This window comes from Rhinatrema bivittatum, chromosome 16 (genome assembly GCF_901001135.1).
Source record: "Rhinatrema bivittatum chromosome 16, aRhiBiv1.1, whole genome shotgun sequence".
In the NCBI taxonomy this organism is placed as follows: Eukaryota; Metazoa; Chordata; class Amphibia; order Gymnophiona; family Rhinatrematidae; genus Rhinatrema; species Rhinatrema bivittatum.
Window position 1 is genome coordinate 29,036,329 of NC_042630.1, and position 117,664 is coordinate 29,153,992.

The 117,664-nt window shown below is 50.4% G+C and overlaps 5 protein-coding genes across 7 annotated transcripts; 3 read left to right on the forward strand and 2 right to left on the reverse strand.

Annotated features, from left to right (window-relative positions):
• Nucleotides 1–2,311: 2,311 nt before the first annotated feature.
• VPS72 (vacuolar protein sorting 72 homolog) lies at nucleotides 2,312–7,025 on the forward strand. The gene is given in 7 exon segments (XM_029580646.1): nucleotides 2,312–2,477; nucleotides 3,238–3,390; nucleotides 3,618–3,741; nucleotides 4,208–4,387; nucleotides 4,648–4,792; nucleotides 5,249–5,484; nucleotides 5,487–7,025. Coding segments are annotated over 7 exon segments (1,110 nt in total). The 5' UTR covers nucleotides 2,312–2,360; the 3' UTR covers nucleotides 5,642–7,025.
• Nucleotides 7,026–7,452: 427 nt separating this feature from the next.
• On the forward strand, nucleotides 7,453–37,375 carry TMOD4 (tropomodulin 4). The gene is made up of 10 exons (XM_029580647.1): nucleotides 7,453–7,582; nucleotides 17,561–17,699; nucleotides 19,136–19,292; nucleotides 20,821–20,943; nucleotides 23,373–23,462; nucleotides 23,918–24,048; nucleotides 24,662–24,769; nucleotides 25,369–25,512; nucleotides 25,908–26,052; nucleotides 37,112–37,375. Exons 2-10 carry the CDS (start codon nucleotides 17,580–17,582, stop codon nucleotides 37,132–37,134), a joined length of 1,041 nt encoding a protein of 346 aa, XP_029436507.1. The 5' UTR covers nucleotides 7,453–7,582; nucleotides 17,561–17,579; the 3' UTR covers nucleotides 37,135–37,375.
• A 1,212-nt stretch (nucleotides 37,376–38,587) lies between these two features.
• On the reverse strand, nucleotides 38,588–42,730 carry LOC115078014 (sodium channel modifier 1-like). 2 transcript variants are annotated; one of them, XM_029580576.1, is made up of 9 exons: nucleotides 42,556–42,730; nucleotides 42,254–42,324; nucleotides 41,994–42,082; nucleotides 40,990–41,087; nucleotides 40,252–40,352; nucleotides 39,985–40,151; nucleotides 39,520–39,655; nucleotides 39,034–39,179; nucleotides 38,588–38,752 (listed from the first exon to the last, which is right to left on the reverse strand). In XM_029580576.1, exons 1-8 carry the CDS (start codon nucleotides 42,604–42,606, stop codon nucleotides 39,080–39,082), a joined length of 813 nt encoding a protein of 270 aa, XP_029436436.1. In that variant the 5' UTR covers nucleotides 42,607–42,730; the 3' UTR covers nucleotides 38,588–38,752; nucleotides 39,034–39,079. The 2 variants fall into 2 exon arrangements, with proteins under 2 accessions (XP_029436436.1, XP_029436435.1); XM_029580575.1 differs by having other exon boundaries at nucleotides 38,588–39,179.
• Nucleotides 42,731–42,823: 93 nt separating this feature from the next.
• On the forward strand, nucleotides 42,824–54,745 carry LOC115078015 (lysM and putative peptidoglycan-binding domain-containing protein 1-like). 2 transcript variants are annotated; one of them, XM_029580578.1, is made up of 4 exons: nucleotides 42,824–42,991; nucleotides 43,682–43,969; nucleotides 46,252–46,544; nucleotides 52,913–54,745. In XM_029580578.1, the coding sequence occupies exons 2-4, from the start codon at nucleotides 43,790–43,792 to the stop codon at nucleotides 53,094–53,096; spliced, it is 657 nt and encodes a 218-aa protein (XP_029436438.1). In that variant the 5' UTR covers nucleotides 42,824–42,991; nucleotides 43,682–43,789; the 3' UTR covers nucleotides 53,097–54,745. The 2 variants fall into 2 exon arrangements, with proteins under 2 accessions (XP_029436438.1, XP_029436437.1); XM_029580577.1 differs by having other exon boundaries at nucleotides 42,824–43,969.
• A 4,422-nt stretch (nucleotides 54,746–59,167) lies between these two features.
• Nucleotides 59,168–74,572, reverse strand: LOC115078016 (tumor necrosis factor alpha-induced protein 8-like protein 2). Its single transcript, XM_029580579.1, has 2 exons — nucleotides 74,377–74,572; nucleotides 59,168–61,575 (listed from the first exon to the last, which is right to left on the reverse strand). The coding sequence occupies exon 2, from the start codon at nucleotides 61,568–61,570 to the stop codon at nucleotides 61,010–61,012; it is 561 nt and encodes a 186-aa protein (XP_029436439.1). The 5' UTR covers nucleotides 61,571–61,575; nucleotides 74,377–74,572; the 3' UTR covers nucleotides 59,168–61,009.
• Between the last annotated feature and the right edge of the window lie 43,092 nt (nucleotides 74,573–117,664).

The following is a 117,664-nucleotide window of genomic DNA, read 5'->3' on the forward strand; positions in this document are numbered from 1 at the left end:
TACATCCAGTAAAAAGCAGCTTTACTTCTCATTTCAACACTAAAGAAACATTTAACACATATCTGTAAACACAGCAATCCTGGTTGACACTTTAGAGGTAACAAGGAAGTAAGGAGAGAAAAAAAAAAACCCTGAAGAAAAAGGAGCGTAAAGTCAGCAAAATGGCCTCGTGAGGGGAGGGATCTGGACCACCATATTTACACCCCACAGATCAACTTGGAGCGAGCACTGACAGGTAGCTCGTCCACCTCAACCGAGCAGGGAGGAACCAATCCCCTGGGAGGAAGACTCAGCTAAAAAGTAACAAAAGTAACAAAAAAAAAGAGACTGCAGGTATATGAACTGCCTACAAAAGTAAGCTCATGGCCCCTCCCAACAAATCATCAGTTCACAACTCCATCCACAAGCGAGCATTTTCAACAGCAGGTCCCCTACATTGGAATTCGCTTCCTCAAGACTTACGCCAGGAACAATGCCATTTAACCTTCAGAAAAAAACTTAAAACCTGGCTGTTCACACAAGCCTATCGTTGAAGGATTCCATATTAACCAACTCTCTCTCACTCTCCAACCACCCTTCTCACTCCCCCGCACTCCCAACCTTTTTCCCTTTTCCACTCGCAACCTCTACCCACCCTTTTCCCCTCACCCCCCAGCCACTCCTCCCATTTGACATACCATGTATATTCCAGCTGTATATATTCCATATATATATATTTCCATGTATATTTCCGCTGATTATAATCCATGTTTCTGTATTATTAATTTATTGTTTTATGTTAATTTATAGTTTGTAATTTTAACTTATTGTTCAATTACTTAATTCTGTCCTATCTTCCGACATCCATGTTTTTACTCTCCCTGTTTTAATGTAACTTCTCTTTTCCACTTATACGTTAATTGGTTTTTCCCCTTGTTCTAATGTAAACCGGTACGATAAGACCTGGTCTTGAGTGTCGGTATAGTAAAAGAAGTTAAATAAATATGCACCAGTTACCATCTGCTGGAGACAGAGAAATACTGAGCTTCTGCAGGTGGCACCAGGGCTTATCAAGCAGTGTCAGAGAGGCTTTTCTCTGTCTCCAATCTGCTGGTACAGATGAATAAACCCAGGAGTCTGGACTGATCCGGGTACATACAGGGAACTTTAAATACTACATGAAACTTGAAATAACCCTAAAGGGGCACTCTCCTGTCTCAGAGGGAACACAGATAACTATTCTACAGTGGGCTGAATCAGCTCTCCCCTCCCATCCTCAACAATTCATTTGCCAGATACAAGACAGACAGAATTCAGCAAAGCTGCTACATGTGTGTGTAAATCTTCTTGTCCTCAGTGCAAAGGGTGTAAAATAAATAAATAAATTTGTTTTTTTTTTTCATGTCCATATACATAGATATATAACCTACTGGATGGAGCCACACTGATAACCGGGACGGGATTGGTTAGAGCAGAGGGGCTGAGAACCAGGGAAGGCCAGGGTTCAAAGCCCACTGCTGCTGTTTGTGTCCTTGGACAAGTAACTTCACTCCTCCTTACCTCAATACAAATGTCGATTGTGTACTGGGAGATACATACAGAACCTGGATGCAATCTGCTTTGAAGTAGCTGCCCGGTCATGAAAGATGAAAATAATATTTCTAAGCATTTGCTATTCTGCTCCCCTAAGGGACGGCTCAAGAAGAACAGCAAGGCCGCTTATATATTCCCATTTAAGAGTGTGCAGGAGGAGCTCTTATATCCACAAGACCGCCTCATGCTCTGGGGCAGGCGCCTTCCCATTGGCCGACGGCCCCGTTCGAACATGACGTCATGAAAAAGAGCCACCGAAAGGGGAACCGTGTCGGTACCTGGAAAGGGGGCGCAGTGACCTCACGCACCCGGGAGCAAAGGTCCTCCGAGGACATCTTCCCTCTCGGAGAGCTGAGCGGCCGGGCACGGTCTTGCCGCCGCCACTTCCTCCAGCCCCAGCCCTCCGCCTCCCACCAGCTCGTTCTCCCCCGCCCAAATCGCTGTCCCCACTTCCACTTTACTGTTACCGCCGCAGCAGTCGCCAGGCCTCACCCGCCGCCCGCGCGAGCGCTCCCCGCAGACATGGCGACCACAACCACCACTCGCAGCACCTCCGGCCTCCAGTAGACGCCGCCGCCACGTCACGTAAAGACGCACACACGTACACTTCCGGCCCGCTGGCCCCTACGTCATCAGCGACTTCCTGCTGAAACGATTCCTCCGGCGCTTTCAGACCTAAGTAGTTTGTCAGCCGAGTGCTCGGAGGCTTCTGACTTTCCGGTGTTGCTGTCGCCCTCCCGCCTGACCGGGACTCTTTCCCTCTCTCCGGGCCCAGCACAAGCGTCGCCATGAGTCTGGCGGAGAGCCGAGCGCCCCGCAAGACGGCTGGGAATCGCATGTCCAAATTGCTGGATGCCGAAGAGGAGGACGAGTTCTACCAGACCACATACGGGGGCTTCCAGGAGGTGAAAAATTAGAGATTTGTGTATATTTATGTATATAATATGTAGCTCTAAATCACTGTCAAAGGGGAGAAAGATGAGGCTCTATTAGACCATGTGCAGGGGGAGCTTTTAGGAAGTAACATTTTACAAAATCATCTAGGTAACATCATAAAGAAAAAAATTCAGCTGTTTTTGTATCTGTTCCTTGCTCTGCTGTACTTGCTTTAGGATCACACCGTCTCCTCTTGTTCCTTGCAGAGCAGGAGGTATTGGAGGAGGGGCGAAACAACAAGGAAAGGGCTGGATTAGGGAGCAGAGTGGCTGTTCTCTACTCTGTCTTTACTAGGTTCAGCCCCTCTCTTACTCTTCCCAGCAGGCTGCCTGGAGGGGAGAGGCTAGAGCAGAACATCCCTACTTTTGCTTAAGTCTGAAAAGAAGTGGGGGAAGTTTGTTCCAGGTTTTGGCTAAGGGGCAAACAGTGAGAACAATGCTATTTTCTTTGACATGTACAGGACTGTTTGTGATTATTTTAGATGTATTTGTACTGCCACATCTATAAGGTTTGAGTTCGGCTCGCTCACAGGGGCAGATGTGTCAAGGTGTTTGCTCTAGTATAACCCCCATTAGAAACTAGGATATTTTCATTGTAATTCTAGAGCAGCATCTGTCCTAGTGTTTCGGTTGTGATTAAATGCTCTAAAAGGCCTGTGCCGCATGTGCATTCATTGTATTCATGATGCTAATCTCATTGCTGCCTCCTCCGATATCCTCCTCTGTACAGGAGTCGGGAGACGATGAGTATAAAGGTGATCGCTCAGACAGCGAGGACGAGGTGTGATTCAGATTTGACATTGACGAGGGCGATGAACCAACCAGTGACCAGGAAGAGGAGGGGCCCAAGAGGAAGCACAGAGTGGTTACCAAGGCCTATAAAGTATGGCCCTCTTGCTTTTCATTTATCATTGCATTGTTCCTTTCCTGCTTCTTTCTCTGTGTTATGTGAAAGTGCCTTGGAGTAAATTCCTCCTTGCTTCCCCCCCCCCCCCCCCCACCCCCATATTTACCCTTCAAGACTTAACAGCAGGCTGGCACTTTTTAAACATTTTGATAAAACTGGTCTGCCTCCGAGACATAGCACTTATCTGTCTGTGTGCCCCTCAGGAGCCACTGAAGAGTCTGAAACCTAAACCAAGGCCCAAGAAACCAGACGTTCCCACCAGCAGTGCACCTAAGGTTCGGCAGGAGAAGGTCGTGCCCCAGGAGCCCCAGGATGAAGTGGGAGACAGTAAGTGCCCTAAAGCAAGGACCTCTGCACTGAGCAGACTAAGAATCCTGAAAACCCAGGAGGCATTTGTAGTAATGATGTTTTTCAGGCCTCCTTTGGAAGCCGTCCTGATGTTGGAAAATGCTGTGATTATAAAGCTCATTTGGATTCTATGTTCAGTGAAAGGTTCTGCAGGTGTCCAGATGATTATTATACCCTGGATGTGACTCTTTCTGGAGGGACTTTGGGATTTAACAATGGTTTTTTATTCTGGTTCTTGTGGCCCTCCAAATCTGTGTTGGGGTACTAAAATATACAAATGAACCTGGTTCTTAGAGCCAATAGCATTTGACCTGTTTTGGCAGGGGTGGAGTGTGGGGTGGGGGCAATAGAATTTGGAGCTGAGAAGTACCAGAAACAGCAAAATGGAAGCGAATCAATGCCAGACTATGTTACTCACCCCCTTGTGTATTCTGGCTGTGTCCAGGTCGTAAGTACATGCGGCAGTCAACAACAGAGCACACCCGCCAGACATTTTTGCGGGTGCAGGAGCGCCAGGTGCAGTCACGGCGCAGAAAGGGGCCACACTTGGACGACCGGCCACTCACACAGGAGGAGCTGCTGGAGGAAGCCAAGATAACCGAGGAGATTAATATCCGGTCTCTAGGTGAGGCAATGAAGTGACTGGGGCCCACCTGACTGAAAAGACTGATATGCCTGTCAAATGCAGTAACCCAAATTTACTGACACCCACCTTCAAATCCATATTATTAAACTGGCTCAAATTTGAGTCTAGCATGAGGTCAGTGAATGGCACTCTCCCGTTGGCTCTGTAGGAGCAGTGTTGAGATCAGGGATGGCTCTTGCCTGGGGAAGGGGAGGGCAAACATTTCTGCCTGTTCTGACCCAGTTTACATGTTCTTCCAGAGAACTACGAGAGGCTGGAGGCCGACAAGAAGAAGCAAGTCCAGAAGAAGAGGAAATGCGTGGGCCCCATGATCCGCTACTACTCGGGAACGATGCCACTGGTCACGGAGGTCAGCCTTAAGGAGGAGAACGTCGATGTGGAGGGGTAAGCGATGGGGAGCACACAGCAGAGCTTTGTACCCAGATGGTACTCTGCGACTGTTTGGTAGCCCTGTCTGACTAGTCATAGCTCTGCAACTGTGATCTTTCTAAGCCTGGCTAGTGTAAAGCTCCCTCACCCATATCCCTTCTCAGGTCCTGCAGCCTTCAGAAGAAGAATTTCTGTGTATTCCTTCCGTGAAAAAGCTCGCTTCCAGAGAGCATCCTCATTGATAGCCCCAGCTCTCTGGTATAAACTTTCCCAGGACTTATGTTCAAAAGGGTTGTTTATGGTTGAGAAAATCTATTAAAGTGTGGCTGTTTGTGAATGCTTTGTTGCTTTCAGTGAGTTGTGGTGTCTTCGGACGTCATGCTGCTGTTTTGTCTGTTTGCCATCACAACGCGCAGCTGACACAAGTGATCAGTAAATGCAATTCACTTTGCTGCTGTTTCTCTGATCTAGGTTGGACCTTGAGACGCAGCACAGTGCAGAGGGCCCTCAGACGGCGATCTCAGCCTCGGCCGGGAAATGCGCCCGGACCTTCATCACCTTCAGCGATGACGAAACCTTTGAGCGGTTCTTCCCCAGGCCGAAGCCGGCCCGGGTGCCTGTGCGGGAAATCTGCCCCGTCACGCACAAGCCAGCGCCGTACCGTGACCCCATCACCGACATCCCCTACTCTAGCATCCGCGCTTTCAAATCATCCGCGAGGCTTACAAGAAGTACATCACCGCGCACGGCCTGCCCAATGCCGCCATCGCAGCAGCCCTAGGGGGAGGGACCGCCCTGGCGGACCCGAACGTCCGACCAGGCAGGCAGAAAATTATCATCAAGCAAACCGTCTCCTCTGCCTAAGGCGTGGACTTGCCTGCTTGCTGACAGTGCTCCCGTGGCTAAGTGTCCAGGTACCAATGCTGAGGCTGCTCCACAAAAGTCCCCTCCTTGTACAGATGCTGCTACCCAGCAGCGGTGAGACTGGGATGACGAAGAAAAGGATTGGTTTTAACTATTTTGTGCTGCACATGGCGTCTGATCTGTGTTAGACAGATATCCTTGCCTGCACACTCGTGGTTAAGAGGGTCACGATGCAGTGTTCACTGCCTCTGGCCTACCTCATTCAGCACATATTGACTCTGTTTTTAACCAGGGGGTTCCCCATCCTGAGGATTGCAGAACAGGTGGATCGCAAGGTGATGCCCTTTTGGGTAGAACCAAGGGTAAACCGCCGGGCTGGGGTTTCCTTAAAAGTTTCAGTAACCCCTTAGGTCTGGCTGTGTGCACTGGCCTGAAAATGATCTGGAATTTCAACTTTATACTGTATATATGCTACACAATGGGGGGAGGGGGAGTTAAAATGCAGAGTCTGGAGTAAATTGGTTTGTACGGCGGACCTTGTACTCCCAGAGGCGAAGCGGGGTGGAAAGTCACTGCGCTAATTATTCGAGACATCACTCAAAGCACTGTTAATTGAATGTAAATATAGAAACCCTCTGCTGTTCACTTTCATCCAGGATTTACTGCAGTCTTTAGAGAACAGAAACTGTCACTCGGGTGCAGCTGGCTCGGGAAATAGTGGTAAGGATTAGGAATGCCCAAGAGCCTGAGGGACCGAGGTGCTCCGCAGCAACTCCAGCTCCCTCTGGATAACTTACAGTGGCAGCTAAAAGTCGCACCAAGCCTCGGCGGCAGGAGGACGATTTGAACGCTCGTCTCCGGGCTCCCACCCTCTCTTAACTTACTTCCTATTCAGCCTGTTTGATGGATACTGCACTGACAGCATCATAACTGAAGCTTTCCTGCCCCAGCAGCCGGGGGCGGCTGTGATAAACTGTGTGACCCTTCTGCCCCGGGGTTGGAGGCTGGATGTTTTTCTGCAAGGAACTGCAACAGCAGCAGCAGCAGCAATGTCAGCCTGAGAGAAGTCTTGTTTTCCTCACCTGCTGCCTCTCCCACCCCTGGCCTGGCCTTGGTTTTCAGGACTTTAATATAACAATTGTGGTTGCTGTAAACCTTTCTCAAAATGTATTAAAGGCTTTTAACGCAGTACAGCTCCTGAAGTTCATGCTGGGGCAGTGCTGCAGAGGTGGCTTAGAAAGGCACCGAGCCCTGCCACCGTAAGTGGGTGCATTCCTTTCGGGGGGTTCCTGGTAGGGTTGCTCTCTTCATCTCCCCTGCCTCCTTTGTACTTCCAGCTCACTCTGAATTGGGACTGGGGGCTGGCACCGTGGGCCTTTTGTTTGCAACCACCTGGCACTTTTTCCCCTTATTTTATATCCCTTTCTTAACTCAGGCATTGCAGCGGCAGTCCCAAGCCTCAGGGGGTCCTTCCTGAGCCTTTCAATCATGGGCCCAAAATCTACCCATGAAAAGGGGGGGGTATGCATTAACTAGGTCTCCCAGCCCTGACTGGCCCACAAAGTGATAGTAGAACTGCAGGCCCCAGAATGCACTGGGGAAGGTGCTTTGAATTAAAAGAACAAAAAAAAAATCCCAAGCTTTCCCTGGTGGAGTCACTTGCTCATGGCAGAGAGCAGAAAAGCTCGATTCTCCAGTGGCCATTTCCAAGCCCGCAGTTCTAGCTCTCCTCCACCAGGTGGCTGTAGATCTCTCCGGTAGAACCCGGGGTGAGAGAGAGCTGGTGATTGATAACAGGCCTGGGTATCTGATCCCCCTACCAGCTGCAGCCAAAATAATAAAATGCTGAGGTCACACCCTCCTCTCTGTATCCCCAGCCTCAGCACTGCTCCAGCTCGGACACAAGCCTGGAGGGCACTCACCGAACTCATAGCCAGCAAGGTAAGCAGGGGGTGGGGAGGGGTGGAGGGGAGGGGAGAAAGGGAGAACCCCAGCTACCACTCCTCCTGCAATCACCCCCTCCTTTTAACCTTCATGCTGATGTTTGCCCTCTTTGTCTGCTCGGGGCTATCAAACTGACCCCCATTCCGGTGCTGTGTTACGGAGGTTAACATGAAAGGCTTTTACCTCGAAATTAAAAACTTCTGACGGTGCAGCGAGGTGGGAGCAGGGGCTGCTGGCTGTGTTCTCTCTCTTGAGTTTCCATGAAAAGCCGGTCACTGCTGTTGGGGGGGTGGGTTTGGATACTCCACTTCTGTTTCTGGTCCCGGTCCGGACTCCTCGCCTGCTGGACTATTTCCTCTCTGCCTGATTCTTTTTTTATTTGTAATAGTTCATCAATAATCCTGGGGAAAGGGGTGGGGGAATGCCATGCCATGATGGCAGCCTCTACTGAAGCAGAGTTTAAGAATATGCTTGGGTGGAGCATAGCCAGAAAATGGTTTAGGGGTCAGATATGACGAAGCCACCTTCCTAAAGACATTGGGGGATGGGCCGAGGTCTGCGCGGTAGTTTTGGGAAATGAAATAGATGTTACTGATTAATTAAGATTCTCTGCAGGCTGGAAGTCTGCCTTTCATTAGACTTGACATAAGGATTGTCCAAGGCTGGGTTTTAGAGAGCAGCTTGATCCCTTCTTTGGGGGATGGGGGCTTCATTTCTGGTGCTTTGGAAAGTGTGGCTGAAGCCATACGGTAATAGGATGGGAGCCAACGCGTGCCCGAGGCTCACTGTGAGTTACTGTACAGCTGCAGGACCTCTGCTTTGTGCAGCAATCTCTGCACATCTGGAAGGAAGTGCATTCCCCGAATGATCTGGCACCAAAATGTCCCACTTTTGCTTTTCAAATAAATATGTCCACGTACTTCTTTTTACTGGTGTAAAAGCTGCTTCTGCCCCTGCTTAGTGCCTCTGGATTGCGTCGAGGGATTTGGGAGCAAGGTCACCTAAGGCCATGAGATGAATCGCAGTGCCACAGTATTTTTTTTTTCCAGCTATGGTATCAGAATTAGAGGTTATAATACCAGACTTCAAGCTGCTAGACTTGGAAATGACATCAGGAAATTAATTTTTTTTTTTTCATGGAAAGAATAGGGGATGTCTGGAATGCCTTCCTGGAATGAGTGATGGAAGTTAAAATAACAAACTTCCAAAAATGATGGGCTAACACAGAGGATCTCTACTTGTAAAAAGCAAAGCGATAGCCTAAGCAGGAGCTAGTGGCATCACAGGGCCACATGGGCAGCCCAAGAGGTAATGAGCACGAGGTAGCAGTTGCAGCCACTGCTGTTAGGTTTGTATCGGGCTCCCATGAAGGCACTGGGGTGACCTGCATACTGTGACTATGGTTGAAACCTACTCTTCGATAAGCATGGGGAATCTGGAACTCTTGGAGAATGGCTTTGCTAGTTTTGGCAGCTGTGCAGATTATTAGAGCACTTGGTAACTGGACCTGTAAGGGGGACCCTGGGTGCTGGATTTCGGGTTGGTCTTGAGGAAGAGGAAAGGGCCCGCATGGCCCATCAGTGGAGGGGGCAGCACTTTTAACAGATTGTGGGCGTGCTTGGGACTGAGGTGGAGGACCTTGGCAGAAATGGGATAGGGGGAGGGAGCTGGTGTTGGGTTAAGTATAGGAATTTAGACTGGATGGGCCAATTTGATCTTTTCTGCTGTCATTTTCTCTGTGAATATGTTGCAGGGTAGAGTAGAACCTGCTTTCTGTCAAACCTTTCCTTATTTTTGGGGAGGAGGAGAGGGTGCCTTTCTTAAAGTCCAGCAGTGGGATTGGCCAGACGGCAGCATCAGCCTGGGTACTGACCTCCAGCTAGGCAATCCTGCGTTAGATTTGGGTAAAAAAAAAATCTTAACGGATCAGTAGTTAAAACTCCTGGAGGAAGGTAAGTGTCCTTCCTGTAAGCAGAGGCCTGGGTGTTGCAGATTTAGTATTTTGGGTCCCTGTTAGGACACTGTGCTTGTGCCATGTAAATGTAAAATAAAATATTGGATCGCTGCTGGGTGCAGCTCTAGTCATCCCATTTCAAAAATGATAGTAGCCCTAGAAAACGTGCAAAGAAGGGAGACAAAAAATGATAAAGGGATTGGAGCAACTCCCTCCTGAGGAGAGGCTACACAGGTTAGGGCTCTTCAGCTTCAAGAAGAGAAGGTGGGCAGGAGATATGATGGAGGTTTATAAAATCAAGAGTCATTTACCCTTTCCAATAGTACTAGGATGAGGAAGCTGGAAGGGAAGAATAAGTAAATCCATGGCTCTAGCACTAAACTTTCAAAAGGGAACTTATGAGAAAAATGGAACAAAACTGAAAGGTGCAGCTACAAAGGTTAAGACTGAACAACGGGCGGGGACATAATTAAAAAAATAGCATCTTAGAAGCGCAGTCCAGATGCATCAAGAAAGGCCGAAGGAAGGCCAAACAATTACCAGTATGGTTAAAAGGGGAGGGGAAAGAAGCTATTTTAGCCAAAACATCCTTTTAAAAAATTGGAAGAATAATCCATCTGAAGAAAACAGAAAAAAACATAAGCGTTGGCAAGTTAAATGTAAGAGAGAATTTGAAAAGAAGTTAGCCACAGAGGCAAGAACTCATAATAAAAACTTTTTTAAAATACATCCGAAACAGGAAGCCTGCAAGAGAATTGGTTGGACCGTTAGATGATCAAAGGGGGTAAAGGGGCAGTTAGGATAGATAAGGCCATCACAGAAAGACTAAATTAATCCTTTGCTTCGGTGTTTACCAAGGAGGATGTTGGGGAGATACCAGTTCCAGAGAAGGTTTTCAAGGGTGATGATTCAGATGAACTGACCCAAATTACAGTGAACTTGGAAGATGTAGTAGTAGGCCAGATTGACAAACTAAAGAGTAGCAAATCACCTGGACCAGATGGTATGCACACCCGGGTTCTGAAGGAACTCAAAAATGAAATTTCAGACCTATTATAAGTAATTTGTAACCTATCACTAAAAACATTTGCCGTACCTGAAGACTGGAAAGTGGAAAATGAAACTCCAATATTTAAAAAGGGCTCCAGAGGTGATCTCGGGGAAACTATAGATGGGTGAGCCTGACTTCAGTGCCGGGAAAAATAATGGCAACTATTCTGAAGACCAAAATCACAGAACATATTGATAGACATGATTTAATGGGACACAGCCAGCATGGATTTCCCTAAGGCAAGTCTTGCCTCACAAAACTGCTACAATTTTTTTAAGGGGGTTAATAGATGTGGATAATGGTGACCCAGTCGATGTGGTGTATTTGGATTTTCAGAAGGTGTTTGACAAAGCCTCATGAGAGGCTTCTAAGAAAACTAAAAAGTCATGGGATAGGAGGCGATGTCCTTTCGTGGATTACAAACTGGCTAAAAGACAGGAAACAGAGAGTAGGATTAAATAGCTTTCACAGTGGAAAAAGGTAAACGGTGGAGTGCCTCAGGGATCTGTATTGGGCCAATGCTTTTCAATATATTTATAAATGATCTGGAAAGGGATATGAGTGAAGTAATCAAATTTGGAGATGACAAAATTATTCAGAGTAGTTACATCACATGTGGAATGTGATAAATTGCAGGAAGACCTTACGAGACTGGAAGATTGGGCATCCAAATGGCAGATGAAATTTAATGTGGACAAGTGCAAGGTGATGCATATAGGGAAAAATAAACCTTGTTGTAGTTACATGATGTTAGGTTCCATATTAGGAGTTACCACCCTGGAAAAACCATCTAGGCATCATAGCTGATATATTGAAATCGACAGCTCAGTGTGTTGTGGCAGTAAAAAAAAGCAAACAATGTTAGGAATTATTAGGAAGGGAATGGTTAATAAAACGGAAAATGTCCTAATGCCTCTGTATTGCTCCATGGTGAGACCGCACCTTGAGTACTGAGTGAGTACTATTGTGGTCATCACATCTCAAAAAAGATATAGTTGCACCGGAGAAAGTACAGAGAAGGGCGACCAAAATGATAAAGGGCATGGAACGGCTCCCCTATGAGGAAAGGCTAAAGAGGTTAGGGCTGTTCAGCTTGGAGAAGAGACGACTGAGGGGGGATATGATAGAGGTGTTTAAAATCATGAGAAGTCTAGAACGGGTAAATGTGAATCAGTTATTTACTCTTTCAGATAACACAAAGACTAGGGAGCACTCCACAGAAACATAGAAATGACGGCAGAAAAGGACCATTCAGTCTGCCCAGCAAGCTTATGTTAGTATCTGCCACATTGTACAGGTCACCTCCATGCTTATCAGTTTCCCAGACTGTAAAAGTGAGGATCCTTGTTGCTTGCTGTCTGAATCCAGTTTTCCTTTTCCTCTTTTCCCCCTGCTGTTGAAGCAGAGAACAATATTGGAGTTGCACAAACAGTATGAAGGTTTACTGGTTAACCTTGCCACACCAGCAAGCTACCCCCATGCACTCTTTTTTCTTCATTCCCATCCTCTGCCCTTTAGGGATCCACAGTGTTTATCCCATGGCCTTTTGAAATCTTTCACTATTTTTATCTTCACCACCGCCTCCGGAATGGCAGTCCAGGCATTCACCACCCTCTCCATGAAGAAATATTTCCTGACTGTTCTGAGTCATCTTTATACATACATCTTCTCTGGACTTTAATTTCACGACCCCTAGTTCTGATTTCCTTCCTATGGAAAAGGGTAGTTGATTGAGCATCATTAAAACCTTTCAGATATCTGAAGGTCTGTATTATATCTCCCCTGCTCCTCCTCTCCTCCAAGGTATACATATTTATGTCCTTCAACCTCTCCTCATAAGTCATTTGATGGAGACACCCACCACCACCATTTTGGTCGCCCTTCTCTGGACCGCCTCCATCCTGTCTCTGTCCCTTTTGAGATACGATCTCCAGAACTGAACACAGTACTCCAGGTGAGGCCTCACCAAGGACCTGTACTAGGGGATTATCACCTCCTTTTTCTTACTGGTTATTCCTCTCTCTATGCAGCCCAAATTTTTCTGGCTTTAGCTATTGCCTTGTCACATTGTTATGCAATCTTCAGATCCTCAGACACTATCACACCAAGGTCCCTCTCGTGCTCCGTGCACAACAGCCCTTCACCCCCCCCCCCCCCCCCCCATCACATACTTCTCTCGATTACAGCACCCCAGATGCATGACTCTACACTTCTTGGCATTGAATCCCAGCTGCCATATCTTCGCCCACCGTTCTAGCTTCCTTAAATCACTTTTCATTCTCTCTACTCCTTCTGGCATGTCCACTCTGTTGCAGATTTTAGTGTCATCCAAAGAAAGACAAACTTTAGCTTCTATCCCGTCCACAATGTTGCTCACAAAGATACTGAACAGAACCGGTTCCAGCACTGATCCTTGTGGCACTCTGCTTAACGCGGCTCTCTCTTCAGAGGAGGTTCCATTTACCATCACCCACTGCCTCCTATCAGTCAATCAGTTTGTAATCCATAAGAACATAAGAAATTGCCGTGCTGGGTCAGACCAAGGGTCCATCAAGCCCAGCATCCTGCTTCCAACAGAGACCAAACCAGGCCACAAGAACCTGGCAATTACCCAAACACTAAGTAGATCTCATGCTACTGATGCAATTAATAGCAGTGGCTATTCCTTAAGTAAACTTGATTAATAGCCATTAATGGACTTCTCCTCCAAGAACTTATCCAAACCTTTTTTGAACCCAGCTACACTAACTGCACTAACCACATCCTCTGGCAACAAATTCCAGAGCTTTATTGTGCATTGAGTGAAAAAGAATTTTCTCCGATTAGCCACCACCTTAGCACTCACTCTCAAGCTTCTCATGTTATTTACAAGCCTCCTATGGGGAGGGGGGAGCGTATCAAAAGCTTTGCTGAAATCCAAGTAAATCACATCGAGGGCTCTTCCTTGATCCAATTCTCTAGTCACCCAATCAAAAAAATCAATCAGATTTGTCTGACAGGACCTTCCCCCTGGTGAATCCATGCTGTCTCTGATCGAGCAACCCACCGGATTGGACAGTTCACTATCCTTTCCTTCAGCAGACTCTCCATTAATTTTCCCACCACTGAGGTGAGGCTCACTGGCCTGTAGTTTCCAGCCTCCTCTCTGCTCCCACTCTTGTGAAGCGGGACCACCACTGCTCTTCTCCAATCACTCAGTACCACTCCCGTTTCCAGGGATCTATTGAACAGGTCACACAGCGGACCCGCCAGCACATCTCTGAGCTCCCTCAGTATCCTGGGGTGAACCTCATCAGGCCCCATGAAGTAATTTGGAGTTTTCCTAGCTCTTCCCATACATTCTCTTCTGTAAACAGTTTCGTCTACACCATCCCCCATCTAGTCAACCAGCAACGGGCCTTCTCCAGGGTCTGCTTTAGTGAACACTAAACTGAAGCATTTGTTTAATATTTCTGCCATTTCTTCATCTCTCTTCACAGTGCTCCTCATCGCCTTTCAATTTCACTAGATGATTTTGGGCCTTCCTTCTTTCTCAGATATATCTAAAAAAAATGTTGTCTCCTCTCTTTACCTCTTTGGCAATCCTTTCTTCTGCTTGACTTTTTGCCTTCCTGATTGCTTTCTTCGTCTCCCTCAGTTTTAACAGATATTCTTCCTTGTGTTCCTTTTTTTGAGATCCGTTTATACTTCTCAAATGTTGTTCTTTTTTGCCTGTATTTTTTCAGCCAGCTCCTTAGAGAACCAGATTGGTTTCTTTTTCCTCTTACTCTTCTCTACTTTCCTAACAGATTTGTTGCCTTGGTAACAGCTCCTGTTAATTTGGCCCACTGTTGTTCCACCTCACCCATGTTCTTCCTTCAGGTCCATCCCCATTTTGACAAAGTCTGTATTTGTGAAATTCAAAGCTCGGGTCTTGGTGTGACTTCTCTGTATCTTATTTGGATATCGAACCATACCGTCTGATGATCACTACTGCTCAGGTGAGTCCCTACCCCGTACCTCAGAGACATTATCTCCATTATGGAGCACCAGATCAAGGCTCAAACCCTCCCTGCTTTACCATTTGTTCGCGCAGAGCACCTTGAAGGGCATCCACTATCTCTCTACTTTAGGTAGATTCTGCAAAAGGGATGTTCCAATCCACATCTGGAAGACTAAAATCTCCAAATGAGCAACACTTCTCCCTGCTTTCCCCAATTTTTGGATATCCTCCGTGAAATTAGCAAGTAGCACATTTAAAACAAAATGTAGAAAATTATTTTGCACTCAATGCACAATTAAGCTCTGGAATTCGTTGCCAGAAGATGTGCATAAGGAAGTTAGTGTAGCTGGGTTTAAAAAAGGTTTGGATAAGTTCCTGGAGGAGAAGTCCATAAACTGCTATTAATCAATAGTGAATCGCCACTGCTTGTTGCTAGCATTAGAGGCGTGGGATCTATTTAATGTTTGGGTACTTGCCAGGTACTTGTGACTCGGATTGTCCACTGTTGGAAACAGAATAGTGCACTTGATGGACCCTTGGTCTGATCCAATATGGCATATCTTATGTTCTTACACTAATAAGTAGTACATTTAAAACAAATCAAAGTATTTTTTCTCTCAGCACATAATTAAACTGTGGAATTCATTGGCGGAGGATGTGGTAAAAGCTATTAGTGTAGCTAGATTTAAAAAGCATTTGTACAAGTTCCTGGAGGACATGTCCATAAACCATTATTAGCCAGGTAACATAGTGAATGAAGGCAGATAAAAGAAGAAAATGTTCCATCTAGTCTGCCCAGCAAGGATTTTCTTTTGTTTTTATTTTAATTTTTTGTTTTTTTTTTTTAAGATGGTAGTTCAGGCTACTTCCTAGCCTTCTGTTAAGGGTAGTATATTTGGGAAGGCCACTGCTGATCCCTGATCTATATTTTGGGATCCCACTGGGTACTTGCGACCAGGATGGCCACTGACAGAGATGTGATGCTGGGCTTCGGTCTGATCCAGTACGGCATCTTTTATGTTCTTATAAGTGACTGAAGAGCAGGAGACAAGTGGTGGGATGCAGGAGAGGAGAGAGCCCCCCCCCCCCCCTTGAAAAAATAAAAAAAAGATAACCATTCACGATTATCGATGCAAAATTGCACTGACCAAATGGGTACCTGACAGTGATCCCTAGGCCACCTCATGTGTACGTCCCGTAATGTGGAACCTCCCAGGGGAGGTGGTGTGATTGGAGGTCTTGTAGAGCTAGAACAAGCAGGGATCCTGGGTGGGGAATCAAGGGTAAAGGCAGAGCGATCAGGAAGCTTACATTTATGTATGTTATTTTTATGTCATTGTTTTTATTATTATGTCTGTTTATTTTGTATATCGCCTAGGCCATTCTGTGTTAGGCGTTTAATAAATTTTTTAAAATGAAATGAAGGGTGTGCAAGTATGGCATCAGGAAAAGAACATGGACAGAGGCTGGGCCTGGAGGTCTTGGTCAGCTGCCCTACATATGGAAGGGACTGACCCCCGCTGGTCTTGTTCGGTAATCACCATGCTTCTGCTCTGTCCTGCAAACTGAGGGGAGGGAAGGGCCATCCAGCCCCTGAGTACATCAGTTGCCTTTTATGACCTGTCCCTTGGTCCAGGTCAAACCATCCCAAAGTGAGATAATATGGAAGCTGGAGTCCTGCTGGCCCTTTGCTGGGCTGAGAGATACTTACTTCAGTTATAACTCAGAAATGAAAAGGAGGCGTGACGCTGTTGGAAGAGGAGAGGGGGATGCAATGGTGGCACCGAGCGGGCGATGTCCTGGTCGTGTTGAGTTTCACAGCAAGCATTGATCTGAGGAAGGCTAACCCTGCTACTTAATGTCTGACTTCTCCTGCTATTGTTGCTCTCCATAGATAAAAGCCACTTGGCCTATCCGGTCTGGCCTGTGTCCCCTCTCTATAGCAGCGCTGCTTGCTTTGCAGCCATATCTCTCTCAGGTCCTCACTGCTGCCCGCTGTGTCGAACCCAGGCCTGCCCAAACTCCGTCATGGTTTTAGTGCGTGCTGCTCTGCTGGGCGGTGATTCCAGGCATCTGCCGCTCTCGTAGGAATGCAGAACAGGCGATTTTTGGTTTGCACAGTAGAGCAAGGTACAGAAGGATGAGCTGGCCCCCTCAGTCTTCTGCGTTGGGTAGGTGAGCAGTGTATGTTCCCCCACAGCCATCGGTCCAGAGGCAGAGAGGTGCTGCCCCAGGGAAGGCCTTAACTGGAAATGATGACCTTGTAAGTTCCTTTAAGGGCGACGCTGTGTACGCGATGGATCCAAGCTGGCCCTTATAAGTAATGGCACACACACAGACCACGTGACGCGAAGGTGATCCCATTCCCAGTCGTGGCTCCCAGCAATTAATGCAGACTGCAGGAACTTCTATCCTGATAACAGGATCGTTTCTATCCAACTGCTTCCTCATCTTTTTTTTGGTACTGGTTGGTTTGCTTTATCTGGCTCCTTTTTCCTGCCCCGAAGTTGTTGGCTATAAGATGGGAGCCCCTGGGAGCAGAACAGGGGGGAGAACTCTGTCCCTATTCCCCCGTGGAAGGGAAGTAGGACAAAAAATCTCTCCGCTCCCCCCCAGTCTATTGATTATAAAGGGACTGCAGTGTGCAGGGATCCCGGGCGGCACTTAGAAATGTCTCCCGTGGGCAGGAGAGGTCCCCCCGAGCAGGGGCTGTCTCTTATGAGCTGCTGTACAGCGCTAGGTACACCTTGCAGTGCTCCAAAACTGTTCAGTGAGGGTGGTAGTCATTTCATGATGGGCGGGGCTGGGAGTGGAGCGGCTCTCTTGTGTGTGTGCCTAGGAGTGATAAGCAGGGCTAGGAGTTATTCGCAGGCACCAGAGGATATTGCAGGGGGGGGGGGGGGGGGGGGGGAGGGGATGTTTTTCAGTAGATTGCACTGTGTCTGGCAGCTGCCGCTTTTAAGGGATGACCTGCCTGTGCCTTCCCAGGCTCACCCCTCTACCAGCCATGTCGTACCAGAAGGAGCTGGAGAAGTACCGGGACATAGACGAGGATGAGATCCTGCGGGGCATGACGGCCGAGGAGCTCGATCAGCTGGACGTGGAGCTGCAGGAGATGGATCCTGAGGTGAGGCTTCGCTGACCCACGCGCCCAGACACAGATAAACCCGGCAAACAATAAAGCCACAATCGCATCTTGGTTTAATGTAACTCACCATGAATTGTGTGCAAATCATTTTTTAATAACAACAAAAGGAGTATCCACCACCTCTGTTGGTTGTAAAAGCAGAGCATAAGACCCTCCAATCTGAGCTGAGGGAGAGAAACCCCCACCTCCCCCAAAACACATTTCACATCTGCATCTCTAGAAGTAACAGCTGGAAAGAGCAAGAGCACAGCTTGTGCATGCGTTTGTCTGGTCTCATCTACACCTCCTCTGTACTGCTTTAAATGGATGGATAGCAGCGGTTTGAAGCTATAAGCAGGGCCAATCGATGGGGGGGGGGGAGGACAGGAGGGCCAGAGGCTGCACCTGAAGCTGAAAGGGCCTCAAAAGCCTTGGCGATTGTCTTTTGCTTTCATGTGTCGTCACAGTTTTTTTTTAATTTATATTTTATTGGATTTTCAAATATATAACATCATCCATCGTTTTTTGTGTCATTGTTTTATATTTGAATGTTGGCTACAGGCTCTCTGAGGGTCTGCCTGTAAGAGCTGGCTCCTAGTTTCATTTGGATTGTTGTTGCTTGTTGCCTTTAGGACTTTTCACTGACATAAAAACACAGGCATACACTCATACATAGAGAGGCATGAACACATAGATAAAACCCATGCATGGGCTCAGATATACAGACAGACAGGAACACGTAGATAAAACCCGCGCATGTGCTCAGATACACAGACAGATAGGAATGCGTAAATAAAACCCATGCATGTGCTCAGATACATAGACAGATAGGAACGCGTAGATAAAACCCGCGCATGTGCTCAGATACACAGACAGATAGGAACGCGTAGATAAAACCCGCGCATGTGCTCAGATACACAGACAGATAGGAACGCGTAGATAAAACCCGCACACGTGCTCAGATACACAGACGTGTACACAGGCTGGAGTTAAGTTATCTCTAATGGACCAGGTCGGGTTCTTGTAGTACCAGTCTTGTCTCTGCCTATTGGGTACTTGCCAGGTTCTTGTGGCCTGGTTTGGCCTCTGTTGGAAACAGGATGCTGGGCTTGATGGACCCTTGGTCTGACCCTGCATGGCAATTCCTTATGTCCTTATTGTGTCAGTGGCAGCCTTAGGGGAGGATAAAGGAGAAGACTGCCTGGGGCCCTTAATATTTACTTCCATTGCAGTTTCATGGGCAGGACAAAGTAAAATTGGAATCCAAAATGTCCGAGTTAATTTTGATGACCTATAAGCAAGCCTTTAAGGTGCTCCAAATGACTCTCCAGGGTCCCGACAACCCCAAGGGCGCCACGCCACCAAGCCGCAGATCCCCTTCCCCAGGGAACGGGGATCTGGAGCCTTTCAGCCGCTCTCTCTTCCTTCCTCTGTAGAATGTCCTCCTTCCAGCTGGGATGCGGCAGAGGGACCAGACGAAGAAGAGCCCGACGGGGCCCCTCGACCGCGACGCCCTCCTGCAGCACCTGGAGAAGGAGGCCCTGGAGGTCAAGGAGCGCGAGGACCTCGTTCCTTACACCGGAGAGAAACGGGGTAACTTGGGGGGGGGGGACGGGACGCATGTCATATGGAGCTGGACTGGGATTAATATGCCCGGCCTAACTCCTGCAGGCTATGCCTGAATGCAATCCGCTCCGAAGCGTCACTAAAGGCAGAATCTGAATACAACTTATCATACGAGAGGGAAAGATCATGGCCATGGGTTAGGTTTTAGGATGTCGTCTCCGAGGGTATGGTAAGCAGCGCGATGGCCCCAGCCGGACTGGGTGCAGCTCTGCTGAGGCCCCTCTATCCTTCCAGCGTCCGCAGTAGTTTTGCTGCCGTGCCTGATTTTATTTAGCCCTGCGCACCGCTTCAGAATGGCTCTGACCCGGCATCTCCTGCAGGGGGCGCGGGGAACTGCGGCCTTTTCCTGGCTGCCGGAGACAAAGCGCCTCCAAAAGTGATGCCCCCTCCCCCAAGACCACACCTAAAGTTACAGTTCCCAAGTCTGCCGGCTCCGGGACCACCCCGTGACCACCCCTTCCCCTCCTCGAGAACCGATTGGAACAGGTGCAGGAGCCCCTGACACCGTGCCCTGAACTGGAAGGTAAACATTCAGGGCTCTTTTAATTTTAGGGGTAAGATTTCAAGCCAGGTCTGTTGCAAAGCAACGGCAAAATGGCAGCCCGAGGCCCTTCAATGAAAACACGCTCCGACAGAGCCCATGGGCAAGAGAAAGCTGAAGCTGAGCCAGCCTCAGTGCATGCATGGACCTGTAGTTCGGTATTTCCTTTCACCCTAGCGGGGCTAAAACACCATGGGGCTTAAAACCAGGACCGGATCAGCCTTTCCTGAAGGAATGGAGCCGGTTGGTTACCCTGCTTGGCTGGGCCATAACTTTCAGGTCCCTCACCAGCTCTGTACTGCTGTCGGTCACACACATTTGTGGGGGCAGGGGGTGCAGATTGATGATCCAATGTCTTGCATGTGGGGGGAAAGGGTTCTTTCAGCTGCCTCAGGAACGCAGCCGGTTCTAGGCCTGGGGAGGGTGGTACGCGGAGACCCGTTCGGCAGGGGGGCTTTAACAGCTGCCGCAGTAACATCTGTGCCTCAGATCTCGCCAGCTGCTGCAGCGCAAATGATTTCTGGGATGAGTGTCCAGTACTGCTGCCCAGCTAAGCAGCTTCTTATCGCGTTTCCTTTTCAGGAATCCTGGTTTTTGTCATCCACAGATTCTCTCGTAGTTCCAATTTTTCTAAGTCCACCAGGAGACCAAGTCCCTGCATAAGATGTGGCAAAACCAGGGCTTGCTCAGCCTGCGACTCCTGACCTGGAGCCACTTTAAAGCAGCAAGGGGAGGGGGGAGGGGGAGGGGGAAAGTCACAGGGGCTACTCTTAAAAGGGTCTTTTTATAAAGTTAATGAATTAACCAATGGAGAGAGCAGGTGGGCCTTTGGTCTCACTCATTCCCAGTTCCAGATGTTGTGAATGTGTTGCCAGAGCGATACACTGATAACATTCCTCGTGCCTGCCTGGAGCCTCATCTTTGTGCATTTTTCTCCCCCCCTTTCCCCCCCAGGAAAGCCATTCATTCCCAAGCAAGCAAAGAGAGAGATCCCCAAAGAGGAGCAGATCACGCTGGAACCGGAGCTGGAGGAGGCTCTGGCCAACGCTACGGACGCGGAGATGTGCGACATTGCAGGTAACGGGAGGGAAGGCATGCACGTGGGAAGAGGGCGGACAGGGACAGGGCAGGGGGCATGGACGTAGGTACTGGAAGGGGGTGCTTGTCTGTAGGCGTGTAGGACGTCGTACAGAGAAGGTGCGGTGCAAAGGCGATTGCTTCTCTAAATGAGGGAACGGCCTGTGCAAGCATGGGGGCAGCGGAGAAGCTGCTAGGGTGGGTGGCGGGGGGTAGTGGAGCTGCATCCACTGCCAGATCTCAGAGCCTGCCTCAGGGCGGCAGTGGCTTTCCTGCGTCTTCCTCTTTTAGGCCACGAGATCTCCCCTGAGAGCCTTGATGTATGCATGTATTTATATCCCACCAATGCCGAGGCTCTAGGCAGCGCATGACCCGACCCAGAGCACCGATAAAACCGAAAACACATGAAGTTTCTTACAAAACAAAACGAAAAAACTAAAAGCCATCACAAGCCCGCCTGAAAAAAAAAAACACCACTCTGGTCACGGGACAGCTTGCCTGAACGAGCGGGCCTTACGTTGACTCCTGAACTCTTGATACAAGGCGCTGCTCTCGGCGCAGTGGATTCCTTCTCATCGAGCCAGCCCCTGAGAAAGCACGCACCCCGGCTTCAGTCGAACACGCGTGGAGGTGGCCTCTCCGACCCGCCACGCTGTGATGACCACACAGCTCGAGCAGGACTGTAAATCCACAGCATGGACTCTGCCTGTGCTGGGTGTGCGACGGATACTTCCTCCCGCTCCTGCCTTCACGTTGCCAGGTCTTGTAGAGGGGACCAAAAGCCATGGAAGCAGGGAGGGTAGATAGTGGCAGGTGCACTTCAAAATCATTTAAAAAAAAAGGGATTTCATCGTGTGGGGGGGAAAAGAAGCTCGTGAGGAAAAGCCGTCGGCAACAGAGAGAGGTGTAGGACAGGCCTGCTTTAATAATGCTTGCTGGTGGCTACTGGAACGAAGTGCAGATATTTAGCTCTCTCAGGCCTGGAATGCATCAGACTTCCTGCAGCTCACAGCTAAATTTAAAATGAAGGTCAGCCTGGATTAAGCTAGGCCATGCTTGGGTCAAGAAGGATGGGACCTGAAGGCCTCTTCAAAAGGTGGTTGAAATTCAGCTCAGCGGTGGCTGGAAGCCGGTTCTACATGAAAGCTACCCCGGGCAGCTTGGCATTTTTGGTCCAGCAGCCAGGTGACCACGTCACAATGGGTCCTGTTGACCAGCAGTATCAGCACAGAGACCCAGGCGTGAGTGGAGGCTGACCTCTCTTTAGAGCACTTCCCACCCGGCACGATTAAGAGAACACTGAACGATGCTGCTGCTGGACAGAGAGATGCCGGAGAAGAGATGGCTAAATGATTTTCTCTTTGGTAAGCGCATGGGGCGAGGGTGGAGGAGGAAGACGGCCACCTTAAGTGAAAAGCTGATTCACGTCCTGCTTTAGCTGCTTACCTCAGATGGTCTGCAGCTAGATAATACTTACTGGATGATGCTGCAGACCCCCAGTGAGTAACAGTGCGAAGACAGGGGTGTGGTTGGTGGGTATGTATGGCAGGGACTCCCCCACCCCCACGTACAAGCTTTGAGCTGTGAAAGGGGCTTCTCGCCCAGCACTGGCTCAGCCCACCCCCCACCCACGGCTCAGCCATCTGACCATACAAGCCACGGCCCACTTCGTCTCCAATTCCCACAGCTCAGCGACTCGCTGAGAGCAACTGGCACAGGGCCAGGGCAGCTAAAATCGGCAACATCACAGTGCAAGGGTATCTGCTTACATCCACCGTGCAACTCGGATTAAAATAAAAAGGTACTCTGTCCAGGGTCTGGGTCCCTTCCACCCAGAGCTTTCCTGCAAATGCATGCGGTGCTGGGGAGACCGCGTCACACTATTTTACAGCCTGGCAAACACAATTTTAATCAGGCTTTCCATTAAAGCAGGCCAGCTGCCCGTAGTGTTAAAACCAATCAAGTCTACCAGTTACCCCCCCCCCCCCCCCCCCCCCAAGAGGAATTTCAAAACTAGGTGTAAACCCGATAATAAGTGTTTTCAAGAGCTCCTGCTGGGTGGCCTTTTAAAAGAAACAGATTCCGGCATCTCGGGCGTCATCGTGCACCGTGCCGCAGGGAGCCCTATCCTGTTACAGGCCACACCGTTCAGCCAGAAGCTCTCTTTCAATCAGCGAGAACCAGAAAAGCTGGAATTTGCTGTCAGTATATAACACTCACTTGACTTTCAGAAAACCCTAAACCTGAAATGTCTGTGGTCTCTGCTGCCTCGAGCCAATGATTTCGGATGGACTGGATAAAAATCTGCTTTCTTGTCTCTCTCTGTTTTGCTGTTATTAATATCTCCTCGCAAGCACCTCCCTACTCCCATGACCAGCACCTTCCTGTTTTCCCCGATTTAATGTCTAAAATACTCATTTCCTTTACAGCAATTCTGGGGATGTACACTCTGATGAGCAACAAACAGTACTACGATGCCATCACCACTGGGATTATCACAAACAAAGAAGGAATAAACAGTATGTAATGGGCAATTTGTCTATCCATCCACATATCAACGCATCCATACGCCCGATACTTGTCCACCATCCGTACACCCATCCACACACTCGTATGTCCACTTACCCATCCACCCACAAACACATATGTCCATTTATTTACCTATCCACCAATCTAGCAATAAATGCATATCTTTGGATGGATGTATCTGAACTTGCTTCTATTTCTTTATCCATTCATTCGTCATCCTATTTTAATCTGGGTACAGGATCAGACTCTTCTAACCTTGGGATGTTTGCATAATACTCTGAGTTTGTAATACTAATGGAGAGAGTCACTACACTGACCCAAATAGGCGCTGCACCGCCGTGTACAAGCTCTTACACAAAAATCCCTTCTCATTCTCCACCTATAGCAGACGTCAGCAGCAGGTGAAACAAACCAATGAATTTGCACACTTTATTTTTAAAACTAGGTGTGGTGCAACCCGACAAATACAAGCCAGTCCCAGATGAGCCTCCCAATCCCACCAACGTGGAGGAGACACTACAGAAGATCAAGAACAATGAGAAGAGCCTGGAGGAGGTCAATCTCAACAATATCAAGGTCTCAATATTTAACAATATTTAGTCTCCCGGTGGCATTGCCACAGGGGATCTCATAAGAAGTTCCCAAGAGAGAGATCAAAGGGGAAATGTTTCTAAAACTTCCCAGTCTTCACAAAATCAACTTTCAGGTCCTGGCATGCGTGTCACAGAATCTCACAATGAGAGTTTACAGAATGGATAACGAGGAGCAAAGTTTTACCGGCCACGTTAAAAGTCCTGAAGGAAAGTGGATTTCCCATAGATTGGCCTAAGAATTACCCAAAAGTGATGTCATGAGTGACTTCACCAGACCATGTAGATTCCCTTTTCTGTCACCTCATGAACGGCACAAGATCTCTCGTGTCATTCTTATGCTCATCCACTAAAAAAGGCATCTACAGCTGCCAAGGATCCAAGTGCACAGTCCTGACATTGAATTGTTGAGTGGTGTCCTCCCTAAACTGACAGGGTGGCTCCCACAGCCTGCTTTAGGTGCATGAAACGGTCTGAGGAGAGGAATGAGAGGGGCTCACACATGACTGCCAGTGAGAATGAGAGGGGTTCACGCAACGTTTATGAGAGGAGAGGCGATGCAAGACTTTCACAGAAATGTTTCTCTCTCTTTCTCTTAGGACATTCCTATTCCCACCTTGAAAGAGATCTGCGAGGCCATGAAAACAAACACCCAGGTCAAAAAGCTAAGCCTGGTGGCAACTCGGAGCAACGATCCCGTGGCTCACGTAAGCCCCGCCGGCATCCTCTGTCCAATAGTAGAAGCAGAGTCTGTGATCATGAGGCGCGGGCTGCGAGAGCCCCATTCAGCTTCGTCACCAAAGGAGTTAAGAAAACCAAGACCCTGCTGGCGTTAAACTGCAGAGTTAAATCATTTTCAGCCATCAAACGCACTTAACACGGCTTCCAATGCGGTGAGGAGGGTAAATGGTGCCGGCTGTGTACCATGACCTTCCTCGTCCTAAAATGCAACTTTGGTTCCCGTGTGTAGAAGGATGTTAATGTCTTTCTTGTTCCCGTTTTCCTGAGAACTGAAACCAGCCTAAGGCAGGTTTCAAAAATGTTTACGGATTTATTTAAAATCAAGTCCATGAATGAGCACGTTAGATCGGTTTCTGCTTAAAATGTTGCATCGTTGTGGGGGACAGAGGGTTTGGCTTGTACATCTGTATTCAGGGAATGAAAGGCAGAGACTGTCCCGGGGTGATGACATCACCAACCAGGTAGGCGGAGGACCATCAGGGTAGGGAGTAACGTCCTCCCTGCCCGATGCTTTGCACCCATGTTGGAAAATCACACACTGTCCTTTCTTCTGGGTCTTTGGAAGGCTGCAGCTCAGATGCTAAAGGAGAACAAGACCCTCCAGAGCTTGAACATTGAATCCAATTTCATCACGAGTGCGGGCATGATGGATATCCTCCAGGCAATGAAGAAGAACACCACACTCTCCGAGCTCAAAGTAGACAACCAGGTGAGAGGTCGCAGACCTTTACGAATACATGGGGATGGGGAAGACATCCATGGGAGCAATTAGGTGGCCAGTAGGTAGTTGAACAGAGAGTGTACTTCTCCTTTTTCCGATTTAAATGCTCAAGCAGCAGTGCTTCTTGCATATTAGGTAGTGGTGAAACCTGAGCGAGACATCTTCCCATGGTCGTCTGGGAAGAGGTTTATGAAACCTAATCTTCTGCAAGTCACCACTCTTGGGAGTCGTTGGGCTTTCTTTGGTAAAATCCAGGCGGCACGTTAGGGCCTCCCAAGCATTGTATAAGCAAGTCGGTGAGCCATGGGCAGAAATTTGCTGTCTGGTCAGAGGTGCAGGAAATCAGGGCACCGGAAGGTAATCCATGTCCTTTTCTCTTCTAGCGCCACAACCTTGGGGACTCTGTGGAGATGGAGATGGCACAGATGCTGGAAAGCTGCCCATCTATCATCCGCTTTGGGTACCACTTCACGCAGCAAGGACCAAGGGCCAGAGCATCCATTGCAATCACTAGGAATAATGAACTACGTGAGTACCCTGGGAAAGGCTCTCAGTTAGGGTTTCTCTCATCAGCGAGCATCACGGAGAAAGCTTTCCAGGTACCTCCAGTAACTCCATCGTCAGCTGCAGGACTCAGTCCATAGCTGCTAAGCACTCGGCCACTCCTCAAGCCTTCTTCGATCACTTCTCATTCTGCCCAGTCTGTTGCAGTGCAGTAAGTCATCCACAACAGAGGGGGCACCGCTGAGGGAGCAGACAGAAATGAGACATGATCTAAGAAAGCTGGAGGAGTTGCCAAGTGCTTGGTAGCTATGGTCAAATGCAAAAAAAAAAAGTGCAGTCTTGTGCAGGTAGGGTGCAGAAATCTAATGGAAGGTGAGAAGTTGATGTGTACTGACCAGGCCGAAGACCTTGAAGTCATAGTCTCTGATAATCTCCAGCTAGCAAACCATGTGCGAAGGCAGTGGCCATAGCCTAGGGATGCTTGGGTATATAAGGAGAGACACAAGTAGCGGGGGGGGGGAGAGAAGGTGATAATGCCTCTGGTCAGGTGCTTGGCAAGACTTCAGTTCTGGAGGCCATTCCTCTGGAAGGAAACACAGGTTGGACACAGATCAGAAAGAACAAAAATAGTGCAGGTTTACCACAGAAGCCATAGGACACGAGGTTTAGGGACATAATGTAGGCCCCTAGAGAAAAGGCGAGTCGGGGGTACTATGATAGAGACATGCAAGTGCATCAACGGTGCAAATCAGGCACAAGCGGCAAGTGTTTTTCTGAGGAAAGAATATTCTAGAACAAGAGGTCACAGTGCGAGCCTTCAGCAAGTGACCTCAGGAGCAACATCCAAGCATATTTCTTCACGGAAAGGTGCATGCATGGAACGGACTCCCGGAGGTGATGGCAGCGACAAAAACCAGTAACAGAATTTAAAGAAAACAACTGGGATGAACACAGAGGATGGTAACGAAGCCCTGGGATAACGACAGAGAGCGGCGGTCACAACCCTAAACCGCAATGGTGCCAACAGCGTCCAGCAAGGCTGGGGAGAGCAGCAGGGACGGACTGTGGTTACCACCCAAACCAATGGGCCTGGGCGGGCAGGTTTCTTTTGCCGCAGTCTCACTAACCTCGATGCCTGTGGGGATTATTACAAAGCTTAGGGGAAAGACATGGAAGGGGGCAATGGGTGTTGACTTGTAAGACTCGAAGAGAAGACCTGAAACGGCCAGCCCGGGGACGGATTTCGGCCATTCTTGGGATAGGTATGGAGGGCAGTGGTAGGAGAAGGATTGAGGGGATGGCTAAATGACACGGGGAGAGTTTGCATCCTGGATGTTGTATGTGCATCCACCCAGAGTGGTCAAATCTCCGCTGGATGGACTGTTTTGGGCTTTGTCTGCCGTCATTTACGATATCTTTGGCCCACCAGGCGTTCGTCCTCCCCAGCTAGAAGGGAGGACGTCTGCATATCCGCTCAGCATTTCCTACCAACCATGAGGCCCGAGTTAAAACCCCCCCCCAAGGAATTTTAAGTGTAAAAGTGCACGAGTGGGCCACCACCCAGACAACCAGACGCCATCTCCAGACAACTCAACCACCACCCAGACAACCAGACGCCATCTCCAGACAACTCAACCAACACCCAGACAACCAGACGCCATCTCCAGACAACTCAACCAACACCCAGACAACCAGACGCCATCTCCAGACAACTCAACCACCACCCAGACAACCAGACGCCATCTCCAGACAACTCAACCACCACCCAGACAACCAGACGCCATCTCCAGACAACTCAACCAACACCCAGACAACCAGACGCCATCTCCAGACAACTCAACCACCACCCAGACAACCAGACGCCATCTCCAGACAACTCAACCACCACCCAGACAACCAGACGCCATCTCCAGACAACTCAACCACCACCCAGACAACCAGACGCCATCTCCAGACAACTCAACCAACACCCAGACAACCAGACGCCATCTCCAGACAACTCAACCACTACCCAGACAACCAGACGCCATCACCAGACAACTCAACTAATACCAAGACAACTAAACGTCATCAATTAAACAACTCAGCTACTGATCTGACATCCAGTCGCTTCATCGCTGACAACTCAGCTAGCTCCTAACAATGCAAAAAATGTGCCACGGTCTCCCAATACCGATTCTCCATCATCGAACGCTACTCACAGGAAAACCAAACATACTCTACAATCAACGCACCTACAAATCCCTTATCCCTATCATGATTACTCCAATCACACAACTTCTAGGATTCACTCTTTTTTCACTGATATTATTTAATGCTCAATCACTATCCAAGAAATCTCTGATTTTAAATGACCTTCTCCTAGATGCAAACCCAGACCTCTGTGCTATAACAGAAACGTGGTTTAAATCTACAGATATAGCTTTAATTAATCAACTACCAACTCAGACCTACGACTTTTTCTCGATCCCACGACAGAAAAAAAGGGGTGGGGGCATTCTCCTAGCAGCAAAGAAAGAACTCAGATTCTCTCATCACCCAATCAAATCTGACTCTAAATTGGAAACAGGTCTTTTCAAATCAGACTCTCTACAAATCCTTCTAGTATATGCCCCCCCAGGACTTCTAGAAGCGGATCCATCACCCTTCCTAGAAATCTTAGCATCTTATCTAAAACCAGACTCCCCAACGATAATCCTAGGAGATTTCAACTTGCACGTTGATAACACCACACTCTCTACCAGCTGCGAAACCATTCTTACAGCCATGTCTGCAATGGGATTCAAACAAATAATCAATGAACCTACCCACAAAGCAGGTCACATACTGGACCTTATCTTTGTGAACTCAGGTATAACACATTCAGTACAACCCACTTGCAAAAAAGTTCCCTGGTCAGACCACTCTTTAATCTCCACCACCTTCTCAATCTCCACCACCTTCTCAATGACCCAAACGAGCAATAAACCCTCTCCTCAACACTCATTTCTCTACAGAAAAGTATGCGCCTCAGATGAACTCAGCAATCATCTAATCACGGAACTCTCACACATAGACGTCACATCACCTAATGCAGCCATAAATTCCTGGTCTACTATAACAGAAACTGTGGCAAACAAACTTTGTCCGTGGACAACAAAAAAAGTCAAACAAGGCGAGTCAAAAAGACAGCCATGGTTTACTAACGAACTTAAAAACCTCAAACTTAACCTGCGTCAAAAAGAAAGTAAATGGCGTAAAGCCCCTTCCCCCTTTACACTTTCTACATACAAACTCGCCCTCCAATCATACAAGAGCTCCACTTTAAAAACAAAAAGGGACTTCTACGCACATAAGATTCATGACATCATATTCGACTCCAAAGCGCTATTCACATTTGTCTCCAATCTAACTCAGGCCAACCTTCCTGACATACCACCTAACCAAGCTCAAACAAAAGCTGATGAGCTGGCATTCTTCTTCAGTAAGAAAATCACAAACCTGCTAACACAATTAAAGCCTAATACAGGCACACTAGCCAGCAATTATGCACTCCATAATAAAGACATCTCCCTCCAGTCTCTTGAACTCACCACTTCCTCAGAGATCCAAACACTTCTTAAGAAAATGAAACCCTCATCTCATCCACTAGACCAGATCCCATCTAAACTACTACTGCTAATCCCGGACACCATAACCAAAACCCTAGCGGACATCATAAACTGCTCATTCACCCAGGGTTTCTATCCAGACGACCTCAAACTAGCATCCATTAAACCGCTCCTCAAGAAGCCTAACTTGGACCCCAAAGATCCTAACAACTTCCGTCCAATCTCCAATCTGCCTTTCATTGCCAAGGTGATGGAGAAACTAGTTAACACACAACTATCTGAATACATAGAAGAACACAAAATTCTATTCCCTACTCAATTCGGTTTCAGAAAAGCTTCAAGCACAGAATCCCTTCTAATCTCACTGACTGACTACATTATACTGGGCCTCGACAAAGGACAGGCCTTCCTACTGATTTTATTGGATCTATCGGCAGCTTTCGATACTGTTAACCACGCCATATTACTAAAGCAACTGGCGAACATCGGTATTGCAGGATCAGCACTAACATGGTTCAAGACATTCTTAGAAAAAGGAAAATTAGTTTCTTACCTGATAATTTTCGTTCCTGTAGTACCAAGGATCAGTCCAGACACCTGGGTTGTGACTCCGCACCAGCAGATGGAGACAGAGCAAGACTTGTCGGGCACCCTCACATATAGTAAGGCACCACCCACAGCTCGTCAGTCTTACGAATGTCAAAGCAAAACAGCAATGAAACCAAACTATCTAACTATACCGCCCCACACTAGGGCCGATTCAACCAAAGCCCCCAGCTGGATCAAAACTTCCAGAAACAGAGGACCAACAACAGATACTGAAAAACCAATGGAACACCAACCGAGCGGACTCTTCTTAAATCTGAAAACAGACTTGGGTGGGAGCCTGGACTGATCCTTGGTACTACAGGAACGAAAATTATCAGGTAAGAAACTAATTTTCCTTTCCCTGTACGTACCAGGATCAGTCCAGACACCTGGGATGTACCAGAGCTGAACCACCGAGGGCGGGAACCAGAGAGTCCCGCTCGCAGAAATCCAGGTCCGTAACATCCAGCCGATAGTGTCGCGTAAAGGTATGCAACGACTTCCAAGTTGCCACCCTGCAAAACTGCTGCGGCGACACATACGAAGATTCCGCCCACGAGGTGGTCTGAGCTGGCATCGAGTGGGCGCGGAGGCCCACCGGGACAGACTTACCATGCAATAGGTACGCAGAAGAAATAGCTTCCTTCAACCACCGAGCAATCGATGCTCGAGAAGCAGCGCCACTCTGCTTTGGACCCGAACACAAAAGGGAGGGTCCGAAAACCCGAAATGGATTCGTTACCACCAGATAACGGAGCAGAACTCTGCGAACATCAAGTTTCTGCAACATCACATGTCCTCAGGAAAGGCAGGCAATTCAATGGTCTGGTTCAAATGAAACGCGGACACCACAGAGGCAGAGAAGCGTGAGAACGGTTCTCGACAAGACAATGCCTGCAACTCCGAAACTCGTCTCGCCGAAGCCATCGCCACAAGAAAAAACCGCCTGAAGGGTCAGATCTTGTAGAGTCGCTCTCCTGAAGGGCTCAAAAGGCGACGAGCACCGCGCAGTGAGCACCAATTAAGAGTCCAGGAAGGACCAGGATGCCGCAACGGAGGCCGCAGATGCTTAGCTTCCCGAAGAAAGCGCGCCTCGTCTGGATGATGAGCCAGCGACTTACCTTGCACCTTACCTCTGAGACAGCCAAGCGCCGCTACATGTACGTGGAGGGTGCTGCATGATAGGTCCGTAGCAAGCCCCGCCGGAAGAAAAGCGAGGACATCCAGTACGGATGGTAACACCGGATTCACCTCACGCGATCTACACTAATCTTGGAACACTGCCCAAACCCGGACATATGCCAACGAGGTAGACCGTTATCGAGAACTCAGCAAGGTAGCTACCACCGCATCCGAATATCCCTTAAACTGCAAACGTTTCCTCTCAAAACCACGCCGCGAGACCGAAGTGAGCCGCGTCCTCTGACCCTGCCGCAGGAGAGCCGCTTCCCCTCGAAAACGGAGAGGAGCCTCCTTTGCCAAGAGCAAGAGGTCCGCGAACCAAGGCCGTCGTGGCCACTCCGGCGCCACCATCATCACCTCTGGAGGCGACTCTATTCGACGAAGGACCTTGCCGATCAGAGGCCATGGAGGGAACACATATATGAGAACGTCCGTGGGCCAAGGGAGTACCAGAGTATCTACCCCTTTGGCTCCTCGTTCTCTCCGTCGACTGACGAATCGCGGAGCCTTGGTGTTCTGAGCGGTGGCCATCAAATCCAAGTGTGGTGTTCTACACCGTTTGCAAATTAGACGGTAAGCCACCTCCGGCAGCACGCACTCCCCTGGATCCAATCGATGCCGACTGAGGAAATCCGCTTGGACATTGTCCACTCCGGCGATGTGGGACGCCGTGATGTTGCTGAGGTTCCTCTCCGCCCAAAGCCTGAGCAGCCGCGCCTGCTCCGCCACCGCTTGGCTCCTCGTACCTCCCTGGCGATTGATACACGCCACTGTGGTCGCATTGTCCGACAACACTCTGACCGAAGTCCCTCGGAGCAATGGGAGGAACGACTGGAGCACCAACGTGACCACTCTGGTCTCCAAGCAGTTGATGGACCACTGTGATTGAGCTTTGGACCACAGTCCCTGCACCGAGCGGCCCATGCAAATCGCTCCCCAGCCGGAGAAGCTGGCATCCGTGGTGACTACCATCCAGGTGGGCATGAGTAGGGACACTCCGCGTGTCAGATTGTCGGTGCAGAGCCCCCACTGCAAACTGGACCTCACCTGATCCGTGAGCGGGAGGGGAAGGTAAAAACTCCTCGGACACCTGCCGCCAGCGGGAGAGCAATGCGGATTGCAATGGACGTAGATGAGCGAACGCCCAGGGGACTAGCGCCAGCGTTGACGCCATTGATCCCAACACCATCAGGTAATCGCACCCCTGCGGAATCCGGAGGGACAAGAGACGGCGTATCTGACCCTGCAGCTTGCAGACCGGTCCTTGGACAGAAAACACCCTGCCTTGCTTCGTGTCGAACAGTGCTCCCAAGTATCCAGGGTCTGGGTGGGAACCAGCCGGATTTTGGCGAGATTGACCACCCATCCGAGCGACCGCAAGAGGTGCAGGACTCTGTCGACTGCCAGTCGGCACTGCATTTCGGATTTGGCTCGAATCAGCCAATCGTCCAAATAGGGGCGTTCGCTGATGGCACGGTCGAATGCCGATGTGAGGTAAGTCTCCGTCAGATCCAGCGACGCCAGGAATTCCCCTGGTCGAACCGAAGCTATGACTGGGCGGATCGTCTCCATTTGGAATCGAGGGACGCGGAGACACCTGTTGACTCCTTTGAGGTCCAGGATTCCTTCTTTGGCACTATGAAGTAAATGGACTACCGGCCCAGATGACGCTGACCCGGATGCACAGGAACTACCGCGCCCAGGTCTTCTAGGCGTCGCCACGTATCCCGGACAGCCAACGCTTGATGCCTGCCTTGTAAGGGGACACCAGAACTATGTCCGCCGGAACCCGAGCCAAAAGTAACGCGTAACCGTGTCTTATCACGCTGAGGACCCACCGGTCCGTGATTCTCCTGGCCCGATTCCCGCACCGCGCCAACCTGGATCCTACCTCCGGTGTAACCAATGGAGCCGGGCTTCGACCGCGCCAACCTGGATCCTATCTCCGGTGTAACCAATGGAGCCGGGCTTCGGACTGGTCCCCAACGAGGAACCGCCATGCCGTCCAAATGTCCTTCCTCGAACGGACTGGGACCACGACGACCAACAAGAGGAACTAGATCGATACGGGGCCCCCGACAATCTCTGTGGCGGCGACTTCCTGGGCCCACAAACGCGGGACCTATTGGAAAACGAAGACTGGGCCCTGTATCTGTCCTCCAGTAACTTGTACTCCCGGTTTTCACCAAAGTACTGCATCAGGTCGCCCAGTTGTTTGCCAAATAACAACTTCCCCTTAGAAGGGAGCGAGCCTAGGTGTGCCTTGGAAGATCCATCCGCCGCCCAATCACGGAGCCACAGGAGACGTTGTGCCGAAAACTGCCGAGACCATGGCTCTAGCCGAAGGCCGCAGAAGGTCGTGCATCGCCTTCGCGCTGTACGCAATAACTGCCTCCAAGTTGACCGCTTGCTCCGCCTCCTCACCCGAGAGGCTCGCCTTGGCCTGAAGAACCTGAGCCCAGCGCAAGCCGGCTCTCAGGGCAAATACTACCCATAGCCGCCCGGGCGCCCAGAGCCGAAACCTCAAAGACTTTCCTGAGCTGAGACTCCAGCTTTCTGTCTTGGATATCCTGGAGCGCCGCGGCTCCCGTCACCGGAATCGTCGACCGTTTAGTGACTGCCGAAACCGCTGCGTCCACTCGCGGAAGACGGGGGGATTCCAACGCGTCCTCCGGCAACGGATACAGCTTGTCCATAGCTTTACTAACCTTGAAGCCCAACTCCGGGGTGTCCCATTCGCGAAGGAGAATATCCGAAGCGGAAAAATGGACCGGAAAAACCAACGCGGGTCCTGTCAGGCCCAACAACACCGGGTCCATCTTGGTAAATCCTTTCTAGGCTCCATGGGTGGGGCATCCACACCCACTTCCAAGAAAAAACAGCCGGAGTTAGCGGTGCAAGTTCCTCCTTCCGGAACAAGTGCACCACCTTGGGGTGGGCACCCTCCCCCGCGTGGATCGTATCCGCGTGCGCACCGTCGTCCCGCGGGACCCCTAATCAGGGTCTTCGTCCCCGGATGAAGCCGATTTGGAGTCGGTCTCCTGGGGGGCCCCGCGGCCTGAGCGCCGTTCGCTAAGCGGATCCACGGGTCTCCGTGTACCCTCCCCCGCTCGCTTCTTCTGGGGATCAGACAGACTGTCAGAACCCCCTTACCGACGATCCCTTCCGCATTGAGCGTATATTTATTTAAATATTTATTTAAAATTTTTTTTTTTTTTTTTTTTTACTTCCAAGCCCCGCGAGGGCCGACAAAACCGAGGCCTCAGGATCGGAGGAGACCTCCTCCTGACTCCGAACCGCCGCAGAAGCAGCCCCCCCGCGGGGGAACCCCCCCGGGGTCCCGCCGCTGGGGAGACAACGCCGACGAAAACGAGGCCGCAGGAGCGGAGGAGGCCTCCTCCTGACTCCCAACCGCCGCGGAAGCAGCCCCCCCCGGGGTCCCGCCGCTGGGGAGACAACGCCGGCGGCATGCCGCCATTTTTCACCGCGTGGCCTCCCCTACGGACTCTAAAATGGCCGCCGTTCCCGCGCTGAGCGGGAACAGGCCGGCCCTGCCTTCCCCTTCAGGGGCAGCGCGCGGCGGCGATCGCGGTCGAGCGCGAACTCCCCGACCGCCCTCGGACGGCCCTTCACCGCCCGATAGACAGGAAAATAAAGCCCGTCGATCTGCACGCGCGGTCTGTAACGCCCCTCGGCATGCACCGCACCGGCCCGGACCACCGAAGCCGCCAAGAGACCAGAAAAAAATTTCAAAAAACCGCCCGCGGAACGCTCCCCCTGCGAAAACCAAAGCCAACCTCACAGACGGCGAAAACGGCAAGAAAGAAAAACAAAGTCCCCTTTTTTTTTTTTTTTTGCTACCTGCCGCTGACCTTGGTCCTGAAGTGTCCGGTCCAGCGGGGGTGAGTGAACCGGGCTCCCCGGTGTCACCCCTGGCGCTGCTGCCAGAGACAGGCCGGGTCCTCAACCCTCAGCAGCGGCCTCAACCAGGGAGGGGTAGTCCCCTCAGGACCTCGCAACCCCCCTGGGAGGCTTTCAGGACAAGCGAAGCCGTTCTATAACTTTCCTTTTTTTTTTTTTTTTTTTACAATCCAAACAATTAAACCAAATTAAACCAAATCCAACAACCCTGACTAGCTAAACAACTACCCAGGGATCCTCAGAGCCTGTGGGTGAACCTGCCCCATCTGCTGGAGACAGAGAAAGACTGACGAGCTGTGGGTGGTGCCTTACTATATGTGAGGGTGCCCGACAAGTCTTGCTCTGTCTCCATCTGCTGGTGCGGAGTCACAACCCAGGTGTCTGGACTGATCCTGGTACGTACAGGGAACAGAGGTTTCAAAGTTAAAATCCACAACAAAGAATCCCCCAGATACCCATCTTCACAAGGAGTTCCTCAGGGTTCCTCTCTCTCACCAACACTTTTCAACTTATACCTTCTCCCGCTTTGCCAACTGCTAAACAAATTGAACCTAAAACACTTCATATTCGCCGACGATGTCCAGATTGTGATCCCCATCAAAGAATCCATCACTAAAGCTCTAGAACTTTGGGAAAACTGTTTTCAAGAAATTAACGATCTCTTATCCAGCTTAAATCTTATTCTAAACCAATCAAAAAGCGAATTCATGCTAATCTCTCCAGATAATTGCAAAATCACTACAAACCCGCCAGCCAACTTGCAAATCTCAAAAGTAAGAGATTTAGGAGTTTCTATAGACAACCGGCTAAATTTAAAATCGTTTATCAACCAAACAACCAAAGACTGCTTCCACAAACTGCACGTATTAAAAAGAATAAAACCCCTATTTCATTTCCATGATTATAGAACAGTGCTCCAAGCAATAATATTTGCGAAAATTGATTACTGCAACTCTATCCTTCTAGGCCTCTCATCATCCCACACTAAACCTCTCCAAATGATACAGAACACGGCAGCAAGAATTCTAACAAACAAAAGGAGAAGAGATCACATTACACCAGTCCTCAAAGACCTTCACTGGTTACCAATCCACTACAGAATAATTCATAAGTCCCTCACCACAATCTACAAAAATATCCATGGACTGGCTCCACTCCATCTACAAATAGCTCTCAAAAAACATTCCTCCAACAGACCCATCAGAGAAGCATATAGAGAATATCTACAAGTACCTCACAACAATACCACCCAACATATAACATTGAGAGATCGGGCCTTCTCCACAGCAGGTCCCCCACTATGGAACTCAATCCCCTTAGAATTACGACAGGAACCATGTCTTCCAACCTTCAGGAAGAGACTTAAAACATGGCTGTTCATGAAAGCATTTCCGGACCCTTAATGATTCACTTCCATCAAATGCAGCAACACTGAGCATCTTCTATTAAACTGAAACAGACAATACCAACCAATCACTACAATGTTTTACTTTTTGTTAAACTTTTTATCTCTCCTCTAACTCTAATCCCAGTTAGAATAACCCCTGTTTTATTGTAACTTTTTCTTCTACGCACTTGTTATACTTTTGTAATGTATACTCTTACGTTTTAGCTATGTACGTTATAATGTATTGCTCACCCCCTTGTTTTATGTAAACCGACATGATACGAACTGCCGTGAATGCCGGTATAGAAAAACACAAATAAATAAAATAAATAAATAAATATCACTATTGAAAATGCTGCCAGGGAGGTGTTTTGGGTTTTGAAAATCATTGATGTTAAATTTGTCTTTCTCCCAGGTCGCAAGCAGAAGAAGGCGTAATCCAGGGGCTTCTGCCCCATCTGCCCCCCCTCCCCCTATAACCCCAGAACTACCCTGGAACCCGAACACCATCGGCCCCCTGGCTGTTTGCATCCACGCACCACTGGATTTTGGGAGCAGGGAGCGGTTGTGTTTCTTCCCCCTTGAACTTGGACTCTTCTCAGGTTAATTTTTAACTTGAAATAAGTCAAAACAAAGCTATTTTGGTTACAGATGTAAATAAAGATCGCTACAATAGAAAGACGGGTTTGCAGGATTTCTTCTGTGGAGGCTCCCGCTAGTGCAAACTTCTCCTCTCGTTTTCCAGGGCCAAGAACGGAGTAGAAAGCCACGAATGCTTCCCGTTCGGGACACAATCCCAGAATCCTTGCTGTGATCCAGAAGAGATGGACCGGGGGTGCTGGAAAGGCTTGGGGGCACCTCGCCTGTTTTGAGCCTCGCCTGCGGGCGCCGCCGACTCAGGCCAACGCTGCCCAGCAGTTAAGGGGTTAACGCAGAGGGAGGTTTACCTAATGCCTTTGAAAGGCAGGGGCAGATTCAGGGGCTCTTAGGAAGACCCCACAAGGCAGTACAGCGAGAGAGAGAGAGAGAGAGACACGAGTTAAGCGTCAGTGGAGGGGACAGAAGCTCAGAGCTGTCCGTTTAAGAGGTAAACTCATTCTTTCTGGATAACAGCATTACCATTTTCTCAACCTCTCGCTCCGAAGAGTTGTTGCCCTCTGATTTAACGCGGTGCAGGATTACGACCTCTTCCCTTGTTCTTTTTCCAAATCTCCTTCTTCTGAGCCGACGGACTACCCAATCCGTTCTTGCTTTTAGATGACTCTGAGGGACCCAGGGACTCTTGTCTGGTCACACCTAGCCCTGGCACAGGTAGGGGGACTCCTGAGCAGCTGAGATCTGGCATTGAGGAAGTGCTGCGTAGGAAGAGGAGGCAGGGTGCTTCTCGACCTGTCTGGGCCGGGGCCAGCCTTCGTGACACACCTTGGTTAGAAACAAGCAGCTTGCTATAGAGAGGGACGTCACCCCTTTCTGATATCTCCAGTTGCAAAGCCACAGGAGCTGCGATGTTCTCTCCAGCATCTCATTGCTTCCCCGATGAGGGCAGCATGGGAAACTGCATCCTTCCGAGACAGCAGCAGCAGCTCCCTCTGCCTGTGACTCGCCTCAAGGAGCTTACGCTAAGAATTATTCCTTTCCTCTGGGTCTGACCCAGCATGTCCCAGTGTATTTATACCCAGGGACATCAGCAGGTGAAATGGATCCACATGGCTTGGGTTACAGAGAGAATAAGGTGCTCGGAGAGTGGTTCCAGACCTTTCTCCAGACTGCATTGCCCAACCCTCTTTCCCCCTGCAGTGACGCTGTTTTGCTTGTATAGAGCAATATTATCACACATAAGCACGTTGGGCCTCATTACTACCAGCACCCCCAAAAGATAGCAACTGCCAAAAACAGGGTATAAAGCATGTATTTCCATACACATACATTGACATAACAAAAGGAGACAGGTGTAAAATCCGCAGAGGGAGGAGCAGAGCCAGGACAAGGCACATTCATAGTCCGAGGTCTGTAGGTAACGGTGAAGACAGGAATTGCCGGGATAAGAATTGGGAGCCTACGAAGAAAAAAAAAGAGGTCTGAGCTCCCTGCAAAGCTACAACAGTCCTGACCGAACCCGGCGTCTTTCCACCCTTCCTGGTGTCTCATTTGAGATTCAGGGCGTGAGACCGTGGCAGCGGACGCCGGACACAAAGCTGTCCGCTGCCCACCCGCGAAGCTTTCCCCAGCCTCACTGGATTGAGCTGCAATGTAGAACCTGGGCCGGGAGGAAGAAACGCCCGCAGTCCCCCCTGCTTGCTGGTGCCACAGGCCCCCCCGAGAGTGTTTTTATCTCACACTCAGTCCAGAACAAAAAGCAGGGCTCCCGGGAGCGCTGGAAGGGTCACAGGGTCAGGAAGGCCGGAGGCTGTTCCTCGTCGGAATCAAATTCCACGTTTTCATCTTTGGTCCACTGGCCCGAGGCATCCTGGATCCAACCAGAGCTGCAGAAGAGAGAGAGAGAAGAGGCGGGTGAACGCCTGTGCAGACGGAGATGGCACGCATGGGACCCCCCCCCCGGATGGGGGAGGGACGGGGAGAATCCTCAGTAGGAGCAAACGTAAGGAAGCGGATACGTGAACGGTCTCCTCTCATCTGACAACGGTGCCAGAAAAGGGGGCACAAAGGCTTTAAATGGGAATGTTTTTTAGAAGTTCCCACTCTGGTCGGCACTGATGGTCTGCGTTACAAGGTGCAGGCGCGGGAGGCAGATTCCAAGGATACCAATGTGGGAACTTTATCGTCATCTATAATAAAGCCCTTCCCCGTCCCGTGTTTGTTTACCTTCTCAGCAGCAGGTAATGCTCTATAGCACGGCGCTGATCACAGCCTTCTGAGCCAACCTCGGGACAAAGGGCGCGTGGCGTGGCCTTTCCCGTGCTCCGCTTCTTCACTTTCCAACCTCGCCCCTTCAAGGAACCTGTCAGCGAATTTCAGCAAAAAACCCCCACATTACTACTACTTATCTCGCTAGCGCTACTAGGTATGTGCAGTGCTGTATGGTCCCTGTTCCAAAGAGCTTACCAGCCAGTCAAGATACATAAAAAAAAAAAACTACAGAGAAGCTTGCAAGGTCTTGCTGAAGGCTGCATGAAAAGCGAGCAAGCAGCAGTGCTGGGTTCCACTGCGCGAAACAAGCCTGTCGCTTTAAAAGTAAACCTCATACCTATTCTGCCATGAAGCCGGGCCCGACATATAAAAAAAAAATCTTCAATCACAACTACAAATAATCCAAAGTCAGCATGTTACCTGATGAGCTGCTCTGATGCCCACGAAGCCTGCTGCTGGGGGTAGCTTCTACTCCAACTGCCTCCTGGCCTGGGTAGGGGCTCTGCGCCCCGCTGCTCTCGCAGGCCGTGCCAATGGCTGAAGGCTCTGACCCAGAGTGGGCGGTGCTCGTACCACTGCTCTCTGACCTGGAAGAGGTTTTGTATTCTTGATAAGTGAGCCCATCCCTGCCTCTCTGCAACACCTGGGAGAGAATAGGCTGGAGGGGGGGGGGGAGGAAAGAATTACCTGCTCCGTCTGCAGCAGCTGTTATAGGGGGTGGCTTTCAGCAAGGCATGATGGGTGATCCTCCTGGTCTGAGCAAGCAGGGGTGCTGGGCCCGCTGGAACCTACAGAGCACAAACAGTTTCAGAGGGCTCATGGCTTCATGCTTTATTTCACTTTCACAGAGAAGTTTTACTGTTCGGGGACAGGACTGTGACCGACTTGGAGAGAAACCAGAAAACCACCACTGAGCTAGAGAAATAGGACTGCCTCTAGGGGTGAGAAAGTCACAGGCTATCCAGCTCTGTTCATTTTACTATTGGGAAGTGAACTGAAGGCCCAACCACCAACCTCACTTCACACAGCTTAACAAATAGCTTTCAGCTGGTAACAAGCCGAATTATATTCCTGCACCATCCAGTCCCAGAGGTGACAGGCTCTGTATCCCTGCCCCCATCCCCTGAGCCCTCCAGTCCTAGAGGTGACAGGCTCTGTATCCCTGCTCCCATCCCCTGAGCCCTCCAGTCCTAGAGCTGACAGGCTCTGTATCCCTGCCCCCATCCCCTGAGCCCTCCAGTCCTAGAGGTGACAGGCTCTGTATCCCTACACCTATCCCAAGCCCTCCAGACCTAGAGGTGAAAGGCTCTGTACACCTGCACCCATCCTCTCAGCCCCTTCCAAATGCAGGTTCCCTTTACGTACCCGGATCAGTCCAGACTATGGGTTATGCCTCCCTTCCAGTGAGCAAGAATGATCCCATACCTGTCCACCAGCCTCCTCAGCTTTCAGAAATGCCACCTGCTGTCGCTTCTGCACCTCATTCTCCTGATCTCGTTTCTTGCCATAAAACCACTGCAGACCTGTGGGGAGAGGAGCCAATCTCCATGTCACTTTGATTCCCAGGAGATCCACCAATGCCTATTAACAAAAAAAATGTATGCTTCCTTCTCAAAGAATATGACAGCCTTCTGTAACCCAGGTGGCTTTAACATCCTTCTTAAATGTTGAAAATAATAAAAAAAAAATCCCCACTCTCCAGAAGACACACTGATGACATTGTTAAAACATGTGAAAAGCAATCTAGAGATAACCAATATTTTCCCTTTAAACCCCTGTCACTATCACCAATGAAGAAGAGTTTTCCCAATGGGCATCCTTTTTAAACCAATATACTAGTATGGCAGTGACATGTAGTTCGTAAAAACATTAGGGGTACAATGCAAAGGGTGCTCTGGAATGAGGGGTCATGGGATGCGGGTGCTGGGATAGAATCAGGAGTAATCTAAGAAAATATTTCTTTACAGCAAGGTAATGGATAGATGGAATAGTCTTGGGTGGTGTAGACAAGGACAGTATCTGAATTCAAGAAAGCATGGGACATGCACCGGGGGAGGGGGTGGTAGGTATTTAGAGATGAGCAGTTGTGTGGATGGACAGACTAGTTCGGCCGTACAGTCTTTTTCTGCCTTCAGGTTTCTATGCAAGAAGTAGAAGTCACAACCCTGGAAGAAATGGAATAGTATATCTGGAGATTTTCTCAGGGCTTCAGGGGGCCACCTGTTTTCCTGCACTGTAGCTCATGGGAGTAGGGGCCCTGCCGATCATGTGCTGCTAGCAATATGGCACCAAACTTGGATGCCCATCAACAGTGCCTCCCTCCAGCACTCACTGCACAGGTCGCTGACCGTGCCCTCATGCACAAGCTGTAGGCTCCTCGGGGCAGGGAATGCGACTGTACTGTGTACACCTAGGGACATGCAACTTACTGGCTACGTGTTTCTTCCCAGCCCTGTGTACGGTGAGCATGTCCAGCGTATCAAAGACAGGCCGGTGAGTGCACACGGTGCAGGCATACCTGAGACAGCAAGAGAAAAAAAAAAGACAGCACATCAGTCGCCTCTGCTTCTCAGGCAGCACATCTTACACCACATGAGACATCGCAGGCTGAAATCATTCATTTCTCTTCTACTGCAAAAGTGGGAGCCAAAGCTGGGCTCGGCCACAGGATTTCCAGGCCAGACCGGACCTTCCGTTCTTCAGGAGCAGCGCCTCGTCTTCAGGGATGAAGCTTGCAAGGAGCTCTGCCACTCTTCTCTTCTGCAAAGCCAAGCACAGCAGCTGTAAGGATGACTAAAGACATGGGAAGGGGAGCACAGATCTGATTCCCACTCGACCCCCGGGGACCCAGAAATCCGCCCTGTGGCCCAGACAGGCAGCAGAGAGTCCCTCCGAGCTCCTGGGATACGACGGGCGTGACGTGGAATAGCTAAATGATCGGGGATGTGTACCGGGATTGGGCTCTGGTCCGTAGAAAGCCCCGGGACTCACCTTCAGCACGTTCAGCTGACTCCCATCGTCACCCTCACGCTTAAACGACATGATGCAGCCTAGGCCGCGCTCCTCCCGGTCGCCGTACTGTCGAGGCCCCTGGGTTTCGCGAACTGCATTTCCCGGCGTGCTCCCCCGTGTTTTCCTTATGCCGACCTCCGACCAGGACTACAACTCCCAGAATACGCTCTCCGCCGCCATGACAGTATGCGTCAGGGAGCTCGGGGATTGTGGGTAACGAAGTTCCGGCTTTACTCTTCGCCCTGCGTCGGCGGAAGAGTGGGGCGGGGCTTTCGCTTGCCCCGGAACTACAACTCCCAGAGCGCCTGGGTACTTCTGCAATTGAGTCCGCTGTCACTGGCATTGGAACACGGAGAGCCGGCAGCTTCCCTCTTCTAACGCAGGGAGGACCAGAGCAGAGGGGGCAGAAACTCTAGTGGGTGTGAGAGGGTAGAAACCCCAGTGCGGCCTGAGAGAGGGGGCAAAACCCCCAGTGCGGCCCGAGGCAGGGGGAGAGAGGGGGCAGAAACCCCTGAGTGGCCTGAGGCAGGGGGAGAGAGAACAGAAACCCCTGAGCGGCCTGAGGCAGGGGAAGAGAGGGGCAGAAACCCCAGCTGGATCTGAGGGGAGCACAAACTCCAGTGTGGTCTGGGGGAGGGGGGCAGAGACTCCAGTGTGGACTGAGGGTGGGGGAGAGAGGGCAGAAACCCCTGAGTGACCTGAGAGGAGCACAAACTCCAGTGTGGTCTGGGGAGAGGGGCAGAAACCCCAGTGTGGTGTAAATGAGTGGGAGAAAGGGGACTAGAAACCGGGTGTGGTCTGAGGGAGGGAGGAGAGGGGAATAGAAACCCTGGAGTGGTTTGAGGCAGGGCTGCTGACCTCTCCTAGCTCGGGATGTGTTATAGTGAATGAGAGAGAATCAGGGAGCAGAATCAAGTTACTGCTGTCTGTCTTTAATAAGAAAGAGTCATGAGAGCGCAGCACAACAACATTGTTATGGCCAGATTTTGTGTAATTTGATTTTAGTGATTAAAGCTTGCTGGGAGGAGTAACTGCACAATGGCACAGACTGCTGCTGCTGCTTGCTTTGAAGAAGCTGCTAACTAGTGATGCTGTTTGTTCCCAGCTGAGCCCTGTGGGAAGATTCTTGGCAGGTCCCCTGGGAGTGAGGGGCGGAATCTGTCACAGACTCTGGACAGCCCCCACGGTTTAGGGACCTGGGTGTACAGGAGCGATGGCATCCTCCCCCGGGCAGGGGTCCTCAGGAGGGTCTGCTCTGCTGCGCGGTGCCAGGACCCGGTCTTACGGAAGCCTGGTGCAGTCTGCCTACTCCCCCGTGAGACAACGCAGGATTGAGCACCAGCTGGATCCAGGGGACACCTTACAGGGATTGGCACTCAAATATGGCGTTACGGTAAGACTGGTGTGCCAACCAAAGTGATGTTGATCCAGTTGGATCCTTAGCTTTTATTCGTTATTGCCTTTTGTTTTGAGATGTAAATACCTCTCCGATTCTGATTTTCCATTCCGTTCACTTTTAATGTGACGTCTTGTAGATCTTTTTAGCCGATTTGCAATGGGAAGAAGGTGTAGGAGATCACTGTGTCTGTGTTTTCCTCATGGCGCTTCCCTGTGTAAATGTGGGCAGCATGCACAACGCCAGTGCATTGCTATCCACACTCTTTGCCTGTGCCCGAAAGAATGTGCAGAGATCGGAAAATGAAATCTCTCCATGTGCTTTCACGCCCACAACCTAACTCTGCCCCTTTATTCATGTGGACTTTAACCCCTCTCCTGGGATTGGGAGGGGGGGCAATATTCAGACTGTCTTTAGGTGGATCACCCCACATTCACCTGTTTAAAAAAAAAAGCTGTGCTTTTCCCTTGGACCTCAGTCAGTGACCTAGAACCTCAGATTACAAGAGACCGACTCCTTCGCCTGTAACTAAACCCTAAAAATCTTATAACCCACTTATCACAACAGATCGCCGTTCTAAGTGGAGAGATGGAAAAGGAAGGCCTGTAAGGGGGTGTGTGTGTGTGTGTGAATATTCTTTCTTTCTCGAAATCAAAAGCCTGGGGGAGAGAGTGAATAACTGGAGTCTTAGCTGATGGTGATCCTTTTTTAATGGGATGTGAACTTTCCACAACCACACGGCCTGCCCCCCCCCTTGTCAAATGTGACTGTAGACGTGTCTTTTACAGGGTGCTCAGAAGCCCGTGCCCCACCCTCAAGGAGAAATGGCTTTTATATTTGCTCTTTTGTAACAATCAGGCTGATCCAATAGAGTGCGCTCAGCCGAGCGCACTGTTTAACCCGTGGTTGGACGCGCATCCACGAGCCCTTATTCCAGAAGGGGATTAGCGCGTCCAAAACGCACGTCCAACCCCCCCCCCCCCCCCCCGCCCGCGAAACTAGTGGCGCTCAACACACGCAAATGCATGTTGATGAGCGCTATTAGCTATTCTCCCCGGATCCGACCCCTCATATTTTTACGCTCAGAAACGAATGCCTGCCCCCAGCGATATTAAGTCTGAGGAACCAAAAGGTTTAAAAAAAAAAAAAAGCATGCTGGCGGTCAGGTTAGGAAAAGGGGCGCTCCATTAACGAGCATCCGTTTTCCTAGCCCTTGGGTTCCGTTTTCCCAATTCACTGACAGCCACCTCTCCTGGGTGCCCTCTGCCGAGGAGGCGCTAGAGGCGCACGCTTGTCCCTAGCGACTCCGCGACTCCTTGGCAGAGCAACCCTCTCCCCTCATTTAAATATTCTATCGCGCGCCCAAGAGAGGTGGCTGGGCACGCGCTAGGAAAGCGGACGCTCAACACCGAGTGCCTCTTTTCCGAGCGGCTTTATTAGAACGGCCTGAATACGTGACTCCTGGAACCCTTTTGTCTTTGGGGACCCACCAAAGAGCAGAGACACAAGCACACGCCGTGGCATCACGGGAGCTGTCATAGATTCACACCTCCGCTAGATCAGTTGCATTTTGACTGTTGCTTTCATCTGGTGAATGTTAACCTAAAATTGTTGCTGATGATTTTTATATTCCGAGGATGCCGCAACCAGGTTTGGTTTGCTTTAAAATTCAGGAAGATGCCACTGTGTTTTCAGAGGGGTAGCCGGGTTCGTATGTAGTGGCAGAAGCGACACAGAGGCCGGTGGCACCTTAGACTAACAGAGTTATTGAGGCATCGGCTTTCGAGGACAAGAGTTTGAAATGCAAGTCACCTTTCCACCCATGCCCGGCTGCATCCGACGAAGTGGATTCTGGTCCTCGAAAGCTGATGCCTCAATAACTCTTGTTAGTCTAAGGTGCCACCGGTCTTTGTGTCGTTTCTACTACCCTATGCAAACACGACGGCCATTTCCTAAATTTGAAGCAAATCAGGTGCCACCAGCCTGTATTTGGTTCCGTGTCCTGTTGATTTACCCAGTGGGTCCACGTCATGGCCTTTGAGGGCCATGAGCACTTCTGGTTTTCATGTCCGTGCTCGGGCAGAAAGTCAGGTTCCGCTCCAGATTTTTGCCTACCCTGAGAATGGTACCTGGGTGTGGCCCTCAAAGGCTGGTTTGGAAGAGCCCCGTGTCACGCTCGGGACCTGTATATGTGCTCTGTGACGGCACCACGTCAGCTTGCACTTACTCTGGCCTTTCGTCACCTCCGTGCTTCTTGTTTCCCCGCCTTCCCTTCCTAGATGGAGCAGATTAAGCGAGCGAACAGGCTGTACACGGGCGACTCGATCTTTTTGAAGAAAACCCTCTACATCCCCATCCTGATGGAGCAGAAGGGGCTGAGCCCCGAGGAGGAAGGAAGAGGCGAGAGGGATGTAAGCACCAACCAGCCAGAGGAGGGGGAGGAGGAGACGGTGGCGCAGGGGGCCGCCCAGCCTGAGGACCTGTCTGCCAAAGATTTCTTGAAGAAACTGGATTCTAAAATCACGGTGTCGAAGAGGGCTGTGGTGAAGACCCTGCACAACAGCGAGATCTTGTGAGTACAAAGTCCCTGGTCCTGAAGGTAAAGCCTTTGAAGAGCAGGCATGAGAGAAGTGTCTGCCGGGGGTTATGCACACGGATGGATAGCAAAGGGTGGGTGGGTATAGAGTGAGGGGGCAGCAGGAGAAGCAGGGTTGTGGAGATGGCGGGAGCTTGCGAGTCACGGTGCAGGACTGAATCGCCCATCGCTGCACAATGTCTACGCAAGAGGGGTTCCACCCTCCTCTCGTGCTGTGGGCAGGCGGGGGGGGGGGGGGGGGGGGGGGGGGGGGGCTGACAGCTTGTCACATCCAGCAGGGATCTCTGTCGCCCTTTCTAGAGCAGTGTCCTGACCTATCCCAAATGCCTGCCCCACTGTGCTTGAGGCAGTGTCTGCTCAAGTGACTTCTGTAGAACAGGCCCCCTGACCTCTAATTAAAAAAAAAAACATGTTATATTCGCGCTGGGGATTTCATGTCTTGAAAGACTGGGTCAGTCTCCTAAGGGTCTTTTGTATTCTAGGTTGCACAGATTGCATTTAGGTTTGTCCTTATGCTTGGGATAAGTGACGAGCGTCTCAGTTGCCTCTCCAGTTCTGTGGCAGTGGCAGCTTCCGGTGCTTTTCTCCTGTCATGGAGCACCTCCAGCAGGCTGAACCACTAGGGTCCTGAAATGAGAAGTGCCTTCCCAGCAACATCTCTAGACCCCCCCTCGTTTCCATCTCAGATAGTGGAGAAAATGAGCATACAGAGTGCCATGCTGAGTCAGACCATGGTCCATCAAGCCCAGCATCCCATCTCTGACGTTGGTCAGTCCAGGTCCCAAAAAAGATCTAATTCCTGTCACTCCCAAGGATAGCAATAGCGTTCCATGGTCTACCTGGCTGATCATGTGCTATGGACTTTTCCTCCAGGAACTTGTCCAGACCTCTATTAAACCCCGCTACGCTCGCCACCCTCATCACGTCCTCTGGCAGCAGCTTGATTGTGCGCTGAGTGAAAAAGTCCTTTCTACCATCTCTTTTGAACCTGCTGGTTGCTAGTTTCATGGAATGCCCCTCATTTGAAAAGGTAAATCTTCAAATTTGATCCCCTCACTCGTTCCCTTTCCAGGTCATTTTATGAATCTGTTAAACGGCAGAGGTCCCAGTACAGATGCCTGTGCTACTCCACTTTTTGGGAAACTGCCCACACAAGGACACTGCCTCCTGTCCCCATGACTTTGTAATTTCCTGAGGAGTCTTTCATGAGGAACTTTGTCAAATGCCTTCTGAAAATCCAGGTATACCGTATCACCCTTAGCCGCATGTCTGTTTAGAATAGCTTCTACCATTTTGTCCAGCACTGACATCAGGCTACCGGGTTATGGTTTCCCAGTCACCCCCTAGAGCCCTCTTTTTTTTTTTTTTTTATAAATTGGCACTACATTGGCCACACTCCAGCTTTCAGGTATTGTGGCTGTTTTAAATAGGGGGGAGTGGGCCAACTATGGCCATCTGGCCAGAACCGGCAGGTCTCCAGGTTTTTTTTTTGTGGCCCACCTATCTCGAGCTGGAGCCCCATTATGTGCGGCCCGCCGAGATTCTGACCCGACCTCATCCTCAATGGCCTAACATCGCTCGCATCGGCCCGTCATTTCGGGCCTTGGTTGATGATGTTTGGGCTGGCGGATCCAGGGCAGTGACAGCATGGGCTTTTTGATTGCTTGCGTCTTCAAAGGTATTATCTCCAGGCACGTGGGTAGCATTACTTCCCATCCGTGACTGTAACTGACTAGTGCTAAATGAAGTTCAGTGAATTACCCCAGGTTGGTGTTCGTTCACATTGCATATCGTGTGTCTGACAACTAGTTTAGAGTGACAGTAGTGACAGAATATTGTTGCTGGCTTGGAGTCCTTTGAGTAGCCCTGTGGGTAAATAAGGAAGTAACCTTTCTGCCCCCATCCTTTCTCAAGGACAGGGGTGGGCAATTAATTTTCCCATGGGGCCACATGAGAAATTGGGATGGTTTTAGAGGGCCGGACTAATATAATTAACTCAGTTCTCAATAGTCCTCCTTATGAAAAGACAGCAGTTTACCACCAATGTATGTCCTCTGAGAAAACACAACAAATAAGACCGATACAAACGCTTACATGCTAGCAAAATATCTCATCTCGGTAACAGACACAGAACCGACCTAACATACTCCCAGGATCTGTAGTAATGCACATAAACTAATCCGCACACAGTTACACCTGTATTATGGAATACACTCAAACAGGAGCAACCCTATCTATGAAAAGGCAACACTACAAATATTACATCAGACCCTAAACACCAATACACCTCTTATTAGAAAAACAGAACTAACAAGCAGCTATAGATCCCCAAACAGAAATAATTGTAAAACTATACTAATAAGCAGAATAAATGTTTCAAAACAGCTATGAACAGAATAACATCCAACAATTAAAAACTCATAAAAACTATTAAACATTCTCCAAACACCAATAAAATATTTCAAAAAAGCAGACATCATACAATTAAAATGGCAGTCAAGAAAAATAAACTTAAAGCCACCTTTACTTACCCCCTCCAGCAGCTCTCCTACTCCCCTTCCCTGCAGGCCATGGCACACACCAGAAGCAGCAGTAGAAGCTAAGCTCTATACTTATGGTCCTCTTCCTTAGTGCCCATGTCTCTCACACACACACCATACCAATCATGCCCCCATGACCAGTTTCTGTCTCTCACACACCAATCATTTCCCAAACAGTCTTTGGCACACACACACCAGTCACCTTCCTGAACAGTTTCTCTCATGCCATACACACACACACACACACACACACACAGGCTTCCCACTCCCGTGTTCTACTTGCATATATGGTCTTCTCACTCTCATAATCACTTTCTCTGTCTCTCTCTCTCTCACACACACACACACACTCACTCACCAGTCTCTCACTCCCATGCTTGTTCTCTCCACATGCACAGGCTTCTCATTCCCAAAATCACTTTCTTTCTCTCTTACACACACACACACACACACCAGTCTCTCACTCCCATGTTCTCTTTCAGATATACCGGCTTCTCCCTCCCATGATGTGTCTCACACACACCCAGGTTTCTCACTCCCATGCTCACTCTTTACATGCACAGGCTTCTCATTCCCATAATCACTTTTTCTCTCTCTCTCACACTCACACACACACACACACCAGTCACCTGATCTCACTCATGCATACACACACACACAGGCTTCCCACTCCCAAGTTCTCTTTCAGATATACAGGCTTCTCCCTCCCATGCTGTGTCTCACACACACCCAGGTTTCTCACTCTCATGCTCACTCTCTTCACATGCACAGGCTTCTCATTCCCATAATCACTTTCTCTCTGTTACACACACACCAGTCTCTCTCATTTCCATGCTCACTCTCCCCGTGCACAGGCTTCTCATTCCCTGAATCACATTCTCTCACATTCACACACACCAGTCTTTTTCTCTCACACACACAGTCACCTTACCAAGCAGTCTCTCTCTCTCATGCATGCACACTCACCCAGGTTTCTCACTCCCACAACTCCAGGCTTCTTATGCTCATGCTTTCCCACATACCCAGACTTCTCACTTCCATGCTTTTTCTCACACACACACACACACATCAGTCACCTCCCTGACTAATGCCTCACACTCTCACATACACATCAGTCATCTCCCTGAGCAATCACTTTCATTGTCTCTCACATACACACACACATCAGCTCTCTGACCACTCAATCACACACAGGCTGGCTGGCTGCTTCTCACTCTCTCTTACTCACTTCCTCTTCCCCCTACATATGTCACGGAGTTTTTTGCCGGTCCACAGCGCGCGCTCCCGGTCTCTCCCGCTGCCGTTGCCGCTGGGCTGTCTCACGTTCAAGCCCAGTGGGAACGGCAGCGGTGTTGGAAGAAGCTATGGCACCCGCGGCTGGCCTTTTCTTCTTCCCGCGCCTGCCCCTCCCGTGACCCGATACAGGGAGCGGTGCGCGGGAAGGAGAAAGAGCCGTGCCGCGTCGGCTGCAGCATCGGCCCCCGAGCAATTGAACCTGCCGGCAATCGAGAAGAGAGTCAGCAGCATGAGCCCCCGCAGGCCAAGAAAGAAGAATCCCTTCGGCCGCGGGAGGCTCATGCTGCTGACTCTCTTCTCGATTGCCGGCAGGTTCAATTGCTCGGGGGCCGATGCTGCAGCCGACGCGGCACGGCTCTTTCTCCTTCCCGCGCACCGCTCCCTGTATCACTTCCTGTTTCGGGTCACGGGAGGGGCAGGCGCGGGAAGAAGAAAAGGCCAGCCGCGGGTGCCATAGCTTCTTCCAACACCGCTGCCGTTTCCACTGGGCTTGAACGTGAGACAGCCCAGCGGCAACGGCAGCGGGAGAGACCGGGAGCGCGTGCCGCGGACCGGCAAAAAACTCCGTGACATATGTAGGAAAGAAACTCGAGCGAAGGCACGCTGTCCGATTTGGCCGGTACTGGGCAAGGCTTGCCCAGCACCGGCCAATCGGACAGCGTGCCTTCGCTCGAGTCACTCCCTCCTCCCCCCCCCCCCCCCCCCCCCCGGACGCTGTAAAAAAAAAAACAGTTCATTCTCCGCTCCCCGATTGGCCGGCCAATCGGGGAGTGAGGGAGCGGAGAATGAACTGCTGCCTTCCCTCTGCAAGGGAAGGCAGCAGTTCATTCAGACGGGGAATGAGGCACTGCTGCCTTCCTTCTGCAAGGGAAGGCAGCAGTGCCTCATTCCCCGTCTGCTCTCAGCAGTGGGCGGGCCGGATTCAGACCGTAGGCGGGCCGGATTCAGCCCGCGGGCCGCCCCTTGCCCAGGTCTGCTCAAGGAGCTCTCCGCCCCTCCCCCTGGTGTAGACAAGAGCCAGTAATGTGGTCCCCAATGAAAGAACAGTTTGCCCACCCCTATTTTAAATAATAGGTGTTAGATTACTAGTAACAGGTTTGCCGTTTCATTTTTTAGTTCTTTGGGTAGATACCATCCGGTCCTGGTGATTTCTTATGCTTTAGTTTGTCTGTTTGATCTATTAAAACTCATTTCTGTGATAATGGAGGATATAATGTTTATTTGTTTAAATATTTCTGTTCCGCTAAATAACAGAACATCTGTGCTAAGTTACAAAAAACATACATGTTATAATGCATCCACAAATCATCATCAGTAAAGACTGAGGCAAAGAAATCATTCAGTTTTCCTGCTATTTCCTTGACTTTCCTGAATGCTCCTTTTGCCCCTCTGTCATCTAACGGCCCTACCGACTCCCTCACAGGCTTTTTGCCAAACTTCTTCTTAAATTCTCTCTTGGCCTGTCCTACTACTGTTTTACATCTAACTTACCAGTGGTTTTGCTCTTCCTTATTTTCCTCATTCGGGTCTGCTTTCCCGTTTTTAAAAGACGCCTTGTTGGCTTTAACTGCCTCTTTCACCTCACCATTAAACCATGCTGGAAGTCATTTGGTCTTCCTTCAAGCTTTTTAATGCATGGAATACATTTTATCTGGGCTTCCAAATGGTATTTTTAAACAATGTCCACACCTCATGCAAACTTTTAACCTTTGCAGCTGTTCCTTTCTGTGTTTTTTCTGATTAATTTCCTCATTCTATCATAGTCTGTCTTTTTAAAGGTATGTGACTGCAGTAGTCTAAAAAGGCAGACTGATAAAATAAGGAAATTAGTTACAAAAACACTAAAAGTAGTGTTACAAAGGTTAAAAGGGAAGCCTAGAGGCTTTGAGATATCAGGGGAGAGGATTCTTGCTTGCTCCCACCCTCCGACTTTTCTCATCTACTGTCTCCCCACACTGTGGCATTTTCCTTGCTGTAAAACTGTTTATCTAGCCAGACAGACTCTGTGGCACCTCCCGATGCTGCCAGGTCTCGCTGGAAGAATCCCTGTGTGACTCTGGACCTGTCTGATACATGCAGCTCCTAGCTGTTAGTACCCAAGGGCAGACCTTCCCCAGGGAAGCTTATGCCAGCTCCTGCTGTCGCGCACACACTGCGTCTTGGTGTTGCTGGGCTCCCAGGGACTTTATCATTATCTCGTGCCCTACCCATTCTGCGCATATATGGTTTGCATCTGTATATATATATCAGGAGCCCCCGCTGAAAACAAGGCACTCTGGTCATGTGTGAATGTTTGTAAAAGAGCGCATGCTGGGCTATTGATTTTGTCTAGAATTTGAACTATTTATTTCTTCTGGGCTGGTGCTGCTGTGCCAGGCATTTAACAAAGGCTTGCCCAGCTAAGCAGGGTGTCTGTCCGTTCCGTGCAGCGCCCAGAGGCAGGATCGTCGAGCCTGTTCTGAGCGGAGCCCGCATGAACATAAGTTAACAGGACTCTCTTTCCGCCAGGATTCCCCAGGGAGAGGCCAGCTCATGCAGCGGGACAAGCAGCTGCCGAGGCGCCACGCGAGATCAGGATGGCACCCGCTCTCCCCGCACGCACCAGCGCTCCCTGCTGGGGCCTGTGCCCCTCACCAGGACCACGCGGGCGGCGACGCTGAAGGACCACGAGGACGAGCTCTTTAAACTTTGACCTCCCAAAAGGAGCGACCGCAGCCGGGAGCGCTTCACTCTCCGTCCCCTCCGCCTTGCTGTGAAGGAGGAGGAGGGGAGCGGCCTGTCTCGAGTGGAAAACCTGCCCACAAAACTCCTCCCGGTCATTTTGGCCACCTGCTGATGCAAACGAGAGGCCAGCTTGGTATTTTGCTGTGGTTGCCCCTTGGCTGTTGGATTTCGGACCGTTCAACCTTCCTACGTAAAATGGGAATCAACCACCCTTGAAACATGTTTAGGGACAGAGGACACTGTTCGTTTGCACGCATAATGTTCTGCTGCTGAATTTGGATGGGGGACGGAGCTCCCCGCCCCCAAATCCTACAGCGTGGAAGTCTGGAGAGCCGCCGGCTCATGTGAGCCTGCCTGGTAGAGGTTGCCAGTGATGTGAATTGACAGGTTCTGCCCTGGGGTGGGGGATGGGTTGGGGCAGCATACAGAAGTACTACAGGTCCTCTTACCTGCCCAGCCAGCAAAATAGAAATATAGGGAGGGGGGGGGGGGGCAGAAGGCAGCGACAAAACTAGAATGAACGACCCTGTACCTTCTTGCAATGAGCTTAGTAGTGCTGTACTGGCAGCTCGGACCTTCGGGCCCTCTGCCCTTACACGCTGCTAAATGTCTTCAGCTAGCACAGTCTCCACCGGGCTGTTTCCCAGGTCTGCGGAGGGGACGGTCATTCATGACTTTGGGTTACTTTTTTTTTTTTTGGAAAGCGAAACACCCCCTCGCTGTCCTAAGGCAAGAAATGCCCCCCCCCCCCCCCCCGCGCTTGCCCCCCTGCAGGTTTGATTCCATCGAAGTGATGATGGCAGCAGGATGCAGCCGGCCCTGCCTTGTTAAAGAGGTGGTGGCTGTGGGGAAGGGATCTGGGGCGTGTGCAGTATCTTGCATCCATGATTTTCAACACCGACAGTACGGGCGGCCCTGCCCAGCGTACACGGGTGACTGATTTCTGTACCTCACACGGTCCCAGGAAGAGAGGCACGCCCTCCCCCACCCTCTGTCGCCATTGCCTCTTCTTTCTGGGCTGTGGTCTCGCTGTTCTCTAATCTCATTCCTGGCCCCCTCTCCTGGTTTACTGAAAGACTCTTTCTCGCTGATCGCCATCTGCCCCTTGTCTGTGTGCTAAAGTGAATGTCATGAAGAGCAGTTTGGAGGTTTACTGGATTCAATGTAGTATTTAAAAAAAAAAAAAAAAAGTCAAATACTGTGGGGGTGGGGAGACAAACAAGTGTTCTTATGTGTATAAGAGGATTGCCGGATAAAGGTCTTTCCTCTCTCCCCTGCTTGCACGCCTGTGCGGAGCGCCGCACCGATGGAGAAAACCATGCCAGGCCCGGGTTTGGAACTCGGCGGAGTTACTGAACGTGACCCGAGCGAGGAGGACTGGGCACAACCAAATCCCCTGCTTTGCCTTACTGTTTCCCCTTGTCTTTTCCTTAATGTCTTGATTTACCAAGACCCATCCAACTGTCTATCGGCCACCTACCAAACCTGAGTCCCACCTGCCCCTTGTGGCGAAAGGTTGAGCAGGAATGTGTCTGACAGTTCTGTAAGAGGGGTGGTTGGCACCTGTAAAACCTGAAAGGGAGCTTCTGTCACTGCAATAAACTCTGTACAATTTCAGGCTGAGTCCAAGCTGCATTCTTCACAGTGACCACCGGGGGCTCTCCCTGCACGTGGTAAGTGATGATGCGATCGGGCTTAGCCAGACTGGGCCTTCTGGTCCACACTCGAGAGTGAACATCTGCAGGGCTTTTGCATCTCCAGTGCGCTCCACCTGATGGAAGGAGGTCGACTAGCTCACCTTTCTGACCCTGTCTCTGAATATCGCATCACTCGGCCTTACCGACTCTTCTAACAATGCCCACCCGTCCGTTGGCCGTGTGCGTGCATCTGCCTTTTTTTTTCCCAGATATCTTCCTGAAACGGAGCCTATGACGTTACCTGCACCATTGGGAGCATAGCTAGAGTTTCCATTAAATGTAATGGTGCGAACCCCTGGGCTGCGTGCGCCCTGAATGTGTGTTAGACCCCAGTACAAGGATGATCAGAAGGCTGTCCCCCAGCCCACCCCCGCCTTAGCATAAATACACTTTCCGGGATAAGCTGTCCAGCATGCTAACCTCTTGGCCCCTTCTGTGGACTTCCATAAATCATGACGGCAGAGGACCACGAGACCACTTTACCTGCTATCCTTTCACTTCCAGGCCACTAAGAATCCTTTACACTTGTCCTAAGAGCTACTGAAGAGCATTACTGGTTTTGCCTCCCCTGTGGCGTTGTTCCTCTGTATCCACCGCCCTGCCCATGAAGAGAGACTTTTTTTGGAGTCCTTTTCCTTTGGAAGGGGGTGGGGAGAACCCATGATGGGGACCGGAAGTCATTACAGGGGCTAGGCTGTGGCGGGCATGTTCATCTGCTGATCTCAAGACCCTAAAATCCTCTGATCCAAAGAGCTACCCTCTGGGAAGGGATATCCATAATGAACTAAATAGTGGAGCAAGCGGTGTGGGTGCTATAACAGATCTGTCCCTCCTTACAGCATCATATCCAAAGAGAGACCCTCTGGGAAGGGATATCCATAATGAACTAACTAGTGGAGCAAGCGGTGTGGGTGCTATAACGGATCTGCTCCCCCCTTACAGCATCATATCCAAAGAGAGAGCCTCTGGGAAGGGATATCCATAATGAACTAACTAGTGGAGCAAGCGGTGTGGGTGCTATAACGGATCTGTCCCTCCTTACAGCATCATATCCAAAGAGAGACCCTCTGGGAAGGGATATCCATAATGAACTAACTAGTGGAGCAAGCGGTGTGGGTGCTATAACGGATCTGTCCCCCCGTTACAGCATCATATCCAAAGAGAGACCCTCTGGGAAGGGATATCCATAATGAACTAACTAGTGGAGCAAGCGGTGTGGGTGCTATAACGGATCTGCTCCCCCCTTACAGCATCATATCCAAAGAGAGACCCTCTGGGAAGGGATATCCATAATGAACTAACTAGTGGAGCAAGCGCTGTGGGTGCTATAACGGATCTGTCCCTCCTTACAGCATCATATCCAAAGAGAGACCCTCTGGGAAGGGATATCCATAATGAACTAACGAGTGGAGCAAGCGGTGTGAGTGCTATAACGGATCTGCTCCCCCCTTACAGCATCATATCCAAAGAGAGACCCTCTGGGAAGGGATATCCATAATGAACTAACTAGTGGAGCAAGCGGTGTGGGTGCTATAACAGATCTGCTCCCCCCTTACAGCATCATATCCAAAGAGAGACCCTCTGGGAAGGGATATCTATAATGAACTAACTAGTGGAGCAAGCGGTGTGGGTGCTATAACGGATCTGCTCCCCCCGTTACAGCATCATATCCAAAGAGAGACCCTCTGGGAAGGGATATCCATAATGAACTAACTAGTGGAGCAAGCGGTGTGGGTGCTATAACGGATCTGTCCCTCCTTACAGCATCATATCCAAAGAGATACCCTCTGGGAAGGGATATCCATAATGAACTAACTAGTGGAGCAAGCGGTGTGGGTGCTATAACGGATCTGTCCTCCCGTTACAGCATCATATCCAAAGAGAGACCCTCTGGGAAGGGATATCCATAATGAACTAACTAGTGGAGCAAGCGGTGTGGGTGCTATAACGGATCTGTCCTCCCGTTACAGCATCATATCCAAAGAGAGACCCTCTGGGAAGGGATATCCATAATGAACTAACGAGTGGAGCAAGCGGTGTGGGTGCTATAACGGATCTGCTCCCCTCTTACAGCATCATATCCAAAGAGAGACCCTCTGGGAAGGGATATCCATAATGAACTAACGAGTGGAGCAAGCGGTGTGGGTGCTATAACGGATCTGTCCCTCCTTACAGCATCATATCCAAAGAGAGACCCTCTGGGAAGGGATATCCATAATGAACTAACTAGTGGAGCAAGCGGTGTGGGTGCTATAACAGATCTGTCCCTCCTTACAGCATCATATCCAAAGAGAGACCCTCTGGGAAGGGATATCCATAATGAACTAACTAGTGGAGCAAGCGGTGTGGGTGCTATAACAGATCTGTCCCTCCTTACAGCATCATATCCAAAGAGAGAGCCTCTGGGAAGGGATATCCATAATGAACTAACTAGTGGAGCAAGCGGTGTGGGTGCTATAACAGATCTGTCCCTCCTTACAGCATCATATCCAAAGAGAGAGCCTCTGGGAAGGGATATCCATAATGAACTAACTAGTGGAGCAAGCGGTGTGGGTGCTATAACAGATCTGTCCCTCCTTACAGCATCATATCCAAAGAGAGACCCTCTGGGAAGGGATATCCATAATGAACTAACGAGCGGAGCAAGCGGTGTGGGTGCTATAACGGATCTGCTCCCCCCTTACAGCATCATACCTACACGGCTCTTGAAATAAATTCCATCACATTTAATTAATCGTCATGGTTGAGTTTTTATATAGAAAACACATCAGCACAGCTGTTCAGTTTGAATAAGCGCTATTTAGCGTGGGATGGGTCTTTCTGAAAGGTAAATTTTCATACACACGTGACACTGACTAAGCAGTAACTGGGGGGGCGGGGGGGGGGGGGGGGGAATCAGCCAGAATCAGTCCGGGTTTTGCTAGAGTCGTTGTCAGCCCCGAGCGTCTCTGTGTTATGCGGGAGTCTCTGGGATTTTCAGAAATTTTGGGCTCGGAATCTCCAGCAAAGTCATCAGATCGTCGGCAGAACTCCTGTGGGAAAAAAAAAAGAGTCCCCCTGCGTGCAGAAAACCTCGGGAGGTCCCGAGTCGCAGGGAAGGCCGGGACCCCCTCGGATAAGAGAGAGATCCTGGCACACTCCTCTCTGTCTCATATAAACACCCCACACGTGCGCTATCTTGTGGGTGGCTCTGGTACAAATATTTGGCCCTTGGGTTTGGAAGCCAGGAAGCAAACACTTGGAGGGGAAAACAAAAAGGACCACAAATGTATTTTAAGCTTGACAGTTTGATCCCCGAGTTGCACGTGGCAGCTGCCAGTCCCGTTGGAGAGCAGCACGGCCGTGCCTGAGGGCCGGGAGCACGCGAGAGCCTGGCTGGATCTTGCCTTGCAATCATATCCCCCAGCTCTTCTCTGACTTTCTTTGCTTCAGTCACCCACTTTTAGCTTTCTGTTATGACCATTTTTCAAAGTAGGAAACATCTTTCATGGAGTCGGTTTTACAATTGCCTGTGCAGCATTCATGCTTTATATGTGTCGGTGTGCTTCCTGCATGGGGTTTATAAAGCAGATCTGCTCTTCAGCTGTCTGTGCTGTATTCATGCTTTACATATTTCTTCAGCTGTTTTTGCTGTATTCGTGCTTTACAAGTATCAGTACAATGCCTGCATGAGGAGACTCTGCTCTTCAGCTCTCTGTGCTGTATTCATGCTTTACAAGTATCAGTACAATGCCTGCTCTTCAGCTCTCTGTGCTGTATTCATGCTTTACATATATCAGTGGCAGGTGCTCTGATGGAAATCTCTTCAGCTGTCTGTGCTGTATTCATGCTTTACAAGTATCAGTACAATGCCTGCTCTTCAGCTCTCTGTGCTGTATTCATGCTTTACAAGTATCAGTACAATGCCTGCTCTTCAGCTCTCTGTGCTGTATTCATGCTTTACAAGTATCAGTACAATGCCTGCTCTTCAGCTCTCTGTGCTGTATTCATGCTTTACAAGTATCAGTACAATGCCTGCTCTTCAGCTCTCTGTGCTGTATTCATGCTTTACAAGTATCAGTACAATGCCTGCTCTTCTGCTCTCTGTGCTGTATTCATGCTTTACAAGTATCAGTACAATGCCTGCTCTTCAGCTCTCTGTGCTGTATTCATGCTTTACAAGTATCAGTACAATGCCTGCTCTTCAGCTCTCTGTGCTGTATTCATGCTTTACAAGTATCAGTACAATGCCTGCTCTTCAGCTCTCTGTGCTGTATTCATGCTTTACAAGTATCAGTACAATGCCTGCTCTTCAGCTCTCTGTGCTGTATTCATGCTTTACAAGTATCAGTACAATGCCTGCTCTTCAGCTCTCTGTGCTGTATTCATGCTTGCTGTGACCAGGGGATTCTAAACTCCTCCAGGACTTAGATGACAGGGGCTGAAATACATTCGTCATGCACTCCCATCTTTCACCTCTCCCCTTCCCCCCAATAAGTTGGTAGTGGGAGCACATCCTCTTTGCATTTCTCTCTCCATTCCTTTCTCTCCCCCTGCAGCCTCTGTCCCTGTCATTACCTGCTGCTCTCACTTTTTCCCTCCCCTGAGGTCCCGGACGCTGCCTCCTCCTGCCCTTCTGATGCCTGCATCCATGCTCCAGTTGGGTTTGAAGATGCTGCTGCTGCCATCTTACCCTGCCGGCCAAGAAAATCCCCTCCCCCCACCCATGCCCCACAGGGTTGCTGTGACCCCCCCCCGAGTGATTAACATCTCGGGTTTTTTTTTTCAAGCTCAGATCTCTGGTCTGGTTTTCAGGCTGGCCACAGGAAATAGCAATGAAAAGTATTTGCGGGTGTTGGATTGAGGAAACCGGTGAATTTGCATAGCTTTGCTTATGCTGAAAGCCAGGCCCGGAGGGGGATCTGTGTTTGGGAACCAAGGCTCGGGTCTTCAGGAGTGATGTGAACACGTCCATGCATGAGGTTCCCGCAAGCTGTGAGTTTTTTTATGGAGGACTGTGGCAGGGACTTCTCTGCCTGCCCCGCACCTTGGGTCGGTGGCCCTCAGCGCAGTCCTCGGGAGCCCTCCAGCCCGTTTGGGTTTGCTTGTCCATTCATAATGATAAATCCTGGTAATCTGCATGCGCTGGGAAGCCGTGGCGTGAAAATCTGCCTCGAGCTTATTCGGGGCGGAGATCCTGAGCAGCTGACCCGTTGGGGGGGGGGGAGCCTGGGGACCAGGTCGGGAAATGCTTCACTCGGCACTATAGGGCCAGACTTGCCAAGGCCCTCAAGACCCTTTGAAAGGCCGAGCGATTTGCCTTCAAAGCTACTCAGTGTGCAAGAGTTGTGACGTCACACCCTGTAGTGTTAACTTCCAGTACGGGTACCATGACCCAAAGTAACTTCATTAGCCAATCACTCTGCGGCTTCCACGCATGAGCTTTCGGGTTGATACTACCAAACTGCCCTGCCCTAACCCTCCCGATATACCTTTTGGAGCGAAGGTTTAGTGACTGAACCCCTTTACGGCCTGGCATACAGCACCGGTGTGAAAACTGCTCCTAAGGACAGAAAAGCAGCCAAGCTGTGCTCGGTGGAGACATCTCTTAATGTTAGTGCGCAATGTAAAAAAGTCACAGAAGTTGTCAATGAGTCGTGAAGATATTGCTTGGATTTCTGAAAGCTGCCGTTTCTTGGGTAGAAACCTTGAAGGCTCGGTGTACTTGTTGTGTCATGGGGGGGGGGGGGGGGGGGGTTTATGGAGGTGGCAAATGGATTTGGGACACGCTGGCACAGCAAGACTTGGACCTCTCAGAACATGCACAGATCCAACCCCTCATCCAAGATCTTAGTTTTTGTTGTTCACTGCCCAAAGTCCCTCTTTACTCCAGGTCTAGAAGGAGGGGGAACTCCCACCCTACTGCCCTGCTTAGGAGAATATGGATTACAGCACAGCCTGTGTCTACCTTTCTTCGTGTGTGAGATTATTAAACCAAATTTTGAACTTCAGAAAGAATGTTTGTTCGACTGCTTCTGGAAATATTTTGAAACTGGTTTCATTGAAGGAGAAACAAGTAAAGATTGTACTGGCATGCAGTGGGAGAGATCCAGGACTTGGTGCCACCTGTGCCCGGTGAGTTGGTTCTCTATTGTCACCCTAGCAACAGTCCAACAATGGGAAAGGCTGCCTCGATCCCTTCTCCCTACAACTTGCCCTCGTCAATTAGTTTGTTCATGCCCTCGTAGATTTTCTGGAGGTGAGGCTTTAAGGGCCCTGTAGGGTTGTAGAGCTCACCAAGCAGCTCCTCATTGGCAAAGTGATCAAAGACATGTCTGATGCGGTCATGTGACTTGGGCGTCAAATGTTTATCAACCAATTGTAGCAGCAAGTTCCTGCAGTCCCTCAGGATCCCTGAGAGCACGCCTTTCTCAAAGGTGAACTCCACCTCGTAAAAGCTGATGGCTGTCATGGCACCCTGATGCAGCTTCTTCTTGAACTCTTCAGCCAAGTCCAGTTCCTCTGTGCTGAAGCGGTTGTTGCGATAGAGGACGCCAATCTTGACAGCAACCTTGATCAAGTTCTTGATGACCTTGTGGGATTCTGCTTTGTTCTTGGTGTACTCCTTGGAGACCCGGTAGAGCTCATCTAGGATCTCGCTGCTGGTGTCATCGATGAACATGTTGACCATCGACTTGGTAGCCATCCGGCTCAAGATCTTCTTCTGGGCTTGAAGAGCCAGGTCTCTGGAGCTAAAGGTTTCCATTTTAGCTGCAGAAAAGACATACAGAAAAAAAAAAAAAGAGTTCTTAAACCTAAATGATGATATTACAGCACTGTAAAGTATGGCTTATACCCTGCTATAGAATGATGCATACAATTCAAACTTCATTGAATGACACTGAATCAAAAGTCAAATGCCTTCAGCTCTTGGGATGTGCCTCTAAATCTTTTAACATGCAAGAATGTGTAATAACACTTATAAATATCATTATTGGTTGATGATGGCAGAAAAAGATCAATTGGCCAGTCGAGTCTGCCCAGTTAGCCCCGTCTACCCTGCAAAGATATATCCCAGCAGCACGCCAGAGCTTGACTGCTTACAGGATAATACTCCTTAGTTTTTGTTATATCCCATGATGAAAATTAGTCCGTGTGTATATATAAATCAGATTAACAAGAACTTCCCTTGGCCCAGAAGAAGGTTTGTCACCTGTGTTTATCACTTTGGCTCACCCGACAGCTGGTCTTGCAAAGTGCAGAGTCTTCCTGCCTCTCCCGGTCACCCTCCGTTTTAAACGCTCACCGTAAATCTTCTGCTAACAAAAATATGCACATCCCCTGCCAGCGCCAGATGTTCTCCATCGACACTTCCCTCTGTACCAGAAGACTAACATCCATTAAGCTATTGCTACTTTGCTTAAATTAATTTGATCTTAATATCAACTTTGCTGTCCCTGCTGACTGCCCACACATTGCTCCCAGATCAGCCATTCACTTTGGAAGCTCAGTGAGCCCCAGTGATGGCAAGGGAGTAGTTTACGGCCGGTTTCATTGTCTCCTTCAGAGAAAATGCATAGTTTTTGTTACTTTATTCCCGTTCTTTCAAGGTTGAAGTAGTAATTCACACTAGCTGAAAACCATTTTCAATTATAGTTTCCAGCAAATGGAAAGTTAACTGTTGCTTAGCTGCACCTTCAGGCTTTCTGATAGCTTTTACGAGAAAGCTAAGATGACATGACCTGGTCTGCTAACCTCTGACCCAGCCGGACATGGTCCATTTGAAGGGCAGCTCCTTCATTTACCATTGAACTCTGGCACTCCAGAGCATTGTCGAGGCTTGGTGAAATCTCAGGGAGGCGGGTGAGAATGGATGAGGTAGGGTTCATGCACCTTTGCTGACGTTTCTGTGGGCAGGTCCAGAGTGAGGTTCACATTCTCTTAAGCAGATCCGACCCCCCTGCATCCATCTATGTGTGTGTGTGTCTAATTCTCCCACCCCTTGAGCATATGGAGAGTTAAGAGTAGGGTGGTGGTACTTCTCCTCCTTGCTCCCACCTTCCAAATCACCAGCAAGGTTGCCTAATCCAGCCATGTGTTGACTCTCGCACCTGGTTGAGTTTTTGCTTCTGCCATGGGGGATATAAGATATGCCATACTGGGTCAGACCAAGGGCCCATCAAGCCCAGTATCCTCTCTCCAATAGTGGTCAAACCAAGTCACAAGTACCTGGTAAGTATCCAAACATTAAATAAATTCCCTGTTACTAATGCTGGCAACAAGCAGGGGCTATTCCCTATTGATTAATAGCAGTTTATGGACTTCTCCTCCAAGAACTTATCCAACCCTTTTTTAAACTCAGCCTTACTAGCTGCCTTAACTACATCCTCTGGCAATGAATTCCAGAGCTTAATTGTACTTTTGAGTGAAAAAGAATTTTCTCCAATTTGTTTTAAATGTGCTACTTGCTAACTTCATGGAGTGCCCCCTAGTCCTTCTATTATCCGAAAGAGAAAATAACTGTTTCACATTTACTGTTCAAGTCCTTTAATGATTTTGTTGACCTCTATCATACCCCCCCCCTCAGCCGTCTCTTCTTCAAGCTGAACAACCCTAACCTCTTTAGTCTTTCTTCATAGGGGAGCCGTTCCATTTCCTATATCATTTTGGTCAGCCTTCTTTGTATTATCTCCAGTGCAACTATATCTTTTTTGAGATGTGGCGACCAGAATTGCACACAGTATTTAAACTGCGGTCTCGCCATGGAGGATACAGAGCCATTATGACATCCTCTGTTTTATTTGCCATTCCCTTCCTAATAATTCCTAACATTGCATTTTTGACTGCCACAGCATGCTGAGCTGACGATTTCAATGTAATACCAATTATGATGCCCAGATCTCTTTCCTGGATGGTAGCTCCTAAAATGGAACCTAACATCATGTAACTCCAGCATGGATTATTTTTCCCTATATGCATCACCTTGCCTTTGTCCACATTAAATTTCATCTGCCATTTGGAAGTCCAATCTTCCAGCCTCACAAGGTCCTCCTGCAATTTATCACATTCCGCTTGTGATTTAACTACTCTGAATAATTTTGTCATCTGCAAATCTTATCACCTCACTCACTGTGTCCCTTTCCAGATCATTTATATATATATTGAAAAGCACCGGTCCAAGTACAGATCCCTGAGGCACTCCACTGTTTACCCTTTTCCACTGAGAAAATTAACCATTTAATCCTATTCTCTGTTTCCTGTTTTTTTAACCAGTTTGCAATCTATAAAATTACATTGCCTCCTATCCCATGACTTTTTAGTTTTCTTAGAAGCTTCTCATGAGGGAGGGAATTTGTCAAATGCCTTCTGAAAATTCAAATACAGCACATCTACCGGTTCACCTTTATCTAAATGCTTACTCACCCCTTTAAAAAAAAAAAAAAAGCAGATTTGTGAGGCAAGACTTCCCATGGGTAAATCCATGCTGGCTGTGCCTCATTACATTATGTCTGTATGTTCTGTGATTTTATTCTTCAGAATAGTTTCCACTATTTTTCTCAACACTGAAGTCAGGCTCACCAGTCTATAGTTTCCCGGATCACCCTGGATCCCTTTTTATATATTGGAGTTACATTGGCCACCTTCCAGCCTTCAGATACAATGGATGATTTTAATGATAGGTTACAAATTACTTGTAGTAAGTCTGAAATTTAATTTTTTTAGTTCCTTCAGAACCCTGGTGTGCATACCATCTGGTCCAGGTGATTTGCTACTCTTTATTTTGTCGATCTGGCCTACTACGTCTTCCAGGTTCACCGTGATTTGGTTCAGTTCATCTGAATAGTTACCCTTGAAAACCTTCTCCAGAGTGGGCATCTCCCCAACATCCTCTTCAGTAAACACCAAATCAAAGAATTTATTTAGTCTTTCTGTGATGGCCTTATCTTCCCCACATGCCCCTTTCATTCCTCTATCGTCTAACGGTCCAACGAACTCCCTTGCAGGCTTCCTGCTTTGGATAAATTTTATAACGTTTTATTATGAGTTTTTGCCTCTATGGCCAACTTCTTTCCCGACCAACGTCCCCATTCCTTTCCCTCCTGTTTGTTCCTATTAGGTGAGTGGCAGCAGTCTGAATATCTCAGTGTCTGTAGTGGCCATTGTAATGAAATCCTACGGGCTCTGGAACTGAGGCCTTTTGGCCCGTTCACTGGATTGGTGGTTCTCTCTGCCATTTGATTTTTTTTTTTTATTTAATGGGAATGAGGTTCTCTCTCATCTCTAGAGATATGACAGAGTCTCCCTCCATTTTAGGGAGGTCGACTTTAGGCCGGCCCTGCCTTTTTTGACGCCTTGACTATCAGTTGCAGTTTGGTACCTGCTATATTGATTTCAAATGGAGGATGCGGGAACAGCAAAACCCCACAATGCACTGGGATGCAAACTCAAGACACCAAAAACTGGTCTCCAGCTTGGGTGTCTTTGCATCTCCTACTGGAAAAGAAGTGATTATCGGATTGCTCCAGGTCAGCAGGGACCAGCGGCATAGAGACCTGTTCCTTCCCTCCTCCTCCCTTCAAAGAATGTAGAAATATCAGAAACAAGAGGGTATGAGGAATAAAAAGGACAGCAGACCCAAAACGAGAGCAACAGGCTCAAATGAAAACCTTGCACATTGCTACTTTGGCAAACCCAGCGAGCACTTGCTGTTTCTGTCGTGTTTTACACCCCTGCCTTTGCAGTCAAAAAATAAAACCACTGTTCAGAGCGGCTTATGATTCATTAGGCAATTACAGTTCAAACCATCATTAGATAAACTGCAAATATAAAAATACAAGGAAACAATAAGCAATCATTAAATAATAAATACAGTAATCCATGAATAATACAATAATATAATAATATAATAATAAAATGTCCATTACTATATAATTTAAAAAAAAACTATAAAAATCCTTCCCACTGATCTCAACTCCCCTGCCTCACTATTTGCATTTTGAAATTCAAGTTTGAAGTATGTTTAATTGCTGCTGGGTGGATATTACATTTGCGCTTTTGGGACCCTTCAGTGGATCAGTGTTCACAGATCACTATGCCTGCTGGAAGCGCGCTCCTGCGCGTTGAACCTCTGGGGTACCTCTCCTTCCAACGTCATCCTCCTTTTCTTGTTTCATTTCCCCTTCTGACAATTAATCCTACATTATGTAGCCGGCTCATTGTGCTTGGGAGACGCTGTGGGACTAGCGACGCTGTCCTTCATCCTCTGCCATCAAGGCAAGGTTATCGGAGAATCCGATTCATTGCATTTTCTCCCCTTTTACTAAAGACCTGGGGTCCAGGCGGGGTGGACTTGTGCAGAGCAGATTTTATCAGCCAGTGCACGTGGTGCTGGAGGACGCCATTTTGTTTCATGATTTTGATGCCTGACTGCAGTAGTAATCTTATATGCATCATTCGTGTTCACATTCAGGTGAATTTTCAAAAAGATTTACACCTGTAAATGTAACTGCTATCGTAGCAATTTCAAAAGCCATTTACGTGTGTAGAGTGCACCTGGGCGAGCAAATCCTCTAGACAATTCAATTTCAAAAGCCCACTCACTTGGGTAAAATGCTTTTTAAAGTTGGGCCCATTTTATCTTACAACCTGTAAACATCCAACAGACATAGATGATGATAAAGTATATAGTGGTGCAACTTTGGTAGCGGACAGATACAGAGGTGAGGTGTACAGTGTATGTCATGGTGACATCATCACCAGCAAACAAAATGGCTGTCTCCATGTCAGCTTGGATTGAATGAGTAAGTTAGCTCAAAATCGTGGTGGGAAAATACAAACATTTTGCATGGCACCTTGGCGGTAATCCAGCTTGTGGACGAAGCTTTTGGGCCAGTCCTGGGTTTTGAACTTACACTCCCGGTTGCATTATGGGATTTGTGGTCTCTGTGGCTTCTGTTTGGTATTAGCATTAGTGGTACCCAGAATGCAGGGGGAAAAGGAGCATGAAAGGACTTGCCAAAAAGTCAGAAGCAGCCTAGGAGATTCAGTTGGAGGGTTGAGGATGAAAGGCAAGAACACACGAGCAGAAGGAGGGGGAGGGCATGCGTTTGAGAGAGAGAGAGAGAGAGAGACTCACACCTGGGATAGTGGTGAAAGGATCACACGGTGAGGGTGGGAGTAAGCTGGGAAAGAAGACCGGGTATTGGGGGGGGATAGCATGGACAGGGGTAGAAGAAGATTGCCCAGAGGGTGGATCTGGGGAAGACTGGGCTTTGTAAGAAGCAGGGAGGATGAGGCCTGGAATTAGCCCTCAGTGAGAAGGGTGGGGCCGGGCTGTGCCAGAGTTTGGACAATGCTTGGGAGAGGAATAGAGGGCAGCGGTGACAGTGGTGGTGGGGGCTGGTGTTGGTTTAAATACAAGGATTTCTGTGTTCGTCTGCCCGAAGAGATAGAGAGGCAGACTGGTTGGGCCGACTGTACCTTCTCTCCTGTCATCTACTCTTACTGTGTACACTGAGAGGCAATGGCAGCTATAAACCAAGGAATAAATACAATAAAAAATATTACTATTGAATTATTGCTAAAAGCTTCTTCCGGAGAATTGAGAAGCGTGTCCTTCTAGGGTCCAAGAGTCCTGGCCTGGCTGCAGAAGGCCAGGCAGAGTCCCTAAGGCCCGTGCTATTACTCTGGGCTCTTGTGTGTCCCTGACCAAGCTAACGGCGTGTATAATAGCATGGTCCTGCAGCACGCCCCTTTGCGTTACCGTGACAGCATTGCCACAGGTTGCGATGCGTCGTACCAGACCAGCGCAAGAAAGTATGGAGGAGCTTGGCGGACTGCCTGCCATCAGAAGAAAGGGGCCCGTGAGGTCCGGCACTCTCTTGTGCTGGGTAGCTCTTGGGTTGGTCCGGCGCCAGGCATCACAGCCTGCAGAGAGGCCATATTCTTCGGATCCAAGATGGCAACCAAAGCGATGCCCCTTGTCACGCCCGTACTCAGACAGGATTGCAGCAGTCGTGAGCAAATGGAGCACATCACTTTGCTTTAGAAAAGTTCTTTTCTCTTTTTTTTTTTCTGCCAGTTCCTTCCTCCTCAGAGGCTCTCAGGATGTGGCTTGGTGGTTTTTTGTTTGCACTGAATGCAGAACTTTTCTTCATGGAGAAAATTTCCCTTCTGTAGACCCTTGTGGCCTTAATAAATCACACGAGTAGGCTGGATCTTAATGAAATCACCGTATGTTAATTAAACTGGTCAGGCCTTTGAGATGCCGACACCTTGTATTTGAACAATATCCTATGGAAAGAGATTCTGAAATGTGCATGTGGGTTGCAGAGCCAGAGAAGTGGGGGAGGGCGTGTGTGTGCTGGGGAGGAGAGTTGAGGCAGTGTGTGTGTTGGGAAGAGAGACTGGACAGTGTGTGTGGCAGGGATTGAGAGAGAGTAAAGCAATGTGTCAGCTGGGGAGGAAAGATGGGGCAGTGTGTGGGCTGGGGAGGAGAGTTGAGGCAGTGTGTGTGTTGGGAAGAGAGACTGGACAGTGTGTGTGGCAGGGATTGAGAGAGAGGGAAGCAATGTGTGGGCTGGGAAGAGTGTGTGCTGGGGAGGAGAGATGAGGCAGTGTGCGTGCTGGGGAGGAGAGATGAGGCAGTGTGTGTGGCAGGGATAGAGAGAGAGTGAAACAATGTGTGAGCTGGGGAGGAGAGATGGGGCAGTGTGTGTGCTGGGGAGGAGAGTTGAGGCAGTGTGTGTGTGTTGGGAAGAGAGACTGGACTGTGTGTGTGGCAGGGATAGAGAGTGAAGCAATGTGTGAGCTGGGGAGAAGAGATGGGGCAGTGTGTATGCTGGGGAGGAGAGATAAGGCAGTGTGTGTGCTGGGGAGGAGAGATGAGGCAGTGTGTGTGGCAAGGATAGAGAGAGAGTGAAGCAATGTGTGAGCTGGGGAGAAGAGATGGGGCAGTGTGTATGCTGGGGAGGAGAGATAAGGCAGTATGCATGCTGGGGAGGAGAGATGAGGCAGTGTGTGTGGCAAGGATAGAGAGAGAGTGAAGCAATGTGTGGGCTGGGGAGAAGAAATTGAGGCAGTGTGTGTGTTGGGAAGGAGAGATTGGGCAGTGTGTGGGCTGGGGAGAAGAGATTGGGCAGTGTGCGTGCTGGGGAGGAGAGATGAGGCAGTGTGCGTGCTGGGGAGGAGAGATGAGGCAGTGTGTGTGGCAGGGATAGAGAGAGAGTGAAACAATGTGTGAGCTGGGGAGGAGAGATGGGGCAGTGTGCATGCTGGGAAAGAGAGTTGAGGCAGTGTGTGTGTTGGGAAGAGAGACTGGACACTGTGTGTGGCAGGGAAGAGACTGAAGCAATGTGTGAGCTGGGGAGAAGAAATGTGGCAGTGTGTATGCTGGGGAGGAGAGATAAGGCAGTGTGTGTGCTGGGGAGGAGAGATGAGGCAGTGTGTGTAGCAGGGATAGAGAGAGAGTGAAGCAATGTGTGGGCTGGGGAGAAGAGATTGGGCAGTGTGTGTGTTGGGAAGGAGAGATTGGGCAGTGTGTGGGCTGGGGAGAAGAGATTGGGCAGTGTGTGTGTTGGGAAGGAGAGATTGGGCAGTGTGTGTGGCTGGGGAGAAGAGATTGGGCAGTGTGTGTGTTGGGAAGGAGAGATTGGGCAGTGTGTGGGCTGGGGAGAAGAGATGGGGCAGTGTGTGTGGCAGGAAGGAGAGGTGGGGGGGAAGTGCTGGGGAGAAGAGATGGGGCAGTGTGTGTGTTGGGAAGGAGAGATTGGGCAGTGTGTGGGCTGGGGAGAAGAGATTGGGCAGTGTGTGTGTTGGGAAGGAGAGATTGGGCAGTGTGTGTGTTGGGAAGGAGAGATTGGGCAGTGTGTGGGCTGGGGAGAAGAGATGGGGCAGTGTGTGTGGCAGGAAGGAGAGGTGGGGGGAAAGTGCTGGGGAGGCGTTGAGCCCAATGTGCGTACTTTGTCTTTTTTTGGGTGGGTTGGGGGGATAGAAAGGAGCAATTTCTTGGAGCCCCAGCAGTGCAAAGCTGAGAGATGTCCCGGCCACTGGCTGGGCCCCTTCCTTAGCTCCTGCCCCAGTGTGCCTTAGCACTGGCTCTGTGCGCGCTGGCGGGAGTAGGATACAAGGGGACGGGGCCGGGCGAGAAGGGAGATGATGGTAATACATTATGTAAATGGCTCTTGCACTCGGCGGGCGCCCTGGCGTCTTAGACTTTCACTTCCTGTGTTTTAATCTTTTGATAATCATTCTGTAACTGCACGGCCCTGCTCATCCGTTGGGCTTCTGCTGTGTTTCAGAGGGCAGGCCAAACTGCTTCAGAGATCATGGAGCAGATCTTCTGGTCGGGCTCAGGCACAGGATCTAGAAAGGCGCCGTTCTCGGGCAGTCAGGTTAGAGCCTCTCGCATGATCTGGGCTCTTCCTCGCATGCCCACGTTACTGCTTGGGTGCCTGCTGCCGCCCACGCCCGTTTTGCCACTAAGATGGCTGGGGTGCACGGAAACCGCCCCGGCTTTGGCCCCGAATCGGCCGTAAGGAGCACGGCAAACACTGGAGTGCACGCCGCACCAATTTACCAAAAGCGCTCACACTGCACTGATAACACCAAAAAGGCAGCGATTGACCCCCGGCGTGTACACTGCAGCGATGACACCGAATGGCACGGATTTACTGGAGGAGCGCACGCTGCACCACTTAAGACAAAAAGGCACCACCAGTTCAATTCTCCTTGAGTGTCGGTGGAGAGAATTTAATTCCTCGGCTTTTCGGAACCCGTAATCGGTTTTTATGTTTTCAATCCAGCTAAGATTGGGCTCTTTCACTGTCCAGGACCCATCTTGGAAAGCAACTTAAAGCTATTCTCAGATCCTTCTGACAGGCTCCCCATTCACCACTTGGGGAATCTCACAACCCTCTCAATTTTGCTATATTTTTTTCTGTAAAATTCAGTCCTTTAGCATGTTCAGTTCATCTTTTATTCCCCCCTCCCCGAGGTAATTTTAACTTATCCAGGACATCAGTAGGGAGGGATTGTGATCGATGTTCTTCTCCATCAGGCAGTACCGTCCATACAGTCACTTGACCTTGAGTGGTTTCTCTTCCAGAATATTGAATTCCCACTAAGGGATCCGGGAAACAGTCCATCTGATTTAGGGGAGCCGGTGGGCAAGTTTGGATGGCGTTAGAAAGCGAGGAGCCGCTGAGCTTGCCGTCTGCCCCCCTGCTGCGTCATGGGCAGCCGGAATGCCAGCTCTTGCCGGCGTCTCTGCCAGCTTTCTGTCACGCAGCTGACATCGCACAAAGTGGCTCACAGCGGCGCCGTCGAACTTGGCCGAGGAAGAACTGCAAATCAGGCACCCAGCTGATGCCTTGGACCACGATGGTTCAGAGCGAAGCAGCTGCCCAAGTTCAGTCGGATACCGTGGATTTCGGTTTTAATAGGATTTTTTTTCAGCATCGTTGTTGGTCCGATTTTTTTTTTCCTTAGTGCGGGTTCTGTGCGGGGAGGGGAAGGGGTCCACCACTCACTGGCGTGGGGGCCCCTGGATTTGGTTCTAACTCCTAAGTGCTCACTTTTCCATGACTGTGCTCAGAGCGAATTACACATTCAGGAACACCAGTTCCCCGCCCCAGAGGGCTCATGATCCGAGTGTACCTGTGACAATGAAGGGTGAAGGGACTTGGCCTACGCCTGGGGTTCCACGCACGCAGCCCCCTGCGCGGGCAGCGGCACGCACGTGAACCCTGGATTCACCAGCCGGGCCTGGTTTTACCCTGTGTTTCTTGGGGCAATCAGAGCTACAGGTCCCAAGCATCAGTAGGTGTGACTGGATCGCCTTGTCTGAAATATATGGAGCCTTATGAGTCTCCTCGGCTTGCACTTTCAGCCAAACAAATTCACGGTTTTGAAAATTGACTTTTATTGCAAAAATGTTTTAAAAGCTGAACTTCTAAAGGAAGTCACTGCCTTGCACCCTGTTTTTTTGTATTTTTTTTTCAGGAAAGAGAACCCTATAGCTTGAGATATAGTGAAGGCCTGTAGCTGGCTCTGTGTATCTTGCGCTGCGTAGTGAAGGAGCCGCACGGAGTGGTAAACAGATCCAGGGCACAGGCATAGGGGAACACTCACATCCCGCCTGTCTGCTTCTCCTCAAATCCCCAGAAAGGAGCTGGAGACAGGAAATTCTTTCTTACTTGTTCTAACTTGAAAAAGAAAGACCTTCGGGCTGCAGAAAAGAGCTGCAATGCAGGTGAAACTACTGTCACGGAAACTCAACAAAAACCAGCGCTGGATTAGCAGAGGGTGCTGCCCGGCAGGAGTGAGGTGCACTGGCAGAGTTGGGGGGGGAGGTTTGAGCAGGTATCAGTGGTGGAATCAGAGGGGATGCTGCAGGCAGGAGTGAGGTGTGCTGGCAGAGCTGTGCATGGGGGTCGCAGTACTGGAATAACAGGAATGAGGTACATTGGCAGAGCTGAGTGTACGGGTCTCAGTACTGGAATATCAGGGGGTGCTGCAGGATAGGCGTGAGGTGCATTGGCAGAGCTGTGTGTGGGGGTCTCAGTACTGGAATCACAGGGGGTGTTGCAGGGCAGGAGTGAGGTGCATGGGCAGAGCTGTGTGTGGTGTCTCAGTACTGGAATAGCAGGGGGTGCTGCAGGGCAGGAGTGAGGTGCATTGGCAGAGCTGTGTGAGGGTCTCAGTACTGGAATAGCAGGGGTGCTGCAGGGCAGGAGTGAGGTGCATGGGCAGAGCTGTGTGTGAGGGTCTCAGTACTGGAATAGCAGGGGGTGCTGCAGGGCAGGAGTGAGGTGCATTGGCAGAGCTGTGTGAGGGTCTCAGTACTGGAATAGCAGGGGTGCTGCAGGGCAGGAGTGAGGTGCATGGGCAGAGCTGTGTGTGAGGGTCTCAGTATTGGAATAGCAGGGGATGCTGCAGGCAGGAGTGAGGTGTGCTGGCAGAGCTGTGCATGGGGGTCTCAGTACTGGAATAACAGGAATGAGGTACATTGGCAGAGCTGAGTGTACGGGTCTCAGTACTGGAATATCAGGGGGTGCTGCAGGATAGGCGTGAGGTGCATTGGCAGAGCTGTGTGTGGGTCTCAGTACTGGAATAGCAGGGGGTGCTGCAGGGCAGGAGTGAGGGGCATGGGCAGAGCTGTGTGTGGTGTCTCAGTACTGGAATAGCAGGGGGTGCTGCAGGGCAGGAGTGAGGTGCATTGGCAGAGCTGTGTGAGGGTCTCAGTACTGGAATAGCAGGGGTGCTGCAGGGCAGGAGTGAGGGGCATGGGCAGAGCTGTGTGTGGATGTCTCAGTACTGGAATAGCAGGGGGTGCTGCAGGGCAGGAGTGAGGTGCATTGGTAGAGCTGTGTGTGGGGTCTCAGTACTGGAATAGCAGGGGTGCTGCAGGGCAGGAATGAGGTGCATTGGCAGAGCTGTGTGTGGGGTCTCAGTACTGGAATAGCAGGGGGTGCTGCAGGGCAGGAGTGAGGTGCATTGGTAGAGCTGTGTGTGGGGTCTCAGTACTGGAATAGCAGGGGTGCTGCAGGGCAGGAATGAGGTGCATTGGTAGAGCTGTGTGTGGGGGTCTCAGTACTGGAATAGCAGGGGTGCTGCAGGGCAGGAATGAGGTGCATTGGCAGAGCTGTGTGTGGGGTCTCAGTACTGGAATAGCAGGGGGTGCTGCAGGGCAGGAGTGAGGTGCATTAGCAGAGCTGTGTGTGTGGGGGTCTCAGTACTGGAATAGCAGGGGGTGCTGCAGGGCAGGAGTGAGGGGCATTGGCAGAGCTGTGTGTGGGGTCTCAGTACTGGAATAGCAGGGGTGCTGCAGGGCAGGTGTGAGGTGCATTGGCAGAGCTGTGGGGGGGGGTCTCAGTACTGGAATAACCGGAGCCGCTTCATGTTTTGGTGATGCCTATCCCAAGTCTACCCGCATTGTTAGTTTCTTTCCTCCTCAGGCGCTAAGTAAAAATATTTGCCCTTCGAGCTTTTCCCAAGATGCTACTTGACACAGCAAACCCCAGAAGAAGCCTGCCCGCCCCGTGCAGCTGCCGGCTCGCACGGAGCAGACACAAATGCCTCTTCCCAGGCAGTTGTGGGGGGGGGGGGTTCCTTGTTTTTTTCCTTTTGATCCAGCAGTTTCCTCCTGCTCCTTTAGATTTCCAGATCAGCCAAGTCCTGGCCTCTAACGAACTTTCATCCGTAAGTACTGGGGGTGGTGATTCTCCCCCCCCGTCTCTACTCATCCCGTCCGATCAGCACCACGGTCCTCGGCCAGGGGCTTGCCAAGCAGGGCACCGTCTGAAATCCGGCCAGCGCCGCCCCCAGCTCCTGCCTCTAGGGGTCACCCTTGCACAATGACTGGGACCCCCCCCCCTCAGAGGTGGTGAGTGCTACCTCTGCAGCAGGAAACAGGAGACCTGACCCAGGCAGTGCACAGCGCTGAAGCTCTGGGCTGACCCACGAGGAGCTCCTTTTAACCAGGTTCAGTTTTACAGACCTTACGTCTACTTCCTTTTTTTTTTTTTTAAAGTGCTGTTAAAACATTTTTAAAAGGAGAAAACAGGTTCTGACCTGGTGAGCTGTTCCCCTCCCCACGCCTGGCACGTACAGTCTGGACCTGGGCCGGTCCTCCGGTCACATTCGGGTGCTGTTTACTCCGCTTGCCTCTCTTGCCTCCTCTGCTGCTGCTGCGGCTCCGCTGACTTCCTTCCACCACCGAAACCCTCAGACATAGAAAAGAAACTTCTGAGAGGCTTCCTTGAGGAACCGTTTGACAGTTCCGCCCCGTCAGCTGACCAACAATGACTTTTATATCTGGGGCTGCTCCTCTTCTCAAAGCTGCCTGTGAAGTGCAAGAGAAAATAACTCACACACCCCCCCCCACCCCCCCAAAGAAAAATGCTGCTCGGATCTGGGAAGTTGGAAATGACCAATGAACTGCCCAAGACAAGCTTACTGTCCAAGTCCTCTGCAGCTGCACTCTGAGGCTGCCCAGCGTTCATTGCATGTTTACATGCAGGCTTTTATTACCTTATCTTCCAATACACTTCAAGCACTGAGACCCCCCCATCCCACACCGAGCTCTGCCCATGCAACTCACTCCTGCCCTGCAGCACCCCCTGTGATCCCAGCACTGAGACACTCACACATAGGACTGACAGTGCACCTCACTCCTGCCCTGCAGCACCCCCTGTGATCCCAGCACTGAGACACTCACACATAGGACTGACAGTGCACCTCACTCCTGCCCTGCAGCAGCCCCTGCTATTCCAGTACTGAGACCTCCACACACAGCTCTGCCAATGCACCTCACTCCTGCCCTGCAGCACCCGCTGCTATTCCAGCACTGAGACCCATAATCCTGCCTTTAAATCGGAAACTTTCCATGTTTGCTTTTGGTCTTTTCTTATGTCACTGTTCGAAAGAAGAACTGATTGGGGCTGGCCCCTGCGAACTCTTCCAGGTCTGCTCCCGAATTCCACATTTAGGGCTGGGATCCGGGTTGCGAGAAGGGCTGGAAGGCTGCCACGATGAGAGAATGTGGTAGCAGGGACACAGGGTGTCTTCCTCCGAAGGACTTGGTAAACACTTTTCTCTATTTCTTTTGGTGATTAATCATGAGGATGTGACATTGCCTGCCACCTTTGCTCAGTGCATCCTGCTGCTTGAACTCACCCAGAGGCAATTTGCAGGGGTGGCCTACAAAAGAGAAGTAAATATACCTAGCGTTTCTCTTTAAGTCTGTTTGGCTGAGGAATTTGGAGGGCGGGGGCTTTCACGTTTGTCTGGGCTGCCAGGTAGGGTTTGGCAAAACTGTAGCGAGAAGGTAGGGCTGAATGGAGCACTGGTCCTATTTTTCATCCTAAGGCCCGGAGATTGTTTGCCCTGCAGCTCAGGCCTCTTCGGTAGCTCTGATCGGTGCCATAGGGGAGGCAGGAGCAGTCTGCATCCCTGGCGGAAAGATCTCTGCTATTCCCTCTCTCAATTGCTCCCAGCCCGGCCGCCCCGGGCCGGGGACTCTTCCCCCCCCCCCCCCCTCCCCAGCATCGCCCCCAAGAGTCCTTCCCCTAACTCCTTCCCCCCATTCTGGACTTTGCGTTTTCTAACCATTGTTCCTCCTGGTTTCCCCTTAGTCCAAAGCTAAGGGGAAACACCTCCCCACCTCCTGAAAAAAAAAAAAACCCAACATCGGAGAGATCCCGCAGGAAAGCAGACTTGAATTCAAATGGGAAAGAAAAGGAAAGCCAGCATTTCCTGCCCTGCTAATTATCTGGGAAGGAGATATCCTCCCATTCTTTCTCCTCCTGGTGATCCCTCCCCCCCCCCCCTGTCTGACCGCAGAGAACGGCGTTGGACATGGGGGGAGTCGGGGACGCTGGGCAGCACCGCGGCTAGGATGGGCCCTGCTCAGTCCTCCCTAGCTCATGTTGGGTTATCATCCTTGTCTAATTCTTTGTGCCGAAGTGCTTGCAGCCTGTAGAGAAGCCGGCTGATGCATCGGAGCCTCCCGATGTTATTTTTTAGCCTGCGTAACACGGGGGGGGGGGGGAAGAAAAAGCATTTTATGCCAGCCGGTTCCTGTCCAACGGGGAGAGGCGTTCTGACTTCAATCTCTGGGACGGACCCTGGGCCCCATCACCAGGCTTTGCCTTAGTGTAGCCGGTGCCTTCACTACCCCCCCACCCTCGGTCTCCGTGGCTTCGGACAGCAAATGAGGGTCCCAGAAGGAGCTTGGACTCCGAGGTCTAAGGCCTCCTTTTAGCCCAGCTGCCTCCTTGTTTCCTTTCGTAGGCCGGGCTGCAAAGACTAAGTTTAGCGAATGACCACCTGCTTAAGGTAAGGGGCAGTATAAGGGAAGAATTATTCCTTGGCATCTTGGGTCTATTCAAAAGACCTAACTCCATGGCCCATCAGTGGAGGGCAGTGTACTGATTAGAACTCTGAGCTCTGGGTGCAGGAACTCCACCTTCACTGCACATCCTCTGGTCACCGTGTGGCTGTGTGCAGGTCACTCAGCGCTCCCATGCTCAGACATATGTGGCAGGCACTCCAGTGTAGGGAACTTGTTACTCTGCAGTCAAGCTTGCATGAAATTGAGAATAGGAGTGGCATAATGTAAATAACGTTGTTTACTATCTGAAAGCCTCTAAAATACTCCAAGCCCCATCGCAGAGCAGCCTCTGGGGTGCCTGCCTGTCTCTGTATAAAGGGTACCCTCCTCCAAGATATCCCACCCCCCATCACAGAGCAGCCTCTGGGGCGCCCCTCCTGTCTCTGTATAAAGGGTACCCTCCTCCAAGATATCTCACCCCCCATCACAGAGCATCCTCTGGAGTGCCCTCCTGTCTCTGTATAAAGGGTACCCTCCTCCAAGATATCCCACCCCCCATCACAGAGCAGCCTCTGGGGCGCCCCTCCTGTCTCTGTATAAAGGGGACCCTCCTCCAAGATATCCCACCCCCCATCACAGAGCATCCTCTGGGGTGCCCTCCTGTCTCTGTATAAAGGGGACCCTCCTCCAAGATATCCCACCCCCCATCACAGAGCAGCCTCTGGGGCGCCTCTCCTGTCTCTGTATAAAGGGGACCCTCCTCCAAGATATCCCATCCCCCATCACAGAGCAGCCTCTGGGGCGCCCCTCCTGTCTCTGTATAAAGGGTACCCTCCTCCAAGATATCCCATCCCCCATCACAGAGCAGCCTCTGGGGCGCCCCTCCTGTCTCTGTATAAAGGGTACCCTCCTCCAAGATATCCCACCCCCCATCACAGAGCAGCCTCTGGGGCGCCCCCCCTGTCTCTGTATAAAGGGGACCCTCCTCCAAGATATCCCATCCCCCATCACAGAGCAGCCTCTGGGGCGCCCCTCCTGTCTCTGTATAAAGGGGACCCTCCTCCAAGATATCCCATCCCCCATCACAGAGCAGCCTCTGGGGTGCCCCCCCTGTCTCTGTATAAAGGGGACCCTCCTCCAAGATATCCCACCCCCCATCACAGAGCAGCCTCTGGGGCGCCCCTCCTGTCTCTGTATAAAGGGTACCCTCCTCCAAGATATCCCATCCCCCATCACAGAGCAGCCTCTGGGGTGCCCCCCCTGTCTCTGTATAAAGGGGACCCTCCTCCAAGATATCCCATCCCCCATCACAGAGCAGCCTCTGGGGTGCCCCCCCTGTCTCTGTATAAAGGGTACCCTCCTCCAAGATATCCCATCCCCCATCACAGAGCAGCCTCTGGGGCGCCCCTCCTGTCTCTGTATAAAGGGTACCCTCCTCCAAGATATCCCATCCCCCATCACAGAGCAGCCTCTGGGGTGCCCCTCCTGTCTCTGTATAAAGGGGACCCTCCTCCAAGATATCCCATCCCCCATCACAGAGCAGCCTCTGGGGTGCCCCCCCTGTCTCTGTATAAAGGGTACCCTCCTCCAAGATATCCCACCCCCCATCACAGAGCAGCCTCTGGGGTGCCCCTCCTGTCTCTGTATAAAGGGGACCCTCCTCCAAGATATCCCATCCCCCATCACAGAGCAGCCTCTGGGGTGCCCCTCCTGTCTCTGTATAAAGGGGACCCTCCTCCAAGATATCCCATCCCCCATCACAGAGCAGCCTCTGGGGTGCCCCTCCTGTCTCTGTATAAAGGGTACCCTCCTCCAAGATATCCCACCCCCCATCACAGAGCAGCCTCTGGGGTGCCCCTCCTGTCTCTGTATAAAGGGGACCCTCCTCCAAGATATCCCATCCCCCATCACAGAGCAGCCTCTGGGGTGCCCCTCCTGTCTCTGTATAAAGGGGACCCTCCTCCAAGATATCCCACCCCCCATCACAGAGCAGCCTCTGGGGTGCCCCTCCTGTCTCTGTATAAAGGGTACCCTCCTCCAAGATATCCCATCCCCCATCACAGAGCAGCCTCTGGGGCGCCCCCCCTGTCTCTGTATAAAGGGTACCCTCCTCCAAGATATCCCACCCCCGCCTCTATTTTATTCGGGGTGATTACCCTAAATCTGTACCATTTTCCTCCAAATACAAAAATTGCAGACTTGTTTGCTATCTCCAAATGTCTATGCACCCAGCCTCTTCCAGTGAGGAAACCTCAGCCCTCTCTCGTCCTCTTCCCAGCCGGCTCGCTGTTTCCTGCAGGCCCAGAACCTCAGCATTGGCTGAATGGGGAAATCAGTGCAGGAAACAGGCATAATTAAAAAACTCTTAAATCACCCCTGCCCCTCTCTCCGTGTCACGGACAGCTGCAGAAGAGCTCTGGCTGCAGCCGGCCCCTGGGAAAGCCATGGACAATAGCCGTCAGGCGGCCTGACCCCTTCTCCTAACCCCCCTGAAGCGAGAAACAAGGACCGATGCCACGGGGGCGGGGGGAGGGTGGAAGGTCGTCGCCGGCCCTCCTTCTAGGCGACTTCCTCCTGAGACGCGGGCCAGCAGCGAGACAGGAAGCCCGCCCCGCCGCTCTTCCTGTTGACCGCCGCTCGCGTTCCGCCGTCGGCGGCGCAGAACGAACGAGAAGGCTTCCCCGGCGCTCGCGGCCCACGCCCTGTACGGAACCAGGGCCCGACGCGCTACGCATCGTTCCTCTACAGACGCACCGGGGGGGGGAAGGGCTTCAGAGAGCGTGGCCTGGAAGAGGCGGGTTCAGCCCGTCTCCCGCCCTTTCCACTCCAGCGCCTTCAGCTGCGCTTCGACTCGCAGGGTTTAGCTCCAGAAAAACCGGCTTACGTTCTAAATAATGATAAAGAAAAGAGGGCCATTCCAGGAGGCCAGGTGGCTTGTTTTTTTGTTTTGTTTTGTTTTATTGAAAGTGATAACACTTCGTGTGTATTTAACCCAGCTCAGGTTATGGTTAAGATATTGTTAAGAAAGTACTGCCAGGTAGAGATGTGAATCGTGTCCTCGATCGTCTTAACGATCAATTTCGGCTGGGAGGGGGAGGGAATCGTATTGTTGCCGTTTGGGTGTGTAAAGTATCGTGAAAATCGTTAAAATCGTGAGCCGGCACACTAAAACCCCCTAAAACCCACCCCCGACCCTTTAAATTAAATCCCCCACCCTCCCGAACCCCCCCCCAAATGCCTTAAATTACCTGGGGGTCCGTAGCGGCGGTCCGTAGCTTAAATTACCTCCGTAGCCTTAAATTACCTCTGTAGCGGCGGTCCGTAGCTAAATCGGGGGAAGGGGGAGAGCAGGAAAACCGGCACACTAAATCGTGTAGTCTTCAGCCGGCGCCATTTTGCAAAATGGCCGCCACAAAATGGCGGCGGCCATAGACCAAAACGATTCGACGCAGGAGGTTGTTCCGGACCCCCGCTGGACTTTTGGCAAGTCTTGTGGGGGTCAGGAGGCCCCCCCAAGCTGGCCAAAAGTTCCTGGGGGTCCGGGAGCGATTTCCTGCTGCGAATCGTTTTCCGTACTGAAAATGGCGCCGGCAGGAGATCGACTGCAGGAGGTCGTTCAGCGGGGGTCCGGAACCCTCGCTGAACGACCTCCTGCAGTCGATCTCCTGCCGGCGCCATTTTCCGTACGGAAAACGATTCGCGGCAGGAGATCGCTCCCGGACCCCCGCTGGACCCCCAGAAACTTTTGGCCAGCTTGGGGGGCCTCCTGACCCCCACAAGACTTGCCAAAAGTCCAGCGGGGGTCCGGAACGACCTCCTGCGTCGAATCGTTTTGGTCTATGGCCGCCGCCATTTTGCGGCGGCCATTTTGCAAAATGGCGCCGGCTGAAGACTACACGATTTAGCTACGGACCGCCGCTACGGAGGTAATTTAAGGCTACGGAGGTAATTTAAGCTACGGACCGCCGCTACGGACCCCCAGGTAATTTAAGGCATTTGGGGGGGGTTCGGGAGGGTGAGGGATTTAATTTAAAGGGTCGGGTGGGTTTTAGGGTGTTTTAGTGTGCCGGTTTTCCTGCCCTCCCCCTTCCCCCGATTTACGATTTTTTGACGATAAATCGGGGGAATTGGTATTGTATCATGGCCCTAACGATTTTTGACGATTTAAAATATATCGGACGATATTTTAAATTGTCAAAAAACGATTCACATCCCTACTGCCAGGAGAATTATTGGAGGTTCAAAAGCAGCCACTCACACCAAACCTATCCTACATCAGCTGCACTGGGCTACAGTCCAGAACTCTCTGCTTCTGCCTTTGAATGCTTGAATAAATAGTCCCCCAACTTCCTTTCCCCTTATGCCCCCCCCCCCCCCCATGGACCTCCCAAAAGGCCTCCACTTTTCTCTCCTCCTCTGCCCACCTCCCCGCCCCCTCCAGATCGTCCGGCAGGAGGCTCTCTGCTTTAAATTGGGAGGAAACTACCAGTGAAGCCTGTGCCTGGAGCCCCGCTGCCTTAAATTCAGGAGGGAAAGCTAAGGCAGGGCCTTCCCCCTCAGGGACCCTCGGCCTTTGGGCCTAACTCCAGGCTAGAGGCTTTAATTATACACAGCAGGGTCACCATAATTGTAATTACCCACTCTGATTGTAAGCTCTCCAGACGCCTCTCTTGGTCCATAAGTAAATGCCCGTTGTTATTAGATTTACAGTGCAAGCCGTGATGAAAGGTCGCTGCTGGGTGTGAATGGCTCAGGATCCCGGGGGCCTACAGCGGGTGACTTGAATCCCACCATGCCGAGAGCCTGGGGAGTCTCTGTCAGAGCCTGGGGGGGGGGGGAGGGGGGGCTCCTCGTCCCCAGGCCAGGGACCTTAAGGTTTCCTTGTCAGGCTAAGGGATCCCCGGGGACCTTTGTGGAAGAGGGAGGGCACCTGTGTCCCCTCGTCAGTGCAGGGGCCCCCCCGCGTCCTCCTATCACGTTCAGCACCAAGGACAGCAGAATCGTGCCCAGGTCTTTCCCCATGGCTCGCACATACTGGGGGGGGGGGGGAGGGGGGGAACGGGACACGACTCTCCAGAATGTGACCGACGATGCCCCCCTGGTCAGGGCACTTCCCTCCTAAACAACGTTGCCGTGGCTCCTGTACCCCACCCATGGTGAAACGGAAGGAGGAGCTCCACCAGCACCTCCGACGGTGAGCCACGTTTCCGGCATCCTTGGCAGACGGTGCGTTTACTGGGGGGGGGGCTGCCATCCCTGCCGTGGAAGGCGCTGAGGAACGCTGACCTTCCTGGTCATTCAGGCCTGCTCGGGGTGAGCCTCACTTAACTTTCACCAACCAGTTTCTGGAACAGTGCAAGAAAAAAAAATCAATGTTCTTGCTCCAGCGCTGCCCACCCCCCGTCTGTCCACCTCTCCACCGCTAATAACTTTCCTATCCGATGTGCTATCGACATCAAATTCTTAGGGAAGCCAAGCAGAGTCGGGCACGGATGTGGGGGGTGTTCCCACCCCCCCACCCCAGACCTACATATTCCACGGGAGCCCGGTCTCTAGCTCCGGCCCCCGAGGGTCATCCACGCCAGCTGATTGTTGGGGACGGGGGCACTGTCGTCTTCTGTAAATTGCTTGGGAGTGGCCTTTCGGACTCAGGTGAGGTATAAACGTGGCAGGGCAGAGAGCGCGGGGTCGGAATGTGACGGGGCTGGGGTTTGGAGCCGGAGGTCATGGTCTCGGAGAGCGGTCCGGACTCCTGAGCGGGAGAAAGGCGCTGGTTTTTTTTTTTGTTTTAAGTATTATTGGTTTCATGGCGGCTGTAACTGTACTTTTTTTGCTCAGGAGATGGTTACGCTGCAAGGTAATTTGCTTTTATCACCGATGCATCTTGGAGTTTGCTGTAGCCTGCCCAGAGTCCTTGGAGGAGGACGCTCTGTAGGCCGGAAAGGCAGCTGGAAGCGGGCGCACGTATTTGGGCCTGATGGTGGCTCCGGGATCGGTTTGGATTTTGCGTTCCCGTGTATCGTCACGGTCATCAGCGGGGGACCCCGCTCCGTCGCGTTTCTTTCCTGGCTTATCTTGTCAGAAGAAAAGGGCATTTTCCCCGTTTCCTGACCTACCGGTACGCGGAAACCCCCCTCGCCGTGCCCGCTTCCCGATCTGCCACTTCAGTCCCCACCGCAGCCTTTCCCTCCCCCCGTCCCTTACAGCAGTTCCTCTTCCCATCTCCCGGCTCAATAATTCGCATTGCATCAGCACTTTTGCTTCTCTTCCTTTCTGTGATTGAATTGTGAGTGACAGCAGGGGCTCCCCAATCTCTGCGAGCGTTGTCATGTAAAAACCAATAAAGAAATGTTTAAAAATACAAGCAGAGTAGGAATCAGAAGGCTGTAGGTGTAAGGGGGCACAGTGGTCCTGGCGACCGTCCTGATAGCCCAGTAATCCCCCTCTTTCTCATTTCCCCTCGGAGCCAGCCGCCCTCGGGGGGTCTGGTACGGCGGCGACGCTTTCTGCGGCTTCGACGTGACGGCACCGGCCCGCGTCCCAACAGACGCAGAACGTAATCTGAACGCCTCCCCGGCCCCCCCCTCCACTTCCCTGTACGCCTGGAGCAAGATGACGCGAGCCCGTTACACAGTGACCTCGCCCCCAGGCCCGCGCACTGAGTCCGGCTGGTTCACGCTGACTGTGAGCTCGTGGGGGACATCACCATTCAGGGTGCCTTTTCTGGCCGTGGTGGCATTTCTGTGCCAGGGATCACAGGGCAGCATTTCTAATCTGTACACACCTCAGGGTGATCGTTACTAATACTTTAAAATGATGGTACAATACCTAGATATCAGGGGTTATGGTTAGCGATATTTAGCCCTTACAAATCTGCATACATGATAAGGCGTGTATTGCCTGCCCTAGTACCGAAGATGCTATAGGTTAGAGAATGGGGTGGGGATTAGGGTAACTCTCCCCTGCAGACACTGTTAATGCTGCACTGTGCACTGAAGGCCTGATTTCCTTTTAATGCTCTGTCCAGGTGCTTCTCCCCCTTGGACTTTGTAAGAGAGATGTTTTGGGATGCAGAAAGAAGGTCATGTCTCTTATGGCCTACCAAGGTGTCTCTCTCATAAACAGGGACAGTTGTTAATGTTCATCCGTTTTATATTTTTTTTGGAATCCAGTGACCCGGTTGGAGACACTTTGGAGAGGGATAAGCGGAATCAGATTTCGTTTTATTTAAAACAAATTTGAAAAACAGTTTTTCCTTTTGCGAGGAAGCCCGGCTGCTGCCTCTTCAGCGGATGGTGCCCGAGTCTTGCAAAGACAGTGCCTGTGAACAGGGAGAGAAGAGAGCGAGGGAGGCATTGGCGGGGTAAAGGCAGGAGAGGAGAGGAGGAAACATAAGACATGGGAGAGCCAGAGAGAAATTTCAGAGAGAAGGAGGCAGCGAGCTGAGTTCATTAGAACTCTGTTCCCCCTGCAGACTTCAGCAGTGGTTCGCAGTGGTCTAGAAAAGCTGATGAATCCTGACTCCTCCCACCTCCTTCTTCACGGGAGCCGCAAGGGCCACCTACACCTTTTCATTAGCAGAGGTAAGAGCCTGATTAGACCGGAGACTGTGGCGAGGGGCCCTGGGACCTCTGTCTCTCCTGCACTGGCAACTGAGGGCCACAGCCCTGCCCTCGTTTCATCTCCTCTGCGATTTCAGGCCCTGGGTGAGGCAAAGAAGGAAAACCAAGCCTTGAGGGAGGGAGGGAGGGATTAGCATTGGGGGGGGGGGATAAACATAAAAGAAGGGAGACAATACTGTATTTTGTGCAAGGTTTATTGAAGCTTGTTTGAGTACAATAATTATGTTCCTGGTTGTCATGATGTTTTTGCTATTGTCAATAAAAATTTAAATTAAAAACAAAAAAAAACCTCTTGGAACCGCGGCATCCTCGCTTAAGCCTGGGGACCACATCTTGGGACGTGGAGGGCATTGCAGGGGCGTTGGCGTGTGTGTGTGTGTCTGGTGCATTTCTTTTCAGGCCTACAGCCAGGGTCAGGTTATCTCTCTCAAACTTATATTCACAACTGGTAATAAACAAATATAAACCCCACCTCTGCCCACTAGGTGTCGCCCTGGCTCTTCTCTCTGCCTCACAAGCCTGCCCCATGCAGCATTGCCCGTACAAGAGCCTTTCTGCTATGACTGTGGCTGTAAAACCAGGCCAGGCGGGAGCATCAGTCGTCCGTGCTGAGTGCCAGTGCTTGTGAGAATGCTGGTAAGGAGGATGGAGTAGGGACGCCAGAGCTCGTCACTGACTTGTGTCCAGGTCCTGCTCTTAAGTTGCGCTGGAGATCAGCATTTCCAGCCAAGGTTGCTCAGTAAACTCCATGTCAGGAGGGGACAGGCCAAGCCAGCCCTGGTTTTTTAAACTTATGGCCTCCATGGATTTGTTATTCCAGTTCCTTAAAAATGGAAACAAAGCAGAGCTACAAGTCCCGAGATGCAGTGGGGTTAAAACCAGGACTGAGCCCACATCCATGCTGCCAGATTGCCGTTCTCTGAGGTGAATGCAGGTACGGAAGAGTTAATTTGTAGAAGCACCACCTCTCCCGTAGGTCATTTTATTTATTATTATTTTTTTTTACACATATATACCGACATTTGATCTAAGATATCACATCAGTTTACATTCAGGTACTGTAGGTATTTCCCTATCCCCAGAGGGCTTACAATCTAAGTTTGTTTTGTACCTGAGACAATGGAGGGTAAAGTGACTTACCCAAGTCACAAGGAGTGACAGCAGGACTCAAACCCTGGTCTCCTGGGTTGTAGCCCACTGCTCTAACATCCAGAACTGGCTGATTCAGTCCAGACTTTGCCCTGTTGCATGCAGGGAGATGTAGTTTCAATGTCTCGTAAGAAAGAACTAGATCTCTCTGCATGAAATGGGGAGGCAAAGCCATTCCTGGGTTGACCTGGAGTTTGGTGGCGACCCTAGGACAGAGACAGACCGCAGAGGGAGATGGTGGGGATGGAAAAGGCCTGTGTGCTGTGGACGTGCCAGGGAAAGGGGGTTTCTCCCCTCCGGCTGAGTTTTGTGGGGGTTCCGCTCTCTAGATTTTCCCTGGGAGGCCGCAGATTTATTAAATGGAGCTGCTGGTTTTCAGCCCTCGGACTCCTTCTGCACCCACAGCCCCGTGAAAAGAAAATGATGTTGGTTTTAAAGTCCAGAAAGTGGTGGGGCGAGGGTCAGGAAGGCATGTGAAAGTGGGAACTCTGTTTCCTCTGTTAACTTCGGTGAGCCCTAGGTCCGGCCTCTGCAGCAGGATCCCTGAGCCCCTTCCAGGCTCCTGGAAACTCTGTGACAAAATCATTTCTCTGTGAAAAAAAAAAAAAATCCTCTCCAGCCGTTGCCCCAGCAATGGCAAATTCATCATCGGTATTACAGTTCCTCTGTTGCACGTTTTACACCTTATATTTCTGGAATATTCTGTACCTAAGCTGCTTAACTGCTGGCCTTAGAAATCTTACGCTAGACATGGACTATCTTCTTTGCATATCTTTGCGGGCATCTGGTGCACCTTGAATGTGAAAGATCTGATGCATTCAGAGCAGGGGATGGAGAAGGCTTAGTACTTAGACTGAAAGGGCTGAGATCCAAGTTCAAATCCTACTCCTGACACTATGTGACCTTTGCCAAGCCACTTTATCTGCCATTTCTTCGGCTGCCCACTTAGCTTATAAGCTCTATGGGGAAGGGACTTGCATTTGTATTTAGCTTGCTTGTAAAGCACCCTGGCATGTGTACTAAAATTAGAAAGATAAAAAAAATTGTCATATCCCGGCTCCAAGGTGCCTCCAGCCTGGACTGAGCAGGACTGCCAAATTCTGTTCCATCTATTTCATTCCTTCAGGGGATTTCCCCTCCTTATAAGCACTGAGTGTGTCTTGTTTTTCATAAGAAGTAAACAATAAAGTTTGTTCCTGGGTTTATTCGGGCATGTATCTCTAGCTAATGCCTTTATTCTGACTGCTTTTTTTTTTCTTTTTCTCCCTTATTCTCTCTGCCCCTTTCCTGGTATATTGTTTTTTTAGTAAAGTTTAGGACATTTGTTTTCTTCAATAACATGGTTCTTTCTTTTATTATTTCTTTATCTGTCCTGTTGTTTCTTTACAAAGTTGTAATGCTTTGTTAATAAAATGTTATAAAGAGTTAAAAAAAAAAAGAATGTAAAAAGTTGCCATACTGGTTCAGACCAAGACTCCATCAAGCCCAGCATCCTGTTTCCAACTGTGGCCAATCCAGGTTACAATCACCTGGCAAGTACCCAAACATTAAATAGATCCCATGCTACTAATGCCAGTAATAGCAGTGGCTATTACCTAAATCAGCTTGATTAAGAGCAGTTTATAGACTTCTCCTCCAGGAATTTATCCAAACATTTTTTAAACCCAGCTACACTAACTTCCCTAACTACATCCTCTGGCAATGAATTCCAGAGCTTTATTGTGCATGGATTGAAAATTATTTTTTTCAGGTTTGTTTTAAATGTGCTACTTGCTAACTTCAAGGAGTGCCCTCTAGTCCTTCTATTATCTGAAAGAGTAAATAACCGATCCATATCTACCCGTTCTACACCTCTCATGATTTTAATATCATATCCCCCTTCAGCCGTCTCTTCTCCAAGCTTTTTAGTCCTTCTTCATAGGGGAGCTGTTCCATTCCCCTTATCATTTTGGTAGCTCTTCTCTGTTCCTTCTCCATCTTAATTATATCTTTTTTGAGATGCGGCGACCAGAATTGTACACAGTATTCAAGGTGTGGTCTCACCATAGAGCGATACAGAGGCATTATGACATTTTCCGTTTTATTCACCATTCCCTTTCTAATAATTCCCAACATTCTGTTTGCTTTTTTGACTGCCGCAGCACACTGAACCGACGATTTCAATGTGTTATCCACTATGACGCCTAGATCTTTTTCCTGGGTGGTAGCTCCTAATATGGAACCTAACATTGTGTAACTATAGCATGGGTTATTTTTCCCTGTATGCAACACCTTGCACTTGTCCACATTAAATTTCATCTGCCATTTGGATGCCCGATCTCTTCCCAGTAGGGCTGGTAGCTGCATGGAATAGCATCGCAGCAGAGGTGTCCAGACTGAAGGAGGATCTGAAATGGCAGGGAAGAAGGTAAAAGCCTGGGCCCTCAGCAGTGGGGGGCTAAAGGTGTAGATCTGGTGAGGCCTGTGGGATTGTAGTAGGAAGAGGGAGGGCTCAGAGGGCTGAATGGGCCTTCACAGTCCGGTTTCCTCTCTAGGGGATGGATGTAGTTTCCTGCTTCTCGGGCGGATTTCTCAGTGCCCCCGTCCTTCTCTCTCACACACGGTGTCTGCGGGGTCTTAATAGGAGGGACTGCCCGTTTTTCTCCCCTTTGGGCCCTGCTTATTTTGCGTTGGTGGCGACTGCACCCTTTCCAAGCTTTGCCTCTGCTGCTTCTGCCTGGGACGATGGCCCTGGCGCGCTCTGCTGCAATCTCACGGCTTGGAGCCAGGGAGGGGGAAAGAACGGGCATAATTTAAATTAACGATTTTTTTTATCTGTCTGTCCGGTCCAAAAGACTGCCGCAGGCAGAGTACAATAAGATACATAAAACATACAGTCAAATGCGTAAAACACAGAAGCAGATTTACAGTTAAGACATCAAACTAAGAAGATTTAAATAGAGCAATATTACCTATCCCAGATCAGTAAATCTTAGACCACGTGCAGTCGTAAAGCCAGTCTTAAATCTAGATAACCCAGCGTCATCACATCTAACCAGCGCTGCCGCAGGGAATGGAAGAGCCAAGCACGGCGAAAGGTACCGGGTGGACTCCTTTGGCGCGCCCGGTCCCGGTTCCTCGGGTGTGCGTGAACTCACGGAGCGCGTGGCGTGGTTGGGGGCGAGCGTGCGGGCCCGATCTCCGGAGCAGAACGGTTCTCCCCCCCCCTGCGTCAGACATCTCGCGTTCGGCGACAAAGCCCCAATTACAGGCCGTCCCGTCTCCCTCGACAGCCGTCACCGCCGCGCAGCGGGTGGCCGGATCCCTCCCCCCCCGCCGGACTGCTAACCAGGCGCGAGACACGATAATTGGGGCCTGCGTGCCTCCTTCTGACGAGGACCAAAGTCCTCGTCGGTTATTTGCCATCAGGCCTGACAGGCAGACTTATAAATAGCCGCACGCCGTGCGCCTGGAGCGCTTCGTGTCTGCCTGAGAGAGGCGTCGGGCAGGGCTGATAAATCTTCCATGTCAGAAAGGCAGACTGGGATATCAGCGCTCAGCTGTCCAATCATGCTAATTGTTTCACATCAGGGAAGGAAAAGGCCCGGCAGCACCTACCAACCTTTTTGTCAGCTGCTTCCATCCATGGAGATGGGACACGATGGCACAGGACTCCATCCCGCCGTGGTGTCCCATCTCCACTCCCCCACCCGGAGTCACTGTACCAGATATCCAAAGCAGGCAGGTGAGCCTGGGGCGTCCACCAAATGCCTGCGAAGAGAATCCCTCAACCCTAACTGGGGATATATTGGAAACCAGGCTTGCAGGTGGCTGAGGGGGATCGAGCTGGGAGTCGGGGGGGTCCACTGCTGACCTGGATAAAATGCAAACCAACAAACCTCCTGGCTCTATTTCTAATTGGAAGGGAGGACTTCTTCTCAGCTCCCTCCTTGCTGCCCAGGCCAGTGTGAGAGACACTGACACGCTCGCTTCCTGTTATCTCAAGCTTTTGGCTTGGCCCTGGTTTTTGGACTCCCAGGCCTCCTGCCCGGCTGGGCCCGATGCCCTGGAGTCAGGCTGGCAACACTGCGGAGGTGTAAATCCCAGCCTCTCTCGGTGGCGATAACAGCAGGCCAGACGGGCTGGCCACCTCTGGGGTGGCTGCAGGTCGGCTTCCGATGCCCCCCCTCTGGCTGAAGGAGCAGGTGCTAATTCCGGGCCCCGGCGTAGTAAAAGGGGCCGGGTGCCCGGTTTTGCCCCCGAATGCCCGCACGTTTTGCCCCCAGGGCTTCATTCCTGACGCAGCGAAGGAGCTCCGCCCGCACACAGGGCACCCGCAAACCTGCACGAAACCGTGCGCGCAGATTCCACAGTCTCCGTGCAGATGCCGCGCTAATCGAGGCCCGATGCAGAGAGGCGCGGTTTCTTCACGCCGGAAGTGGAACTGCGGGTCAGAGCTGGGGTGAAGTTACTTCGGGCCAACGTTAGTCTGGAGGGGGGGCAGAAGCCGGAGCTCGTGGCGCGGGGGGGGCCCTGCTCGCACGGATCGTGTTTACCGCGCAGAGAAACGTGCATGGGCTGCCGCAACTTATTTCATGCACGTGAATTGCGCTTTGTGGGCGCAAATCGGTGCGCAGCGAATGCTTCCTGTGCAGAAAATACGGTGTTTTATTTACTTAGGTGGCATTTATAGACCAGCAAATGCCGAAGCCCAAGGTGTACGATAAAAAGACGCCGTTTAAAATAAAATACTTCCAGCCGTCGCCGCCGCGCATGTCTTTGGGTCCAGCCCGTTCTTTAAATGTCTTGAACCCCCCCCCCCTTCAGCTCACTGCAATCTGGAGTTGCCTCCTTTTGTCGCCGGCGCTCAGCTTTCTGCAGCGGCTCCTGCTCATTAGTTTTGCTAATACAGACAGACTCGCTTGACCTTTCACTTATCTTTGCTCTCAAGAGATGAACTTTTTATAGCCCAAATATTGGCCGCCAGCCCGAAAGAGAAAGCAAGAGAGAAGGGACGTGTCAGATATTGACTTCTCCTTCCTCGTGCATCCCGTACCTTTTTCTAAAGAAAGCGTCCGCTCGGGTTCTTCTGGGTCAGAGCTCGCCGGTCTCTGTGGCAAGCGGGGGCGGGGGGGCGCCAGAAGCAGCCCCCACCCCCCCGCCTGAAGAAGCCCTGGAAAAGAAGACGTGACTGAGGCAATTATGGTCCGGGGGGGGGGGGGCGGTTAGTCTCCTATTGTTATTCCCCCCCCCATATGTCTTGAAGCAGAGAAAAGTTCAGCCAAGGACAGGAAGCTGGAAAGCAACCACCCAGGGGGGGGAATTTACATCACCAGGCGATGTCCTTAGGGGGTAATCTTCAGCCGATTGTCCCCAGGTTTACCTGCCCAAAAAATGCCCTCCGGAAAATCCACCTTTTCCATTCCGTCCCAATCTTGGGAGAAAAGGAATAGAATTCCAGGCTTGCCAGGCCGTACGGTTCACTCAGCCTGATTACATAAATAACCTGAAATCAGTAACAGAGTACAGAAGAGAACCGGCCAGTCTGCATCCCAAATCTGCAGAAAGGGAAGAAATCTGCATGCATACAGGATCCAAAAAAAAAAAAAATCACAAAGGAAATTTTCAGTGGAGAAGCTGCGGATTGCCTCCGAGCCAGTAAACAGTATCCGGGATTAAAAAGGCACATACTGCACTTCACCCGGGGTTATAAAGCTCCCGTACCTGCGAATACGGGATTGGAGTAGAAAGTCCTAGCAGAAGCACGGGCTTGGTCTCTCTGGCAGGGGCAGCGCCCGTGGAAATGGTACCTACTGTGCTTGGAATGTGATCCCCTTTTTGGATGGGCCTGAGAATCAAGCAGGCCGCAAGGGCCTGTAATAACTGGAAGTCCTCTAGCGGAGGAGCAGGCGCTCCCACGGTGGGATCTGACTGGCAGGCCTACAGGGGACCCAGGAGGGCGGCTATTTGTACCCATGTGACACGATGTTTGACCCTCTTGCTTATATGGTTGGTCCGGTGGCATCAGGGAACCGTTCGGGGGGGGGGGGGTGTCGGGAGAATACATCTAAAACCAACGAAGAAAGCACGCAAGCATGACGCCTTGGCATGGAGGAGAAGCAGTGGCTAACCTATTGTCTTACAGCGACGCCAGCCTCAGAAGTACCTGCGCTTCCAAGCCTCTCTCTCTCTGCAGTGGTGGAGCAGATAGTGGCAGCAGTGACCCGGTGGCTTTGTACGTGTATCGTGACCAGACAAGGCCAAACTCCCTGGCAGCTCAGCTCCAGTTAACACTCTCTTACCCGGGTACACCTCAACTCTACACCTATAGAGGCGTCTCCCGCTGTAATTTGGTAAACATTGCACCCACGTTACACCAGCCTTCAAAGCAGCCCGTATTTGCATCAATTAATTTCACCGGGTGCACCCCGCACGAGTTCCACCTGCTAAAACATCATCCGCAGAATTTTATTTTTGAGTTAACTCTTTATTCCGTGGCACAGAAATGAAAAGCAATACATTCCGCTTTCTGTAGCACACCTAAACCGTGAACGCAAGGGCGACCATGAAGACAATCAGCAGTGAGTCACCCCTGCTGAAATCTTTCTTTCCTCACCCTCCCTGCCTCCTGACATAACCACCCCCACCCCCCAATCCCGATCCCACCTCCAAGAACTCTCACTGCCCTTCCCAAGAAAGGAAGACGTAAAGAATTCCACTAATTCATCAAAAATTAAGCGTTCATGCCACCAAATAATGCAGGAATCGGTGCCAGATTCTTCTCGGCCAGTTTAAAGTTTTCCAGAGGTCTTGGCGGCTCCGAGTTCCAGTTCAAGCCATGTACTCAATTCAGAAAGCCAGAAGGAGGGGCCGCCCTCATCCACAGTTTTGTCACCACTCTCCTACCAACAGCAAATGACTTGATGAGTAATGAGGGGTTTCTCATTATCCGAATCCGGCAGAGCACAGGAAAAAGACCCAAATCCTAGGGTCAGTGGTACAGATATCCCAAAAGTATCGTCCCAGCCGACCAATGGGGGCCTAAGAATAGCACCCCCCTCCAACATAAGTCAGTTTTGGAAGTGTTCATCGCTTTAAGTCACGTGGGCGTCGGATATGCCCGCATAATAATCTTATATTGTCCCTCGCTAAAATCTTACAGATGTCTTCTAGGATCCGATCCCAGTCCTCTACCTGGACATCCACCCCCCTGTTCACTTCCACACCTTCAGTGAAAAGCCCCAATAATCCGACTTAGAGGTGGAGAGGGGGGGATCGAGAGTTAGCAAGCCGCCTCTCAGCTACCATAGCGACATCTCCCAGCACCCGCACGACGTTTCCATGAAAATGCACCCGTGTACTCTCGCACGTCCACGCCCTCCCCAGCTCATCCCCTGGGAACGGACGGCCTTGTAAAAGGAGATTTCTGCTGGTAAAAACACTCTTTTACCCACAGAGGGCCCTTTGGAAGGCTGATAGTTTTGTGATGCTTGATGGTATGAAACGTGTTTTGGGGCTCTGGGGTGCAGGAGCTGCACCTGAATTCCCTTCCGGGACCAGTGGCACCTCTGGATGCACAGCTGTGCTGGTGTCCCGGCCGGGTGCTGTGCAGGGCAGGCTTCCTTGCCTTCGCAGTGTGGGGCTTATTCCACCTCTGCGCTCTCCTCCCTCCCCTTCTCCCCTCCCCCCCCCCCGCTTACTGTTTTGGGACTGTGGAGCTCCTCGCCTCACCCTTGTCACCGGTTTCCCCTCTCTGTGGGCTTTCAGGAAAGCTCCTCTTTGTCGTTTGGCAATAAAGCGGAGAACGGGAACAAAGGAGAAAAAACCCAACACAAATTACAGGAGAATGTCGCAAATTCTAATAATAAGTTGAAAAGCTGCGTTGGAGAGTGCTGGAAAAGCAAGGCCCGCTCTCACGCAGGGCTAATTTTGCAGTGATTTTTAAGGACGTTGCAGATCCACTCAGCATGTTCCGAGCGGGGAATATTTTCTTTGCTCCCAAGCCTGGGCTCTCATAGTGCGACTTAGCGAAGGGCCGACGGCACCTTCTGCCCACCCGCTGCTGTGGCACGAGTGGATCTTACTCCCCTACCCGGCCACAGGGACGGGGAAAGTCATTTTCTCATCTCCTAGCACCCGTGTTCCGCCTCCTTTCTCTGTAGCCCTTCCGTTTGACCAGAGGGGGGCGCTGAAGGGTGCACAGTTGTGCCAGGGCCCCAAGCTCAGGGAGGGAGGCCCCCCCCAAAGCTACAGGAACAGACAGAAAAATGTCTGCCTAAACCTAAAGTTACCCGAAACTGAGTTCAGAACTGGAAGCTTTTGATTAACAAGTCTGACACGGTCAAGGCTAAGATTTGCCAAGATTTACAGAAATGCCAAGCCCAGCCCTGGCGCGAAGCAGAATTTTGGTTTGGAAAGGAATAGAGCTCAGCTGGGTTATTTGAGAGGGCAGTGGCCCCAGTGAACACAGGGTTCCGGGGCCCCAGATCCGTTTTCTCTTAATCGGGTCTGCTGGTGACTGTACGGGTCCAGCAGAGAACTGGATTCCCTCCCCCCTCCCCCAGGCCGTGATGGCTTTTTACTGACCCAACTCAAGAACCATCGGTGGTCCTTTCTCCCCATCTGAAGACGGGCTTTGTGTGGCCTCGGAAGCTTTGTGTGTGCTGCAGCGCCCTTGGATAATTCCCATGTTACTCCAACAGTATCACACAGCCCACCACGTATCTATTTTCAAATGTAGGCACCTGTGCCTTTGGGGTTCATTACAGTTCTACAATAATGTCAGCTTAAGGGAGGTGGGAAACACATAGTAAACAAAGGGGTTAAGCAAACAAATCGGATCAGTCTTCCACTGCTGGGAATCCATCTGAGGCGGCCATGATAAGAATTCAAGAAAACCTAAAAACCTTTAAAAAAGAATTAAAAACTTGGTTGTTCAACAAAGCATACCAATCCACCCAAAGGATCATCTAAACATCGCCATCCTCCAACACAACCTCATGACTAATTGAAATTCATCACATCTATGCTTTTCTTAAATACGAAAGAACTCATAAACTGAACTTAATCATTACTTATGTTATTTCCTAAGCCTAATAACAGTTTGTACTTTACAACCATTGTTAACCCCCCCCCATTTCCCTATAACCTATTTTGTAAACCGTTATGATGGCGTTATTTTAACGTTTCCGAATGACGGTATATAAAACTCTTCAAATAAATAAATAAATAAAAATAAAATGATGGTTCCTGAGGATGAGCCAAGGCCAATCCAGTCAGGAAGACCCTCGCCCAGTAAGGAGCCAAGGCTTTCCACATGCGCTCTAGAATAAGCCGCCGGCTTAAGATCTTGTTTCCTCACTGGCTCTGGTAAAACGTTGACTTTTAATAGCATTCGATTGGATTTCTTGAAATGAATAACCATAGTCACGCAGTAAATGATGACAGGCAAAGACCAAAACGGCCCATCCAGTCTGCCCGGCATACGTCCAGGGTTGTAAATGCTGCTCCATGCGGGTTAACCCCCAAAGGTTACCCCCTTTCTTCATGTCCGACCTTTTGAATTCCGTCACCGTTCTTGTCTTCGCCAGCTCTATCGTTTGTGCCGTTCTGTAAATGAGCAAAATCTTTGGACTCACTTGTAGCACAATGTACGAGGATAGTTGGGGTATTTTTGGAACATATCGTTGCCCTAGATTTCAGGTAGGGTTCGGTTATCTTTTCATGCTGCCATGTCGATAGCTGACTTTTATTCTGTTTATGGCAGAGTTGTAGATTTCTAGATGCGTCTGACTGGTGTAATGGTGCAATCCAGTTTGAACTGGGGAACCTACTACTGGAACATTCCCAGTGTTTTTCCTTGCAGGTGGGCCTCGAATGTCCTGAAACCCACAGCCTGCGGCCTCGTATTCTGTCCCACTAAAGCCGTGTGCCTTTCTCTTCAGGAAGAGCCCATGGCAAAGGCTTTCTCTATGGGAAACACGCTTTGTACCCAGGGGCCCCTACGTTCACTGAAGCTCCCAGCTGCTTCTTGCCCCATCCCTTACCTTGGAGTCGTTGCGCTTGCCAGAACTTAAATTCCCTTCTTTGCTGGGGGACTCTTAAGATTTCATGAAACTTCTCTGGCGGTTTACTGGGGGAGTGGGGGGGGGGGGGAGATGTTAGGCCTGCCTCTGGCTTTGCCTATGGCGGTGAGTTACAGGAGCAGCCTTGGGCATCGCTGCGTCTGTTCTTGGGCAGCCTGGTGGCACCACACTCCTGACATAGGCCCTTCGCTCTCCCCCAGCCCCTTCGTCTCTCCTAAGAGTGACAAGCTGCTGATAACTCTGGAGGGGAGGGTGAGAGGGACAGAAGGAAGGCAAGAGTCAGAAGACAGCTGAACGTCTCTCTTCGGTATCTTACTCCCAGCCACAATGTAGCCTTTGTCTGATATTCCACTGAATCACGGATGGCTGTCGTGTCCATTCCAGTGCTTGCAAATTTTGATTAGGCTGTAAGCTTTGGCTTCGGTGCCTCACTTTTTCTACTACTACTAATATTCCAGCAGCGGTCTGACCTTGGAAATATACATCAGGTAGGCAGATTGCACCCTGGAGGTGGCCGTTTGCAGGTTTCCGGGATGCTGTTTGGATGGAGAGGGACTGCATACGTCCACAGTTGTTGTCATAATTATCAGTGCACCAGGAAGACTCTGTTTATTCATTTGAATATATAATTTGCTTTTCAATAATTCTCAAACCAGCATACGGTGGAAAACATAAACAGTATTAGCAGAATTAACATTCAGGACTCAGCAAAGACAGCACACCGTACACGTGGAGGCGTAGCCGAGTGCTTAGAGCAGCGGGATGCAAGCCAGGAATTCAAATCCCACCTCTCCCACCAGTGCTCCTGGTGACCCTGGGCAAAGCACTTCACCCTCCACTGCCTCAGGTGCTGACTTAGACTGTGAGCCCTCTGGGGACAGGGAAGAAATGAAGGTGGGCATGAAACTAAAAACACAGTGAAAGTGGCTCATTAACAGGAACGTGCAAACCCTCTCGCTGAGTGGCAAAAGCGAAGCCTTTTGGAACTCAAGGATGCTTAAGGCCCTGTTTTCAGGCTGCGTCCAAATTCTTTTGCAGTTTTTGCTAATCTGGCACCCACCAGAGGCCGAAACGTCGCCTCGCGGCTGGAAGTACTGGGGGCCAGCCCCTCCTCTGGGCCCCGCCTGTCCCTCCACGCCATGGCCCTACCCTCCCCCCCACCCCTCACCACTCTCTCTTCTGGGCACGGACCGGCCCGGGCAATCAGAATTTTCCTCGTTCTGCCCGGGACGCACCGACGAAGGTGTGAGGCGTCCGCTCGTCTCTCGTCTCCCCAGGCACAGACCTTGGTTGAAAAGGGACGGTTAAACCACAATTTCACATCCAGCGCCGAAGTGTTCCTGCCGCCCCCGTAACTCGCCCCTGGGATTAATGAGCAGATCTAAATTCGTTGCAGTTCACTCTGCTCCTGATTTTAATCAGTTTTCACAGCTCCCCAATATATTACGTTTTCCAAAATGAGTTCTTTTTAATCTCTGCACACCAGAGAATAATTTAGCTTGTATTTTTTTTTTGCTCGCTCGCCCTATCAAGGCCTGTGTGTGTGTGGGTGTGTGTGTGTATACAGTATATCTATCTATATATATATATATATAATAACATTATTTTCAAGTAGTCAGACATCATGAACTAATCTGGCTGATATTTATAGAACTTGATGTTTTCTCATTAAAACAAAGCCCAGGCCAGAATTCAGGCTCTGTTACCCCATTTCACCTCCCGCCCCCTTCCTCCTCCCCACCTCGAATATGTGCCAAACGCTGAAAAATGTTCTGTGTTGTTCCGTTACTGAAAACCACGGTTCTCCCTCAGAACAAATGTAATTTTTATTCAGGCCGGCGCACCGGCTTCCCTATAATGAGATCAGAGTCGATTTGTGAGAGGTGGCATTTTAATGGACTCTCTGTCACTGTGACAGGCAGCCCAGGCGCCTGCCTCGCCCACTCCCTGCACAGATGAACGGGCCTCCGTATGCCACAGAGCAACTGTTGTTGACGGCGTCCTCTTATTATCAAAGAGCGTCAGCCCATGTGCACTTGCCTGCCAGTCTTGGTGGCGTTTCCTTTACCGCAACCACCCTGTGCCAGGTGACCTTCTTATATCATAAGAGGTGCTGCCAGGCACGCTTGTTAGTTTTTGCGAGAGCACCTCTGAATTTTTCAGGTCCCCCACCCTCACCCGAAAGTCAAATATGTTCTTCCGCAGCCTGCAAAAAATTGTAGTAGCCCAGACTGTAAATTCAGGAGTCCAGTTCTCATGGCCTACAGTGAAAAGGAACTTCCTTTCAGAGCCGATCAATGCAGAATTAGCCAGCAGAAACGGCTCTGTGATTTTTAAGCATGGTCTCAATCACAAAAAAAACTGCCCAAACACTCCTGTATTCCAGAAACCCTCACAAAGTGTAACGCACTTACAAAAACAATAGGTTTCACGGGTCAAAATTTTGTTGTTTTTTTTTCAATTGTAACCACATAAATAGAAATGTAAATATGTCATTTGTAGGACCCACACTCACTGAGTTTGTATTTCAATCAAACTCAATCCGGTTTATTTAATTATTAACTCCTTTTTTTTTTATAAGGTATATTTTTATATTTCAAAATTTTTCTTTAAAACCGAATCGAATGAAGCTGACTCACGAACCCCACGTGACAGTATCTCATCGGGTAAATGGAGCAAATAGACAGATCTTCCTTTTTATAAGTCATGGAACAAGCTGCAGAGTAATGTTCCCCTAAGATGGCAAACAGTCCCACTTCAAAATCATAACTCACCTGACGCAGCAAACAGACTGTTTACATTTACATTTCTATTTATGTGGTTACAATTGAAAAAAAAAAAAAACCCCAAACAAAATTTTGACCCGTGAAACCTATTGTTTTTGTGAGCGCGTTACAATTTTTAAAGCCTGGGCCATGGGGGATGATCCTGGAGCTCGCACAGCCCTCCGTGCCAGCCGCAGTCACTCCGAGGCTGCAGCGGAAACCGCATCTGTTGAGCTTGGCTTCCCCAGCACCACCGCCGCCCCTGTCACATGGACGTGACTTTGCCATTGTTGTGGGGGTGCTGTTCTTTTCTGACTGCTGTTTCTCCAGCTTCTCAATCCTGCTGGGGTAATCTTTCGTCCATGTTTGTTGACTGGCAGCTCTAAATAGCTTTTTTTTTTTTTCGAAAATTGAGTCATGTAAAAAGTCAGATCTGTCGCAACACGACATGACAGGGATAAGGGGCCGAAACCCCAGCTTCGTAGTTCAGCATCTGTGGCTTCTCGCTGGCAGCGCGTTGAGGATCCCTCTTGTATTTCCCATCCCTGGGACTTGGAAAAAAACTTTGCTTACATCCAGAGTAGGTTTACTTACCACATGCAACCCTACGGGCCTGAAATGCCCTTGAAACCAGCTTCACATCAGTTTCAAACCCACTGGGTGAAACCAGCACTGGGTTAGACTGTCCCTGACAATCCAGAGTCATCTGGTAACTCTACAAAGGGCGTCTCGGGGCATCTAAACCGTCTTCTCGGAGGAAGCTCCATCCTCTCTATGGGATGAGGCTGGTGGCTTTAAGTTGAGTACCAGCCCAAGCCGTGCTGCACACCCACCGGCACAGGATTTAACAGAGCGGGATTGAAGGAGACCTTAACTCCAGCCGAAGCTGCTAGTGCTGAAAGCAGGTGAGAGATGTAGAGCCCGAAGGCCCTGTGTATGGGAGGAAGCAGCGCCCGATGGCCCACAGCACTCCCCTAGCCTCGGATGGGTGGTTAGGGGCCCCCAAATCACCGTCAGTCCGCCACACCCCCTCTCTTGGTCCCCCTGCTAAGCAGGTGCGGCCTACGGGAGGCTGCTGGAATCCACCGCATCGCCAGCAGGTGAGCCCGTGCCCCGCTGCTCCACCCCGCGGAGCATGCTGGGACTGCTGCTCCGGAGACCGGCTGCATGCATGGCTCTTGCACGCACAAAACCCGGATCCGCGTGACGCCGCGAAGACGCTCCGAGGTGACGGGTCTGGGTGTCAAACGCAGGCCAGCCTTCGGAAGGGGACTTCTCTTGCTTGTCACCGTGTACTGCATCGGTTGTTTGACAGTGATAAGCTAAGAGCTTTCCCGAATTTGTGCCCCTCGGGCCCTTTACCTCCCTGTGCCTGAGCTCTAATCCCAGCTGCCACTTAGGGCCAGTCACCGTACCTCTCTAGGCTTGAGTTCCAATCCCAGCTGTTACTCAGGGCAAGCCATTGCAACTCCCGTGCCTTAGTTTACCCGACTACAGCTGAGAAATAAGAACGTAAATGATAAAATCCTGATCTGGCTGCACAACAGGCTCCCCTGTAGCATCCTTTACTGACAGTGAAGACTTGTCCTGCATAAGATCCCCTGCAGCCGTCCCCCGATTCAGCACGGTGACGGACCCACGTTAATACAGTTCGGGCACCACCGAGGGTCCACCCCCCGAGGTGGCCGTGCCGCCTGCATGTTTCTGACGTGGCGGCGTTGCAAGCTGCATCGGGCATCCTGCGGGGACATCGGCGCATCCGGTTTTCTGGGTTCCTAAACGGAGAACGCGCCTCTTTTATGCGATGGCACCCCTGCTGTCCCCGGTCACGCCACCAGCAGTGCCACGTCCCCTCCCCCGCCCCGCCATCAGGCATCTCTGCCCCTCCGAGGTGGCTGCACGTGCACGACGCCCTCCGCATTTCTTTGTGGCTTTTTTTTTCGCTCGGCCCTCCAGCTCCTCAGGGGGGAGGTAGCTGAATGACAGCGGCCGCTCCAGCGAGGGGTTAATGGTGCAAGGGGGGGGGGGGGAGGGCTGAGGAAATTTTTTTTTCCACCCGCTTCTTCGGCGGGTGGGGAGGAGAGGACGCGTGCCATTAATATTTTATCATAATGGAGCCGCGCTAGGAGCCGCTTCCATTTTCATTATGCTGGAAATGAAAAATGAAAAGCCGTCGCTGGGAGTGAAATCTATTATTAAAATGATGAGACGCACCAGGACGGTATCAGCAGAGGCAAGATTGAAATCGGGAGCCTTCAGACAAGGAAAGATGGGAGGGGAGAAAAGCAGCGAATCCTTTTCTCCTTTGCCAAGTTATTCTTCGTTTCCCTGGGGCCTCGCCTTCTCTCTTGTCCGTCTTCTCCCCAGAAAAGTTCATCGCTCGTCCCTGGACCTGCAGCACCGGCTCGCTCCCCCAGACCTTCGGCGAATGGCTCTGATTAAACTGCCCGTCTGGGCTGCTTCTTTTCCAAGTGCCTTACACTTCCCCTCTAGAATAGGTGCAAACCCTCTGTCGTTATCCGGACGCGTGGCTGGAGGGTCTTGGGGGGGGGGGGGGGGGGGGATGGGCGAGCCACAGCTTGTTGGGGTTCGGTCGGCAAAAGCCACCCCGGATCCATGGCGAGCACATGCAGCTCCAGCCTGGCTGCCTTGCCTGTCTCTGTGAGAGACAGCTTTTCTTTGTCTCTCCATGATGCCACAATTTCTCTGGCCCGCACGCCTTTCTGTATCCTCCTGGTATCCACCCGATAGCTGCCGGAGCACCTTGCACAGTGCTGGAAGATAAGGTTTGCAAGAAAGAGGGGGTCCCAGAGATCAGATAATAATTCACATTCTGTGCACTGGAGTGAGCAGAAGTTGGATTTTCTTGTAGGCTCTTTGCACTCGGGTCTTACCACAACACGTGCCTGTCCAGAAACACGCATGCAGCCACCTCCAGGGTGCAGTCTTGGAAGTAAAAAATACAGAGCTGGTGCCCCTGGGGAAACTGAACACAGATGATCCTGATGGGCCCCGTCTCCAGGCGTGGAGGAGATGACTCCCACCGGGCCCCGTGGCTGGTGGAGTCCAGCCATGGTCATCCCACGCAGGCCTCTGGACGGCCCCGCAGCCCGGGCTGGCAGCAGCAGAAGGAGGAAGCTGTGCAGGGCGCATGGGCCCTGTCTCCTCCCTACACCAGCACGCTCCCAGAGTGGAGGAAGCTACTGGGACCATTTGTGGCCCCCGGCTGTTAGTGGGCGTGAAGATTAAGAGTCCCCTTTTTTCCCTACTGCCCCAGGCCCTGTTCCAGCTTAAAGACGGCCCTGGATCTAGAAGTCGGAGAGCAGCTGGGCTCAGACAGACGCAAGGTCTTGATTTTCAGGAGTGATTTTTGTCACAGGTGGGGGGACGCTGTCAGGTTATTAGGCCAAGCGCTGGATTGGAAAGCCACTGAAAAGGGAAGGACAGTGGGAATTTGGTAAATGGAGAAGGCTGTGCACATTGCAAGCAGCCTGAAGGTCAGAAGGACTGTAACGCAGCCGAGGCACTGACTCCCCCTCCTCTCTCCTCAACCAAGGGACTCCGGCTGCTGGCTCGCAGTGGTGGTTCAGTGGCTTTCCCCCGACCCTGTTGACATGGGTTTCTTCTGCAGGGTTTCCCGGTGCCTCTGGCAGGGGACGTGAGAGAGAGCACAGAGCACTCACTCGCTTCAGGGATAGACTATTCTGAACTCTTTCTCGAGCCGTTTGATTGCACTGGGAAGCTTTACTCGGCAGCATTACAAGACTGGGGGCTGGTTCTTCATTTAGGTGGGGACGGGCTGAGGGCGAAGAGGGAGAAGAAAGGTAACTTGTGTAAAAACTGGTTTGTATCATCTTTCTTGATGGATAATTCTGATGTCACATCAAGGGTCTGACATCCGAGGAGCAGCCTTACTGGCCAGTCATGTGTGAGCTTTCATCTATAACCACATTCCAGTAAGCGATCAACAGAAAACACTGGTTTTCCTTTAAAAATAGAAAAATGCTAATGGAGCGTGTCTCCAGCAAATAGTTGGAGTTGAGGACTCTCTTCCACTCTGACCTCCTCTGTGACCTTGGCCCAAATGTTCTAAAGGATTTTTCCTGTTTTGTGCATCTGGGGAAAAATGCTTAAGTCCTACAAACCCATTTATCATAATTCTCAGCTCTACCCTCGACGCTCTGTGGGATCTTCAGCAAGCCACGTCATCTGGTTTTATGAGTCTGGAGGGCCTAGTATCTGGTGAGGGCCACTGGCGTTCTCCAGCGCTGTGGAATTTCATCGCATGAAATGGCTTTTCGAACCCTTCCCCAGAGGGTCTTCCAGTAAGCACAGTCACCAGATTATTCCCGCAGTACCTAGAGCAAAGGAAATGCTGTGAGAAAAGTATATACGAGGAGGCGGAGTCAGAGGTTTGAAAAGCCACATTTTGTAGGGTGGGGGGGGGGTCATAAGACTGGTGTGGAACTGGAGGAGAGTTGGGGGGCGTGTGAGACCTGGGGACTGACAGAAGAAAGAGAAGTCAGAGCCAGTCCAAGGACAGCGGGAAGAGCGCAAACAAGACGCATCGCGTAGAGCCTGATTCGCTAAGGCTTGTCTCCCTCCCATGCGAGGGGTCTGGGAATAGATCCTGATGGACCGGGCCCTTCATAGGAAGCCAGGGAAGAGAGGGGGGGGGCCCATAGACAACAAACGCTCTGATCTCCGCTGCAGTGGGACCAGGTTAAGGAAGAAGCTTCCTGCCCTGAATCCTCTGCTCCTGTAACCCTCGGCCATGTGGCGCGTGGGTGGCAATAGCTTTCTCTGAGGGCAGCTGCTCCTGAGGTGTCTCTTCCCTCCCAAAACGACCGGCTTTTTTAAAAAAATTTTTAGCTTTCACAGGTTGGTTGGATCAGACAGCTAACAAGCAGTCAAGGCTTCCACTTCCCCATTCTCTGCAGCAAATGGGAGGGCGGGCAAGCACATTAGCTTTCTGTTCCTATTAATCTGTTTCCTGATTAGAGTGCGGCTTGAATCTGTGATCCAAACTATTGCTATTCGCTTTGCAAGCAGCAGCACAAAACCATACTGGGAAGCTGGGATCTCTGCGAGGATCCAGAGTTTACCCTTCCAGTGAAAGCCCATGGTCAAGGTCAGCTTGCATTGGTTTATGCAGTGAGCTCCCCGATCACTGAGTTGGACAGGAGCCCTTCCGATGTGCCGGTACAGGCCCAGATGTGCCAGAAACCAGAAAGGTTTCTCCCAGTCTATGCTGCCTATGCAAAAAAAAAAGTAGTCATTTTCAGGAGGTCCTGCCCAGGGTGATTCTTCTGCACAGCCACCAGGAAGGACGCCGTCTGTACTGCATGGCTGCCTTCGCTGGCAGTGGCCCCCAGCTCTCCCTTTATCTCCCATATCTGAGCCATCCTTCTCTGCCGCTCCTCATCCCCATCCCGCTGCCTCCTACCTCTCACATTCAGGCTTTGCAAGGTACAGACCTTTCAATCTGGTTTTTGTTTTTTTTTCCTCCTGTTCATCTTGGGTATTTGCTGAACCGCTCGTGGAGGTTGTACATTCCACGGCACACTAACGAGCTTCCACGGTCAGAACGAGGGGCAGATTACAGCGCTGGTTACGGCGCTGTCATTTCTTGAATGTGTCTTTTATAAGTGCCAGTAGTGCTGGTGCTCTCACCTTCTTCCATGGTGCTATCATCAGTTCAGTTCCACGAGGCTGATTTTATCAGATCTTGGGCTCTGGATATGGACATGGATCCGTTTTACCTTCCCAAAGGGAAGGAGTTGTGGGGAATCTGTACGGGCTGTCCTCGCCGTGTTGCTCCATCCCTGCACGCTTTCTTCTCATCTTCTCTTCTGCCACACCTCTCCGGGCTCCCACATATCATTCGCTCCCCTGTTGACATCCGTTCTCCTCCCCAGCACCTGTCTCTGTGTTTGTCCCTTGAACTGATGCTGAAGCCCTCGCCTGTGAAGCAAATGATGCCGAAATTGCTATCACTTCCAGGCTATTTGTCACCAGTTGCCTTCGTCTAAATCCCTGCGGCCTCACTCTGCTGCTGCTTTCAGGGCACTATCACGGAACAGATGTGATGTCTGGCAGCTGTTCAGCTTGCTCTGGGTGGCTGCTTGGGCCTTTTACTGATGAAGGCTTTCTGTTTGGGGAAAAAAACCCGACACCGTTAGTTGTCTCAATCAAGATCAAGCTTCCTACCGACTGCTGGTGCTGTTGGTTGCCTCTTTGGCACGGACTATTCCGTTACACTAGACTGCACGGTCCAGTAGACTCTCAAGTCACAGTCCACTGGCATGCAACCCAGTCATCAGTCCAGCTGTGGGTGGGGCTTACTTGGAAGAAAGACAAAAGATCTATAACCTTAAACAAAACTTTATCGTGAGTGCCTCTGGTAGTACTTATAAGGCGATCAGATTGATTCTCGGGCAAGAATCAAACTTAATGCAATGTGAGGCAGCCATCAAGTAGAAAAAGTTGTATGCGATTCCAAGATGGCTTCCTGTCTTCCAGGCTGGCTCTAGTTTCTCCGCCTTTGAACACAACTTGGAGACACAATATAGATAACTAAATATTGTCATGCAATTTATGCAGCCTCCTGGAACTTGACTTTCTCCTCTTTTCTTGTTTTTGCTTGATTGAATAGCAGGGGAGGAGGGGAAAAAGCCTACAATTTCTGAGAGTTGGCAGTAACTGAATTTATCAATCTGTCAAGATGTGACTGGCCTTAAAAATGTTTGGATAAACATCTCGCCTGCTGTGGTATAGCCTTGGAGGATTAATGTTCTATGAGCACAATCTGATCTTTCAAGGTCCCCATGTCTACGTTTTCATTGTAATTGCTCATTTTCACAAAGATTTCATTATAAGAATATTGCTTCTATGTATAAAGCAAAGGGCTAGGACTGTTTGAGGAATTTACTGTTCCTTTTTGGGATGATAATGAAATAAGACTTAATTATAGCAGCACTGCATAGCAGGCAGTGCATTATCAACATCTCAGTCAAATCTATGGGTGGAAGAAGTGAAGGGCAAATAACATAGGAAGAGAGCAAGAGAAAGCGAGGGAGAAATGTACAAGAAGGGAGCGGCCACCGATCAGCTGAATAGAAAAGGAGGGAGCAACTGCACAGGAAGTGAGAAACCAGCTGCATAGGAAGTGAAGGAGAAGCTGCATAGAAAATGAGGGAACAGATGAATAGAAAGTGAGGTAGAATTACACAGGAAGTGGGAGACCAGCTGCACGGGAAGTGAAGGGACAACACAGGAAGTGAGAGACCAACTGCCTAGGAAGTGAAGGGACAACACAGGAAGTGAGAGACCAACTGCAGAGGAAGGTGAAGTTGCTCACCTGTAACAGGTGTTTTCCGTGTTCAGTGGGCAATCCATCACAGATAGGATACGGCATCGAGTCGGGCCTAATCTAGCTGAAACGTCTGGAATCTTTCCGCCCATGCGCAGTCAGTCACCAGAGCCGGTAGCTGCTGAACACTCCTCTTGTTCGGTGCTGCGAACTGTTGGGTTGGTTCCCATCCATTATGTCTGAGGCAAGCTCCCACAGAGGGGTTTGCCCTTCTGACTTTGTCCTAGATGCCAAAACAAAAAAAAAAAGGTCATCAAGGGATCTCCACGATGTCTGTCTCCTCTGCTTAGGACCGCATCGTAACTCTTCAAACTGCAAAGCATGCGGTCGCTTGTTTCCACACAAGGGGCTCCGACTCTTCAAGACCAAAGCGATGCCAAACCGTGTACCAAAGGTATCAGACCCGTCAAAGCACATAAAAGCCTTGAGTCATCTAAGTGCTGAAAGGGTTTTGTGCCATCAAAATGAGATGGCCACACAGGAAGTGAGAGCCCAACTGCGTAGAAAGTGAGGGGATAGCTACACAGGAAGTAAGACCAGATGCATAGGAAGTGTGTGTGTGTGTGTATGTGATTTTGAGTGTTTGTGTGCACACACCTGGCACCGGTGGGCATCGTTCGACCGTATAAAGCAATGTCCTGCATAGTGAAATATTGTGTTCATGTGATTAAAATCAATTAAACGGAAACCATAGGGGAATGAGACTGCACAACGAAGGCCAAATTACCCAGGCGTGTATGGGTTCCATACCTTTATCTCTTGTGATGTCCACATTTATTGCTCTTCACGGTTCTATCTGCTGCTCATGCCCCTAAGCCCTCTGCCTTGCCGTGCGGCTTGCAGGAATCCGAGGTCTGTTCTGGCTGCTTGTTGGGATTGGGGGGGGGGGGGGGAGGGGGGCAGTTTGCTCCTCTCTGATTAGAGCAGGCGTTGCCCCTCAGTCTGGCTGGATTTAATGGGCAGAAGCAGGCAGTGATTGAGCATTATCCGGCTCTCATTAATAAGTGGCGGCAGCAGGGTTGCTCATCGGCTCCTGGGCAGCCTTGCTGGAAACATGTCGGCCGTTCCCATTCCTCGAGGAGAGAAAGATGCCCGGTTCTCTTAACCACTAGCGTGACTCTGCTTCTCAAAGTGATTGTAAACGGAGTCCCGGGAATTCCAGGTTCGTCTCTCATCAGGCACTCATTAAGGATCCACCTGTAACTATCCACTGCTACTTATCGTTTCTAAATCGCCACTGGACACACGCAGCGCTATACAGATACATATAAAGACGGTCCCTGCTCCATGGAGCTTACAAACAGGAGCCTGTGGGAAATGTATGTATTGTACAGAAGCGCTTAGAATTTAAAAGCAGCCTCAAAAAGGAGGGGGTTTTAGATTGGATTTGAAGAAGGCCAGCGGGGGGAGCATGACGCACCAACTCGGGGAGCCTGTCCCAGGCACACGGCACTGCAAGGTGGAAAGTGCAGAACTGGTGGTGGAGGATAAGGGCACAGACAAGAGTAACGAGGAAGACTGTAAGAAGAGATGAGAGGTAACAAAGAGCTGCAGCGTGAAGGCCTTTATAGGCGAGGGAGAGAAGCTTGAACTCTACATGGAAACGAATGGGGGGGTGTCCAATCTCGCAACTTGAGAAGAGCGGTTACTTGGCCACAGCCATGCCGAAGGGCAGCGAGTCATGTGGCCACATTTTGAGCAGATTTCAGTGGAGCACGATGGCTCTGCGAGAGGCCCACACACAGCAGGTTTCAGTAGTCTAAGCGGGAGGTGATAAGAGAGGGGGGTGAGTGTTTTGGGAGCATGCTCAGCGAGAAAGGGACTCCATCGTGAATGGCTTCCTCTGGCTTTTCCCCCTTTCTCATCCGGGTTTCACCATGGAGCCATTGTGCATGGCCTCTCATTTCTACTTTACGTCTGGTTCTCATCAGGGTGCCATTAGGCTTGGCTTCTAGTTTCATAAGGACATAAAGATTGCCAGTCTGGGTCAGACCCAAAGATCATCTAGCCCCATTTCCTACCTCAAACAGTGGCTTACCCCCTTTTCCATCCAAGCTCCATCGGGGAGCTGTTATTCCCTTTCCCTCTGTCTCTCATCAGGGGGTAGAGTTCCCAGCTGGCTCCAGGTCCTCGGTGACAGTCCTGGTTTTATTGTCCTGGCATGCAGTGGAGGGAAAGCCAAGCCTGGATCAAGCTGATCCGCCACCGAGTGCTCCAGTCCTTGTGCCAGGAGCTGATCATGTGCCCTGATATGTCTCTAATCATCACCTCGCATCAAGCCGCATTATGTGGCATCCAATTAAACAGAGGCGACAAACATCTGGCTCAGGGAGGCGGCCAGCTGTTCGGCGGATGGGCCAAGCGATAAGTGTGGGAGGAGATTTGGGACTCGCTGCAGTCGGAGGCCCTGGGGACTGCAGCACCTGTTAGCAGCTTCCACATCATCCGTCTCTGTAGTTCCTTTTTTTTTTGCAGCCTTTTTAAAAGTTTCACGGCTCTGGGAAATCAGGGGAGCCAAAGCACAGACTCATTTTGAAGGGTGTTTTTGCTAGTTTTTCTCCATTTTGGTGAGGTTTTACAGTTTTATTCATAGAAATAAGAGTTGACAAATAACTTTCACATGGAACCTTCTTATTGAACTTGCTATCCCTGTGTCCGGTTTTTGAGAAAAGATCTACAGAGTGCAGTTGAAAGGCCTCATCTACAGATTGCTTGCTGACCCTTTACTTCTTCATATCAAAATGTACTAGCACAGCAATCACATGGCATTCTCCATTAGAGATATTTTTTTTCTCAAAATGAAGGTGAGAGATGAGAGCAAGATATAGCATGAGAAGGAGCCGTGCAAAGCTCCCCACACACAGCTCTGCCAATGCACCTCACTCCTGCTCTGCAGCACCCCCTGCTATTCCAGTACTGAGACCCCTACATGCATCTCTGCCAATGCACCTCACTCCTGCTCTGCAGCACCCCCTGCTATTCCAGTACTGAGACCCTCATACAGCTCTGCCAATGCACCTCACTCCTGCCCTGCAGCAGCCCCTGCTATTCCACTACTGAGACCCCCACAGAGAGCTCTGCCAATGCACCTCACTCCTGCCCTGCAGCACCCGCTGCTATTCCAGTACTGAGACTCCACACAGAGCTCTGCCAATGCACCTCACTCCTGCTCTGCAGCACCCTCTGCTATTCCAGTACTGAGACCCTCACACAGCTCTGCCAATGCACCTCACTCCTGCCCTGCAGCACCCCCTGCTATTCCAGTACTGAGACCCTCACACAGCTCTGCCAATGCACCTCACTCCTGCCCTGCAGCAGCCCCTGCTATTCCACTACTGAGACCCCCACACAGAGCTCTGCCAATGCACCTCACTCCTGCCCTGCAGCACCCGCTGCTATTCCAGTACTGAGACTCCACACAGAGCTCTGCCAATGCACCTCACTCCTGCTCTGCAGCACCCTCTGCTATTCCAGTACTGAGACCCTCACACACAACTCTGCCAATGCACCTCACTCCTGCCCTGCAGCAGCTTTGCTATTCCAGTACAGATATCGCCACGCACAGGTCTGACAGTGCACCTCACTCCTGCCCCGCAGCACCCCCTGCTATTCCAGTAATGAGACCCCCCCCCACACACTGCTCTGCCAATGCACCTCACTCCTGCCCTGCAACATACCCTGCTATTCCAGTACTGAGACCTCTAAACACAGCTCTGCCAAAGCACCTTGCTCCTACTATGCAGCACCCCTGCTATTTCAGTACTGAGCCCCTCACACACAGTTCTGCCAATATAAGTTTCATGATTTCCCAAGGAAGGAGCTTTTGTTTTGAGCATGGTGGAGGCTTTGAATATTTTTCCAAAGGACCGTGCCCTGCGATTGTCTGTGGAGATACAATGTCTCATATAATCTGCTAGGCAGGTACTGATGCAGGGAAAAGACAATTCTCCCTCTGTGAGATAAAACTGACAGTGATGAACTGTGTCTCTCTGCTTTAAGAACATAAGAATATAAGATTTACCATACTAGGTCAGATCAAAGGTCCATCAAGCCCTGTATCCTGTTTCCAACAGTGGCCAATCCAGGTCACAACTACCTGGCAGAATCCCAAGGGGTAGATAGATTCCAAACTGCTTATCCCAAGAATAAGCAGTGGATTTCTGCAACTCCACCTTAATAATGCTTTATAGACTTCCAGGAGCTTGTCCAAACCTTTATAAACCCAGCTACACTAACAGCTTTCACCACATCCTCCAGCAACAATTCCAGTTTAATTATGCATTGAGTAAAAAAATTATTTTCTCCTGTTTGTCTTACTAACTTCATTGTGTGCCTCTGGTCTTTGCCCTTTTTGAAAGAGTAAACAACTGATTAATGTTTACTCATTCCACTCACTGTTTTACAGACCTCTCTCATATCTCCCCTCAGCTGTCTCTTCTCCAAGCTGAAGAGTCCTAACCTCTTTAGCCTTTCCTCATAGGGGAATCGTTCCATCCCCTTTATCATTTTGGTTGCCCTTCTCCTTACCTTTTCTAATTCTGCTATATCTTTTTTGAGATGTGGTGACCAGAACCGAACACAATACTCAAGATGAGGTCGCACCATGGAGGGATACAGAGGCATTATGATATTCTCTGTTTTTGGCTGCTGCTGCACACTGAGCAGAAGATTTCAATGTATTGTCCACGTTGATTCCAAAATCCTTTTCCTGGGTGCTGTTATGTGTGAGGATTTTTTTTTATATATTTGTTGATTATGTACATCACATTGATATATATATATGTAAGAAGTGCAGTTCATCAAAATGAATAAATAATAATAATAATGATGCCTAATGTGAAACCTTGCAATATGTTGCTCTTCCCTACAGGCATCACTTTGCACTCGTCCACATTAAATGTCATTTGCCATTTGGATGCCCAGTCTCCCAGTTCCGCAGGGTCCTCTTGCAATTTACTCCTATTACTTAACATTTCTATAGCGCTACACGACATATGCAACGCTATACAAACATTCAAAAAAGACAGTCCCTGCTCAATAGAGCTTACAATCTAATAAGCCAAACATACAGGCCAAGAGACTTGGGGCAATTTCTTACAATCTCTCTGGATCGTGAACAGGGAACTGTGGGTTAGTAGATTGACCTTCCAAGGGATGATATCTCATATTTAAAGAAGAAAATCCTGGGGGGTTTTTTTTGGTTTTTTTTTTTGCTGTCTTGACAATAAAGAAGTCCATGCAGCTGTGGAAGCTGGACTGAGGCTTTCTGAGCTGTCGCCTCCTTCCTGCCATTCACTGCCTTAAATGTCCCTCAAAACAGCCTTTGAAAGATGGCGCTCAGACCCCATGGCATTCAGACTCGACTGCTCTCTGACGCTGCAGACTGTGGAGGAGTAGCCTAGTGGTCAGGGAAGCCAGGGTTCAAATCCCACTACCACTCCTTGTGACCTCCCTTGCCCCGAGTACAAATTTAGATTGTGACCCCCTCTGGTGATAGGGAAATACCCACAGTACCTGGTCGTGATCCACTTTGAAGTGCCAAAATGTAGAATATTAAAAAAAAAAAAAGAGCTGAGCGGTGCTGCCGAGATGGACAGTGCATACACATCGGATGAATCCGGCCCACAGAAAGAAGGATGACGCTTAATCCCAGGGCCTGAACCCTTAATGAGACCATCCATGGTCAGTCTGTTGGGAAAACAAGCAAGCAAAGGAACACCATCCTCCTAAAAGCCAACGGCACCTCAGCTCTCCCCCCTGGAACCTCAACCTACCCTCCCTACACTTTTCCTCAACCCTTGTGTTGCGAGTGCCCAGCAGGGTTCATACCTGGGCACCCAGCCAGGCATTGCAACCCTCCCTCTGGGATTCACTTTTCCGGGCATCGTTTGGGCCAGGCTGCTGGCAGAACTGACTCTTCAGATTCTCTCTTCCCATCACAGGGAGCCAGGAGTGCCCCTTCTGCAGCCGTAAATAAGCACTGCCTCTCAGCACTGTACATTTAGCGATCTTCAGAGAAGGACTCTTCCTGCTGTGATAGAAAAGCCGCACGAGGCTGTGTCTGCTGCTCGTCCTCCATGCTGAATGTCTCTGTCGGGGGCAGACAGGCTTCCAGCGGTACAGAGCACGGCGTCTGCCTATGATTGAGCCAGAGGTGGATTCAGCTTGGGATGTGAGCAGCTTACACCCAACACCTTAAAAAACAATTGTTTGGTTCTGCATTCACTCCCCTCCTCAGACCTCCAGTCTGCTAAAAGTTACTGCCTGCCTTCCCCATGTGCGCTGGGATTTTAGCAGTGCCCTTGGCACCGTGCCAGGTGTGAGTATCAGCCGGGAGAAGGAGAGCGGGCTACACACAGCTCCTACAGCACAGCCGGTCTGGTGGTCCAGAGAGCCACGCTGAATGCACATGAGATAGATCTGCGTACTTTGTTTGTTCTTTGTGGATAACCTGAAAATCACGCTGGTTAGATGTGCGCACTGGAGAGGGAGGGGGCTGAGAGCCAGTGTTCCCTTCCCTGGAGGGCTTCCTTCCTTAGTGGACAGTAAGGGATGGCAGAGGAGTGATGGCTGGAAGAGTGAGGGCAGACATGATTCTGAGTTGGCTTAGAGGGAGAGGGCCATTGGAGGGAAACTATTCCTGGAGCGGAACCTTTCTTTCCAGCAAATCCTTCCACATATTGGAGACAAGTCCTTGATTTCTGGGCATTTAAATTCCTGAAAGGTGGTAGTGCACAAGCAGCAAAGCTTCTTCAGTGGAAAGGAGGTTGTAGATATAAAGCTGCAAGGGGCCAGACTCAGAAGCAGTGTCAGGAAATATTCTTTTAATGGTGAGGATGGGGGTTGCCTAGAAGACCCTCCTGGAGGAGATGATGAAGACATCAAAAACGCTTGGAATAGACACAGAGAGGTCAATGATCAGCCCCACTTAACTGGCTAGGTTTGGACTCACCCAGCTAAGTGGTGGTGTCTAAATGTCTGGCCATGCTCAGATAGCTGGATACCTATTTATCTGGCTAAACGTTATCCATCTAAGTGGTGGGCAGGACAGGGGCAGCTCTTTGGAGCTGGTCTAAAGGTAGCCAGATAAACTTATCTGGCTAACTAAAATTCAGCCGGTGGCCACACCACTGAATATCTGGCTAACTCTCCTAGCCAACTGTCTTTTGAATATCTACCTTAGAGGGTCCCTGGAGGCGAGAAGATGGTAATGAAGCACAGGGTAACCTACATGGAGCAGCAGTTACAACCCTAAGCAGTAGTGTAACGGCATCGGCCTTCCAAGAAGACTGGGGAGACCTGCCTGGAGGGACTGTCGTGAAAATCCAACCTTCAGTGATCATAGGGAAGCCAACTCTTTCTTCACCACAGCCTCTCTAAGCTTGGTGGGAGATGGTGTTTGGTTGCATGTGGGAATTTATGTGTTCATTTGCCCAAAGTGGACGAATGTCAACTGCCCGGACTGATGGACCGCTTTGGTCCTGAGCTGCCATCATTGTCGGGTTGTGGAGAGATGGAGCCTTTATTCCTGGATATGAATTTGCTCCGTTGGGAGCTGGATCCCTTTTTTTTTTTTTCCCGTTTGGAGAGGCTCTCCCTAACCCACTGGAAGGCAAACATTTGCTTTCTGGGGACTGGTTAATGCTCCTGGGAGATGAGCCCTTCAGACCTGAAGATCCTTTATTGGAAAGGCAATTTTGCCACTGTTTGCTAGCAGTAGAAGAGGCGGCACGGGGCCCTCTCACAGTAACTCTCTCTCTATCTCCTAACTGCAGGTCTGGCGTATAATATCCTGATAACCCATGAGTGATTGGACTGAACTTAACTGCACAGTGACTTATTACCCCAGCCGCGTGGCCCAGTTTAATCCAGTTCCTTGCCATTACCGGTTCCTCTGAGGCTGGCGTGCAGCGCCTAGAAGCCTGGCAGATATTTCTAACCTGAGCTCAAGGGAGCAGCACGGCTGCCTGCATCTCTGTAAAATACTTATTGAAATATGCAGAAGTGATGGCAGGAGAGGGCGTTCAGTAATCAATCAGGGACTGCCTGGGGAGGAGCAGTTTAGAGAGAAGGAGGGCAGGCTGTGTGTTAGAGATGGGTCCCCCATGGTGCCAGCATTAAATGGAGAATTGAAAGTGCATATTACTGTTCCAGAAGCACATGCAGCCTGGGTCTGTGCACTAACACCAGCCAGGTAATTACCATCTCGCTGGCGAGCTGGAGCAGAGTCGTGGCTGGTGGTTGGCACAGTGACCATGGTTATTGGATGTCTTAACTCCAGTGTCACATGTGCCGGCGTGGTGAACTGCTCCGCTGTAATCAAGCACCGAGCAGCGAAACCAAGAATCTGGCGGCAGATAAGGCGCGTGAGACCCACCCAGGCTGTCCGATTCCATTCCAGGTACAGTGCCACAGACCCTAGTAGACCTCTGGTTTTTCTCTGCTCTTACCCCAGGCTTTCTTGAATTCTGTTTCTGTTTTTACCTCCACCACCTCCTCTGAGAGGCCGTTCCATGCCCCTCTCCCCCCCCCCCCCCCCACTCTTTCCAAGAGATATTTTCTGATGTTGCTCCCGATTCGACCTCCCGGGAATCTCTGACTGTAGGCTCTCGTTCTAGAGCGCCAGGAACACCTTGAGGCTTAGATGGCGCCTTGGGCAGTCAAAGGGCGAGGGATCCCCCTCCGATGATGTGGCCGCACGGGAGCGGCCGAGTCATTGGCGGAGGCCTGGCCAGGCCGCAGACGTAAGCTCCCTCTCCGTGCGTTGCAGCTTAGTTCCTCTGCTGGAGTAACATTGGCAGCAGTGGCTCTTTAAGGAGCATTCTTTCCTTTGAAAAGGTCGCCTTCTCCTTCCGGACTCTCTGCGGTGTACGATATAGTTAAATACTGACGTATATCCGTAATGCAATTACCATGTTATAAAGCACTGGACAGTGTATATTCACATAGTGTACCTAAGCACTGAGAAATGGGTACGCATTGTAAGTAAGTAAGTAATTATTATTTTTATTTGAGTTGTATATATGCAGTATAATGACCGTAAAGGACAATTAGAACCCCTAACACGAGGCTCCGGGTGTCCCAGAGCTTGGATCTTATGTGGGCAGCCATGTTCAGCCACTGGATAATCTCCTTATCTCAAGGTGGGGCAGCCCTCGCCCTTGGGCACCCAGTCAGGATGGCGGGAGCAGAAAGGCAAGCGCCCGAGCTTGGCCCTGGGTTTCCAGCTGGACGGCATGGCGATGAGGGAGTGGCGCTGATCCACAGCCACCCAGAATTCACCTTCCAGGAGCCAGGGCTTGGCATTGGTTCTTCAAATCATCAGACTGATCTCCAGGACCTCCTCTTTGCCACTTTTTAATGAGAATTAAAAAAAAAAAAAAAAAAAAGACTGCAATTGAAAAACAGCTCGGGAGGAAATATGAAGCCTAGCCAGGTCTGCAGAACGTAGTAACAGAGAGAGAGAGAGACCCACGTGGTCCATCCAGTCCGCCCAGCAAGTTTGTTATAGTTTTATGTATTTATTTTTTCTTAGGGTAGTAACTGCATTGTGTGCAGGTTACCCCACTTAACACAAGTTACCCCATTTCTTCATCTCGCTTCAATCCCGCTTCGACTCCACACCTCAAATAGACCGGTTAGAGCTGCCTATAAAGAAACCCTCCACGGCTCCCCCACCCCCCCCACCAAATCCACTATTCACACCTCCACTAGGAAACGGGCCTTCTCCACAGCTGGACCATCTCTGTGGACCGCCTCCAGACCTACGCCAGGAACACTGCCCGCTGACCTTTAAGAAAAACACTTAAGACCTGGCTGTCCAAACAAGCCTGTCCTTAACCTTATAAAATGTTATGTTACACTCAGTAATGGGCCGATACAGTAAAAATCACGGGAGAGCGGGCAAGCGCACAGGCCACTCTCCTGTGTGCGCGATTCAGTAAGTTAATTTATGTAAATTAGGGCCCGCGGTAAAAAGAGGCGCTAGGGATACTAGCGTGTCCCTAGCACCTCTTTTTTGACAGCGGCGGCTGTCAGCGGGTTTGACAGCCGACGCTCAATTTTGCCGGCGTCTGTTCTCAAACCCGCTGACAGCCACGGGTTCGGAAACCGGACGCCAGCAAAATTGAGCGTCCTGTTTTCAACCCGCGAGCCGATTTTAAATTTTATTTTTTTTTATTTTTAACTTTTGGGACCTCCGACTTAATATCGCCATGATATTAAGTCGGAGGGTGCACAGAAAAGCGGTTTTTACTGCTTTTCTGTGCACTTCCCCGGCGCCGGCAGAAATTAACGCCAGCCTTTGGGTAGGCGCTAATTTCATAAAGTAAAATGTGCGGCTTGGCTGCACATTTTACTTATTGTATCGCGCGGGAATGACTAATAGCGCCCGCAACATGCATTTGCATGTTGCGGGCGCTATTAGTCTCAGGGGGGTTGGATGCGCGTTTTCGACGCGCTATTACCCCTTACTGAATAAGGGGGAAAGCTAGAGCGTCGAAAACGTGCGTCCAAATGCCGGTATCGGCCTGAAAGTCACAATGTAGTTAATGTATAAGTATATTATTGTTTTAACCACTATCATTTATATGTTCCTTCCTTCACTCCCTACCTTTCTTCTATCTTCCGAACTCTAGTAACCCTCTTTTCTCGGTAACTTACCCCCCTTTTTAAACGATTAAGCTAATGTTAATTCCCTTTTGTTCAATGTAAACCAATGTGATATGACGTATGTCATGAACGTCGGTATAGAAAAGAATTAATTAACTAACTAAATAAATAAATCTCCATTCTTTAGCTACTATTCTTGTCTTCACTGTGAAAAAAATAAGAACATAAGGTTGCCATACTGGGTCAGATCAGAAGTCCATCAAGCCCAGTATCCTGTTTCCAGCAGTGGCCAATCCAGGTTACAAGTACCTGGCAGGATCCCAAAAGGTCCATAGATTCCAAGCTGCTTATCCCAGAGATTAGCAGAGGATTTCCCTAGTTCAGCTTCATAATGGTTTATGGTCTTTACTTCCAGGAACTTATCTAAATCTTTTTTAATGCCAGCTACACTAACAGCTTTCATCACATCCTCCGGCAGTGAATTTCAGAGTTTAATTATGAGTTGAGTAAAAAAATATTTTCTCTTATTGGTTTTAAATGCACAAATTAGTAACTTCATTGTGTGTCCCCTGGACGTTGTATTTTTAGAAAGAGTAAACAACTGATTAACGTTTACTCGTTCCATTCCACTCATTATTTTGTAGACCTCTATCATATCTTCCCACAGCCGTCTCTCCTCCAAGCTGAAGAGTCCTAACCTCTTTAGCCTTTCTGTTATTATTTGTGATATTTGTGGGTGGATCCTTGGGCTGGTGGCAGATGACCACGCCCATGGGGAAGATGGCTCAGAGTATGGAGACAGACACACACTAGTTCATTTATTAGACAGTATAGTGAATCACCAGAGGTGGCAGTAGTGAGCTGGAAGCGCCCGGCTGGGCTGTAGTCCCTCAGGCACAGGAACAGCGATCCCAGGATGACTGAGCTGTACAGAAACTGAAATATAGTGAGTAGGCAGGGTATGCAGAGTTCAGGAACAGAACCTGGGTGGTAACACTCACACAATAGTCTCTTGAGGCAGCCCAGAGGCTGGAATGGAGTAGGCCCTCGAGGAGCGAGTACCTGGTTCCAGGGAAAGCTCTGAGAGAGAGATGGTAACTCACTGGTGTTGTAGGCAGCGGTGACTTCCTGGCAGAAGTTGTATTCGGTAGCAGGTCCGGGAACGTGAGCCCTCGAGGAGCGAGTACCTGGTTCCAGGGAAAGCTCTGAGAGAGAGATGGTAACTCACTGGTGTTGTAGGCAGCGGTGACTTCCTGGCAGAAGTTGTATTCGGTAGCAGGTCCGGGAACGTGAGCCCTCGAGGAGCGAGTACCGGTTCCAGACTGCGATCTGAAAAGCAAAAGAGAGAGCGAGACCCCCGAGGAGCGGGTACCCCTGGAAAGGTCCGAGGAGGCAGAGTAGCAAGGTTTGCGGAGAGCGAATCCCGTCCGCAGCGATACCTGGAG

Coding starts and splice junctions, on each gene's coding strand:
- TMOD4 (XM_029580647.1), top strand. CDS start 17,580: ATGTCGTACCAGAAGGAGCTGGAGAAGTACCGGGACATAGACGAGGAT. Junction 24,770..25,368: donor GCAACGATCCCGTGGCTCAC/GTAAGCCCCGCC, acceptor GGTCTTTGGAAG/GCTGCAGCTCAGATGCTAAA. Junction 25,513..25,907: donor AGCTCAAAGTAGACAACCAG/GTGAGAGGTCGC, acceptor TTTCTCTTCTAG/CGCCACAACCTTGGGGACTC.
- LOC115078014 (XM_029580576.1), bottom strand. CDS start 42,606: ATGTCGTTTAAGCGTGAGGGTGACGATGGGAGTCAGCTGAACGTGCTG. Junction 42,325..42,555: donor GTCAGCTGAACGTGCTGAAG/GTGAGTCCCGGG, acceptor TTGGCTTTGCAG/AAGAGAAGAGTGGCAGAGCT. Junction 39,180..39,519: donor CATTACCTGCTGCTGAGAAG/GTAAACAAACAC, acceptor TCTCTTCTGCAG/CTCTGGTTGGATCCAGGATG.
- LOC115078015 (XM_029580577.1), top strand. CDS start 43,790: ATGGCATCCTCCCCCGGGCAGGGGTCCTCAGGAGGGTCTGCTCTGCTG. Junction 43,970..46,251: donor CACTCAAATATGGCGTTACG/GTAAGACTGGTG, acceptor TTCCCTTCCTAG/ATGGAGCAGATTAAGCGAGC. Junction 46,545..52,912: donor CTGCACAACAGCGAGATCTT/GTGAGTACAAAG, acceptor TCTTTCCGCCAG/GATTCCCCAGGGAGAGGCCA.
- LOC115078016 (XM_029580579.1), bottom strand. CDS start 61,570: ATGGAAACCTTTAGCTCCAGAGACCTGGCTCTTCAAGCCCAGAAGAAG.